Source organism: Ranitomeya variabilis, chromosome 4, assembly GCF_051348905.1.
Source record: "Ranitomeya variabilis isolate aRanVar5 chromosome 4, aRanVar5.hap1, whole genome shotgun sequence".
NCBI classification, from domain to species: Eukaryota; Metazoa; Chordata; class Amphibia; order Anura; family Dendrobatidae; genus Ranitomeya; species Ranitomeya variabilis.
Genome location: NC_135235.1, coordinates 427715084 through 427859262, shown reverse-complemented (window position 1 = coordinate 427859262; position 144179 = coordinate 427715084). Strand labels below are relative to the sequence as shown.

General features: G+C 47.3%; 1 protein-coding gene and 1 long non-coding RNA gene across 3 annotated transcripts; one reads left to right on the top strand and one right to left on the bottom strand.

Annotated features, from left to right (window-relative positions):
- Positions 1–51772: 51772 nt before the first annotated feature.
- LOC143765078 (uncharacterized) lies at positions 51773–99377 on the bottom strand. 2 transcript variants are annotated; one of them, XR_013213320.1, is made up of 4 exons: positions 99253–99377; positions 95107–95166; positions 53001–53094; positions 51773–51909 (listed from the first exon to the last, which is right to left on the bottom strand). It is a non-coding gene; the product is annotated as an uncharacterized LOC143765078 (long non-coding RNA). The 2 variants fall into 2 exon arrangements; XR_013213319.1 differs by having other exon boundaries at positions 95141–95166.
- On the top strand, positions 51850–143651 carry LOC143765077 (nicotinamide N-methyltransferase-like). The gene is made up of 3 exons (XM_077251368.1): positions 51850–52073; positions 116525–116732; positions 142414–143651. Exons 1-3 carry the CDS (start codon positions 51926–51928, stop codon positions 142847–142849), a joined length of 792 nt encoding a protein of 263 aa, XP_077107483.1. The 5' UTR covers positions 51850–51925; the 3' UTR covers positions 142850–143651.
- The last annotated feature ends 528 nt before the right edge of the window (positions 143652–144179 follow it).

Genomic DNA, 144179 nt, shown 5'->3' with positions numbered 1-144179 from the left:
ACATACCCTAATGTATACTTATCTTCACCCTGCCTTACTGTGGAGGTTGGCACCCTAGATGTACGATTTTGGCACCCCCACTCAACATGGGCTAACCCTAACTGCCCTAACTCTCCCTATAATACAGGTGGGAAAACAATGATGCAAAGAGCAGAGATGAAGAAAGCAAAAAAATGTTCAAAAAAAGAGAGAAAAAACACAATATAAAAACCAATCAAACACCTATACAAAAGAACCTCACAAGGGCAATAACCTTTGGGTGTCTCCCTAGTCAGTTGTTTCCATACTTCTTCTTTATTGACGACTTGCTAGAGCATGCTTGTGACCTCATTTTGAGTGAGGATGTGTTGCTTTGAGACATTGTGTGCTTGGCTGCATACTGCCGAGTATTTTGGCGGGAAACTGAGTCCATGCGTGGGCGGGCTTCTGCATGGCGGGAACGGTGTAGCACTTGTTGGCGGGCTGCACTCTTGTTCTGTGACTGTATGGCAGCTGCTGTGATATCCGTATGCGGAGCAGTGTGGGTGTTAGCAGTCCCGTACAGTCTGATCAACTGCAGCCTGCGACCGGCTATCAGTTTCACTGAAGGCGGCTAATCGGTTCTTACTGGTCCTGGACTCTTGTTCCCTGCGGCTGTATGGCGGCTGCTATGATACCCGTATGTGGTGCAGTCTGGTTGGTAACGGTCCTATACAGTCTGTGCAATCACTGCCTGTGACCGGCAGCCCATTTTTACTGTTCTGCCTTCCTCCACGCATGATGCTGTGTGGATTTCAGCATACAGTTAAACCCTTCATCCATTTCTCAGTAAACAGACTGTATGGATTCTTAAGTCTATATTTAATGTGAATGATAACGGATGACAATGGATAATAATGGATGACAAGCGTAGTGGATGGTATTAGTAAAAACTACAAAGAAATAAACAGTATATCAGTACTGGCACATCACACAAACAACAGCATGATACAGTGTGCAGTTACATCGGTAACTGGGGCATTATAGAGGCTGCACAGTCACAGTACAACACAGGAATGCAGTTATCATGGCTTAGTTCATGCTGCTAGCACTACTCTATTCTATACAGAAATGCATCTATCTGTATGCAGTGCAAAGAGCATTATAACGATACAGAGCACAATATACACTACACAGTGGCTGCATAATGGCTTGCAGATTCTAACACAACACTGTCACGAATTACAGGGGGATATTTTTAGCATCCCCACCACTGACACCAATATGTCATGAACCGGGGTTGTTTGGTTGGTCCCGGTTCTTTTCTGATGGGGATTTATCTATATCCCACTTCCTAGTTCCGGTTTGGAACTTGCAGCTCTCTGGCGCCCCCATTACCCCCAGGACAGACAGGGTACTGAACCTAGGATAATTAGTTGCCAGAAAGGCTGCCTTACTATGTCCTGGCTAATGGGCACACTGCAGTGAGGGCGATATAACTACTCCCACTCTGGCGGGGACAATAATTATCTATGCCGTCTGTCGCTACCAGTTTTCCCAACAGCTCAGGACACTTTCCGCTGCCACCAGCTCCTATTCCTGAATTGGTAATGGGTCAGTATCCAACCCAATTAGTAGCGTAATTTACTTCAGAGGACGTGCGACAGTACGTTATAGAGCAAGGAGAAACAAAGCTAGTAATGTTATATATTTTACTCCAAAAGGTAGGCAGTGTTTACAAATTAAAAAAGGGGAGAAGCCAGCGCTGCTTATGGTCAGAACGCAATACATAAAGTGCATATGCACATATTAAATTCTCAAATGGGGTAATCCTACTCTACATTTTTTATATTCGCTGTGCCTTTACGGCCTCCTAAATGTATTAAAAGCAAGACCACATTAACTGAAAATTGTACCTGAAGCGTTCCTGAATCACTCCCATGGTGCCAGAATATGCCTTGGTGTGGCGGGGTGGCTCAAAGAATTGATCAATTGTATTCTAAATGTCACATTTTGAAATGCAGTTAGAAATTAATATGTGCATATGCACTTTATGTATTGCGTTCTCACCGTAAGCAGCGCTGGCTTCTCCCCTTTTTTATTTTGACATTGGTTTGTGGCTGAACACCACTGTTGCCGTGCACGCTGAGTTATGCACACCATTCTTTCTGTGTTCATTGTGATTGATCTAGGCTGCTGTACACACATACAGCAGCCCTGCCCTGCCCTAGGCTCTGTTTGATTGTGCACCTGTGTCTGGGTCTGTCTCACCCTTCATCTGTGGTGCTGGTTAGGCAGTGTGGAGGTTGAACCTGAAATATCTATGTCCGGACCTGGTCAACCTTTATCTGCGCTTGCCCTTTCTGGCACCATGGGAGTGATTCAGAAACGCTTCAGGTACAATTTGCATTTAATGTGGTCTTGCTTTTGATACATTTAGGAGGCCGTAATGGCACAACAAATATAGAACACGTAGAGTAGGACTGCCCCATTTGAGAATGCCTTGGTGTGGCGGGGTGGCTCAAGGAATTGATCAATTGTTTGCTAAATGTCTCATTTTGAAATACAGTTAGAAATTAATATGTGCATATGCACTTTATGTATTGCATTCTGACCATAAGCAGCGCTGGCTTTTCCCCTTTTTTATTTTGACAGTGTTTACAAATGTATAAAAAGATATTATAAAAGGAGACAAGTATCGTATGTACAGATAATTACAAAAATTACATGGATTAAAGGTGAAAATTAACTTACAGTTCTTTCATATCATGCAATGGTGCACCATGTGGTGGGGAGAGGGCCTTCCCAAAATCATCAGGTCAGATTACACAGCTAAATCCGGCAGAAGACCCCCCTTGTCTGGGCCTCTGAGTTTTATGCCTTTGCCAAAACAAAGGGTCTCCCCCTGGATGACCTCATGGGATGGGCAGAACTATGGAATGCACTACCCTTTTCACAAGGACTGAAACCTTATTAATTCCATAACTTGGGGTGGAAGTCTCGTCGAGCGACGGCGGGACCATCGTCATTCTGGTTTTGAAATTCATTTTCTATTAAGTCTAAACATGGTGTGGAAGTATGACCCGGTTAAGCAGAAATCAATTTCTGTGATTGTGCTGGTTCTGGACCCTAGAAAACTCACTGGCTGGTAGTTCTACTGAGGCACATGCCAAAGATGTATTTGTCCCACTTCTTTCATTACTCGGTGCTAAGATATTTACGTTTGCAAGGACAAAGAAACCGTGGTTTTTCCCATGTGATTCTACTTTGTACTTTCAGTTTAGGGCCATAAACTGGGAGGGCTGCTGGCATGCTGGTCTCACATTACAGCTGCATAGCAGGGGAGAGGGAGGGGAAAGTGAAATCCTACACAGCCACATGCAGGCAGAGGAAACTGCAGCCGAGAGCCCTGTATGTGTAATTGAAATAATAGGAAATTCTTCGTATTTCCTGACAAACACATAAATCCATTAGACTCTCACCGGGAAGCACTGGTAAGGGGGGTGATTGTAGTGAAGAGAGAGAGAGAGCCAGGAACACACGTTTATCTCTTCATAAAGCCCGGGGAAAACATGTCTACAAAACTCTTTCTCCTCAGAGCTGAGGGGACGGTTCTAACCAGAACACACTGCTCACTTAAAGGATAAAATACTCATGTATATAGAAACAGGATAAATGGCTAATGACCTCTAAGGGTTGTAACTGGTACTACGCTATCAATTTATCTTGCTGCTCATGAATGGGCAGAACATGTATTGAAGTCTCCTTTTTTGGCTACAATATACTAGTGCTGGGTTGGCAAACTGTCCTTTTAGTGTAGTATTTGATTCTCTAATCAGGACAACCCTGTCTGTATGACTTGTTAGAAGACCCCTACTTAATGATGGACATATGCTCTCTTAATGAGAAAAAAACCAGAGTAATTAATTTCTCCTCCTCTTCTGCAGCTGTGCTCCGATCCTCTCTGTGCGAGAGGCTCAGAGCACAGACGCATGACACTCTGCTCCTGCTCGCAGCAGAGCAGGAGCCGGGGGTCATTAGCATATTGCAGCCAATGCTCTAGCATCGGATGCAGTAGCGTAGCTACCGGGGGGGGGGGGGCAGAGGGTGCGAGCACCCAGGGCCCGGAGCTCAGAGGGGGCCCACCTGGAGCTACGCTACTATAACTGAAGTGCGCCGATACCGTTACATTCTGTGGCAGAGCAGGGAGAATCAATCTCCCCGCTCTGCCGCCCAGCCGCTATGGGGCCCCTGAGCAGGTGATGACGTCACTAGCCGGAGCCTGCTGTCAGGAGATGAGCGGGAGCCCAGAGCTGCGGAGGAAGAGAGGTGAGTATTTATTTATTTATTTTTACGGGTGCTGCCTTATACTACAGGTGCTGCCTTATACTACAGGATCTGCCTATAGGGGGGCTGCCTTTATACTACAGCATCTGCCTATAGGGGGGCTGCCTTATACTACAAGATCTGACTATAGGGGGGCTGCCTTATATTACAGGATCTGCCTATAGGGGGGCTGCCTTATGCAACAGGATCTGCCTATAGGGGGGGCTGCCTTATACTACAGGATCTGCCTATGGGGAGAGACTCAGGACATTATTAAATGTAAAGTAGGCACTTATTTTTATAGGGGAACTCAGGTTACTGTGACTTTCAAAGGGGCACACAGGGCATTATTACTTTCCAGGGGGCAAAATATGGGCACCGTTTTCTAGGGCACTTGCACCCGGCCTTACTATATTATAGAGGGGCGCTTTCGAATTTAGAGGGCACAGAGAACCACACAGCAGGTGCAGTAATAGGGACACATACGGCAGCAGCGGCTCAGTATTGGGATATCAGGGGCAGTAATAGGGACACATACGGCAGCAGCGGCTCAGTATCGGGGTATCAGGTGCAGTAATAGGGTCACATACGGCAGCAGCGGCTCAGTATTGGGATATCAGCATGATGAGGAGTTTGTGCAGGTTGGTAGTAGATGGTGATGGGGCTGGAATATGAGAAGTGAAACGTGTCTTTGTCGTATTCTCTGCAGACAAGTCCTGGGTGGAAGAAGTCTTCATGTCGGTCTGGGCCAGATGGAAAAGACAGGAAAAGTGAACTATTCCATCAGAAAGAACGTCAGCGGTAAGTCATTATCTGTAAAACTGCTGTGATCTCTTATACGTTCTGCAGGGTTGGTATCTACCACTGACCATATGGCGGTAATATCCATGTTGGTCTTTATATAGAGACTATCTTCAGTAATAGCGCGGTCATCTGCTGAGGTTCTCCTCCACTATTAAGGTGTGTCACCCAGCTGTATTCATGGTTACCTGGTTAGGGCCCCACTCAGAAGCTTTGCATCCCCCCCCCCCCCGAACCAAAACCCTAGCTACGCCTCTGATCGGATGCCATGCGCTAGTCTGACCCCGGTCTAAAGAAGCATTCCCAAGCTCCATCCATCCATCAGATGTTACAATTGGTTTATATTCAGCCTACGATAAACTTACTACTTGCAAGGAAAAATAAAGCAGATCTACAAAATAAAGTTTCACGTCTAATTATATCTTGAATTTCTCTATGTATGTTTTAGACTGGTTTTGATTTCCATATTTCTTTCTTAAAACTTTTTGCTTGCTATGCAGTAAAAAATATATATATTTTCTATTAAATGTGACAATTGCCTAAATTTGATTACCATTCGGAAAAATATTTTTCTTTGTACTAAATTACTGTAAACACTTGAGTTCAGACTATTGCAAATTCAACACTCAGCTTTTTTTTTCTTTGTAAGAAAAAAATGTGTTTTCTTTCTTTATTATTTTTATTTATTATTATAGCGCCATTTATTCCATGTCATATACAGCTGTCACACGTGGGAATTTTTCCTGCCGGGGGACGTTTTTCCCTTATTCCTGATCGACTTTTTAAAACAGCGATCAGGAAAAAGGCCCCTTAACAGCTGCTGTTTTAATGCGTATCGTCAGTCGCTAAGGGGGTAATGGGATTTTCCAGAGTGCATGACAGCACCACACGAAACCATGAACCTACTGAATTAAAAGGTTAGAACCTATGCCCCCATCAAGTTGGGTTACAGAGGACGTCCAAACAGTTCACTAGACCCTAAGCTTTACACAATATGAACTATACACATAGAATTCTATTAGTGTACACCTATACCATTGATGGGTGAAAATTTAAGGGTGCTGTTATGGGCTCTGGAAAATCCCATTACTGGTAAGTAATTTCATCTTTTCTTTTCTCCCATGAATGCACTGGGCAAGATATTTACACAGAAAACAAATCCACCCTAGGGAGGGACCACCGCTTGTAGAACCCTTCTCCCAAAGGATAGCTCAGGAGGAGAGATCAGATTAAGCCTATAGTGCTTATAGAAACGTGAAGGAGAGGGCCATGTTGCCGCCTTTCATATCTGGTCGATAGATACCTCTGCCTACTCCATCCAGGAAGTCACAACAGCTCAAATAGAATGAGCTTTTATGCTCTGTGGGACTGTACTACCATTAGCGGAATAGGCTAACTTAACCCCTTAGCGACCTGCGCTGTACTAGTACAGCGCAGGTCATTTCTGTTCCTTTGATGTAGGCTCCGGTGGTGAGTACACATCTTTTTCAGCACATGTCGCGATCCACTCGCGGCTGTTAGGCTGTTAAATACCGCTGTCAAACTCTGACAGCGGAATTTAACAAGCACTTAAAAATGTTTTTCAAAATTTGAAAAAAATAACAGTTTAAATCACCCCCCTTTGCCCCATTCAAAATAAAAAAAAAAAATACACATATTTGGTATTGCCGCGTTCACCAGATCTATCAGTAAAAAAAAGGATTACCCTGATCGCTAAACATTGTAGTGAGAAAAAAAGTCAAAACCACAGAATTAAGTTTTTTTGGTCACCGCCACATTGCATTAAAATGCAATAATGGGTGACCAAAAGATCGTATCTGCACCAAAATGGTATCAATAAAAACATCAGCTTGGCACGGAAAACATAAGCCCTCAACCAACCCGAGATCATGAAAAATGTAGACGCTACAGGTCTCGGAATGTGGCACAATTTATTTATTTATTTTAACAAACTGGATTTTTTTTTCACACTTAGATAAAAAAAAGTCCCTAGACATCTTTGGTGCATATGAACTCGTAATGACCTGGAAAATCATAATAGCAGGTCAGTTTTAGCATTTGGTGAACATGGTAAAAAGAAATCCAAAAAACCATTGTGGAATTGCACTTTTTTTGCAATTTCACCGCACTTGGATTTTTTCCCCCATTTTTGAGTACAAGATATGGTAAAACCAATGGTGGTGTTGAAAAGTACAACTCATCCCGCAAAAAACAAGCCCTAACATGGCCATATTGATGAAAAAATAAAAAAGTTATGACTCTGGGAAGAAGGAGAGCGAAACACAGAAACGCAAAAACTAAAAAGGGCAAGGTCTCCAAGGGGTTAATGGCTTCCCAAATCAATCTAGCTAGGTTACCTCTCAATTGTTTTAGGCCTTTCTTAGTTCATTGGAAGGAAACAGACAACAACTGGCTCCTCCTCCATAATTTTGTTACCACCTCTCAATTCTTTTAGGGCTTTCCTAGTTCCTTGGCCAGAAACATACAACTGGCTCCTCCTTCATGATTTTGCTACCGATATGTAATGTATTAAAGACCTCCTAACTTCCACGGTGTGGGTGTGAAACTTTTCCTCCTTTGGGTTTCTAAAATTAATGCAAAAGGAGGGAAGAATAATCTCCTAACGTCTATGAAAATGTAGGAAGCTAGCATGTGCATAGGATGCAGTGACACACAGGAGGCAGAGCAAGGGTTAACAGGTATTTTTATGTAAAACAGTAGTAGGTTAAGCAGGGGGGTACAATAAGAAAGGTAACAATAGTTTAACTTATCAGTCTCTGGGCCTTGGTGGAAGGTGGCTGGAAGATCCCTTGGATCCGGTCCTTCAGAAGACAATGCAGTGTCTCCTCTTGGTGGTGAATCCTCCAAGTCCTTCGGCACGTGGTCTCCTAGTACAGGCACGAGATGTGGAGGTGTAGATCCGTGGCACAGCGGACAAAGCAAACAGTTCAGTAGACAAGGTCGCAGAAGAAGTACACAGTCCACAGCCTCAGGAACAGGCCGATTCTCAGTGGGCACCGCAGGAATATGGCTGGGCAGTGCCTCCGCGGTGGTCAGTGAGACGATGCTATGCACTGTGTACCAGTAACTATACAGTGCGGTGGTCTCTCCGAGCTCTGTGTCAATCCAGATGGATTTGCTAACTGGGTATGAAGGCATGGAGAGCTGGTATGGGTAAGTTGAGAGGGGTCAACCGTCTCTGTGCTCACACTTGTTCCCCGTCAAAAGTCCCGCCTTCCCACGCACACCGCTATTTAAGTCAGACCCACCCCCACCAGTCAGGTGTCCTGAACTGCTCCGGTCAGAAATCTCTTCACCACGGAATAATGGTGACAGCCCCAACAGTTCCAGCCCAGACACGCAAGAGGGACTGCTAACCTGGTCCACCTCCCTACACTCCCCCACTCTTTTTCCACGCCATTTCATGGGCAAGACTCTTCGAGGAATGCGTGACTGTCTCTTCTTCTGTGTGGATTGTTGCCAGATGAAATTTTTTTGATCATAGCGATTGGGGGGCTTGCCAGCTGTTATTCGTTCGGAGCGTCTTAGATCAGGAGAAGTAGTGAAGTCCTCTTGTGGGGCAGAAACCGTCTGTGGGGGAAGAGCCATGGGTGTGGCTATATTCTCTGGTTCTAACCTCTCAGAGCCCTCGGAGCTCAACTCTTCGCCCCCTTCTTTGTCCTCTTCTACTGGCGTATCGATTGTCTCAGGGGCATCAGACTCCTCTTCTACCTGGAAAGGGTTTTTAGAAAGGCAGGGTTGGAGCATATTCCAGTGACGAGTTCGATTGGGGGCATCCTCTTCTCCCTCAGGTTGGACTTTGTATACAGGTCCCTCAGGACTGACTCTTCTCTTCACCCGATACGGGTCTTTCTCCCAACAATTTTCCAGCTTGTCCCGTGGACGCTTCTCTCTTACTAAGACACGGTCTCCAACTTGAAACTCTGTTGCTCCGGATGAGGTCTTCTCTGCATATTCTAACTCTTAATTCATATAAAAGAAGGATGTAAAATGAACCCACAAAGATAAAAATGTAAGATATAGACCAATCTTTATTATTACATACATAAAATCAGTAAAAATTGTCAAGATATTCCAAAGTTAGCCATAAAGTGGCGCCACAGCAGAGTGACTAGCAAAATTGCATAGATCAAAGGTAAAACTGAGGCTATATAGCAAAAAAGGAGAGATATATAACATATGCAAATCTGTGATCAACAAGTGCAAATATGTGAACAATTAACATAAAAAATAACAACCCTCTATTTGTTGCCAGTGTGAAGGTGAACAAATACAAATAAATTGTGCAAAAGATAGCAATGAGGTTTTTTACCTATTCAATATGCTGTGGCGCCTGGCGTCCCTACGCACGTTTCGGCAGTAATTGCCTTCTTCCGGGGAGTGTCCTAATTGTCTGTAGCAGCATCTATATATATGGTTATGTGGCCAATAAGGTGTATGTATGCTAATGCTCACAGGTGCGCCTGCTGATGCGGCGCATGCGGACACCCACCACACTCATCGCCCCCATCCACCAGAGCGTCACGGAGGAATCCCAGTCACGTGACCCGAGACCACGCCCATGGTCACGTGAGCGCAATCCTGGAGATGGACCGCAGACTCCACCTACAAAACGCTCCAGGAGATGCGAGAGAGGGGAAAGTGAGCCCGCATGCGCACACCGGACTACAACCGACTTAGAGCAGGAGCCAACACATAAAAGAGGTGTATACGAAAAAACGAAATGTGTATACTAACCCTTATCTGTACAGGCTATATGTGTGAAAGGTGACTGAACAAAAGGTGCATAAGTTGAATTAAGCTAGAGAGTAACAAGAAACAATAAAGGTATCATATTACTACAAAGAAAATTAATGTGTGGATAATTAAATATGAATGAATAGCATAATAGCATATATCTAACATGATGATAAATAAAAGGATCAATTATGAAAAAGTGAACAATAATTAAGTGATAGTACCCTATAAATGTTGATGTATACTAAATATTGAAAATATACAATAGTAAATATAAAGTGACAGTGCTATAAATAAATATGTAAATACACATTTCATAATATCTACACATATGTCCATACATATAATAAATATCAATATATATAATATATATAAATATTAATTACCTAAAGTGACAGTGCAAAAAAATATATTTCATGAAAAAAAAAAAGACGTCACAAACGCGGAAATTGACCCGAATGTCACAGATTTGATAATATGATACGGATGTGAGGAGGAAGCATGCAGAATAGAATTGGCCGCTGTATCTTTTCTGTATATATCCGATTGTAGTATTCCCTGATTATCACGTTGAATCTCAATATCCAAAAATGTGATCCTATGAAAATCATAGTTAAACGTTAAATAAATATTTTGGTTATTTCTATTTAAATCAGAGATAAAAGATTTTAGATCGACCTCGTTACCATGCCAAATAAAGAATATGTCATCTATAAACCTTGTCCAAAACGGGACATGGTCCGCAAAAACCTCTAGTGAAAATAGATCCCTCTCCCACAGCCCCAGGAACAGATTTGCGTAAGAAGGCACACAGGCCGCACCCATTGCTGTACCCTGGAGCTGTAGGTAGAGGGATCCCTTAAAAGTGCCAAAAATTTTGGTGAGAACAAATTCCAAAAGTTGGAGAATTAATGCAGATTCTGTTGTAGAGAGGTTAGACATCCCCAAAAATGTTTTCACTGCATGGAGACCATCTTGGTGTCTTATGTTTGTGTACAGTGATTCAACATCACATGTCACCAAAATCATATCATCATTAATATGTAATGAATCAATTTTTTGCAAAAGATCAACTGTGTCGCGAAGATAAGAGGGGAGTGTTTCAACCAAGGGTTTCAAGTGAGAATCAATATACCTGCAAATGTTATCTGTTAAACCCCCTATACCCGAGATAATGGGCCTATCTGGTGGTGTGGTGGCATTTCTATGAATTTTGGGTAGTAAATATAAAGTAGGTGTTGCTGGTTCCTTAGTGGCGAGAATGTCAAAGATCTCCTTAGTTATCAAATTGTCATCAAAGGATGTCAAGGGATTATAAGTGAGTTTCTTATAACACAGACGATCATGTAGCAAGCGAAATGCTTCATTTTCATATAATTTATTGGGCCATATAAAGACATTACCACCCTTATCGGATGGTCTATATATATATATATATATATATATATATATATATATATATTTATATATATATATATATATATATATATATATATATATATATATCTTTATATGTTTGTGTAATTTTTCATGAAATATATTTTTTTGCACTGTCACTTTAGGTAATTAATATTTAAATATATTATATATATTGATATTTATTGTATGTATGGACATATGTGTAGATATTATGAAATGTGTATTTACATATTTATTTATAGCACTGTCACTTTATATTTACTATTGTATATTTTCAATATTTAGTATACATCGACATTTATAGAGTACTATCACTTAATTATTGTTCACTTTTTCATAATTGATCCTTTTATTTATCATCATGTTAGATATATGCTATTATGCTCTATTCATTCATATTTATTTATTCACACATTAATTTTCTTTAATATGATACCTTTATTGTATCTTGTTACTCTCTAGCTTAAAGAGCCACTGTCACCCCCCTCCAGCCGTTATAAACTAAAAGAGCCACCTTGTGCAGCAGTAATGCTGCATTCTAACAAGGTGGCTCTTTTAGTTTTAGGTTCAAGTATACCCCCAAAAAAGCGATTTGATACTTAGCCACCATTGCTGTCTCTAGCCAGGGAGGCGGCTCCTCACTCCCCAGCTCGAAACACTCCTCTGCCGTCACTCACATCTTCTTGGTCTTTCTGCGCCGCCCCCTCAGCGCTGTTTACGTTTTCAAACCGGCGCCTGCGCTGTGTAGTACTGTTCTGCGCAGGTGCAGTAAACTTGCCTGCTAGGTGGTGTGTGTTGTGTCTAGGTGTGTTATTTATGTGTCTGGATCTGTTAATAAATTGTGGTTGATCTTTACCCACCTAGCAGGCAAGTTTCCACAGTTGCTTCTTGCCCGGCGATTGCTAGGAGGAGGAGGCACGATCAGCTGTATACTGTATCCAGACGCAGTAAGGCGGGGGACCGGGCTGACAGGGTGAAACACGCCGTGCGCATGCCCAGGAATCCCAGCCCCGCACTGTGCATAATGCATAACAAAGTGCGGGGCTGGGATTCCAAAGGTGGGTGGCCGCACTGCCGCGCAGGCGCAGTGTGCAAGCCTGGCTTGGACGGCAGACGGCCAGAGCTTACTGCGCCTGCGCAGAACAGTACTACACAGCGCAGGCGCCGGTTTGAAAACGTAAACAGCGCTGAGGGGGCGGCGCAGAAAGACCAAGAAGATGTGAGTGACGGCAGAGGAGCGTTTCGAGCTGGGGAGTGAGGAGCCGCCTCCCTGGCTAGAGACAGCAATGGTGGCTAAGTATCAAATCGCTTTTTTGGGGGTATACTTGAACCTAAAACTAAAAGAGCCACCTTGTTAGAATGCAGCATTACTGCTGCACAAGGTGGCTCTTTTAGTTTATAACGGCTGGAGGGGGGTGACAGTGGCCCTTTAATTCAACTTATGCCCCTTTTGTTCAGTCACCTTTCACACATATAGCCTGTACAGGTAAGGGTTAGTATACACATTTTGTTTTTTCGTATACACCTCTTTTATGTGTTGGCTCCTGCTCTAAGTCGGTTGTAGTCCAGTGTGCGCATGCGGGCTCACTTTCCCCTCTCTCGCATCTCCTGGAGCGTCTTGTAGGTGAAGTCTGCGGTCCATCTCCCGGATTGCGCTCACGTGACCGTGGACGTGGTCTTGGGTCACGTGACCGGGATTCCTCCGTGACGCTCTGGTGGATGAGGGCGATGGGTCTGGTGGGTGTCCGCATGCGCCACATCAGCCGGTGCATCTGTGAGCGTTAGCATGCATACACCTTATTGGCCACATAACCATATATATAGATGCTGCTACAGACAATTAGGACACTCCCCCGGAAGAAGGCAATTACTGCCGAAACGTGCGTAGGGACGCCAGGTGCCACAGCATATTGAATAGGTAAAAAACCTCATTGCCATCTTTTTGCACAATTTATTTGTATTTGTTCACCTTCACACTGGCAACAAATAGAGGGTTGTTATTTTTTATGTTAATTGTTCACATATTTGCACTTGTTGATCACAGATTTGCATATGTTATATATATCTCCTTTTTTGCTATATAGCCTCGGTTTTACCTTTGATCTATGCAATTTTGCTAGTCACTCTGCTGTGGCGCCACCCTATGGCTAACTTTGGAATATCTTGACAATTTTTACTGATTTTATGTAATAATAAAGATTGATCTATATCTTACATTTTTATCTTTGTGGGTTCATTTTACATCCTTCTTTTACAGTATATGAATTATTTTATTATGGTGTAGAACCATCTTCTGTCCAATACTATTATTTTTTAATTACTGGGTACTTCACATTTGTTGCTTTTACCTTTGATCCTATATTCTAATTCTTATAGCTTTGTATGGACCAATCGATCTAAGGTTTGCAGGTGATGTTGATGTTCCCAAACCCAGGAGAACACCCCCGTCCGTGGGTAGTCCTCTTCTGGATCCAATGCCAACTCAGAGATTCTCTTCCCATCTCGGCCAAACAGAAGGAAGTAAGGCATATATCCCGTGGTTCAATGTACTCGATTATTATATATCCACACCAGTTCAGAAACATATTCAGGCCACCGGGCCTTTCGATCTTCTTCTAGAGTTCTTAGCATCTGAATTAGCGTACAGTTAAACCGTTCACAGGCGCCATTACCCTAAGGATGGTATGGTGTGGTGCGGGACTTGTCGATCCTGTACAGGCGATGCAGCTCATCCATTACTCTTCCCAAAAAACAGGCTCCTTGATCCGAGTGAATCCTCTTCGGACACCCATAGAGTTGGATGAAGTTCTTTCAGCGGACTCTGCGGTCTGGTCTCGAGTTGGAGTAATCACGGCAAACTTTGTAAAGTGATCCACCATCACTAAGCTATGCTCATAACCCTGATGGGCTGGGCCAATGGTCAAATAGTCTATCATCAAGAGTTCTAGAGAAGCAGAGGTTACAATGGACTGGACGTGAGCTCTCTTTCCGGCGGCTTAGTCAGTTCACATGTTCGACAGGTTCTACTGGCCTCTTCCACTTTTATTTTCAACTTGGGGTGATAGATGAACCGTAGTAACCATTGGAAGGTCTTTTCTGGACCAAAGTGGGCCCCTTGCTCCTGTGCAGTAACGGCAATCTCGGGTAACAACGTTGTTGGGATTATGACTTGCTAGGTTGCACTCAGCTCAGTCTGCAGTTGTGCTTTCCGATACAGTAGGCCATTCTGCATCTGAAGCTGTTCCCACTGTCGACGGACTCGCAACACCTCTGGAGACAGAGTACCTCTTTTTGCCGAGGCTGGGGAGTCTTTGAGCAGCCACACACCATCTCAAAAATGCCAGTTCGCTATCTTTCTGTTGAAGTTGAACCCACTCATCCCGGGTTCGTCCCAGTATGCCTTTTTGGACCGTGGTGTGTATTTGCTCCTGCGTTGCCACCACTGTCCTGGCGGGTCTCAGAAATTTTAGGATTTCTTCATCTTCCAGCTCTGCATCTCTGTCCCGCTCTGGCGTAGCACTTCTCCTCCTGGACAGGGCATCGGCATGAGTGTTTTCTGCCCCCTCTTATAGACAATCTCATAGCGAAACTTCGCCATTCTGGCCACCCATCGCTGCTCCAGAGCCCCCAGTCTCACATTCTTCAGGTGCGCTAGCGGGTTGTCAGTGAGCACCAATACTTTGGAGCCGGATATATACTCCACAAATCTGCGACAACACAGCCCCAATTCCCAGCAGGTTTCCATTGATGTGGAGAATGAACGGTTGCTAGAAATCAAATCTGCATAAGCGAAGACAGAAGTCTCCATGAGTGCTCTCTTGAGATCCTAAAAGGCCTCTTGTTGGGACTCCTTCCAGCAGATCTTCCAGATCTTGGCACCCGAAGGTACCTTTTTTCAACAGCTCCAGTAAAGGCTTTGCCCATCAAGTGAAGTTCTTCACAAAGCACCTGTAATATCCGGTCAGTCCCAGGAATGCCCAGACATCTTTTACAGTCTCTGGAGTGGGCCAGTCTTGATTCACAGCAATCTTTTCTCTGGAGGGCTACACTCCTTGAGCGGAAACGACATGGCCCAAGTATTCAATTTGTGTGCGGAACAAATGGCATTTTTGGGGCTTCACTTTTAGTCCGTGTCTCTGACGGCGGGCCAACACTTGTTCTAAGCGCTGCAGGTGTTCCTCAAATGAAGCCGCATAGACTATAATGTTGTCCAGGTAGATGAGCATGAATTCAAAATTCAAGTCTCCCAGGCACCTCTCCATGAGACGTTGAAAAGTTTCAGGAGCGTCGTCTAAGCCGAACGGCATTCTATTGAACGCGTACAAGCCCATGGGAAGAATAAAAGCAGTCTTTGCTCAATCTGGTTCAGACATGGGTACTTGCCAGTAGCTGCTGGCGAGGTCTAGTGTAGAGAAGAACCTGGCTTTTCCCAGAGCACATAGGGACTCTTCAATCCTGGGCAATGGGTATGAGTCTCTCACGGTACAGGCGTTGAGTTAACAGGTAATTTTATGTAAAACAGTAGTAGGTTAAGCAGTGGGGTACAATAATAAAGGTAACAATAGTTTAACTTATCAGTCTCTGGGCCTTGGTGGAAGGTGGCTGGAAGATCCCTCAGTGGCGCCGTAGGCAGTGCGAGATGTCTCTGATCCGGTCCCGCAGAAAGGCAATGCATTGTCTCCTCGCAGTGGTGAATCCTCCGGGTCTTTCGGCACGTGGTCTCCTGGTATGGGCACGAAATGTTGTGGAGATGTAGGCACAGCGGACTAAGCAAACAGTTCAGTAGACAAGTTCGCAGAAGAAGTACACAGTCCAGCGGTCACAGCCTCAGGAGCAGGCCAGTTCTCAGTGGGCACCGCAGGGATATGGCTGGGCGGTGCCTCCACGGTTGTCAGTGAAACGATGCTATGCACTGTGTACCGGTCACTGTACGGTGTGGAGGTCTCTCCGAGCTGTGTGTTGTCAGTCGGGATTGATTTCCTAACTGGGTATGAAGGCATGGATAGCTGGCGTGGGTAAGTTCAGAGGGAGTCAACCATCTCTGTGCTCACTCACTGGTTCCCCGCCAAAAGCCCAGTCTTCCCACGCACAACGCTATTTAAGTCGGACCCGCCCCCACCAGTCAGGTGTCCTGAACTGCTCCGGTCATAAATCTCTCCCCCCCCCCCGGATTAGTGGTGACAGCCCCGACAGTTCCAGCCCAGAAACGCAAGAGGGACCGCTAGCCTGGTCCACCTCCCTACAAAATTCCATGGCTACTTTTGGAAGCAAGGCTGGTTCTGGTCTGAGAATAACCCTATTTTCCCTAGACCCATGACAGCACACTTGAGAGGGGGATCTGCCCAGCAAGGACAGGAAACCTACGGAAATGAAAGGGCAGTACCTCTCCCTAGGAATGGCTCCAGGTTTTCGTGGGCCCCGGGCTAAAGAGTCTCAGTAGGCCCCTTTAACACATACTACAATTCATGATGTACAGATAAGGCAGAGAAATATAGGTACAGCACAATGCCAAAGATTTTACTTACTTCTTACATTACATGAGTTATATCAATAGCTCAAAAACCAGACATTATAGTTCTCCATACAGTATTATTGGCACCACATAGTGCTCCATACAGAATAATGAACCCCATATATTGCTCCATAAAGATTAATGGACCCCATATAATGCTCCATACAGTATAAAGAGCCCCATATATTGCTCCATGCCGTATAATAAGCCCCATATAATGCTTCAAACAGTATAATGCGCCCCATTTAATACAGTATATCATGGGCCTCATATATTGCTCCAAACAGAATAGGTCCCATATACTGTTCCATATGTAATTGGCCCCATAAGATGCTAGATATGTAATTGACCACATAAGATACTCAAAACATTAAAAAAAATGAAATACTCACCTCTCCTCGCTGGCCGCTGCCCTGCTCCAGACTCTTCAGCGTCGCCGTCTTCCGGCTCTGTGGTGCTGTCACTATTCAGGCAGAGGGTGCTGTGAGGCAGTGACCGGGTCATATGCGAGGGTCGCTATGTGTCCCCCAGGATGCACACACAAGCATATTGAGGCCATGGAAGTGCATTGCAGTCACAGGCATAACTGTGATTGCAATGCAGAATAAAAGTGAGTGTTGGCTTTGGGCAAGCTATTTGTCCAAGGCAGATTTAAGAAAACCTGCTGGGCTTGTATTTTTTAAACAGACTACAGGTTGGTAGTGGGGCAGTCCGTTTCCTTACCCCTTGCCTGGGTTTTCCAGTTGGCCAATGGCCACAGATGATTTGGTAAAAATCCCTGCAGCAGAGGGTTGGGTGTGTCAGTTTTGGTCTTGCGAGCATGCAGAGCAGAAGGTTCTACAGAGCTCAACCTGTGTGAGACAAAACAGGTCCAAGCGGAGCCAAAAGGTCTGGCACCCTCAGCGTACATGGCGGTGCAGTCTCCCACTAGTCACGGACTGTCTTGTTTCCTGGCTACGATCCGAAGGATACTGTTTCTTTTGTTTGTAAGTTTTGGACATTAAACCTACGTTTACTTTGAACTTTCCTGGGTCACTGCCTCATCACTGCACAGCGTGGACACCGCTGCACTACAGTGCATACTAGTGACGTCATCACTCCCTCTGACCTGAAACGTCACAGAAGACATGGAAGGCGCCTCAGCGGTGGTGCAGGGAGAGGCAAGTCACGCAGGTTCCAGGACCCAGAGAAAGTGGGGGGCCACTCACAACCGCCGACACTGACACAGGTATCAGGCTCCCATAGCGTGCTGGTGTTCCTGGTGGTGAGTGGGCCCCCCCATCTGCTCAAGATCTGCACTTGCTGATGCCAGCCCTGCCTCTCCCTCACATCAGTTAGTTTCCTGCCCTTGATGGGAACTTTATGCTGGAATCGGCAGTTTACAGATGAAGGGTTTTCCTTACCCAGCCCTATTCCAGTGCCAGAAGAGCAGGCTGTATACCTGTTGGCCAGCCTTAAAGATTCTGGAAGTGCCGTCCATGGGTCCAGTGGGGGCTGTGGTGTACATACGGATGGCAGAGGCGGAGATCTAGTGCATATGTCGGTCCGTCGGGCCGCCCTCTGCACTCCCTGCTCTCAGCCTCCGCTGTGCAGCATGCTGGCCAACGAAGATGTGCTTGTGGAATTGGTGTGCTCCGCTGATGTCACAAGCACAAGGAATGGGTGTGCCCGAGTGACGTCAGAGGGGGAGCTCCAAAAAGAAAATGGCGGCTCCAGAGGCAAAAACGCCGACTGGGACACGCGGGGATACTGCGTGTCCTTGGTTTGGGTGCATTGGATGAGGGAGGAGCAATCACCAGACACCAGAGGAGGAGGAACTGAGGAAAGTTCAGTGGATTCACCTGAAAAGAGAGGGGACAGCCACAAAACAGCATTTATGCTTGAACTCTCACTCTGTCATGGAGGAACAGAGATGAGAGCAGCAGAATCTGCCACCACTACCATCACCAGTTCACCATCAGCGTGGGCATAGTATAAAGGGGCATCCGTTCAAGTGGAATAAGAGGCAGACATCCCAGGCAGAGAAGTCGAAGGTTGCAGGACTCCTTGGTGTCCAGGAGGGATGTCATATGTATCCCTGAACAGCCTTCGAATCCGGCACCCTTAAAGTGATGGCAGGTGGTGAGTGAGCTTTGTGAATGTCACCATTTTAATACAGCCTTGTTCTTTGTTTAAATCAGTAGGGCCTAGAAAAGCTAGTGCTAAAAAGAGGAATAGAGAGTGTGCCCTATGTAAAACCCTGCTGGAAGCAGCCTGGCAGAAGAGTTCCTGTTCAGACTACATTCAAAAGACAATCAAGGAAGAGACTCCAGATTTTGCTGCAAGCATTAGACTCCCAAAAACCCCTTTTAAAAAAGGGAAAAAAGATTTAAGGAGGTCTCTACTGATTTGGATGATTTTCCGCTATCAGATGGAGAATATCATAGTGAATCCACATCCTCATCCTCCTCTGACAGTGACATGGGGCCATTAGGTCCACAATGGGCCTAAAAGAAAAGAAAATATCTAGGTCTCTGGAAGGCGTGATGTTCAGAGAGTTTGAGGAGAGGAAAAAGTGGACCTTTCCGGTTAATAGTAAAATCCAAGTGCTCATTAATAAACAGTGGAAAAAAATGGAAAGGACTAGTGCTTTGCCCTCATCCTCAAAGAGGAGATACCACTTTGAGGAAAAGGACTCAGAAATGTATGATAAAGTCCCTAGAATTCATGGTGCGGTAGCTAAATCATCAAAGAGGTCGGCCCTTCCCTTTAAGGTTTCCGGGGTGTTCAGGGAAACGCTAGATAAAAAAGTGGACGGATACCAAAAGCACACCTTGGAGGCAGCAACCGGGGTGTCTGAAGCCGGCAATTGCTGTAACCGGAACCACCTGCTCTCTTATGATTTGGCTGCAACAAATAGATGAACAGCTCAAGAACAAAACTCCAAGGGAGAAAATCCTAGCCAACATGCCCCTGTTGCATGGAGCTGCAGCATTCCTGATGGACACTTTCGCAGTCTCCATGAGGCTAGCGCTAAGTCAACAGGCTTATTAAATGCGGCAAGATGAGCCCTATGGCTTAAACGCTGTCCAGGAGATTTGCAGTCTAAGAACAGACAATGCACTATTCCATGTTAGGGCCAATTTCTATCTGTGAAGAAATTATTATTATTATTATTTACTATTATAGCGTCATTTATTCCATGGTGCTTTACATGAGAGGAGTGGTATGCATAATAAAAAACAAGTACAATAATCTTAATCAATATAAGTCACAACTTGTACATGAGGAGAGAGGACCCTGTCTGCGAGGTCTCATAATCTACAAGGGATGTGTGAGAATACAGTAGGCGAGGGTAGAGCTGGTCGTGCAGAGGTTTGGTCGATCGGTGGCTACTGCAGGTTGTAGGCTTGTCGGAAGAGGTAGGTCTTCAAGTTCTTTTTGACGGTTTCCATGGTAGGTGAGAGTCTGATCTGTTGGGGTAGAGGGATCCAGAGTATGAGGGATGCACGGGAGAAATCTTGTATGCGAATGTGGGAAGAGAAGATAAGAGTGGAGTATAGAAGGAGATCTTGTGAGGATCGGTAGTTGCGTGCAGGTAAGTACTGGGAGACGAGGTCACAGATGTATGGAGGACACAGATTGCGAATGGTTTTGTATGTGCAGCGCCCCAGAGTCCTGGTCGTTGCAGTACTGTGGCTCCGCCACTATGGGAAGCTATGGTGCGTCCGATGGCACTGAAGGAGTTCATCTGATCAGGTATCACAGACACCAATACATTTCACAGCCGGGCCTCCGGGGGGAGCTAAGGGTGCTATTCATTAGGCCACTCCCCACCATAGTGGGTAAACTGGGGGTCAGGCAGGAAGTTAGATCAGAAGCTGACTGGGTTGGAACCAGGCAACACCTTGTGGCAGAGGGTGTTGTAGGGGAAGATACAGTAGGGTCTCTGTCAGGGGTGGGATCCTGACAGAGGCTTGGCAACGAGAACGAATGTAACGGGACCGTGCCTGCTCCGGGTAGCGGCGGTACCCAAGAAAGGATTAGAAGAGAGATAGATTGTGCTGAGTGAGAAACGGGATCACGCAAAAGGAGAAATACCAGTAGGAGTCGTGCTGTAAGACCGAAGCAACATCCTACTGAGGCGCACTACCGGTGGCCGGAACGCCGAGGGAGTAGAATAACATTCAGCTTCAAGCAATACTCCAAACAGCGGCAGGGCAGTCAGTCTCAGGCGGGCTGTCTAACTCAAATCACCTATGAAGTCTTGGGAGGCAATTGCGGGAGAGGGGCGTCTCTAGGGTCCCGGAAGAACTCCAGGCCTACCCGTCAAACGGGTGCCGTTCCTACCCGAACCTCAGGGAGGGACGGAGGATTAGCAGAACATCATCTAATCGAGTTGTGAGGGAACATCAGAAACAGACACAACAGTTGTGGGGTACTTTCCGTAAGCACAGCAGGGAAGGACTACAACACATAGCGCTAGGGGGAAGGCACAGATTTCCTCCTGTGAAGAGAACTCTGGAAGTGCCATTGGACCGGCCGGACTTGCGCAGCCTGGTGAGCCGTATTCTGGATTGAGGACTCAGAGATCTTCAGTAAAGAGGTAAAGAGACTGCAACCTGGTGTCCTCGTTATTTATCGCGGCCTGCACCCCACAACTGCACCGTTACAACACCTCTTATTTCACCGGACGTCCCCCACTGACAGACAGGGCCACGGACCGGGTCTAGCCACCGTGACAACCCCAGGACTGAGACCTAGAGGCCCGGCTCCGGGTACCCCTAGGCCCTGCGGCGGTGTGGGGGCGCTCCAGAACTTGGCGTCACGAACAGGATCTACTTAAGCCTGAAGAATCAGGTCATGTGTGCCTTGGAACTGTGATTTATTGTGCTTGGACTGTACTTTATTGCAAAGACTGTGTGCTGCGTCACTTGCCGCCAAAATCCACCGCCATTGCAGCGCTGAGGAGAGCGCCGGAAGAGAAGAGGGGCGTGGAGTGGGCGTAGACGAGCTAGAGAGCGCGAAGAACAATGGCCGCCCAGTCTAAACATTTCTTGGTCCTGAGGACGTGTCCGTCAACAGCCGAGGTCCGCCTCTTGATCCTGTTTGGAGGGTGGAGACCATGGAGACGGGGCCGCCCACGAAAGAGACCGCGGGAAGAAGACACCGCAGAAGGAGCAAAGATGGCGACACCAAGAATCCCGCGGGGGACTGATCCGATTCAGCCTGAGGCTGCACCATCTGACACAGCCTCAGATGCACCAGCGTTGCGGGGACTGACCCTCACGGAGCTACCAATGGGCCGACCCCCCTTGCCACCATCGGAGGAGTGTGTAGCCGCAGCCGAGGCCCGCCAGATAGCGCGCCGCATGGAGGCCGATGCCCGCGTGCTTGCTCGGCTGGGTCGGCCCACGGAAGTCCACCTATCTCCGGTGTCCCCTGCTCCTTCCCACCCGGCCGCGGCTGAAGGTACGCTGCAGGCACCGGGCATGAAGATCCTGCCAGAGGCTGAGCACCTGCGGCGCTTGATGGCTGCATGGCGGAACCGACCACAACCGGCAGCCCAGATCGATTTAACCGCCGTTGCGGAGCCCCCCTTGTCTCATTGGGGTGTGGTGGTCTCTTTCAACCCTCAATATGGACGCGGGATTATACAGGAGATTGGAGAGCCGCTACAAGTTCATGTGGACCGGGAGGAGGTGGAGCCTTGTGAAGGACGATTCCCTCGCGATCTGGAGCCTGGTGATGCGGTAACTTACACCCGGTGGAGGAGAGCAACAGGCGAAGCTGGCTGGGTGGCACGGGGCGTCCAGCGGTGCGTCGCACTACAAGCCACTGCCGGAACACCGGAGGATAAATCTCCCGCTGAAAAGGCCGCTGAACCTGGCCCCGAGGAACAACGGAGCACCCGGACTTACCATGCCCCTTGGGGGCGTGCCGGAGCTTCAGCGAAAAGAACATCCCGGCGGGGGATCCTGTCGCTGTTGGGGCGGGACCCGATCCTGGAACCGGTCGGACGACCCGTTGGTCTGGTGAGGCCCGGGAGGAAACCACCTTCCTCCCCGAAGAATGAGTAAGCATGACTGCTTTAAAAATGTATATAGTTCTTTGCTTAACTGTTTGTTTCCTGATTGTTGCTGCTAAACCCGTCCAGGGTTAATTCCTTATGGATCCCTCTGCTGACCCGGGATCCTTCTTGTTTGTTTATTTTTCCTCAAGTTTGCACAAGTTGAAAGAACTGCAGTAATCATGGACCGTGCATGATACAAACTCTTCTTTGTAAATAGTTTACACCTTCTTAAGGGTGTTTCCTACTGGTTTTACTTAAAGACTCTTTGTGAAGATACCATACCGGAGCTTTTGCTGAGAAAGGACTGGTAGCTAGAGAACAAATGCTACCTCCTAAAGACTTGGTCCCCTCTTAAAGGGGATGTTCACGTGTTGCGCTTAAAGAAATGGTATTGCTTTAAGACTGATAGATAGCAATGATGTTTGATAAGAGAAAATGATGATACTTACATGTAAAAGTTATATGTATCCAACTGGTTAACTGTAAAGAAATGCTGATAATGTTCCTTAGAAGAAAGATTGAGAGACAGAAGGAAGGTGCAGTAGGCCCCTAGGGGTAGACAGAGTGTCCTGCATAGTCGGAAGTAAGAAAGTATTAATGAAGGTTGATGACATAAGGAAATAGTTAATAATGTTGATAAGAAATGGGGATAGAAGGTAAACCCTGAGTCCTCCATAGTAAGTCAGTTGATGTAAAGAAAGAGTTAGTAATGTGTTACAGAGGACAGAAAGTGGACCCGTAGGGGTTAGGTAGTGAGTCCTCCTAGGAGCTATACGTAGATGGCTCAGTGCTCTTAAACAGAAAGTATGTTATGTTCTATACCATGTATAGCAGTTGAAAAGGCAGTAGGTCCTGGCTGAACGGGACGGTCCTGTAACAGAAAGGAGAGGCAGTAGGTCTGGTGCCGATAGGACAGGCGGTCCTGCAGATTTAAAGAAGGAGAATGAAAAAGTTAAAATTACCTTATAATGTGATTATAGGAAGGTCTTTAGTGGATACAGAGTGTATGTCCTTAAAGACAATGTTAAAGTATTGTTCAGCAGTTTTTGCACTTCGTAAAATACCCGGTTGGGTAAGAAGAGTTATTTATAGCATGTTGCTATGTTATCTAACCATGTTTTGTAACGTTCAAGTGTCCTCACCTCCCATAAAGGGAAGCTTGTTCAAGTATACGTATTGTTATTTGCACTCAACAAAATTGTATGTCTTTTTGCTAAACTTGTATTGTTGTTTTCTTCCCAGTCCCGGAGTACTGTGTTTAACCAGGGGGGAGTGCAGCGCCCCAGAGTCCTGGTCGTTGCAGTACTGTGGCTCCGCCACTATGGGAAGCTATGGTGCGTCCGATGGCACTGAAGGAGTTCATCTGATCAGGTATCACAGACACCAATACATTTCACAGCCGGGCCTCCGGGGGGAGCTAAGGGTGCTATTCATTAGGCCACTCCCCACCATAGTGGGTAAACTGGGGGTCAGGCAGGAAGTTAGATCAGAAGCTGACTGGGTTGGAACCAGGCAACACCTTGTGGCAGAGGGTGTTGTAGGGGAAGATACAGTAGGGTCTCTGTCAGGGGTGGGATCCTGAAAGAGGCTTGGCAACGAGAACGAATGTAACGGGACCGTGCCTGCTCCGGGTAGCGGCGGTACCCAAGAAAGGATTAGAAGAGAGATAGATTGTGCTGAGTGAGAAACGGGATCACGCAAAAGGAGAAATACCAGTAGGAGTCGTGCTGTAAGACCGAAGCAACATCCTACTGAGGCGCACTACCGGTGGCCGGAACGCCGAGGGAGTAGAATAACATTCAGCTTCAAGCAATACTCCAAACAGCGGCAGGGCAGTCAGTCTCAGGCGGGCTGTCTAACTCAAATCACCTATGAAGTCTTGGGAGGCAATTGCGGGAGAGGGGCGTCTCTAGGGTCCCGGAAGAACTCCAGGCCTACCCGTCAAACGGGTGCCGTTCCTACCCGAACCTCAGGGAGGGACGGAGGATTAGCAGAACATCATCTAATCGAGTTGTGAGGGAACATCAGAAACAGACACAACAGTTGTGATGTACTTTCCGTAAGCACAGCAGGGAAGGACTACAGCACATAGCGCTAGGGGGAAGGCACAGATTTCCTCCTGTGAAGAGAACTCTGGAAGTGCCATTGGACCGGCCGGACTTGCGCAGCCTGGTGAGCCGTATTCTGGATTGAGGACTCAGAGATCTTCAGTAAAGAGGTAAAGAGACTGCAACCTGGTGTCCTCGTTATTTATCGCGGCCTGCACCCCACAACTGCACCGTTACAACACCTCTTATTTCACCGGACGTCCCCCACTGACAGACAGGGCCACGGACCGGGTCTAGCCACCGTGACAACCCCAGGACTGAGACCTAGAGGCCCGGCTCCGGGTACCCCTAGGCCCTGCGGCGGTGTGGGGGCGCTCCATATGTCATCATGGAAATGGCCGGTGACAAAAAGAAGGGTTTTCCCTAGTGATGCGAGAAAGACTTTCTTTCAGAGGAAAAGATTTAATAGGAAACGTCCTCCAGGGGAAGGATGGAAGTCTGAGTTTAAGGGCAGAGAGGAAGCCAGATTTATGTTCGACAGCCCCTCTTCATCTTCTAAGAAGCCCTCTCTATGATGCCAGGCTAGCAGTAAGGGGAAGGCATTCCCTCTTTATCCAGGCCTGGGAGAACATCTCCCCCAGTCGCTGGGTTCTGAGTATAGTAAAAGAGGGCCTGAAGATAGATTTTTTTTTTCCACCTGCCGCATCAAACCTTCATAGTGACACCCCACAGGAGGTCATCGGAGGAACAACTAGCCCTGGAGGCAGAGATCATGGACCTAATAAAGAAACAGGTTCTGTGTGAGAACCTGGAGGCAGAGATCATGGACCAAATAAAGAACCTGTCTCTTACAAAATAGACAAGATTGTGAACCAGGCCTCAATAGCAATAGATTTTTTGAGAATGACCCTAAGGAAATCAATGTCCCTGTTAGGATTCCAGTGAGATGGGCTAAATTCCACATGAGACAGCTGCAGTGGGAAATTGTGCCTGCACAGAGATTGCTAAGAGGACATTTACAAGGGAAGGTGAAACAATTCCTGTAGGGGTTCTAATGGGTCTCTGGCTAATTCCTCTAGTGCCAGATTTAGATCCCATGGCGGAACTCTTGGGATTTGACTTGCCTGGACCTACCATAGGATTTTATGAATCGTGACAACCACTTATTGTCCGCGAGAATACAAGTGTACAGTGTGTTTAAGGCTGAAACCTGCGCCTTGAGGGTACTAGTCGCTAGTCTAGATCCAACCCTGACTACAGGAATTCCAAAATGGCATCTACTGGAGTCTTATACCCTAGATGCTGCCCTGAGTTCTCTAGGATTTTTTTCCATATCCTGCCATAAATACTTGTTGTTATCGGTTTTCTACTTTTTAACAGAGGAAGAAATATAGTACATATAGTAGAATGCACTCTCAATGGTCCATGGTAGAGTATAATGCAGCCCCCCTCAGAGTATAATGCAGCCCCCTTCACACACAGTATAATGCAGCCCCCCCACACACAGTATAATGCAGCCACCCAGAGTATAAAGCAGCCCCCTCAGAGTATAATGGAGCCCCCAACAAACACACACAGTATAGTGCAGCCCCCTCCACACAGTATAGTACAGTCCCCCCACACACAGTATAGTGCAGCCCCCGCACATAGTATAATGCAGCTCCCCACACACAGTATAATGCATCTCACCACACAGTATAATACAGCCCCCCCACACACAGAATAATGCAACCCCCCAGAGTATAAAGCAGCCCCCTCAGAGTATAATGCAGCCCCCAGAGTATAAAGCTGCCCCCTCACCAACATACACACAGTATAGTGCAGCCCCCACACACATACAGTATAGTGCAGCCCTGCACATACACAGTACAATGCTGCCCCCCCACACAGTATAATGCAGTCCCCCCACACACAGTATTGTGCAGCAGACACAGACACAATACTTACCTCTCTTCCTTGTACTCATGCTGCTTTGGCTTTTACAGAGTCTCAGAGTCTCATCAGCTCCACTGCTGAAATACGCTGAGTCACAGGCAGAGGGGAAGTGATGGGAGAGTGAGTGTCAGCTGACGCTGTCTCCTCCATCACTGCTTTCAACTTTATCAGCATCTATGATCCCAATAAGTTCAATGCGCTATGCAGGGAGGAGGCAGTGCCAGGTCCCTCTTACTCAGGGGCCCCATAGCGGCCACTGGCTGCGGGCCCCTGGAGGAGCTGGGGCCCTAGGCACCTGCCTGGTCTGCCTGCCCCTAACGCCCGCTTTGCATGGGATCTAAATCTGGTATTAGAGGCATTAATCAGAGACCCATTAGAACCGCTACAGGAATTGTCAGCTAAGTTCCTTACACTTAAAACCATTATGTTAGTGGCATTGACATTGGCCCGCAGGGTGAGTGATATTCAGGCCCTGTCCATATGTCCTCCCTTTGCACAACTATATGAAGGTAGGGTTATAATAAGACCTGACCTGGCCTAACTTACTAAGGTAGCCTTAAAGTTCCAATTATTCTGCCCTCCTTTTGTATTAACCCTAGGAATCCATGGTCGGGAAAGACAGGTTATTTACCACGTGACCCTGAGCTGATAATAAAATGGCTACAGGTAAAAGTCAACCTTGAGCAGTTGTAGTCTCCGAATTTCCAAGCAATAATTTTTGTATTTTTTTTCTGACAAAGAAAAATGGTCAAAATTAAAAAAAAGTGCTTTCAGACCTCAAATAATAATATATAAATAAATAATAATAATAATAATAAGAAGAAGAATAAATACTGCAAAGAAAACAAGTTCATAATCATTTATTATTTTTATTATTATTATTTATTTATATAGCACCATTGATTCCATGGTGCTGTACATGAGAAGGGGTTACATACAAATTACAGATATCACTTACAGTAAGCAAACTAACAATTACAGGGTGATACAGAGGGGCGAGGACCCTGTATTTACAAACAACAATACTAATGTTTTAACGCCACAGGAAGAGTTCAAAAATCAATATTTTGTGGAATAACCATGATTTTTAATCACAGCTTTCATGCGTCTTGGCATGCTTTCCACCAGTCTTTCACACTTCTTCTGGTGTAAAAATGTAAGCAGTTCTTGTTTGTTTGATGGCTTGTGAATATCCATCATCCTTTTGATTATATTACAGAGGGTTTCAATGGGGTTCAGGTCTGGAGATTGGGCTGGCCATGACAGGGTTTTGATGCTGTGGTCTCTTAATTTTTGCCAGTGCTGTGTGTATATATATATATATGTATGTATATATATGTATATATATATACACACACGCACAGTGGGGGAAATAAGTACTTGATCCCTTGCTGACTTTGTACTTTTGCCCACTGACATAGACATGAATAGTCTATAATTTTAAGGGTAGGTTAATTTTAACACTAAGAGATAGGGTTGAGCGACCTTTACTTTTATAGGATCGGGTCGGGTTTCACGAAACCCGACTTTTTCAAAAGTCGGGTCGAGTGAAATCGGCCGATCCTATAAAAAAGTCGGGGTCGGGGTCGGCCGAAACTCGAAACCCAATGCAGTGCATTGGGTTTCCAATGGTTCCCAGGGTCTGAAGGAGCGGAAACTCTCCTTCAGGCCCTGGGATCCATATTTAAGTGTAAAATAAAGAATTAAAATAAAAAATATCGCTATACTTACACTCTGACGGGCCCTGGTACTAACCGGGAACCTTCCTTCCTTAGAATCAGCCTTCCAAGACCTGCGGTGACGTCACGGTGACGTCGCGGCTTGTGATTGGTCGCGCGGCCCCCATGTGACCGCTCGCGCGACCAATCACAAGCTGCGACGTCACCATGACATCACCGAAGGCCCTGGAAGGGCTGATTCTTAGGAAGGAAGGCTGCCGGAACGAAGCCGAGGGTGAGTATATTCCTATTAGGTATATACTCACCCTCGGACACGCCCTGCTTCTTTCCGACAGCCTTCCTTCCTAAGAATCAGCCCTTCCAGGGCCTTCGGTGACGTCACGGTGACGTCGCGGCTTGTGATTGGTCGCGCGAGCGGTCACATGGGGGCCGCGCGACCAATCACAAGCCGCGACGTCACCGTGACGTCACCGCAGGTCTTGGAAGGCTGATTCTAAGGAAGGAAGGTTCCCGGTTAGTACCAGGGCCCGTCAGAGTGTAAGTATAGCGATATTTTTTATTTTAATTCTTTATTTTACACTTAAATCTGAATTCCGATACCAATTCCCGATATCTTAAACATATCGGGAATCGGTATCGGAATTCCGATTCCAGATTCAGAAGATCGCCGACATCATGGCCGACCCCACACAGGGGTCGGGTCGGGTTTCATGAAACCCGACTTTGCCAAAAGTCGGCGACTTCTGAAAATTGCCGACCCGTTTCGCTCAACCCTACTAAGAGATAGAATATCAAAAATAAAATCCAGAAAATCACATTGTATAAATTATATAAATGTATTTGCATTTTGCAGTGAGAAATAAGTATTTGATCCCTCTGGCAAACAAGACTTAATACTTGTTGGCGAAACCCTTGTTGGCAAGCACAGCAGTCAGACTTTTTTTGTAGTTTATAATGAGGTTTGCGGACATATCAGGAGGAATTTTGGTCCACTCCTCTTTGCAGATCATCTCTAAATCATTAAAAGTTTGAGGCTGTCGCTTGGCAGCTCAAAGCTTCAACTCCCTCCATGAGTTTTCTATGGGATTAAGGTCTGGGGACAGGCTAGGCCACTCCATGACCTTAATGTGCTTCTTTTTGAGCAACTCCTTTGCTGCCCTGGCTGTATGTTTTGGGTCATTGTCTTGCTAGAAGACCCAGCCACGACCCATTTTTAATGTCCTGGTGGAGGGAAGGAGGTTGTCACTAAGGATTTTACTGTACATGGCTCCATCCATTCTCCCATTGGTGCGGTGAAGTAGTCCTGTGCCCTTAGCAGTGAAACACCCCCAAAACATAATGTTTCCACCTCCATACTTGACAGTGGGGATGGTGTTCTTTGGGTCATATGCAGCAATTCTCTTCCTCCAAACATGGCGAGTTGAGTTAATGCCAAAGACCTCAATTTTTGGCTCATCTGACCACAGCACCTTCTCCCAATCACTCACAGAATCATCCAGGTGTTCATTGGCAAACTTCAGACAGGCCTGCACATCTGCCTTCTTGAGCAGGGGGACCTTGTGGGCACTGTATGATTTTAAACCATAAGACATAATGTGTTACCAATGGTTTTCTTGGTGACTGTGGTCCCAGCTGCCTTGAAATCATTAACAAGTTCCCCCCGTGTAGTTTTAAGCTGATCTCTCATCTTCTTCATGATCAAGGATACCCCACGAGGTGAAATTTTGCATGATGCCCCAGATCAATGTAGAATGACAGTCATTTTATATTTCTTCCATTTTCTTACTATTGCACCAACAGTTGTCTCCTTCTCACCCATCATCTTACATATGCTTTTGTAGCCCATTCCAGCCTTGTGCAGGTCTATGATCTTGTCCCTGACATTCTTATAAAGCTCTTTGGTCTTGCCCATGTAGTGTTTAGAGTCTGACTTATTAATTGAGTCTGGGAACAGGAGTCTTTTATAAAGGTGAGCTGTCTTTAATGCAGGTAACGAATTGATTAGGAGCGTCTAACTGGTCTGTAGGAGCCAGAACTCTTAATGGTTGGTAGGGGATAAAATATTTATTTCTCACTGAAAAGTGCAAATAAATTTATATAATTTATGCAGTGTGACTTTCTGGATTTTATTTTTGATATTCTATCTCTCAATGCTAAAATTAACCTACTTAATTATAGACTGTTCATGTCTTTATCAGTTGGCAAACTTACAAAATCAGCAGGGGATCAAATACTTATTTCCCCCACTGTATATACTGTCCATTGCAGGTCAGGAACTTTAAGGGTATGTGCACACGTCAGGATTTCTTGCAGAAATTTCCTGAAGAAAACCGGAAATTTTCTGCAAGAAATCTGCTTTTTTTGCGGTTTTTTTTAGCATTTTGCAAGCGTAATTAGCTTGCAGAATGCTAAAGTTTTCCAAGCGATCTGTAGCATCGCTTGGAAAACTGATTGACAGGTTGGTCACACTTGTCAAACATAGTGTTTGACAAGTGTGACCAACTTTGTACTATAGATGCAGCCTATGCAGCATCAATAGTAAAAGATAGAATGTTTAAAAATAATAAAAAAAATAAAAAAAAGGGTTATACTCACCTGCAGACAGGCGATCTCCTCAGTGGCTTCCGTTCCTATAGATGGTGTGTGTGTGCAGGACCTTCGATGACGTCGCGGTCACGTGACCGCGACGTCATCGCGGTCATGTGACCGCGATGTCATCGCAGGTCCTTCACACACATCAGCTATAAAAACGGAAGCAGCAGCATGCACCGCTGAGAGGCGGGAAGACTCCGGGGGCCATCGAAGGTGAGTATATGACTTTTTTATTTTAATTCTTTTTTTTTTTACCAATTATATGGTGCCCAGTCCGTGGAGGAGAGTCTCCTCTCCTCCACCCTGGGTACCAACCGCACATAATCTGCTTACTTCCCGCATGGTGTGCACAGCCCCGTGCGGGAAGTAAGCAGATCAATGCACTCCTAGGTGTGCGGAATCCCGCAAATTTAATGAACATGTTGCTTTTTTTTCCGCGATGCGATTTTTTCGCAGAAAAAAATGCAACATTTGCACAAGAAATGCGGAATACACTGTAAATAATGGGAGGCATATGTAAGCGTTTTATTTCGCGTTTTTATAGCGAAAAACCGCGAAAAATACTGAACGTGTGCACATGGCCTAAGGACCATCTTCCAATGTTAATAGGATTAGGTAGATTTCAATCTCAGCTGAGATAACTACAGAAGCAAGTGTCGACAACACACCTCTTCTTAACCCCTTAACGACCGCCGATACGCCTTTTAACGGCGGCCGCTAAGGGTACTTAAACCACAGCGCCGTTAATTAACGGCGCTGTGGAAAAAGTGAATAGCGCCCCCCAGAGTTGGATTTTCTCTGGGGTCTCGGTTGCCGAGGGTAGCCGAGACCCCAGAGAACATGATTTTGGGGGTTTTTACCGACCCCCGAGTTGCGATCGCCGGTAATTAACCGTTTACCGGCGGTCGCAACAAAATAAAAAAACGCGATTTGCCATTTAATTTCTCTGTCCTCCGATGTGATCGCACATCGGAGGACAGAGAAATAGTGTCCCCGATGGCCCCCAATAGCCCCCCAATACTCATCTATCTCCCCCGGTGCTCCTCGTGGCTCCCGATGGGCGCCGTCATCTTTTTTCCGGGAAAAAATGGCGGGCGCATGCGCAGTGCGCCCGCCGCCCGGAAGATCTTTGGGGTCTCGGCTGCCGGGGGTAGCCGAGACCCCAAAGAACATGATCGGGGTCGGTTTTTACCGACCCCTGTTTTGCGATCGCCGGTGATTAACTGTTTACCGGCGACCGCAAAAAAAAAAAGAAAGAAAAAGCGATCTGTAATTCTCCGTCCTCTGATGTGATCGCACATCAGAGGACAGAGAAATAGGGGGATTCGGGGACCCTATCATACTCACCCGGTGTCCCCGGGTCCTCCTGCGTCTCCTCTTGCCGGCCGGCTTCTTCCTCTGCAAAGAAAATGGCGGGCGCATGCGCAGTGCACCCGCCATCTGCTGCCATCTGCCGGCCGGCAGGAGAGACGAGTTGGGGCTAAAATTAGGGTTAGGGTTAGGGCTAGGGTTAGGGCTAGGGTTAGGGCTAGGGTTAGGGCTAAATTTAGAGTTAGGGCTAGGGTTAGGCTACTTTCACACTAGCGTTTTTTGGCTTCCGTCGCAATGCATCGTTGGAGAAAAAACGCATCCTGCAAAAGTGCTTGCAGGATGCGTTTTTTTCTCCATTGACTTGCATTAGCGACACATTGCGACGGATTGCCACACGTCACATCCGTCGTGCGATGGATGCGTCGTGCTTTGGCGGACCGTCGGCACAAAAAACGCTACATGTAACTCCGCCCCCGCCTCCCCGCACCTCACAATGGGGCAGCAGATGCGTTGAAAAAACAGCATCCTCTGCACCCGTTGTGCGGCGCTTACAACGCTAGCGTCGGTACGTCGGCCCGACACACTGCGATGGGCCGAGTACGACGCTAGTGTGAAAGTAGCCTTAGGCTTCTTTCACACTTGCGTCGGTACGGGGCGGTTGCAATGCGTCAGCCCGACGCACGTTGTGAAAATTGTGCACAACGTGGGCAGTGGATGCAGTTTTTCAACGCATCCACTGCCCAGTCTATGTCTTGGGGAGGAGGGGGCAGAGTTACGGCCACGCATGCGCGGAAATGGCGGACGCGACGTACAAAAAAAAGGTTACATTGAACTTTTTTTGTGACGACGGTCCGCCAAAACACAACGGATCCAGTGCACAATGGACGCGACGTGTGGCCATCCGTCGGTAGTACAAGTCTATGGGCAAAAAAGGCATCCTGTGGGCACATTTGCAGGATCCGTTTTTTTGTCCAAAACAACGGATTGTGACGGATGCCACACGACGCAAGTGTGAAAGTAGCCTTAGGGTTAGGGTTGGGGCTAAAGTTAGGGCTAGGGTTAGGGTTGGGGCTAAAGTTAGGGATAGAGTTGGGATTAGGGTTAGGGTTTGGAATTAGGGTTACAGTTGGGATTAGGGTTACGTTTGGGATTAGGGTTGGAATTGGGGTTAGGGTTGGGATTAGGGTTAAGGTTAGGGTTGGGATTAGGGTTAGGGGTGTATTGGGATTAGGGTTAGGTTTGAGGTTAGGGTTGAGATTAGGGTAAGGGGTGTGTTGGATTTAGGGTTTTGATTAGGGTTATGGTTAGAGTTGAGATTAGGGCTGTTTTGGGGTTAGGGTTGTGATTATCGTTAGGGTTGTGATTAGGATTATGGATCGGGTTGAGATTAGGGTTAGGGGTGTGTTGGAGTTAGGGTTGGAGTTAGAATTGGGGGGGTTCCACTGTTTAGGTACATCAGGGGGTCTCCAAACACGACAGACAATTTTGCGCTAAAAAAGTCAAATGGTGCTCCCTCCCTTCTGAGCTCTGCCGTGCGCCCAAACAGTGGTTTACCCCCACATATGGGGCATCAGCGTACTCGGGATAAATTGGACAACAACTTTTGGGGTCCAATCTCTCCTGTTACCCTTGTGAAAATAAAAACTTGGGGGCTAAAAATCTTTTTTGTGGGAAAAAAAATATTTTTTTATTTTCACTACTCTGCATTATAAACTTCTGTGAAGCACTTGAGCATTCAAAGTTCTCACCACATATCTAGATAAGTTCCTTAGGGGGTCTAGTTTCCAAAATTTGGTCACTTGTGGGGGGTTTCTACTGTTTAGGTACATCAGGGGCTCTGCAAACGCAACATAACGCCCGCAGACCATTCTATCAAAGCCTGCATTCCAAAATGGCGCTCCTTCCCTTCCGAGCTGTGCCGTGCGCCCAAACAGTGGTTTACCCCCACATATTGGGTACCAGCATACTCAGGACAAATTGGACAACAACTTTTGGGGTCCAATTTCTCTTGTTACCCTTGTGAAAATAAAAATTTTGGGGCTAAAAAATCTTTTTTGTGGGAAAAAAATATATTTTTTATTTTCACTACTCTGCATTATAAACTTCTGTGAAGCACTTGGGCATTCAAAGTTCTCACCACATATCTAGATAAGTTCCTTGGGGGGTCTATTTTCCAAAATGGGGTCACTTGTTGGGGGTTTCTACTGTTTAGGTACATTAGGGGTCTGCAAACGCAACATAATGCCAGCAGACAATTCTATCAAAGTCTGCATTCCAAAACGGCGCTCCTTCCCTTCCGAGCTCAGCCATGCGCCCAAACAGTGGTTTACCCCCACATATGGGGTACCAGCATACTCAGGACAAATTGGACAACTACTTTTGGGGTCCAATTTCTCTTGTTACCCTTGTGAAAATAAAAACTTGGGGGCTAAAAAATCTTTTTTGTTAAAAAAAAAAATATTTTTTATTTTCACGACTCTGCATTATAAACTTCTGTGATGCACTTGGGCATTCAAAGTTCTCACTACACATCTAGATAAGTTCCATGGGGGGTCTAGTTTCCAAAATGGGGTCACTTTTGGGGGGTTTCTACTGTTTAGGCACATCAGGGGCTCTCCAAACACGACATGGCGTCCGATCTCAATTCCAATCAATTTTGCATTGAAAAGTCAAATGGCGCTCCTTTGCTTCCGAGCTCAGCCATGCGCCCAAACAGTGGTTTACCCCCACATATGGGGTGTCGGCGTACTCAGGACAAATTGTACAACAACTTCAGGGGTCCATTTTCTCCTGTTACCCTTGGTAAAATAAAAATTTGGAGGCAAAAAGATCATTTTTGTAGAAAAAATGCGATTTTTTATTTTCACGGCTCTACGTTATAAACTTCTGTGAAGCACTTGGGGGTTCAAAGTGCTCACCACTAGTGTTGAGCATTCCGATACCGCAAGTATCGGGTATCGGCCGATACTTGCGGTATCGGAATTCCGATACCGGGATTCCGATACTTGCCGCGTATCGGATACCGGAATCGGAAGTTCCCAGATTCAAACTGCACGAATTCAGCCAATGAGAATGATTCCAAGTGTGGGCACATCCTGTTCAGCATGGAGGGCATGAAACTACTGGCAAGGCTGTGATTGGCTGCTGAAATGATGTCATGATGCAGTTTAAAAGTCGCTGGCGCCATTTTTCGCTCACTCTGCTGTGAATTCAGTTAGTGACAGGACGCTGTTTGCTGACTGAGGGCCAGTTTAGAGATAGCGATTTGGTTCTTTGTGCTTTTCCAAGGCTAATTTAGCAACCGCTGTGTTCACCTACTAATCACCTTGCTTTTGCCTTGCAGCGCTGTTTTCACAGCGATCTGCAAGGTCTGTGTGTGTGTGTGTGTGTGTGTGTGAGTGCAGCCCACTCTCTAGTCTGTGTGCAGCCATAGGCCATCCATAGCTGGTTGTATTCAGTTCAGGGAGGGTGGTTCATTGCATCATACTGTTCTTTTTTTTTTTTTTTTCAAGTAGTGTAGTCTGCTGCTCATTTTTTCTAATAATTCCTATTAGTGACTTTCCACCCGTATCCAGCTAACTTGTGGAAAAACACTACATAGGATAAAGTAGAGGAGTTTTTTTGGGCCTTGCAGCGCCGTTTACGGCTGTCTGCACAGTCTCCGTGTGACTGCAGCTCGCCCTGTAGTCTGTGAGCAGCCATAGCCTGGTTGTATCCAGCTCAGGGTTGTTCACTGCGTCATACCGTAAAATCAATTTTCCTTTTGTTTTAAGTAGTGCAGGCTGCTGCACATTTTTTCAAAAAATTCCTATTAGTGTCTTTCCACCCGTATCCAGCTAACTTGTGGAAAACCACTACATAGGATAAAGTAGAGGAGGTTTTTTGGGCCTTGCAGCGCCGTTTACGGCTGTCTGCATGGTCTCCGTGTGACTGCAGCTCGCCCTGTAGTCTGTGAGCAGCCATAGCCTGGTTGTATCCAGCTCAGGGTTGTTCACTGCGTCATACCGTAAAATCAATTTTCCTTTTGTTTTAAGTAGTGCAGGCTGCTGCACATTTTTTCAAAAAATTCCTATTAGTGTCTTTCCACCCGTATCCAGCTAACTTGTGGAAAAACACTACATAGGATAAAGTAGAGGAGGTTTTTTGGGCCTTGCAGCGCCGTTTACGGCTGTCTGCACGGTCTCCGTGTGACTGCAGCTCGCCCTGTAGTCTGTGAGCAGCCATAGCCTGGTTGTATCCAGCTCAGGGTTGTTCACTGCGTCATACCGTAAAATCAGTTTTCCTTTTGTTTTAAGTAGTGCAGGCTGCTGCACATTTTTTCAAAAAATTCCTATTAGTGTTTTTCCACCCGTATCCAGCTAACTTGTGGAAAAACACTACATAGGATAAAGTAGAGGAGGTTTTTTGGGCCTTGCAGCGCCGTTTACGGCTGTCTGCACGGTCTCCGTGTGACTGCAGCTCTCTCTGTTGTCAGTTCAGCCCCCCAAAAATAAATAAATAATAAAGTTCACCAAACACACCACTTTACATTTGTGTAGGCCACATTAGCTCATATTAAAGTCTAGTCCACACTTTAGAAAATTAGTGTTTCCTATACCTGTTAGGACTCGGAGCTTTTCAGGAATAAGCACACAAAGCCGTTAGTACTTTTCTGCTTATCTTTATCAGTCAACCAAGATGAAGAAGGCAGGGAGTAAGGCACGTGGGCGTGGGCGCGGAGCAGGGAGAGGACGTGGGTATTCTGTGCCTGCTGCGGGCACCGGTGACTCCTCAGCACCCAGTTTTACCAGGGAACAGTCCTTCATGCGCAGCTTTGTCGCAGAGCGCCGTACACCGCTGCTGCGTGAAGACCAAATTGAAGCCGTTGTCGGATGGATGGCAGCTAACGCATCGACTTCAATTAGTGCCACATCCTCTCAGACACAGAGCACTGGAGAGCAGCCATCTGTCTCTTCACCACCTGCCAAATTGGCCAGGCAGACAGAGAGCCCAGGACAGGAGCTGTCTCTACTTCTGGTCTCTGAATCTCTTGGCTTGGAAACAGGGGGCCAGCCAAGCAGCATTGGAGAAATGGAAGAAGAGGCAGGGTGCAGTGATGCCCAACAGCTTTTTCTCTCTGAGTCTGAAGAGGCGGGTGGGCCAGTGCCTCCGGTCACCACATCGCAGGCCGCATCCGCTGATGATGACACTCAGGTGCCACTTTCTGGTGCGTGCTCTGCTGCTGAGACTACCCAGGAGGAGCAGTTGGTGGCAGAGGGTAGTGTAGATGATGAGGTCCTTGACCCATCGTGGCGTGAGGGACAGGAAGGTGGTGGGAGCAGCTCCGAGGAAGAGATTCCTAGAACGGGCCAAAGAGGTAGAGGGAGAGGGAAGACTGCGCAGCCTGTAGCCTCCACTTTGGCACCCGTTAGGAGCATGTCTGTTCCAAAAGCCAAAAAGGGCGCTCCCAAGACTTGCAGTGTCTGGCCCTTTTTTGACACAGTTGCAGATGACATTTGCTATGTCAAATGCAAGGTGTGTCATCACAAAGTCAAAAGAGGTCGAAATGTCAGCAACCTCAATACCTCCAACATGTGGAAACATGTGCGCAACAGGCACACGGCGGAGTTAGAAAAACACACTGAAGAGCTAGGCCAACCAACAGCGGCAGCTACCACCTCTTCAGCTCGTGTTGCCTCTTCCTCCAGCTCACACGCAGCTGGTTCGGCTTCCTCCCAGGATCGCCGTGGAAGAACCTCTGGCCCTGTTGTCCAGAGACCCACTGTAATTCCACCCGCAGCACCACTTTCCCAGTCATCCACACACTCCCAGCCCAGTCTACAGCCATCGGTAGTACAGGCATGGGAGAAAAGGCGGCCTTTCTCGTCAAACCACCCACGAGCACAGGCTCTGACTGCAGGCATTGCCAAACTTCTGTCACTGGAAATGCTGTCATTCAGGCTGGTGGAGACTGACAGCTTCCGTGACTTGATGTCATTGGCAGTCCCAAAGTACAATGTGCCCAGCCGCTTTTACTTCAGCAGGCAAGCTGTCCCTGCCCTGCACAAGCATGTGGAGGGACACATAAAACACGCGCTACTGAACGCCGTCAGTAGCAAGGTCCACCTCACCACCGATGCGTGGACCAGTCAACATGGACAGGGGCGATACCTCTCCCTCACTGCCCATTGGGTTAATGTCGTTGAGCCGGGTACAGATCGTGCGAGTGGCGCAGGCCGTGTCCTGCCCACTCCAAGGATTGCAGGAATCCATTCTGTACGCATTGACTCCTCCTCTTACACCAGTTCCTCAGAATCATCGCTGCAGGAGCCGTCACAGTCCACCTCCACATGGACTCGTGATGAACGTTTACCTGTTACGACCGACATGAGAACAGCCGTGGCCAAACGTCAACAGGCCGTCTTGAAATTAATTTCTTTGGGGAATCAAAGCCACACAGCGCAGGAGCTCTGGAATGCCATCAAGCAGGAAAGCGATGTGTGGTTTGTGCCAGCGAATCTCCAGCCAGGCATGGTAGTTTGTGATAATGGCCGAAATCTGGTGGCAGCTCTGGGCCTCGGCAACCTCACTCACATCCCATGTCTGGCACATGTGCTCAATTTGGTCGTGCAGAGTTTTTTGAGGGACTATCCGGATCTTGATGCACTGCTGCACAAGGTCCGCCTAGAGTGTGCTCACTTGCGGCGTTCCAGCACGGCAAAATCGCGCATTGCGGCTCTGCAGCGCCGACACCGCCTGCCGGAACATCGCATCATATGTGACCTACCTACCAGGTGGAATTCCACGTTACATATGTTGGAGCGGTTGTGTGAGCAGCAGCAAGCTGTAATGGAGTACCAGCTGCATCAGGCGCAAAGAAGTCGCACTCAGCGCCATTCAGACTTCACAACCACAGAGTGGGCCACTATGAAGGACGTCTGCCAGGTTTTGCGTCCCTTCGATTCCACGCGGATGGCGAGTGCAGATGATGCACTAGTCAGAATGACTGTCCCCCTTATCTGCCTGCTGAAAAATCACTGCAAGCGCTAAGGGATGATGTTGTGGAAGAGGTGGAGGATGAGGATTCACCATTTCCATCATCTTCTGGACAGTCAGTGCCACGTGGTTCCTCACAAACGCGTAGGCAGGGGACACTTTGTGAGGAGGATGAGGAGGAGTCAATGGAGGAGGAAGACATCCGTGCAGAGGAGGGAGTTACACAATTGTCCAGTACTCAGTGTGTACAGCGAGGGTGGGGTGATGATGAGCGGGCAGAGATCACGCCTCCAGCAGGGGACAGCGTTTCTTGGCCAGTTGGCAGTCTGCAGCACATGGTGGATTACATGCTGCAGTGCCTGAGAAACGACCGCCGCATCGCCCACATTCTCAACATGTCTGATTATTGGGTGCTCGCTACCGGGACAACGTAGAAAGCCTCATCACACCGTTGAACCGGGAGCGAAAAATGCAGGAGTACCAAGACACACTGGTGAATTCCATCATCTTCTCCATTCCAACTGAGAGAAGTGCTGCTAGTGCATTACAAAGCAGCTCAGTGCGTCCAGGCAGTGGAGGAGGCTCTGCACAAAGAGGGAGCAGAAGCAGTGCCTCTGCCCAAGGCAAGACCAGTATGGCCCAACTGTGGCACAGTTTTTTGTGCCCGCCACAAAAGTCTACACCATCACAGACGGCTCCAGTCAGCAGGAGGCAACGGTTCCGTCAGATGGTGACAGACTACATGTCTTGACCTCTTGCTGTACTCCCAGACGGCTCTTCACCTTTCAAGTTTTGGGTCTCAAAGCTGGATACATGGCCAGAGCTAAGCCAGTATGCATTGGAGGTGCTGGCTTGCCCTGCGGCTAGTGTATTATCGAAACGCGTCTTTAGTGCTGCAGGTGGTGTACTAACTGACCGTCGCATGCGACTATCCTCCGATAACGTTGACCGGCTTACTTTCCTGAAAATGAACAAGGCCTGGATCTCGCAGGAATTTGCCACTCCTCTTCCTGATTAAATAATTAGGTGACTGTCTACAGTATCCAGGTCTCCTGTTGTGTTCATCTTTCTACCACCTGAACTTTAATTCCTGGGCTCCAACACCGCCAGTTGAGGCTCAGAAGTGCCGTCTGCACAGTCAAAACATACGACCCAGTGTTATTGGGTTTCAGTAACGTCAGCTGATCCCCAGCTGTGTAGCCGGCAATGTGTCCTGCGACCGCCACGCTGACACAACAACTGAAATGTAAGGGAACCTGTCCCCCCCCCCAAGGCGTTTGTTACTGAAAGAGCCACCTTGTGCAGCAGTAATGCTGCACAAGGAAAAGGTAGCTATTTTTGTTTAGCTCCTTGCACACGCAGAACTTAACACTTATAAAATGTGTCCACTGATACCGTAAAACCGTCCCGGAGGTGGGACTTTCCTTCGTAATATGACGCAGCACAGCTGTCATTCCTACCCCCTTGGCGCCGTGCCCCGGCTCCTCAGCGTTGTTTGATTCCGTCCCGGAGCCTGCGCTGTTATGTTATCCCTTGGCCAGGCACACTTAGCGCTGCCCCTCTTCTGACATCATTTGGTGTCAGGCTGACTGCGCCTGTGCGGCCGCGCTTGCCGAGAGCCCGCCTCGCAGTGTCTTCTGATTTAATCCCACTGGGGGCCTGAGATCCATGGACATGCCCAGTGCATATCTGAACCTCTGCCTCTCACTCATCTCCCTACGCCTTCTTCAGACTGTGCGCCGTCAGCTGATCCCTAATAGCATGCCACGGCCGTGACGCCACACAGTCTGAAGAAGCCGTAGGGAGGGGAGTGAGAGGCGAGGATATGCACTGCGCATGGCCACGGATCCCAGGCCCGCGGTGGGATTACATTAGACGACACTGCGAGGCGGGCTCTCGGCCAGCGCGGCCGCACAGGCGCAGCCAGCCTGACACCAAATGATGTCAGAAGATGGGCAGCGCTAAGTGAGCCTGGCCAAGGGATAACATAACAGCGCAGGCTCCGGGACGGAATCAAACAACGCTGAGGAGTCAGGGCACGGCGCCAAGGGGGTAGGAATGACAGCTGTGCTGCGTCATATTACGAAGGAAAGTCCCACCTCCGGGACGGTCTCACGGTATCAGGGAACACATTTTATAAGTGTTTAGTTCTGTGTTTGCAAGGAGCATAATGAAAAGAGCCACCTTTTCCTTTTGCATCCTTTGTGCTGCACAAGCTGGCTCTTTCAGCTACAAACGCCTTGGGGGGGGGGTTAAAGGTTCCCTTTCGACTTACTCCAATCAGGCTTCGGCCTACACTGTGTTCCTCTGCTCCTCCTGCTGTCCCTGGGCTCCAACACCGCTAGTTGTTGCCTGGTAGTGCTGTACGCACAGTCAACAGTCGCTCCTCTGTTATTGGGGTTCAGTAACGTCAGCTGTTCCCCAGCTGTGTGTGTGGTAATCCCTCCTATCTCCTCCACCTCCTCCTCCTGCTGTCCCTGGGCTCCAACACCGCTAGTTGTTGCCTGGTAGTGCTGTACGCACAGTCAACAGTCGCTCCTCTGTTATTGGGGTTCAGTAACGTCAGCTGTTCCCCAGCTGTGTGTGTGGCAATCCCTCCTATCTCCTCCACCTCCTCCTCCTGCCGTCCCTGGGCTCCAACACCGCTAGTTGTTGTCTGGTAGTGCTGTACGCACAGTCAACAGTCGCTCCTCTGTTATTGGGGTTCAGTAACGTCAGCTGTTCCCCAGCTGTGTGTGTGGCAATCCCTCCTATCTCCTCCACCTCCTCCTCCTGCCGTCCCTGGGCTCCAACACCGCTATTTGTTGCCTGGTAGTGCTGTACGCAGTCAACAGTCGCTCCTCTGTTATTGGGGTTCAGTAACGTCAGCTGTTCCCCAGCTGTGTGTGTGGCAATCCCTCCTATCTCCTCCAGCTCCTCCTCCTGATGTCCCTGGGCTACAACACCGCTAGTTGTTGTCCAGAAGTGCTGTCTGCACAGAGCCAAACACCTCGCCAATGTGTTAGTGGGCTTCAGTAATGCCTGCTGCTCCCCTGCTGTGTATACGGCAACGTGTCATGCGACCGCCACGCAGGCACAACAACTTAAATTTAAGGGAACCTGTCCCCCCCCCAGGCGTTTGTTACTGAAAGAGCCACCTTGTGCAGCAGTAATAATGATGCAAAAGGAAAAAGTGGCTCTTTTTGTGGTGCTCCTTGCACACGCTGAACTTGACACTTATGAAATGTGTCCCCTCACACCGTTAAACCGTCCGGTCGGAGGGACTTTCCTTTGTCATGTGACGCAGCACAGCTGTCATTCTTACCCCCTTGGCGCCGTGCGCCACCTCCTCAGCGTTGTTTGAATCTGTCCCGGAGCCTGCGCTGTTATGTTAGCCCTTGTCCATGCACACATTTTGCGCTGCCCATCTTCTGACATCATTTGGTGTCAGGCTGGCGGCGCCTGTGCGGCCGCGCTGGACGAGATCCCGCCTCGTAGTGTCTTCTGATTTAATCCCACTGCGGGCCTGTGATCCATGGACATGCGCAGTGCATATCTTAACATCCGCCTCTCTCTCATCTCCCTCAGCCTTCTTCAGACTGTGCGCCGTCAGCTGATCCCTAATAGCATGCCACGGCCATGACGCCGCACAGTCTGAAGAAGCTGGAAGGAGGGGAGTGAGAGGCAAGGATATGCACTGCGCATGCCCATGGATCACAGGTCCGCAGAGTGATTACATTAGATGACACAGTGAGGCGGGATCTTGGCCAGCGCAGCCGCACAGGCGCAGCCAGCCTGACACCAAATGATGTCAGAAGATGGGCAGTGCAAAATGTGTGCATGGACAAGGGCTAACTTAACAGCGCAGGCTCCGGGACAGATTCAAACAACGCTGAGGAGGCGGCGCACGGCGCCAAGGGGGTAAGAATGACAGCTGTGCTGCGTCACATGACAAAGGAAAGTCCCTCTGACCGGACGGTTTAACGGTGTGAGGGGACACATTTCATAAGTGTCAAGTTCAGCGTTTGCAAGGACCATAATTAAAAGAGCTAAGTTTACCTTTTCCAGCATTAGTGCTGTACAATATGGCTCTTTCAGCTACAAACCCCTGGAGGGGGGGGGGGGGTGTTAAAGGTTCCCTTTCAACTTGCTCCAGTGCAGGCTTCGGCCTACACTATGCTCCTCCTGCTGACCCTGGGCTCTAACACCGCCAGTTGGCGCCCAGATGTGCTAGCTGCACAGAGAAAAACACCAGCCAATGTGTCAGTGGGGTTCAGCAACGCCAGCTATACCCCTGCTGTGTAGCCAGCAACGTGTCCTGCAACAGCCACGCAGACACAAAGCTGCCGCCAGTGCAGGCTTCGGCCTACACTCTGCTCCCTCTCCTCCTGCTGACCCTGGGCTCTAACTCAGTTGGGGCCCGGTACTGCTAGCTGCACAGAGAAAAACACCAGCCAATGTGTCAGTGGGGTTCAGCACTGCCAGCTGTTCCCCTGCTGTGTAGCCGGCATCGTGTCCTGCAACAGCCACGCAGACACAAGAACTGAAATTGAAGGGAACTTGTCCCCCCTCCCCCAGGCGTTTGTATGTTTCACAGCCACCTTGTACAGCAGTAATGCTGCATGTGTGCAAGGTGGCTCAGAAACTTATTCCCCTTGCACACGTGGAACTGAACACGTCTAAAATGTGTCCTCTGTGACCATTAAACCGTCCCTGAGGTGTGACTTTCCTTTGTAATTACACGCTGCAACCCCCTTGGTAGCGCTGCCCGTCTTCTGGCATCATTGTTTGGCTGGCTGCGCCTCTGCGGCCGCCCTGGCCCACACAACGCCCCTCGGTGTCTTATTTATTTTGACTGCGAGGGTGTGATTGATGGGCATGAGCAGTGCATATGTTCGCCTGTCCCTCATCTCCTTCGGCCTTCTTCAGACTGTGCGGCTTCATGGCCGTGGCATGCGACAAGGGATCAGCTGACGCCGCACAGTCTGAAGCAGGTGTAAGGACCCGAGTGTGAGAGGCGAACATATGTACTGCGCCAGGCCATGAATCCCAGCCCCGCAGTGTTTTAACAATGTAAAGACACTGCGGGGCTGGGATTCATGGTCATCGCGAACCGCACCGGCCAACATTAAATGATGTCAGAAGATGGGCAGCGCTAACAGCGCAAGGCCAAGGGATAACACGACAGCGCAGACTCCTGTGCAGCAAATAACGACGCTCAGGAGGCCGCGCCCAGCACCAAGGTGGGATTTTTGACAGCTGTGCTGCGTCTCATTACGAAGGGAACTCGTGCCTCCAAAACAGTTTGACTGCTTAAAGGCCTAAATGTTATACGTGTTTCTTTCTGCGTGTGCAAGAAGCAAAATTAAAAGAGCAACCTTTGACTTGTGCAGCATTACTGCTGCCCAAGCTGTGGCTCTTGTAGTTTGTAACCCCTGAGGGGGGGTTAAAGGTTAACTTTAAAATCGGTTCAATTAGGCTTCGGCCTACACTCTGCTCCACCTGCAGAGCCCGGGCTCCAACACCGCTAGTTGCTGTCCGGAAGTGCTGGCTGCACAGAGCAAAACACACGCCACTCTGTCAGTGGGGTTCAGCACCGCCAGCTGTTCCCCTGCTGTGTAGCCGGCATCGTGTCCTGCAACAGCCACGCAGACACAAAGCTGCCGCCAGTGCAGGCTTCGGCCTACACTCTGCTCCCTCTCCTCCTCCTGCTGACCCTGGGCTCTAACACCGCCAGTTGATGCCCGGTACTGCTAGCTGCACAGAGAAAAACACCTCGCCAATGTGTCAGTGGGGTTCAGCACCGCCAGCTGTTCCCCTGCTGTGTAGCCGGCAACGTGTCCTGCAACAGCCACACAGACACAAAGCTGCCGCCAGTGCAGGCTTCGGCCTACACTCTGCTCCCTCTCCTCCTCCTGCTGACCCTGGGCTCTAACACCGCCAGTTGGTGCCCGGTACTGCTAGCTGCACAGAGAAAAACACCAGCCAATGTGTCAGTGGGGTTCAGCACCGCCAGCTGTTCCCCTGCTGTGTAGCCGGCATCGTGTCCTGCAAAAGCCACGCAGACACAAGAACTGAAATTGAAGGGATCCTGTCGCCCCACCCCCAGGTGTTTGTATGTTTTACAGCCACCTTGTACAGCAGTAATGCTGCATGTGTGCAAGGTGGCTCATAAATTTATTCTCCTTGCACCCGTGGAACAGAACACGTCTACAATGTGTCCCCTGAGACCATTAAAATGTCCCTGAGGTGTGACTTTCCTTTGTAATGACACGCTACGACCCCCTTGGTAGCACAGCCCTTCTTCTGACATCATTGTTTGGCTGGCTGCGCCTCTGCGGCCGCCCTGCCCGACACAACGCCCCTCGGTGTCTTATTTATTTTGACTGTGAGGGTGTGATTGACGGGCATGAGCAGTGCATATCTTCGCCAGGCTGTCACTCAGCTCCTTCCGCCTTCTTCAGACTGTGCGGCTTCATGGCCGTGGCATGCGATAAGGGATCAGCTGACGCCGCACAGTCTGTAGCAGGTGTAAGGACACGAGCGAGAGGCGAACATATGTACTGCGCCAGGCCATGAATCCCAGCCCCGCAGTGTGAAACACTGTAAAGACACTGCGGGGCTGGGATTCATGGGCATCGCGAACCGCACCAGCCGACATGAAATGATGTCAGAAGACGGGCAGCGCATGGCCAAGGGATAACGCAACAACGCAGACTCCTGTACATCAAAATGCGATGCTCAGGAGGCTGCGCCAAGCACCAAGGTGGTATTTTTGCCAGCTGTGCTGCGTCTCATTACGAAGGGAACTCCCGCCTCCAAGACAGATTGACTGTATAAGGGCCAAAATGTTGTACGTGTTTCATTCAGCTTGTGCAAGGAACAAAATTAAAAGAGCAACCTTTGACTTGTGCAGCACTACTGCTGCATAAGGCGTGGCTCTTCTAGTTTGTAACACCTGAGGGGGGGTTAAAGGTTACCTTTAAAATTGGTTCAATTAGGCTTCGGCCTACACTCTGCTCCCCCTGCAGAGCCTGGGCTCTAACACCGCCAGTTGGTGCCCGGTACTGCTAGCTGCACAGAGAAAAACACCTCGCCAATGTGTCAGTGGGGTTCAGCACCGCCAGCTGTTCCCCTGCTGTGTAGCCGGCAACGTGTCCTGCAACAGCCACGCAGACACAAAGCTGCCGCCAGTGCAGGCTTCGGCCTACACTCTGCTCCCTCTCCTCCTCCTGCTGACCCTGGGCTCTAACACCGCCAGTTGGTGCCCGGTACTGCTAGCTGCACAGAGAAAAACACCAGCCAATGTGTCAGTGGGGTTCAGCACCGCCAGCTGTTCCCCTGCTGTGTAGCCGGCATCGTGTCCTGCAAAAGCCACGCAGACACAAGAACTGAAATTGAAGGGATCCTGTCGCCCCACCCCCAGGTGTTTGTATGTTTTACAGCCACCTTGTACAGCAGTAATGCTGCATGTGTGCAAGGTGGCTCATAAACTTACTCTCCTTGCACCCGTGGAACAGAACACATCTACAATGTGTCCCCTGAGACCATTAAAATGTCCCTGAGGTGTGACTTTCCTTTGTAATGACACGCAACGACCCCCTTGGTAGCACAGCCCTTCTTCTGACATCATTGTTTGGCTGGCTGCGCCTCTGCGGCCGCCCTGCCCGACACAACGCCCCTCGGTGTCTTATTTATTTTGACTGCGAGGGTGTGATTGACGGGCATGAGCAGTGCATATCTTCGCCAGGCTGTCACTCAGCTCCTTCCGCCTTCTTCAGACTGTGCGGCTTCATGGCCGTGGCATGCGATAAGGGATCAGCTGACGCCGCACAGTCTGTAGCAGGTGTAAGGACACGAGCGAGAGGCGAACATATGTACTGCGCCAGGCCATGAATCCCAGCCCCGCAGTGTTTTAACAATGTAAAGACACTGCGGGGCTGGGATTCATGGGCATCGCGAACCGCACCAGCCGACATGAAATGATGTCAGAAGACGGGCAGCGCATGGCCAAGGGATAACGCAACAACGCAGACTCCTGTACATCAAAATGCGATGCTCAGGAGGCCGCGCCAAGCACCAAGGTGGTATTTTTGCCAGCTGTGCTGCGTCTCATTACGAAGGGAACTCCCGCCTCCAAGACAGGTTGACTGTATAAGGGCCAAAATGTTGTACGTGTTTCATTCAGCTTGTGCAAGGAACAAAATTAAAAGAGCAACCTTTGACTTGTGCAGCACTACTGCTGCATAAGGCGTGGCTCTTCTAGTTTGTAACACCTGAGGGGGGGTTAAAGGTTACCTTTAAAATTGGTTCAATTAGGCTTCGGCCTACACTCTGCTCCCCCTGCAGAGCCTGGGCTCTAACACCGCCAGTTGGTGCCCGGTACTGCTAGCTGCACAGAGAAAAACACCTCGCCAATGTGTCAGTGGGGTTCAGCACCGCCAACTGTTCCCCTGCTGTGTAGCCGGCAACGTGTCCTGCAACAGCCACGCAGACACAACAGACCTACAAATGCCTCCAGTGAAGGCTTCGGCCTACACTCTGCTCCCCCTGCTGACCCTTTGCTCCAACACCGCTAGTTGGGGCTCTAGGAAGACAAGCTTGAATAGGTCCCCATCCTGGTTCCAGCACCGTCAGCTGGTTCCGGGCAGAGCCTTTGGCTTAAGTGCCTCCTTCTGGGTATCCGAGTTCCACCAACGTCAGGTGGTCCTTGGTAGTGCTTTCAGGCACGGGTACCTCCTGCTTAGTAACCGGGTTCCAGTAACGTCAGCTGGTCCTCGGTAGTTCCATTGGCTTTTGGACCTTCGGCTACCCATCCGGGTTCCAGTACCGTCAGCTGGTTTTCGGCAGTGTCTTTTGCTCTTGTACCTTCTGCTCCCGAACCTGGTTCCAGTACCGTCAGCTGGTTCCGGGCAGAGCCTTTGGCTTAGGTGCCTCCCTCTGGGTATCCGAGTTCCACCAACGTCAGGTGGTCCTTGGTAGTGCTTTCAGGCACGGGTACATCCTGCTTAGTAACCGGGTTCCAGTAACGTCAGCTGGTCCTCGGTAGTTCCATTGGCTCTTGGACCTTCGGCTACCCATCCGGGTTCCAGTACCGTCAGCTGGTTCTCGGCAGTGTCTTTTGCTCTTGTACCTTCTGCTCCCCATCCTGGTTCCAGTACCGTCAGCTGGTTCCGGGCAGAGCCTTTGGCTTAGGTGCCTCCCTCTGGGCATCCGAGTTCCACCAACGTCAGGTGGTCCTTGGTAGTGCTTTCAGGCACGGGTACCTCCTGCTTAGTAACCGGGTTCCAGTAACGTCAGCTGGTCCTCGGTAGTTCCATTGGCTCTTGGACCTTCGGGTAGCCATCCGAGTTCCAGTTCCATCAGCTGTTTCTCGGCATTTTCTCAGCCTTCTTGTACCTTCTGCTACAGTTCCAAGTTCAAGACCCTAAAGAGGACGACCCGGAAGACCACCCCTAAGATGACGACGACACCAGAGATGACAACCACTGAGATGACGACGACCCTGGAGACGATGACCCTGAAGACCACCCCGATGACGACGACCCCGGAGACGACGACCCTGGAGACGACGACCCTGGAGACGACGACAACATGGGAGACCGAGAAGCAGAAGAACAAGAGGCTGCAGAACAAAGAGCAGAAGAACATTAAGCATAACACTAAATATCAGAGCAAAAGATTTTATCTAAATTATAAGCAGAAGAAGACTAAGCAGTGTATAGGGGTGAGTCCGTTCCTCCTCGTGGTGCCCCTGGATAAAGCCTGATGCTGCAGGCCAAACTGAACGCGGACAAATGTAACTCTTTTGTGACAGGCAGAACGGAAGGTGTAATCTTCAAACTTTTATAGATAACAACTACGGGAATGCCTGTCACAAATAAGAATATGATGAAGAAGTTGAATATGAAGAAGATAATAGTTAAACAAAAAGAATATGAACAATGTAAAAAAAAAAAATTATAGGTAGAAGATGAAGAAGAAGATGAATAAGGTGAAGATAGTTGATGTCAAAGAAGCTGATGATGAGGATAATGAAGAAGAAAGTGTGGGAGAAGTAAAAAAGAAGGTGAAGGGCGTGGAAGTAGTGAAAAATCAATATCTGTCAAAATAAAAAAAAAAATAACATAGTCAAAATCTTTCTAACGCCGAACGTCATAAAAAAACCTCAAAATCCTGCTATTCTATTTGATTGGTATAAACCTCTGTGCCTTTAATGTCTCCGCCACCTCCCCCAATACATCCTACATTATTCTTAGTTGTTTTCCTTCATGTTGAATGAACCTACAAGGAAAGAAAGGGTTTATTTTAATTTCGATATTTTCGTCCCATTGACTTGCATTGGGATCGGGTATCGGTATCGGATTAGATCCGATACTTTGACGGTATCGGCCGATACTTTCCGATACCGATACTTTCCGATATCGGAAGGTATCGCTCAACACTACTCACCACACATCTAGATAAGTTCCTTAAGGGGTCTAGTTTCCAAAATGGTGTCACTTGTGGGGGGTTTCCACTGTTTAGGCACATTAGGGGCTCTCCAAACGCGACATGGCGTCTGATCTCAATTCCAGCCAATTCTGCATTGAAACAGTCAAACGGCGCTCCTTCACTTCCAAGCTCTGCGGTGCGCCCAAACAGTGGTTTACCTCCACATATGGGGTATCGGCGTACTCAGGAGAAATTGCACAACAAAATTTGTGGTTAAATTTCTGTTTTTACACTTGTGAAAATAAAAAAAAATGGTTCTGAAGTAAAATGTTTGCAAAAAAAAGTTAAATGTTCATTTTTTTCTTCCACATTGTTTCAGTTCCTGTGAAGTACATAAAGGGTTAATAAACTTCTTGAATGTGGTTTTGAGCAGCTTGAGGGGTGCAGTTTTTAGAATGGTGTCACACTTGGTTATTTTCTATCATATAGACCCCTCAAAATGACTTCAAAGGTGATGTGGTCCCTAAAAAAAACATGGTGTTGTAAAAATGAGAAATTGCTGGTCAAATTTTAACCCTTATAACTCCCTAACAAAAAAAATTTTGTTTCCAAAATTGTGCTGATATAAAGTGGACATGTGGGAAATGTTATTTATTAACTATTTTTCGTGACATATCTCTCTGATTTAAGGGCATAAAAATACAAAGTTTGAAAATTGCAAAATTTTAAAAATTTGCGCCATATTTCCGTTTTTTTTTCATAAATAATCGCAAGTAATATCGAAGAAATGTTACCACTAACTTGAAGTACAATATGTCACGAAAAAACAATCTCAGAATCAGTGGGATCTGATAAAGCGTTCCAGAGTTATAACCTCATAAAGTGACAGTGTTCAGAATTGTAAAAATTGGCTCGGTCATTAAGTACCAAATTGGCTCTGTCACTAAGGGGTTAAACGGTGTTACATTTGTTGTTTGTTATAATAAAGGGCTGATGTGGCCAAATTAATCCACCCTGGTGTTTGGCCTGTTTATTTTGGGAAAATAAAAAGGGGGGTGAGGTAGGACAGAGGTAACATAAGTATGACCCCTTGTCATGGAAGCCTTTACAAAGCCCTGATCTCAACATCATTGAGTCTGTTTGGGATTACATGAAGAGACAAAGGGATTTGCACAAGCCTACATTCACAGAAGATCTGAGTTTAGTTCTCCAAGATGTTGGAACAACCTCCCTTATCAATTCCTTCACCATCTGTGCACAAGTGACCTAGAAGAACTGATGCTTCGATGCTATTTTGAAGGCAAAGATTGGTCACACTAAGGCCATGTTCACACGATCCTTTTTTTGCTGCGGATTTTTCAGGTCCTGTTTTTGAAAATCCGCAGTGCAAAACCGCGGTGCTTTTGCAGTGATGATTTTCCTGCTTTTTCTTCTGCGGATTCCTCTGCGGGTTTTCAACAGCACTTTCCTATTGGTGCATGTTGAAAACAGGAGCGGAATCCGCAGAAAGAATAGACATGGTCCTTCTTTTTTTCTGCAGGCAAATCCGCGCGGATTTGCCTGCGAAAAAAAGGATAGTGGGCACAGCGGTTTTTGTTTTCCATAGGGTAACATTGTACTGTACCCTGCATGGAAAACGGCTGCGGATCCGCAGCCTAAAAACAGCTGCGGATCCGCAGCAAAAAAAGGATCGTGTGAACATGGCCTAAAGATTGATTTGATTTACAGTTTTCTTTTGTCCATTCACTTTGCACTTTTTTAAATTGATAACAAATATACTGTTAACACCTATATACTTTTGAAAGCATTCTTACTTTGCAGCTTTTTTCCACAGCTGCCAGAAACATTTTCACAATACTATATACAGTATATATAGTGATTGAAATTAGAAATAAAAAAGTTTAAAGCAGATGTGCTTCACATACAACCCAGATATTATGCCAAAAATCTTGTTTTCCAAGTGATCAGTATTCGGTCAGTGCAGATTTTTATTTAGGACTTTGAGAGCTTTGGCTCCCCACCCACATTCTCCTGGCAGAACAAGTTGTTTTCAGGCAATTCATAATGAAGACTATCAGTGCACTGAGGACATTTTCAGCAGTCAGACAGTCCACTCACTTCAGCAAGGATCTACAGAGAAAAAAATATGTCTGATTTTACAGGGAAAAAAGAATACCAGGAATTATTCAACCCGAGGGCATATTTAGATTCATTTTTCGTACTGGGTGCACGGTCTATGGGAGATGAATATTTACAATTTGTACTCAAGCAACTGGCGGAAACATTTAATTCAGGTAGGTCAGAATTGCATTCCTTTTTCTCTGAAGTTGATTTGGTCAGTAAGAGTAAAAAATTGTGCTGATCATGGTCGTTATGCCCCAGGTAATGAAATATTGATCTATGGTAAACTGAACTTGAATGTTTATAGGTGGGATGGTTACAAATATACTGTTTGGTGAAAGGATCATTCATTAAAATGTTCTGTATTACATGATATTGTTGACAAGTATTATAAGTAGTGTTGAGCATTCCCCGATACTGCAAGTATCGGGTATCGGCCGATATTTGCTGTATCGGAATTCCGATACCGAGTTCCGATATTTTTGCGATATCGGAAATCGGAAGTGTGCGGTGCGTATGGCTCCCAGGGTCTGGAGGAGAGGAGACTCTCCTTCAGGCCCTGCGATCCATATTCATGTAAAAAATAAATAATAAAAATAAAAAATATTGATATACTCACCCCTCCGGCGGACCCTGGCTCTTAGCGGTGCCTCCGTTCCTAAGAATGCAGGGAGTGAAGGACCTTCGATGACGTCGCGGCTTGTGATTGGTCGCGTGAACGGTCACATGATCGGTCACGCGACCAATCACAAGCCGCGACGTAATCGAAGGTCCTTCACTCCTTGCATTCTTAGGAACGGAGGCAGACGCTTGGACCGGTGAGAGCCGGGGCCATCTGAGGGGTGAGTATATCAATATTTTTTTTTTTTATTCTTTATTTTATACATGAATATGGATCCCAGGGCCTGAAGGAGAGTTTCCTCTCCTTCAGACCCTGGGAACCATTCCGATATTTTGTGTCCCATTGATATGCATTGGTATCGGGTATCGGTATCGGCGATATCCGATATTTTTTGGATATCGGCCGATCCAATCCGATACCGATACCTTTGCATATCGGAAGGTATCGCTCAACACTAATTATAAGTTATTATACTCACATTGGATCATTTTGTAAACGTGATATTGTCATAGAAATTTGGTAAGCAAGATCAGTTGTTCTAGAGGTGTCTGTCAGTGGCTTTCTCCCATATCCTAAGTGAAAACAGATGCATGCTTGTCTTAGTCAAATTTGCAGGAGCATGAAGGGTAGGGGGAATTGGGATAAATAACTGTTAAATACCTACAACTATCTAAAGTATGTTACCAGCTTTAGCAGCTAGTCAAACATGGAAAATGGTAGATCTGTAGATCTACAGAATGTGGATGCAAGCTATGGTTAATTTAGACCTATTGGTTCTCTCTTTTAATACACTATGCACATGACTTCATGCTAATTAGATACAAGCTACAATAGTCTAGTTCAAGATTAAATACATACCATGAGATACGGCCTTCCCAAAACCCTGTCTGATGACAAATGCACACTTAGCAGGATGCAGCAGGCCTCCACTGATAAAGGCTAGGAGCGGCACAGGTGCAAACTACTTGATAAAAACAGCCACCCCCACACCAACCAAACATTGCAGGGGTTGGCTGCCTAGCAGAAAAAATGCACATTAATATAACTCACATAGGACGCCAGTCACACTGGTAAGTTGTGGGGGTGGCTGTTTTTATCAAGTAGTTTGCACCTGTGCCGCCAGGGGTGAACCTAGCCTCTCTGCTGCCTGAGGCGAACGGAAAAATGGCACCCCCCCGTAATAAAATCAGTACAAATAAATCTGGTTTACTCTTTACTAGCCTAACCTGACGCACATGGAAAATACATACACTTTTAAATAGGAATATATTTGAAACATCAATCTTTACACTTCTTCTGGGACTAAATGCCGCCTGAGGTGAAGTGATCAACTTGCTTCTTTTTAAGTGTGCCCTTGGCCGGGGAACAGTGCTTACTGTAGCGCTTCTTCCCCAGCAGGATCGTGTCATACAGATGCGGCACACAGTTGCCACACGTATTACACACACGGACACGAATATCTCCAGTACCGTTTTTTCCGGTACCGGAAATATCAGGATGTGTGAAACCAGCCTAAAGCCACATTCACACGTTCAGTATTTGGTCAGAATTTTACCTCAGTATTTGTAAGCCAAATCGGGAGTGGGTGAGAGATCCAGAAGTGGTGACGTGTTTCTTTATACTTTTCCTCTGATTGTTACTCTCCTGGTTCTGGCTTACAAATACTGAGGTAACATACTGAACATGTGAACGTGGCCTGATAGCGTGTTTCTGTTACTTCTGACTTCCTGCAAACAGCTGGAGCGGACCGCGACGCCCATCTGACCCGTAACGGACCGGGATCGCCCCTGGGTGAGTATAATCTAACCTTTATTTCTCATCTTTCAGGTTACATTGGGGGCTTATCTACAGCATTACAGAATGCTGTAGATAAGCCCCGGATGCCGGTGGCCACAGCTCATATACGATTTTTGGGGTGACAGATGCCCTTTAAAAAGGTACTACTGGCCTCTCAGATCCTCAATATTAATCGGACCTGATAGCAAAAGGACTATAGTTGCCCATAGGATATGTCCTCCACTTGCGCAAGTAAGTCACAATAACATGTATGGGTATAACATCCTTTTTTTATAAGCACCACTTATTTGTACCATATAAATGAGATCATGTATATAATATTCATCCTATGGGCAACTATAATCATTTTGCTATCAGGTCAGATTAATATTGAGGATCTGAGAAGCCAGTAGTACCTTTTAAACACCCCCACCCCCTTTTTCTGTTCGTTGGTTATAGGGAAAGGAAGAACAGAGAGAGAGAGAAAGAAAGAAAGAAAGAAAGAAAGAAAGAAAGAAAGAAAGAAAGAAAGAAAGAAAGAAAGAAAGAAAGGAGAAAAAAGAAAGGAGAGAGGAGAAAGAGAAATTCTATAAAGATACTATAGCGGCCCGGCTCCCATTGTAATGCCCACCTGAGCATCCCGCTGCAGGACACGGTGATGGATCTGAAGCATTCCCTGAATGCCTCCATGGTTCCGTCACAATCTCCTCCCGAAATTAAATCATTTCCAGTCAGCTTCCAGCACGTCACTTCCGGTGGAATGTCACGTGCGAGTTTTAATGTGCTCCTCGGGGCTCCGCCGTGTACTCCTGTGTCCACAGGAAAAGTAAGCTCCCGGCCGGGACAGCCTCTCAAAATCAGGACTGTCCCGCTGGATCCAGGACGGTTGGGAGGTATGAAATTTTCTCCCCACCATACACCGACATCATACACGCACGGCTCCACACACCTCATACACACACGGTTCCACTTTGTATGCCTCTTACACACACGGCTCCGCTCCGTACACCTCGCGCACACACACAGCTCCACTCAGTACACACATGGCTCCACTCCGTAAGCCTTGTACACATGCGGCTTTGCTCTGTACACCTTGTACACATGCGGCCATGCTACGTACACCTCCTACACACATGGCTCCACTCTGTAAACCTTGTACACATGCGGCTCTGATCCATACACCTCGTACTCATGCTGCTCTGCTCCGTACACCCCGAGTGCAGCACCCCAGAGTCCTGGTCGTTGCAGTATTGTCGCTCTTCCACCAGGGGGAGTGATGTTACATCTGATGGCACTAAAGGAGTTCACCTGACCAGGTATCACAGTCACACACTACACTTCACATTCCAGTCCACCAGGGGGAGCAAAGGTTCTATTTACTAGGCCACTCCTCACACATGGGTAAAACTGGTGGGTTGGATAGGAAGTCAGGCAGAACGCTACTGGGTTTGACCCAGGGAAGACCTGTCAGGCAGACAGGGGGAGAAGGAGGAACATCTAAGCTGCAGACAGAGGTCCCTGTCAGAGGTGGGATCCTGACAGAGACAGAGCGAGAGATAGAACGTTACGGAGCTGCGCCTGCACCTCATTGCGGCAGCATCTTAAGAAAGGACAACAAGCGAAGTATATTGTGGAGAGTAAGCAACGAGATCACAGCACAAGGAGATAACACCGGGAGGAGGGTCTGCCCCAAGATCGGCGGCCTCCTTCTGAGGCGCGTAGCCGGTGGCCGGAACACCGAGGGAGTAATAGGCTCTACGCATTACTTCAAACTACGGCAGGACAGTTAATTCCAAGTTGGCTGCCCAACCTTTAACCTAATGAAGACAACGGAGGCAAATTGTGGGAAAGGGGCGTGTCTACGGTCCCTATAAAATAGCTCCATGCCTACCCCGTCATATGGGTCGTCCTATCCATACCATCTGGGGGACGGAGAGAATATCAGAAACATACACGACAGTTGTGAGGACTATTCCGTGGTGCTCAGCAGGGAAGTACTACAACACACAGGCGCTAGTAGGAAGGCTACTGATTTCCACCTGCAAAGGGAACTCTGGATGTGCCTTCGGACCAGCCGGATTCAGCCAGCCCTGTTAGCAGTGCTCTGGATTGTGGACGCTGAAGTCTACAGTAAAAGGTAAAGAGACTGCAACCCTGTGTCCTCGTTATTTACTGCGACGAACACCATCATCATCTACCTTACTGGGAATCCCTGGGAACATACTTCACCTGTGGGAAGGTATTCCATTTAGCTGCCATAACATCACCCCAGCGGACCCCTAAGCAGCGTTGGTCACCCTGACCGAACACCACAGGTGGCATCACGAACACTTGACAAACTACATCCTTTAATTGGGCGCCCCTTAGCAGGGCCACGGACCAGGTTGCGCCGTGACATCCCCAGAACCGAGACAGAGGGACCCGGTACTGAGTACCCCACTGCCCTGCGCCTGGGGGCGATCCAAATCTTGGCGTCGCGAACAGGATCTACTTAAGCCCGAGAATCGAGTCATGTGTGCCTTGGAACTGTGTCTGAATTGTGCTTGAACTGTGATTTATTGCAAAGACTGTGTGTTGCCACTTGACGCCAAAAATTGCCGCCATTACAGCGCCACGAGGAGCGCAGGAGAAGACGAAGAGCGTGCCATGGGAGGAGACTACCAAAGCGGTGCCAAAAGTGATGACCACCCTCTCGGACTACTGCTGCAAGAAAGCGACGTGCCCCGAAGCACAGGAGGACCGCCCCCTGATTTGCAACGGCGGGAACCAGAACAAGAAGGAGGACAGCCCCTGATAATGGCGGAGCCATGTGTATGTGCGATCGCCGACCTCGAAACAACGAGGGTGACCAGCGAGTACCTGAACGACGACGAAGCGATCCAGGACTGTCCCCGCCGACCGGAGGCGGATCCGAACCCACCGCCGCTGGAGGATCCGAACTTCTTGGAGCCGCAGGCGGAAGAGCCGAGTCAGCCTATCCCAAATGTGGAGCCAGCAGATGTGAAGCAATGGAAGTCAAAGCTGTGCCAGAGGGACGCATTGGAAGACCCGTGGTCCGAGCCGCAGCCGATTCCAGTGTCCCCATCAATGGAACAGATCGGCATCGGTGGAACCACATCAGATGCAGGTATGGGAAGCGCCCCTGCTCTACCGACCGATCCTGCTCCCGTGACCGCTCCCCGCCCCAGCAGTGACCGATTCCCCGCCGCTGAGCTCATCGTGGTGGCCCTTGACACCGTGGAGAAGACAGTGCCTCCGTTACCGACAGCTATGGGAGAACCACTAGACGTGAGCTCCGAGGGGGTGATCTTCCAATGGGACGCGCCAAGGACTAGACCAGACGGGTCCCAAGAAGAAGGGATCTATATTGCTGCGCTCACCTGGGAGCAGTACAAACAATGCCTAATTTCACACTGGAAGAACCGAAAAGAGACAGAACAACGAGACCCACCGAGAGTACAAAAACCAAAGGCCGAACGCGGCACTAAGAACTTGGTAAAACGAGGGACTGTACTGGCCTTTCACCCGAAAAGGGGTTGGGGCTTCATACAGGAACCGGGACTACCGACCGAAGTCTTTGTTACCAGCTATGACGTGGAGGTCCAATACCGCGATGGGTATCGGAACCGAATCTTACACAGAGGGGACCAGGTGACCTACACTCGCCATCGGAGTGCGCAAGGCTGGTGCGCTCGGAATGTTAAGCGATGTGAACCTACTGTAGCGCCGCCTGCAGTCCTGACTACGACTAACTCTGAACTGACAAATCCTAATACTACCACCACTGTGTGCATTATTGCCGCCACTGAACTGGCTACCAAAACTGACATTCGAATCCAGACTCCTAGTGACCTGGCCGCACCTGAGAGACGAACCAATGACAGACACCGCATCAGACGAGAGCACGGAACCGAAGCTTCCCCGGTCAGGAAGTGTTCCCTACCAACTGATGCCTTGCAACCTATTATGAGGATGAACCTCGGAAACCTGAGTATGTAGATAGTTAACTGTTTGTTTTTCTGTTTTGCTGCTAAACCCGTCTTGGGTTAATTCTTAAAGGGATCCCTTCGTTTACCCGGGATCCCTATTGTATTATGTTTTTGCACAAGTTTCTACTTTTATTACCTATGGACTGCCGAATCATGGACAGTGAATGGTTTACAAAACTGTCGCTGTATATAGTTTGCACCTTCTTAAAGGTGCTCCCTACTGGTTTTACAAAAAGAAGAGCTTTTTGAAGAGACTGTTCCTGATTACAGCACAGAAGTTCTTGGTTTAAACAGACTTGCAACTTGAGAGTTTGCACTACCTCAGAAAAGACTTGGTTTCCTCTTAAAGGGAATGTTCATTTGTTGCACTTAGCTTAAAACATGATAATGTTGCCTTAAATAGTTAGATAGTAATAATGATTTACACAGTGATAGTATGTAGCTAGGAATAAGAAATGTCTTATAATGTTATTGAATAAAACTGAAGTTAAAGTAAATATTAGAATTTTATGAGAGGAAGCTGAAGAAAGATGCATTAGGCCTGTAGGAGTAGACAGATAGTCCTGCATACGTGAAAGTAAAAGAGAAAATAAAGAAAATGTTAATTTGCACTTTTGAGTTTTATAGCATGCCTTTAGTGGGTATACGCCCTTAAAGGAAAAGTACTGTTTTGTATTTGCACTTCATAGATAGTATGCCCGGCTGGGTAATAATAGTTATTTATAGTTAGTTAAATTAATAAGTGTTATTTAAAATCTTAAGCACAATGTAAATATGTTTTTGTTTGCAACGTTCAAGTGTTCTCACCTCCCATAAAGGGCAGCATTGTTATATTTACTTGTTTACAGCATTCCAAAAATTTTGTATGTCTTTTGCTAACATAACATAGTTAGTAAGGCCGAAAAAAGACATTTGTCCATCCAGTTCAGCCTATATTCCATCATAATAAATCCCCAGATCTACATCCTTCTACAGAACCTAATAATTGTATGATACAATATTGTTCTGCTCCAGGAAGACATCCAGGCCTCTCTTGAACCCCTCGACTGAGTTCGCCATCACCACCTCCTCAGGCAAACAATTCCAGATTCTCACTGCCTTAACAGTAAAGAATCCTCTTCTATGTTGGTGGAAAAACCTTCTCTCCTCCAGACGCAAAGAATGCCCCCTTGTGCCAGTCACCTTCCTTGGTATAAACAGATCCTCAGCGAGATATTTGTATTGTCCCCTTATATACTTATACATGGTTATTAGATCGCCCCTCAGTCGTCTTTTTTCTAGACTAAATAATGCTAATTTTGCTAATCTATCTGGGTATTGTAGTTCTCCCATCCCCTTTATTAATTTTGTTGCCCTCCTTTGTACTCTCTCTAGTTCCATTATATCCTTCCTGAGCACCGGTGCCCAAAACTGGACACAGTACTCCATGTGCGGTCTAACTAGGGATTTGTACAGAGGCAGTATAATGCTCTCATCATGTGTATCCAGACCTCTTTTAATACACCCCATGATCCTGTTTGCCTTGGCAGCTGCTGCCTGGCACTGGCTGCTCCAGGTAAGTTTATCATTAACTAGGATCCCCAAGTCCTTCTCCCTGTCAGATTTACCCAGTGGTTTCCCGTTCAGTGTGTAATGGTGATATTGATTCCTTCTTCCCATGTGTATAACCTTACATTTATCATTGTTAAACCTCATCTGCCACCTTTCAGCCCAAGTTTCCAACTTATCCAGATCCATCTGTAGCAGAATACTATCTTCTCTTGTATTAACTGCTTTACATAGTTTTGTATCATCTGCAAATATCAATATTTTACTGTGTAAACCTTCTACCAGATCATTAATGAATATGTTGAAGAGAACAGGTCCCAATACCGACCCCTGCGGTACCCCACTGGTCACAGCGACCCAGTTAGAGACTATACCATTTATAACCACCCTCTGCTTTCTATCACTAAGCTAGTTACTAACCCATTTACACACATTTTCCCCCAGACCAAGCATTCTCATTTTGTGTACCAACCTCTTGTGCGGCACGGTATCAAACGCTTTGGAAAAATCGAGATATACCACATCCAATGACTCACCGCGGTCCAGCCTATAGCTTACCTCTTCATAAAAACTGATTAGATTGGTTTGACAGGAGCGATTTCTCATAAACCCATGCTGATATGGTTAAACAGTTATTCTCATTGAGATAATCCAGAATAACATCCTTCAGAAACCCTTCAAATATTTTACCAACAGTAGAGGTTAGACTTACTGGCCTATAATTTCCAGGTTCACTTTTAGAGCCCTTTTTGAATATTGGCACCACATTTGCTATGCGCCAGTCCTGCGGAACAGACCCCGTCGCTATAGAGTCCCTAAAAATAAGAAATAATGGTTTATCTATTATATTACTTAGTTCTCTTAGTACTCGTGGGTGTATGCCATCCGGACGCGGAGATTTATCTATTTTAATCTTATTTAGCCGGTTTCGCACCTCTTCTTGGGTTAGATTGGTGACCCTTAATATAGGGTTTTCATTGTTTCTTGGGATTTAACCTAGCATTTCATTTTCCACCGTGAATACCGTGGAGAAGAAGGTGTTTAATATGTTAGCCTTTTCCTCGTCATCTACAACCATTCTTTCCTCACTATTTTTTAAGGGGCCTACATTTTCAGTTTTTATTCTTTTACTATTGATATAGTTGAAGAACAGTTTGGGATTAGTTTTACTCTCCTTAGCAATGTGCTTCTCTGTTTCCTTTTTGGCAGCTTTAATTAGTTTTTTAGATAAAGTATTTTTCTCCCTATAGTTTTTTAGAGCTTCAATGGTGCCATCCTGCTTTAGTAGTGCAAATGCTTTCTTTTTACTGTTAATTGCCTGTCTTACTTCTTTGGTTAGCCACATTGGGTTTTTCCTATTTCTAGTCCTTTTATTCCCACAAGGTATAAACCGCTTACAGTGCCTATTTAGGATGTTCTTAAACATTTTCCATTTATTATCTGTATTCTTATTTCTGAGGATATTGTCCCAGTCTACCAGATTAAGGGCATCTCTAAGTCTACGTTCACATTTGCGGTCTGCGCCGCAGTGTCGGGCGCCGCAGCGTCGCCGCATGCGTCATGCGCCCCTATATTTAACATGGGGGCGCATGGACATGCGTTGCACTTGCGTTTTGCGACACATGCGTCACTGCGGCGCACGCGTCCGGGCGCAGAGGACGCAGCAAGTTGCATTTTTGCTGCGTCCAAAATCAACCAAAAAAGGACGCATGCATCGCAAAACGCAGCGTTGTGCATGCGTTTTGCTGCGTTTTTGTTTGTTTGCGTTGTGCGTTGCGTCGCCGACGCTGCGGCGCACAACGCAAATGTGAACGTAGCCTAAGCTGGTCAAACTTTGCCTTCCTAAAGTTCAGTGTTTTTGTGACTCCCTGACAAGTCCCCCTAGTGAAAGACAGGTGAAACTGTACAATATTGTGGTCGCTATTTCCTAGATGCCCGACCACCTGCAGATTTGTTATTCTGTCAGGTCTATTAGATAGTATTAGGTCTAAAAGTGCTGCTCCTCTGGTTGGATTCTGCATCAATTGTGAAAGATATTTTTTCTTGGTTATTAGCAGAAACCTGTTGCCTTTATGGGTTTCACAGGTTTCTGTTTCCCAGTTAATATCCGGGTAGTTAAAGTCCCCCATAACCAGGACCTCATTATGGGTTGCAGCTTCATCTATCTATGAATTTCGACCCATATGGACTCGACATCCTCATTCCCTTCGCTAATATCCTCCCTTAAAGTTGACTTTAGACAAGACTTTACATAGAGACAAACCCCTCCTCCTCTCCGATTTTTACGATCCTTTCTAAACAGACTGTAACCCTGTAAGTTAACTGCCCAGTCATAGCTTTCATCTAACCATGTCTCGGTTATTCCCACTATGTCAAAGTTACCTGTAGATATTTCTGCTTCTAGTTCTTCCATCTTGTTTGTCAGGCTTCTGGCGTTTGTGAGCATGCAGTTTAGAGGATTTTGTTTTGTTCCAATCTCCTTGCTATGGATTGTATTAGAAATGTTCTTACCTCCCTTCTGAGTATGTTTACCTGGGTCTTCTTTGTTCGAGTCTAATGTTTTTCTTCCCGTCCCCTCTTCTTCTAGTTTAACGCCCTCCTGATGAGTGTAGCGAGTCTTCTGGCGAATGTGTGTTTCCCAGGTTTGTTGAGGTGTAGTCCGTCTCTGGCAAGGAGTCCATCGTACAAGTAATTCACACCGTGGTCCAGGAATCCGAATCCTTGTTGTCTGCACCATCGTCTTAGCCAGTTGTTCGCATCAAGGATCCTGTTCCATCTCCTGGTGCCATGCCCGTCTACTGGAAGGATAGAAGAAAAAACTACCTGTGCATCCAGTTCCTTTACTTTCTTCCCCAACTCTTCAAAGTCCTTGCAGATTGTCGGTAGGTCCTTCCTTGCCGTGTCATTGGTGCCAACATGTATCAGAAGAAATGGGTGGACGTCCTTGGAGCTGAAGAGCTTTGGTATCCTATCGGTCACATCCTTGATCATCGCACCTGGAAGGCAGCATACTTCTCTTGCGGTTATGTCCGGTCTGCTGATGGCTGCTTCTGTGCCTCTCAGTAGTGAGTCTCCCACCACCACCACTCTTCGTTGCTTCTTGGCTGTACTTTTTGCTGACACTTGTTGCTTGTTGTTTCTTTTTTGCTTGCTTGTAGTGCTTCATCCTTAGGTGTGCCATCTTCATCCTCTACAAAGATTTGATATCGGTTCTTCAGTTGTGTGGTTGGTGATTTCTCCATGGTCTTCTTGCTTCTTTTGGTCACATGCTTCCAGTCATCTGCTTTTGGAGGTTCTCTGACACTTTTTTCACCTTCTGTGACCAGTAGAGATGCTTCTGTTCTGTCTAGGAAGTCTTCATTCTCTTTGATGAGTTTCAAAGTTGCTATTCTTTCTTCCAGACCCCGCACCTTTTCTTCTAAAAGGGCCACCAGTCTACACTTCTGACAGGTGAAATTGGATTCTTCTTCTGGTCGATCTGTTAACATGTAGCACATGCTGCAGCTCACCATGTAGGTTGTATGTATTGTTGTTCTTCTTTTCCCAGTCCGGGAGTACTGGATTTAACGGGGGGGGGGGGGGGGGAGGGCAGAGCCCCAGAGTCCTGGACATTGCAGTATTGTCGCTCTTCCACCAGGGGGAGTGATGGTACGTCTGATGGCACTAAAGGAGTTCACCTGACCAGGTATCACAGTCACACACTACACTTCACATTCCAGTCCACCAGGGGGAGCAAAGGTTCTATTTACCAGGCCACTCCTCACACATGGGTAAAACTGGTGGGTTGGATAGGAAGTCAGGCAGAACGCTACTGGGTTTGACCCAGGGAAGACCTGTCAGGCAGACAGGGGGAGAAGGAGGAACTGAGCTGCAGACAGAGGTCTCTGTCAGGGGTGGGATCCTGACAGAGACAGAGCGAGAGATAGAACGTTACGGAGCTGCGCCTGCACCTCATTGTGGCAGCATCTTAAGAAAGGACACGAAGCGAAGTATATTGTGGAGAGTCAGCAACGAGATCACAGCACAAGGAGATAACACCGGGAGGAGGGTCTGCCCCGAGATCGGCGGCCTCCTTCTGAGGCGCGTAGCCGGTGGCCGGAACACCGAGGGAGTAATAGGCTCTACGCATTACTTCAAACTACGGCAGGACAGTTAATTCCAAGTTGGCTGCCCAACCTTTAACCTAATGCAGACAACGGCGGCAAATTGTGGGAGAGGGGCGTCTCTAAGGTCCCTATAAAATAGCTCCAGGCCTACCCCATCATACTGGTCTTCCTATCCATACCATCTGGGGGACGGAGAGAGAGAATATCAGAAACATACATGACAGTTGTGAGGACTATCCCGTGGTGCTCAGCAGGGAAGTACTACAACACACAGGCGCTAGTAGGAAGGCTACAGATTTCCACCTGCAAAGGGAACTCTGGATGTGCCTTCGGACCGGCCGGATTCAGCCAGCCCTGTTAGCAGTGCTCTGGATTGTGGACGCTGAAGTCTACAGTAAAAGGTAAAGAGACTGCAACCCTGTGTCCTCGTTATTTAGGCTACTTTCACACTAGCTTTTTTTGCATACGTCGCAATGCGTCGTTTTGGCGAAAAAACGCATCCTGCAAAGTCGTCTGCAGGATGCGGTTTTTCCCCATAGACTAATATTAGCGACGCTTTGCGACGTATTGACACACGTCGCAACCGTCGTGCGACGGTTGCGTCGTGTTGTGGCGGACCGCCGGCAGCAAAAAATGTTACATGTAACGTTTTTTTGTGCCGACGGTCCGCCATTTCCGACCGCACATGCGCGGCCGGAACTCCGCCCCCACCTCCCCGCACCTCACAATTGGGCAGCGGATGCGTGGAAAAACAGCATCCGCTGCCCCCGTTGTGCGTCGCTTGCACAGTATGCGTCGGTACGTTGGGCCGATGCAGCGCGACGGCCCCGTACCGACGCTAGTGTGAAAGTAGCCTTACTGCGACCTACACCATCATCATCTACCTTACTGGGAAGCCCTGGGAACATACTTCACCTGTGGGAAGGTATTCCATCTAGCTGCCATAACATCACGCCAGCGGACCCCTAAGCAGTGTCGGTCACCCTGACCGAACACCACAGGTGGCGTCACGAACACTTGACAAACTACATCCTTTAATTGGGCGCCCCTTAGCAGGGCCACGGACCGGGTCGGGCCACCGTGACATCCCCAGAACCGAGACAGAGGGACCCGGTACCGAGTACCCCACTGCCCTGCACCTGGGGGCGATCCACGTACACACACAGCTCCACTCCATACAACAAGTACACACATGGCTCCGCTCCATACACCAAGTATACACACGGCTCCACTCCGTACACCTTGCACACACGTGGCTCCGCTCCATACACCTCATACACACATGGCTCCACTCTGTACACCAAGTACACACACGGCTCTGCTCCATACACCTTGTACACACGCGTCTCTGCTTCGCACAAATCGTACACACATGGCTCTGCTCCGTACACCTCGTACACATACGGCTCCACTCTGTACACCTTGTACACTCACGGCTTCGTTCACCACATACACACACGGCTCCGCTCCATACACCAAGTACACACACGGCTCCGCTCCAAACACTAAGTATACATACGGCTCCGCTCCATACACCAAGTACACACAAGGCTCCGCTCCATACACCTTGTACACATGCGTCTCTGCTCTGCACAAATCGTACACACCCGGCTCTGCTCCGCACACCTCGTACACACACGGCTCCACTCCGTATACCTTGTACACACATGGCTCTGCTACATCCACCCTGCAAACCCCTCCTGACCCCACACATCAACTTCCCCTCATCCAGCACCATGACAATCACCACAGCAGAGTCCTGCATACACGAGGACCCTGATCATGTGACCACTGACTCCTCCCCTCCTGTTACCTCATCACAGGTCCTGTGTGCACAGAGCAGCCATCCATGAGCAACCTGAGGAGATGCATGGAGAAGACCGTCTTCAGCGTCAGGACCTGTGATGATGTCACATGAGTTGGGGAGGGCTGGATAAGGAGATACAGGATAGAGCCCTGAATAGACTCAATAGCGTAGTGTAGTAACTGAACATGCGTCTGTGCCGCCCCTAGCCTTTATCAGTGGAGGCCTGCTGCATCCTGCTAAGTGTGCATTTGTCATCAGACAGGGTTTTGGGAAGGCCGTATCTCATGGTATGTATTTTTTCCGAGTTTTTTCTTTGTTAGCTGTCTAGTTCAAGATGTCATGCCTGCAGGTGGCGCAAATCGTTCGTGGACCCACTGTGCTACAGGTCCGGGCTTACCTAGGAAGGGGCTAGCTAAGCGGCTACCTGGTCACTGGAGCTCCTGTGTCAGACTTGACCAGCAGGTACCACTTCTAGGCAGTCCCTGGAACTGCAGTTGCCGACCCCATGGGTCAGGTACGCTGACACGGACTGGGCTCAGACTACTTGGCAAGACAGGAATAAATAACAACTTATATGACTAAACACCATGGTAACTCATAATTTGACAAAAATCTGTACCATAGGTGAAAAAGGACCAACAAGACCTATCATCACGATAAGCACATAACGCGGAAAGAAAAAAGATGACAAATGGTCACACACAATAAATAGAAATACTATAAACTTTATTAATAGCATACCACAATATTAAAACCAGGTGAAAGGAGGGAAGGTAGTAACAGCACAAAAACCTCTGTTATAGAGTTAACAGGAAGGGTGCCACCAGGAATAACAGTCCTACAGGCTTATACATTATCAGAATAGAAAAAATAAGCAAAAATAGGAAACAAATAGTAAAAAACTAAATAAACAAAAATAATAATTTGATCCTACTGCAGTCAGGAATACCAAGCCAAATAACAACAGTTCACATATAAGATAGGTAAATACAAGAACCGCTATAGTGCTAACCTAATTGAAGTCCCATAGCCTATCAAACAAACATAGTAGATATTATTAAAGCAAGGTACCCACCGCACAGAGGACTGTAGTACTGGAGGCACGCTTCCACCCCAACGCGCGTTTCGGCGATCACACCTTCATCAGGGGGCCCTGATGGTATTCCTGACTGCAGTAGGATCAAATTATTATTTTTGTTTATTTAGTTTTTTACTATTTGTTTCCTATTTTTGCTTATTTTTTCTATTCTGATAATGTATAAGCCTGTAGGACTGTTATTCCTGGTGGCACCCTTCCTGTTAACTCTATAACAGAGGTTTTTGTGCTGTTACTACCTTCCCTCCTTTCACCTGGTTTTAATATTGTGGTATGCTATTAATAAAGTTTATAGTATTTCTATTTATTGTGTGTGACCATTTGTCATCTTTTTTCTTTCCGCGTTATTGGCAAGACAGGATTAGGACTCTGTTCAGACTGCACAGGTTCTGGATCCTCACACAGAATGGATACTGACATGAAGTAACAGACAGGGCAGGATTCAGATACTCAGGTACTGATGGAACGGTTTCGGGTTCGGATACCATTGGTGCAGTTCCAAGTTTACATACCGCCGCTGCGGCTTCAGGGCTCACAGGTACAGCCAGATGCAGTTTCAGGGTTCAGGCCCTGCGCACACAAGGACCAGGGGTTCAGGTTCTGGCCAGACATGGACCAGGGTGTAATGTGCTGCTGCAGTGCAGTATGGTGCAACCTCCACCAGGGGGTGCTGGTGAGGGAAGAGAGGTTGTACACACAGCGTAGCAACACTTGAACAGCAGCACAGGTGCCATAGGTAACGAAAGAGAAGTCAGACAAGCCAAGGTCATACACAGAGAGGTCAGCGCAGTACACAGGTGTAGTCAAACGAATAGTAAGGGACAAACAAGAAATCAGAGCCTACTGGGAATGTGGTAACCAAAACGTGAGACGTAAGACAAAGTTGGGGTACAAGCCAGAGTCGAAGCCAGTCGGGGAGCGTTGTCTCAGAGACGGAAAACAAGGGGCGAAGTCCAGAGATCAGATCGAGTCAAACACGGGTATAGGCAGTCAGTGGCATAAGGATCACAAATACAAGTATACAGGTCAGGGGAGCATGAACTATAGCCGACACTGGCCCACAGGCTGCAGAGGACTGAACTAGCCAAGGCAGCTTCAAAGCAAGGCAGAGGGGATTAACTCCCACATTACCAGTCCAGAGACAAGGCAGCTGAAAATAAACTCAGGACTGGATCATGACACAGGGGTTCAGGTTCTGGCCAAACAAAGACCAGGTGTTCAGGCTTTGGCCACACAAGGTTCAAGGTATAAGTTCGGGCCCTGATACAAGTTCTGGCACCAACTGCCCCTTTTCGGCCCAACCAGTACTTTTATAATTAGTAACTGCAACATAGGCGTCATCTGACCTGGTATTGTCTTCAATCTCTTCCAGGAGGGGGCAGGAATAAGCAAGGCTAGATGGAGGCCCCCATGACTGTGCTTGGACATGGGCCTTTTTCAAAAACTTGTGCTGGGCAGTATGATTGGGTGATAGGAGGTGTGGGAGGGGTGGTGATTAGGAGGCGTGGGGTTATATCAGGGAAAAGTGCGGGAAAAGGGCACACTTGTTTGGCAAGTAAGCCTGGGACAGAGAGAGCAGCCCCCCTAACGGTTTACCGTACCTGAGTTCGGGATGGAGTCGGTGGACGCATTGGTGGGGCGCCTGAGGGACGTTGCCAGGTCCAGGAGAGGAGGATGGCTGGAGGAGCAGCTGGCGGCGCTGCTCGGATCAGCAGGAGCACCGGAGGCCAGCAGCAGGCACGGCAGGCGCACGAGGCCCCCGCAGAGACTCTCACCTGAGGTGAGCACGCGTGGCAGGCGCAGGCCTAGGAGCCCCTCCGGCGACCCTGCGGAGGCCGGGTGCAGCAGTGCGGCGTCCCCCCCACTGTGCCCCCTCCGGGCTGGCCGGCTGGCGCTGGTATCAGGAGCGACGTCCATGGAGGAAGTGCGGCCTGCAGCAACGCGGCAGGCTGCACCGAGGACCAGGAGTGCAGCAGCAGGAAGACCGGAGCCCAGGGGAGGTACCGCGGCGGCCAGGTCAGGAGGGAGCTCGCCCGGGGCGGCAGGCACCGGCAGTGCAGATGACAGCGTGGCGGACAGCAGAGGAATGGCTGCAACAACAGGGCCCGTCAGAGGGCGCGCGGGAGGATGGATTTCAGCGTGCGCTGCGGTGCAGGCGGCGTCCAGGCAGAGGGAAGCAGAAGACGTGCATCGGTCGGGAGGTGCGGCAGGCAGTGGGGCCCCATTGCCTGGCAGGCTTGGAGGACGTGAGCCACACAGAGAGAGAGCAGCGGGCTTCGGAGCAAGTACGGTCCAGGTCCAGGAGAAGGTCGGTCGGGCGAGGTTCAGTAGACGCTCCGGTCCCCTTTGGTGACGTGGAGGCCAGGGGCGCGGGCCGGGAGCAGCACAGTGGTGCTGAAGATTCATTTTTGGACAACAAGCCGGAGGTGGTGGATGTGTAGCGCCCCCAGTGCCGCAGGGCCGAGGGGTACCCGGTACCGGGCCTCTGAGTCTCTGCTCTGGGGTTGTCACGGTGGCTAGACCCGGTCCGTGACCCTGCTGAGGGGCGCCCAATGAAAGGTGTGGGTGGTGATGCTGTATTGGTGCGGGCCGCAGTAAATAACGAGGACACCAGGTTGCAGTATCTTTACTTCTTTACTGAAGGCCCCAGGATCCTCAGTCCGGAATACGGTTAACCGGGCTGCGCAAGTCCGGCCGGTCCGATGGCACCTCCAGAGTTCCCTTTGCAGGTGGAAATCTGTACCTACCTTCTAGCGCTTGTGTGTTGTGGTCCTCCCCTGCTGTGCTTACGGGATAGTCCCCACAACTGTTGTGTCTGTTTCTGAAGTTCCCTCACAACTCGATTATGATGTTCTTCTTCGTCCCCCAGATGATGTGGCTAGGACGCACCCGTATGACGGGTAGGCTCGGAGCTCTTCCTGGACCCTAGTGTCGCCCCTCTCCTGTTGTTGCCCCCTATGTCTTCTTAGGTGATTTGGGTGAGACAGCCTGCCTATAACTGACTGTCCTGCCGTAGGTTTGAAGTTAGGCCTGGAGCTCTATACTTCCTCGGCGTTCCGGCCACCAGCTGCGCGCCTCAGTAGGATGTTGCCTCGACTTACAGCACGACTCCTACTGGTGTTTCTCCTTGTTGCGTTGATCTCGTTTCTCACTCAGCACAATAAACCTCGCTTCTTGTCTTTTCTTAGGGCACCGCCGCGATCAGGTGCAGGTGCGGTCCCGTAACGTTCTCTCAGTTCGCTAGGCCTCTGTCAGGATCCCACCCCTGACAGGGACCCCCCTGAATCTTCCCCTGCAACACCCTCTGCCACAGGATGTTGCCTGGTTCCAACCCAGTCAGCTTCTCTCTAACTTCCTGTCTAACCCCCAGTTTTACCAGACTGTGAGGAGTGGCCTAATACATAGCGCCCTTAGCTCCCCCTGGAGGCCAGACTGTAAAGTGTATTGGTGTCTGTGATACCTGGTCAGGTGAACTCCTTCAGTGCCATCAGACGTACCATAGCCCCCCTTAGCGGCGGAGCATCAGTACTGCAACGACCAGGACTCTGGGGCGCTGCACTCCCCCCGGTTAAATCCAGTACTCCTGGACTGGGAAGAAACAACAATACATGTCAGCAAAAAGACATACAATTTTGAAATGCAATAACAATAAGCAAATTTGAACAGAGCTTCCCTTTATGGGAGGTGAGGACACTTGAACGTTACAAACATGGTTAAATACTTTAAATAACGTACTATAAATAACTTTTTCTTACCCAACCGGGTATTCTACTAAGTGCAAAATTTTGAACAATAATTTAACGTTGCCTTTAAGGACGTACACGCTGAATCCTCTAAAGACCTTCTTATAAAACACTATAAGGCTAATCAACTTTTCCTTCATTTTCCATCCTTACATCTGCAGGACCGCCTGTCTATCTGCCCCAGGCCTACTGCCTCTCGTTCTGTTGCAGGACCGACCCTTTCCGCCCGGGCCTACTGCCTTTCTGCTACTATACACAGTATAGAACGTATCATCCATCTCTCAGTTCAGGATCACCGAGCCATCTCTGTATGGCTCCTAGGAGGACTCACCGACTAACCCCGTACGGGTTCACTTCCTGTCCTCATTCTCTAACACATTATTAAACATTCCTTACAATTAACTAGCTAACTACATATAACTGCTACATGTAAGCATTATCAGTACTTCCTTTTAAAGCATCATTATACTCTAAGTGCTATTAATGAATGTCCCCTTTAAGAAGGGACCAATTCTCTAAGAGGTAGTGCAACTTCTCAAGCTGCGAGTTCGTATACAGCAAGGGCTCCGGTGCTGTTTCCAGGAACAGTTTCTTCGCAAAGAGTCCCTTCTTTTGTAAAACCAGTAGAGGGCACCTTTAAGAAGGTGCAAACTATTTGCAGTGAGTTTGTAATCATGCAGTGTTCATGATCCAGCAGTTCTTTCAACAATGATAAAACAGGAAACAAAAGCAAAAGCAGAGGAAGGGATCCCGGGTAAACAAAGGGATCCCTTTAAGAGTTACCCTGATCGGGTTGTAGCAGCAAGAAGACAAACAGTTAACTATTTACATTCTATAAGGCATCTAGAGCTTCATAGTAAGTTGCAAGACATCAGCCGATAGTGGACACCTCGACCGTTCAAGCTTCGGCCCCTGGTCTGCGGCTGATGTAGTGTCAGTGTCAATGGTTGGTCTCTCGGGTGCAGTCAGATCACCTGGTGTCTGGATTCGAAGGCTAACCCTGGCTGCAAGCTCGGTAGCCGCAACAAGGCGTACAGTGGCGATAGTAACAAGATCTGTCAAGTCCGGATCGGTCATGGTCGGGGCAACAGGTGACACCCCCTCAGGCCCACATCGTTGGACGTTCCGAGCGCACCATCCTTGCGCACTCCGGTGGTGGGTGTAGGTCACCTGATCCCCCCCCTTTGCAATAGTGGGTCACCATATTGGTTGCGGCAGGGAGTCTTCACGTTGTAACTGGTAACGAAGACGTCAGTCGGTAGTCCCGGTTCCTGTATGGAGCCCCAACCCCGCTTTGGGTGAAAGGCCAGCACAGTTCCCCGCTTTACCACGTCTTTCCTGCCGCACGCAGGCTTCGGGCTTTGTACTTTTGGCGCATTAGTTTGTTCTGTGTCTTTTCGGTTTTTCCAATGTAGGATCAGGCATTGTTTATATTGTTCCCAAGTGAGCACAGCAAGGGTGAGGCCTTTCTCCCGAACTCCTTCTGGCCCGGTCCAGGGGGTGTCCCACTGGAGGATCACCCCTTCTGGGCTCACATCTATGGGTTCCCCCTTCGTGGTCGGTAGTGGAGGTACCAGCTTCCCCATTGTGTCGGGGGTGAGCACCACCAGACCCGCCGAGAGGAAACGGTTATTGTTGGGGTGAGGAGCGGTCGTGGGAGCGGGATCAGTCAGGGGAGCAGGATCGTCTTCCATACCTGCGCCTGATGTGATTCCACCGATGTCGATCCGTTCCGCTGACAAGGACACTGGAATCGGCCGCAGCCCGGACTGCGGTTCCTCCACGGTGGCCTCTTGATGTGGTTCCGCTCTCCATGGCTCCGTGGTTGGGATAGGTAGGCTCGGCTCCTCCGCCGACGGCTCCAAGGAGTTCGAGTCCTTCAGCTGCGGTGGATTCGGGTCCGTCCCCGGTGGGTGAGGACAAGCCGGGAATACTTCGCCGTCGCTCGGGCACTTGCTGCTCATCGTCGCTGTCCGGCATTCGGCGGCACCGCATACACCTGGCTCCGCCATTTCTCCAAGGTCGAGCTCCCTCTTTGCCTCGTTCCCGCCGTTGCAAATCAGGGGGTGGTTCTCCTCTGCTTCTGGGCAGGTCATCATCTCGCAGCAGAAGTCGGAGGGGGCGGTCACTGCTTTTGGCGCCGCTTTGGTAATCTCCTCCCATGGCACGTCCTTCTTCCTCTGCGCTCCCTGTGTCGCTGCAATGGCGGCGGGTTTTGGCGGCAAATGGCAGTGCACAGTCTTTGCAATAAGTCACAGTCCAAGTACAATAAATCACAGTCCCAAGGCACACATGACCCGATTCTTCGGGCTTAAGTAGGATCCTGTTCGTGACGCCAAGTTGTAGCGCCCCCACTGCCGCAGGGCCGAGGGGTACCCGGTACCGGGCCTCTGAGTCTCTGCTCTGGGGTTGTCACGGTGGCTAGACCCGGTCCGTGACCCTGCTGAGGGGCGCCCAATGAAAGGTGTGGGTGGTGATGCTGTATTGGTGCGGGCCGCAGTAAATAACGAGGACACCAGGTTGCAGTCTCTTTACTGAAGGCCCCAGGATCCTCAGTCCGGAATACGGTTAACCGGACTGCGCAAGTCCGGCCGGTCCGATGGCACCTCCAGAGTTCCCTTTGCAGGTGGAAATCTGTACCTACCTTCTAGCGCTTGTGTGTTGTGGTCCTCCCCTGCTGTGCTTACGGGATAGTCCCCACAACTGTTGTGTCTGTTTCTGAAGTTCCCTCACAACTCGATTATGATGTTTGTTATGATTTTCCCAATGGCAGGGAAATCAAAATAACAACGGACTAGCTCTCGGTGATGGGAACTAAAGTGACCGTGACCTGAACCTGACACGACACTGGAAGTAGCCGGGGAGTGTTTCCTACGATGCCCTAGACACCACGCGCCAGCCGGAGATCTAACTACCCCTATCAGAGGAATATACAGGCCTGCCTTACCTCCAGAGATGAACCCCAAAAGGAGATAGCAGCCCCCCACAAATATTGACGGTGAGTCAAGAGGAAAAGACATACGTAGGATGAACAGCAGATTTAGCACAGTGAGGTCCACTTACTAGATAGCAGAAGTACAGGAAAGAGTCACTTCACGGTCAACTTCAAAACACTACTCAAAAACACCATCCTGAAATTACTTTAAAACTCCAGTGACAACTCATGCCACTGGAGTGGCAATTTCAGTCCACGAGAGCTTCCAGCTACAGAGAGTCACATTGCAAATAGCTGGACAAAAATAGCATTAACTAGAAACAAAATTCAACTTAGCTGAACAGGATCTTGAGGCAGGAGAAAGCAACAGAATGCTACTGATACATTGTTGGCCGGCATCGGACCAGCAGCCAAGCAGCCTTAAATAGGAAACTCCCCTAATGGGTGTCAACAGGTGATCAAGGATAGAAGAAGGCAAATAAGTGGCACTACCATAAAACACCACCGGGGGAGCCCACAAACAGAATTCACAACAGTACCCCCCCCTTAAGGAGGGGGCACCGAACCCTCACCAGAACCACCAGGGCGATCTGGATGAGCACTATGGAATGCACGAACCAAATCAGGAGCATGAACATCAGATGCTGTCACCCAAGAATTATCCTCCTGACCATAGCCTTTCCACTTAACCAGATACTGAAGTTTCCGTCTGGAAACACGGGAGTCCAAGATCTTTTCCACCACATACTCCAACTCACCCTCAACCAGCACAGGAGCAGGAGGATCAGCAGACGGAACAACCGGCACCTCATACCTCCGCAATAATGACCGATGAAAAACATTATGAATAGTAAAAGATGCTGGGAGGTCCAAACGAAAGGACACAGGATTGAGAACCTCCAGAATCCTATAAGGGCCGATAAACCGAGGCTTAAACTTAGGAGACGAGACCTTCATAGGAACAAATCGAGAAGACAACCAAACCAGGTCCCCAACACAAAGACGAGGACCGACACGCCGATGACGATTAGTGAACTGTAGAGTCTTCTCCTGGGACAACTTCAGATTGTCCACAACCTGTCCCCAAATCTGATGCATTCTATCAACCACAGCATCTACTCCAGGACAATCTGAAGACTCCAATTGACCGGACGAAAAGCGAGGGTGAAACCCTGAATTACAAAAAAATGGAGAAACCAAAGTGGCAGAACTGGCCCGATTGTTAAGGGCAAACTCTGCCAATGGCAAAAAATCAAGCCAATCGTCCTGATCAGCGGACACAAAACACCTCAAGTAAGTCTCCAAGGTCTGATTAGTACGCTCAGTCTGGCCATTAGTCTGAGGATGGAATGCAGACGAAAAAGACAAGTCGATGCCCATCCTGGCACAGAACGCCCGCCAAAATCTAGACACAAACTGAGTACCCCTGTCAGACACTATATTCTCAGGAATACCATGCAAACGCACAACATTCTGAAAAAATAGAGGGACCAGCTCAGAGGAGGAGGGCAATTTGGGCAAAGGTACCAAGTGAACCATCTTGGAAAAACGGTCACACACCACCCAGATGACGGACATCCTACGAGAAACAGGAAGGTCAGAAATAAAGTCCATAGAGATGTGCGTCCAAGGCCTCTTAGGAATAGGCAAGGGCAACAACAACCCGCTGGCCCGGGAACAGCAGGGCTTAGCCCGAGCACAAACATCACAAGACTGCACAAAAATACGTACATCCCGAGACAAGGAAGGCCACCAGAAGGACCTAGACACCAGATCCCTGGTGCCAAAAATTCCAGGATGACCTGCCAACGCGGAAGAGTGAACCTCCGAAATAACTCTACTGGTCCAGTCATCAGGGACAAACAGTCTACCAGGCGGACAGCGATCAGGCCTATCCACCTGAAGCTCCTGCAAAGAGCGCCGCAGGTCTGGGGAGACAGCTGACAATATCACCCCATCCTTCAGGATGCCAGTAGGTTCGGAATCACCAGGCGAGTCAGGCTCAAAACTCCTAGAGAGGGCATCCGCCCTCACATTCTTAGACCCAGGCAGATATGAGACCACAAAGTTAAATCGAGAGAAAAACAACGACCAGCGCGCCTGTCTAGGATTCAGACGCCTGGCTGACTCAAGATAAATTAGATTTTTGTGGTCAGTCAAGACCACCACCTGGTGTCTAGCACCCTCAAGCCAATGACGCCACTCCTCAAATGCCCACTTCATGGCCAAAAGCTCCCGATTTCCAACATCATAATTTCGCTCAGCGGGCGAAAACTTTCGAGAGAAAAACGCACATGGTCTCATCACTGAGCAGTCAGGACCTTTCTGCGACAAAACTGCACCTGCTCCGATCTCGGAAGCATCTACTTCAACCTGGAACGGGAGCGAAACATCAGGCTGGCGCAACACAGGAGCAGAAGAAAAGCGGCGCTTAAGCTCCCGAAAGGCCTCCACAGCCGCAGAGGACCAATTAGCAACATCAGCACCCTTCTTGGTCAAATCAGTCAAAGGTTTAGCAATGGCAGAAAAACCCGCTATGAATCGGCGATAGAAATTAGCAAATCCCAAGAATTTCTGAAGACTCTTTAGAGAAGTAGGTTGTATCCAATCACAAATAGCCTGAACCTTAACAGGGTCCATCTCCATAGATGAAGGGGAAAAAATATATCCCAGAAAGGAAATTCTCTGAACCCCAAAAATACACTTTGAGCCCTTCACAAACAGAGAATTAGCTCGCAAAACCTGAAAAACTCTCCTGACCTGTTGAACATGAGATTCCCAGTCCTCCGAAAAAATCAAAATATCATCCAAATACACAATCATAAATTTATCCAGATATTCACGGAAAATATCGTGCATAAAGGACTGAAAAACGGAAGGGGCATTCGCGAGACCGAAAGGCATTACCAAATACTCAAAATGGCCTTCAGGCGTATTAAATGCGGTCTTCCACTCATCCCCCTGCTTAATCCGCACCAAATTATACGCACCACGTAGATCGATCTTAGTGAACCACTTCGCCCCCTTTATGCGAGCAAAAAGATCAGTCAGTAAAGGTAACGGGTACTGGTATTTAACTGTAATCTTATTCAGAAGTCGATAGTCGATACAAGGTCTCAATGAACCATCCTTTTTACCCACAAAGAAAAACCCTGCCCCCAATGGAGACAAAGAGGGGCGAATATGACCCTTTTCCAAAGATTCTCTGATATACTCCCGCATAGCAGTATGTTCAGGTACAGACAAATTAAACAAGCGACCCTTAGGAAATTTACTACCGGGAATCAACTCAATAGCGCAGTTACACTCTCTGTGAGGGGGGAGAGAATCAGTCTTAGGCTCCTGAAAGACATCATAAAAATCTGACAGAAATGCTGGGATCTCAGAGGGAGTAGATGAAGAAATGGGAACCAAAGGTGCATCCCCATGAATCCCCCGACATCCCCAGCTCAGCACAGACATTGATCTCCAGTCCAAGACTGGATTATGAATTTGTAACCATGGTAATCCAAGTACTAATACGTCATGTAGATTATATAACACAAGGAAACGAATAATCTCCTGATGGTCTGGGGAAAGATGCATAGTCACTTGTGTCCAATATTGTGGTTTATTGCTAGCCAAAGGTGTAGAATCAATACCCTTTAAGGGAATAGAAACCTCCAGAGGCTCTAAACCAAACCCACAACGCTTGGCAAAGGACCAATCCATGAGACTCAGAGCGGCGCCAGAATCCACATAAGCATCCACAGTAACAGATGATAAAGTACAAATCAATGTCACGGACAAAAGAAATTTAGACTGCAAGGTACCCATAGAAAAAGATTTATCAACCTTTTTATCAACCTTCTTTATGCGTTTAGAGCATGCTGATATAACATGAGCTGGATCTCCACAATAGAAGCACAACCCATTTTTGCGCCTGTAATTCTGTCGTTCGCCTCTAGACAATACACTATCGCATTGCATATGCTCTGGTGCCTTTTCAGAGGTCACCGCCAAATGATGCACAGGTTTTTGCTCAGAAGATACCGCCATATGGTGCACAGGTTTTTGCTCAGAAGATACCGCCATATGGTGCACAGGTTTTTGCTCAAAAGATACCGCCATATGGTGCACAGATTTTTGCTCAGAAGATACCGCCATATGGTGCACAGATTTACGCTCCCGTAAACGCCGATCAATCTGGATAGCCAATTTCATGGCATCATTCAGACCTGTAGGCACAGGGAACCCCACCATGACATCCTTCACGGCATCAGAGAGACCTTCTCTGAAATTAGCTGCTAGAGCGCACTCATTCCATTTAGTAAGCACCGACCATTTACGAAATTTCTGGCAGTATATCTCAGCTTCATCTTGCCCTTGGGAAAGAGCTATAAAGGCTTTCTCAGCCAAAATCTCTAAATTAGGTTCTTCATAAAGCAACCCCAAAGCCAGAAAAAACGCATCTACATTTAATAACGCAGGATCCCCTGGCGACAATGCAAATGCCCAACTTTGTGGGTCACCCCGCAATAGAGAAATAACAATTTTAACCTGTTGCGCAGGATCACCAGCAGAGTGAGATTTCAGAGACAAAAACAATCTACAATTCTCTCTGAAATTCAAAAAACAGGATCTGTCTCCGGTAAAAAATTCAGGCATAGGGATCTTAGGTTCAGACATTGGAGCACGTATAACAAAATCTTGTAAGTTCTGGACCTTTGTAGCCAGGTTATTCAGACCTGCAACCAAACTCTGTGGATCCATGATTCAAACAGGTGTAACCAAAGCCATTCAGAGATTAAGAGGAGAGGAAAAAAAAAAAGGCTGAAGACTGCAGTTTAAGCAAGGAGTACAAATAAGCACTAAGGTGCACTTTCCAAACACAGAAGGAAAAAAAAACCTTTTCATATCCTTTCCTGCTTTAGTGCATAGTTTTAACACATGTTGGGGCCGGCCAAACTGTTATGATTTTCCCAATGGCAGGGAAATCAAAATAACAACGGACTAGCTCTCGGTGATGAGAACTAAAGTGACCGTGACCTGAACCTGACACGACACTGGAAGTAGCCGGGGAGTGTTTCCTACGATGCCCTAGACACCACGCGCCAGCCGGAGATCTAACTACCCCTATCAGAGGAATATACAGGCCTGCCTTACCTCCAGAGATGAACCCCAAAAGGAGATAGCAGCCCCCCACAAATATTGACGGTGAGTCAAGAGGAAAAGACATACGTAGGATGAACAGCAGATTTAGCACAGTGAGGTCCACTTACTAGATAGCAGAAGTACAGGAAAGAGTCACTTCACGGTCAACTTCAAAACACTACTCAAAAACACCATCCTGAAATTACTTTAAAACTCCAGTGACAACTCATGCCACTGGAGTGGCAATTTCAGTCCACGAGAGCTTCCAGCTACAGAGAGTCACATTGCAAATAGCTGGACAAAAATAGCATTAACTAGAAACAAAATTCAACTTAGCTGAACAGGATCTTGAGGCAGGAGAAAGCAACAGAATGCTACTGATACATTGTTGGCCGGCATCGGACCAGCAGCCAAGCAGCCTTAAATAGGAAACTCCCCTAATGGGTGTCAACAGGTGATCAAGGATAGAAGAAGGCAAATAAGTGGCACTACCATAAAACACCACCGGGGGAGCCCACAAACAGAATTCACAACAGATGTTCTTCTTCGTCCCCCAGATGATGTGGCTAGGACGCACCCGTATGACGGGTAGGCTCGGAGCTCTTCCTGGACCCTAGTGTCGCCCCTCTCCTGTTGTTGCCCCCTATGTCTTCTTAGGTGATTTGGGTGAGACAGCCCGCCTATAACTGACTGTCCTGCCGTAGGTTTGAAGTTAGGCCTGGAGCTCTATACTTCCTTGGCGTTCCGGCCACCGGCTGCGCGCCTCAGTAGGATGTTGCCTCGACTTACAGCACGACTCCTACTGGTGTTTCTCCTTGTTGCGTTGATCTCGTTTCTCACTCAGCACAATAAACCTCGCTTCTTGTCCTTTCTTAGGGCACCGCCGCGATCAGGTGCAGGCGCGGTCCCGTAACGTTCTCTCAGTTCGCTAGGCCTCTGTCAGGATCCCACCCCTGACAGGGACCCCCCTGAATCTTCCCCTGCAACACCCTCTGCCACAGGATGTTGCCTGGTTCCAACCCAGTCAGCTTCTCTCTAACTTCCTGTCTAACCCCCAGTTTTACCAGACTGTGAGGAGTGGCCTAATACATAGCGCCCTTAGCTCCCCCTGGAGGCCAGATTGTAAAGTGTATTGGTGTCTGTGATACCTGGTCAGGTGAACTCCTTCAGTGCCATCAGACGTACCATAGCCCCCCTTAGCGGCGGAGCATCAGTACTGCAACGAGCAGGACTCTGGGGCGCTGCAGATGAGCAGCAGGATTCAGGACACAGCACCTGCGCAGCTCATTTAGTACCAATCTATGTCTGGTTTGTTGCCAAGGGGGGGTTGTGGTGCGGAGGCTAGGGGTGATCAGGCGGGCGTCGGATATTGGAGTGAGCGGCGGGTCGGCGGTGCCTGGGCTGCGTGATGTATTGGTGAGCGTGTCGCATCTGTTGAGCAGTTTGCAGAGTGGGGCAGTAAGAGAGGCTGGGGTCTTGCCGGCCCGGGCATGGCTTCCAGGGGCAGGGGTTTTGGTGCAGTCTATACCTGATTCGGGTAGTTTGCTAGTTGGCGAGCAGTCACCATCGGTGTCTGGAGTGTCCGTATCTGTGCAAACGGAGAAGGACAAAGGGGACATGGTGAAGTTGGATGATAGAGCTAAAGGCAAGGTATACGTTTGTTTTGAGGGGCCGTTGGGGGCTCATTTGAAGAAGGAGGTCAAGGAAAAGATTTGGCGCGACGATTATGTGGAGATATTTTCCTTACTCCCATTAGAGAAGTTTAATCTCGATAAGGGTAAAAAGGACGATAGCAAGGAGGAGGAGGAAGAGAAGAGGAGGTGGCGACTTATACCGCAGACGTTTGTTAATTGGTTACAGGCGTTTGCAATCCTAGCGAGCGTAATAGGTGAGAAGGTCCGGAGAATTGTTCCGGCTTATTTTGTTATCTGGATGCGATTGGGGAAGCGCAACGTACTTATGGTGGGCAGGCCTGGTTGCGCTATGATGAACAATTCAGGCAGAGGAAGGCGGTCAGGCCTGAGATCCGCTGGGATCAAAAGGACATAGGGCTTTGGTTGAAAGTGATGGCGCCAAGTAGGTACGGGCAGTCCTTTCACGGGAGCGGAAGTAGTGCCAGCCAGCAGGCGGGACATGCCAGTAGTGGTCAGGGGTCACAGGGAGCTAAAGAAAAAACAGGAACTTGCTGGCAATTTAATGAGGGCCAATGTAAATTCGGTAACACCTGCAAGTTTAAACATGTGTGTTCCCACTGTAACGGAGGTTCGCATGGGGCTTCAAAATGCTTCAAAAAAGCAAGAGGCAAGCCGGCAGTGGTGTCACGGGAGACCTAGGTATGCAAGAGCTAATGACCCGGGCCCCTGCGATTTCCCTCAGACTAGGGAAACCCTGACTGACCCTCTCCCAGACTTTACACTCATGGTGTGCATGTTTGGGCCTCCACCCTCACCCTGTCTCCTGTTTCAACCCTAGGCTGAAACCACAACCCACCACCCAGTGAAGAGACCACACACCAATACCCACAGTTAGCACAGACAAGGATAACGGAAAAATATGCAACACGCCGCAGTCACTCAGGAATACACTATAAGTGCACAGGGCAAAATAAATACAAATATAGGAAGGAGAAAATAAGACAAAGGGAAATACACCACCAGCAATGATACTCCAACTCCTAGCTCACCACTCCAGACCGAGATAACCAAGCACAAGACAGAAGCTATAATCGGCGACGCCCAATGTTCAGAAGAACTATTTAAAGGCAGTGGGCGTGGCCCAGCTTCCAATCCGAGCCCCAGCTAAATTAACCCCGGACCAGTTAGATAAAATCTAGCCGACGCCACTGAGCACATAATGGACAAAAGCGGAATTACCGCTGTCTGTCAAACGCCCTGGTATGAACAGCGTCCGACATGACAGTACCCCGCCTTCTACGAGGGACCCCAGGGCCCTCACGGCTTATAGGACCCGGCTTGTCCGGATGACGGCGGTGAAACATACTGACCAGCCAATCCGCATGAACGTCCGAGGCTGGTACCCAGGACCTTTCCTCAGGCCCATAACCACGCCAGTGTACCAAGTACTGTAAAGTGCGGCGCACTACACGAGAGTCAACCACCTTGAAGACTTCGAATTCCAAATTACCATCCACCAAGACTGGAGAAGGCATTGGTGTCGCGTCCACAAGACCCACCACCTTTTTTAGCAACGATCTGTGGAACACGTTGTGTATCTTATACACCGTAGGAAGCTCCAACCGATACGCTACTGGGTTAATGACGGCGGCGACCCTAAATGGACCAATAAACCTTGGACGCAATTTAAGGGATGGTATTTTGAGTCTTATGTTTTTTGTGGATAACCACACCCAGTCATCCACACTCAGGTCCGGACCTGGCACACGCCTACTGTCAGCCACACGTTTGTACCTAGCACTCACACTCAACAGGCGCTGTTTAACTCTCCTCCAGACTGATGATAATTGTGCTCCTAACTGGTCTTCCTCCGGGACGCCGGAAGAGCCCCCCTGACTCAAAGTACAAAATTGAGGATGTAGCCCGTAAACACAAAAAAAACGGAGACTCCCCAGAAGACTGCTGGCGGTGATTATTGATGGCAAACTCAGCCAAAGGAAGGAACGTCGGCCACTCCTCCTGGTTATCAGAAACAAAGCAGTGTAAGTACTGTTCCAAATTTTGGTTCATACGCTCGGTCTGACCATTTGACTGAGGATGAAACGCCGAAGAATGAGACAACTTGATCCCCAGCCGTGAGCAAAATGCTTTCCAAAATTTTGCCACAAGCTGAGACCCCCTATCAGAAACGATGTCAGACGGAACCCCATGAAGTCTGACCACCTCCTGCACAAATACCTGAGCCAGAGTCTTAGCGTTAGGCAACGAAGGCAAAGACACAAAGTGTGACATTTTTGAGAACCGATCAACAATCACCAAGATGACCGTGTTCCCAGCTGAGGAGGGCAAGTCAGGGATAAAATCCATGGAGATTTCCGTCCATGGCTTACTAGGTACCTCGAGAGGACGTAGTGTGCCAACAGGACGGGAGCGGGGCGTCTTAGCCCTAGCGCACATGGTGCAAGCTGACACGTATGAGACCACGTCCTGTCGGATCTTGGGCCACCAAAACTGACGTGACACCAACTCCAAGGTACCCCTAACCCCTGGGTGGCCAGCCAGGACAGCATCATGATGCTCCGCCAAAACCTTTAAGCGGAGATGAAGTGGTACAAACGTTTTGTTGATGGGAAGCTCAGATGGTACCTCCTCCTGGGCCTCGGCAATCTCAGCCTCAACCTCGGTAGTGAGAGCCGAAACCACAACACCCTTTTGGAGGATGGGTACTGGATCTTCCCGAGGTTCTCCCCCCCGGAAAACACCTGGTCAGGGCATCCGCCTTAGTGTTTCTAGACCCAGGTCTGTAAGTGACAACAAAGTTGAACCGCGTGAAAAACAATGCCCAGCGAGCCTGCCTGGGAGACAGATGCTTGGCAGACTCCAAATAAAGCAAATTCTTATGGTCGGTAATAACAGTAACCTGATGAACCGACCCCTCCAAGAAGTGTCACCATTCCTCAAAGGCCAATTTGATTGCCAACAACTCCCTGTTGCCGATATCGTAGTTACGTTCGGCGGGCGACAGTTTCTTGGAAAAATATGCGCATGGTCGCAAACCGCTCAAGGATGAGCCTTGTGACAGCACCGCCCCCACACCAACCTCCGACGCATCGACTTCCACAACAAAAGGTTTTGATACATCTGGCTGCACAAGAATGGGGGCCGAAACAAAACTGTTTTTAAGAAATTCAAATGCGCGCACAGCGGCCTCAGGCCAAACGGAGAAATTGGTACCTTTTTTAGTCATGTCTGTTAGCAGTTTAGCAATGATAGAAAAATCTTTGATAAACTTCCTATAGTAGATAGAAAACCCAAGGAACCGCTGAAGAGCTTTTAGGTTATCAGGTCGTTCCCAATGCAACACAGCTTGCACCTTAGCGGCATCCATTTTGAAACCAGAAGCAGACACAATATAACCCAAGAAAGGCAACTCCTGAACCGAAAAAACACATTTCTCAAGTTTTGCATATAGCTTATTCTCTCTGAGAAGCTGTAACACCTGCCTGACATGATCTAAATGAGTATCACGGTCGCAAGAATATATGAGAATGTCATCTAGGTACACAATAACGAATTTCCCCAAAACATGCGAGAACACATCATTAATGAAATGTTGGAACACTGCAGGTGCGTTAGTCAACCCAAATGGCATCACCAAATTTTCAAAATGACCCTCAGGGGTATTAAAAGCCGTCTTCCACTCATCACCTTGATGGACTCTTATGAGGTTGTACGCCCCCCTGAGGTCAAGCTTGGTAAACCACTTAGCACCTGCCACCTGGTTGAACAAATCCGGTGTCAATGGCATAGGGTATGGATCATGAACCGTAATCTGGTTTAACTCCCTGAAATCCAGACACGGGCGTAGTCCGCCATCTTTCTTCTTAACGAAGAAGAACCCTGCTGCCACTGGCGAGGATGAAGGCCTGATGTGCCCTTTGCTCAAACTTTCAGCAATGTAATCCTCTAGCGCTTGTCTCTCCGGACCGGAGATGTTAAACATCCTTGCTTTAGGCAATTTGGCCCCTGGTTTAAACCTGATAGTACAGTCATAGGGGCGATGTGGTGGCAACTCTGAACAACCCTTCTCAGAGAACACATCCACAAAATCCAGAAGTGACTCAGGAACGCTTGAAGTCACAGCAGACACACATGTGGCCAAGCAATTCTCCTGGCAGAATTCGCTCCACTGAATTATGTCCTGAGTTTTCCAGTCAATAACCGGATTGTGCATAGACAACCATGGAAAACCCAGAACCAATTGTGCTGGAAGACTCTTGAGCACCTTACATGTAACCTGCTCGAAATGAAGAACCCTAATGTGGAGTTTCACCTCAGCCACAAACTCAGTAATCTCCCCCTGAAGGAGAGGAGCAGCATTGATGGTGACCACGCGGATAGGATGAGGCAGTTTTTCGACCCTAAATCCGGCTGTGCACGCAAACTCCTCATCAATGAGATTTGTGGCAGAACCACTATTCACAAAAACCGTGATTGGCAGCTCTCTGCCAGCGACAATAACTTTGGCAGGGAGCATGCATTGAGAAACCACCATGGAGGATATACATAAGCTCAGATTGGACTCCTCCACACCCTCTGAGCTTAGAAGTTTTCCGCCGTTGCGTTTTTCTTTGACAGCAGAGGTGTTGTGAATTCTGTTCTCGAACTCCCTCCTGTGGTCATGAATGGTACTTCGGCGAGTTCTGTCCATGGACTCCCTCTGGTGGCTGTGAGTGGAGCTGCTGGTTCTGAGGTTCCTTCTTCAGCTGACCTCATTTAGTTCTAGGCTGGCTGCTCTATTTAACTCCACTCAGATCGTTACTTGATGCCAGCTGTCAATGTTCTAGTACTGGTTCAGTTCTCTCTTGGATCTTGCAGATGACCTGTCTACTCCAGCAAAAGCTAAGTCCCTGCTAGTTAAATTGTTTATCTCTGTTTTCTGTCCAGCTTGCTATCATGATTTTGCCAAGCTAGCTGGAAGCTCTGGGATGCAGAGTGGCACCTCCGCACCGTGAGTCGGTGCGGGGGTCTCTTTTGCACACTCTGCGTGGTTTTTATAGTTTTTTGTGCTGACCGCAAAGTTGCCTTTTCTATCCTCAGTCTGTTTAGTTAAGTCTGGCCTCCTTTGCTGAAACCTATTTCATTCCTGTGTTTGTGACTTCCATCTTAACTCACAGTTAATATTTGTGGGGGGCTGCCGGTTTTCTTTGGGGAATTTCTCTGAGGCAAGGTAGGCTTTATTTTCTATCTTTAGGGGTAGTTAGCTCTTAGGCTGTGAAGAGGCGTCTAGGCTGAGTCAGGTACACTCCACGGCTATTTCTAGTTGTTGTGATAGGATTAGGGGTTGCGGTCAGCAGAGCTCCCACTTCCCAGAGCTGGTCCTGTATTACTAGTTTGCTCATCAGGTCATTCCTAGTGCTCCTAACCACCAGGTCACCATAACAGTACAGCTGGCCAGTAAAGTGTTAATGCATCTCAATAGAGGGATAAGAGAAGTTCTGAGACCATTTTTTTTTTTTCCTCTGCAGCGTGTTTTGTTTTTCCTTTCCCCTAAATCTCCAGGTGGTTCAGGACACAGGTGTAGATATGGACATTCAAGGTCTGTCCTCTTGTGTGGATCAACTCACTGCAAGCGTACAAGGCATTCAAGATTATGTAGTTCAGAATCCGATGTTAGAACCCAGAATTCCAATTCCTGATTTGTTTTCTGGGGATAGATCTAAGTTCCTGAATTTCAAAAATAATTGTAGACTGTTTCTTGCTTTGAAACCCCGCTCCTCTGGTGACCCCATTCAGCAAGTAAAAATCATTATTTCTTTGCTGCGTGGCGACCCTCAAGACTGGGCATTTTCCCTTGCGCCAGGAGATCCTGCATTGCGTAATGTAGATGCGTTTTTTCTGGCGCTTGGATTGCTTTATGATGAACCAGATTCAGTGGATCAGGCAGAGAAAATCTTGCTGGCTTTGTGTCAGGGTCAGGATGAAGCGGAGGTATATTGTCAGAAGTTTAGAAAGTGGTCTGTGCTTACTCAGTGGAATGAGTGTGCCCTGGCGGCAATTTTCAGAAAGGGTCTTTCTGAAGCCCTTAAGGATGTTATGGTGGGATTCCCCACGCCTGCTGGTCTGAATGAGTCTATGTCCTTGGCCATTCAGATCGATCGACGCTTATGTGAGCGCAAAACTGTGCACCATTTGGCGGTATCTTCTGAGCAGAGGCCTGAGCCTATGCAATGTGATAGGACCTTGACCAGAGCTGAACGGCAAGAATACAGACGTCAGAATGGGCTGTGTTTTTACTGTGGTGACTCCACTCATGCTATCTCTGATTGTCCAAAGCGCACTAAGCGGTTCGCTAGGTCTGCCACCATTGGTACTGTACAGCCAAAATTTCTTTTGTCCGTTACTCTGATTTGCTCTCTGTCGTCCTATTCTGTTATGGCATTTGTGGATTCAGGCGCTGCCCTGAATTTGATAGACTTGGAGTTTGCCAGGCGCTGTGGTTTTTTCTTGGAGCCTTTACAGTATCCTATTCCATTGAGAGGAATTGATGCTACGCCTTTGGCCAAGAATAAGCCTCAGTACTGGACTCAATTGACCATGTGCATGGCTCCTGCACATCAGGAGGATATTCGCTTTTTGGTGTTGCATAATTTGCATGATGTGGTCGTTTTGGGTTTGCCATGGCTACAGGTCCATAATCCAGTATTGGATTGGAAATCAATGTCTGTATCTAGTTGGGGTTGTCAAGGGGTACATGTTGATGTCCCATTGTTGTCAATTTCGTCTTCCCATCCTTCTGAAGTCCCTGAGTTCTTGTCGGATTACCGGGATGTATTTGATGAGCCCAAATCCAGTGCCCTACCTCCTCATAGGGATTGCGATTTTGCAATTACTTTGATTCCTGGTAGTAAGTTTCCAAAGGGCCGACTGTTCAATTTGTCTGTGCCAGAACACGCCGCTATGCGGAGTTACATAAAGGAGTCCTTGGAGAAAGGGCATATTCACCCGTCGTCGTCGCCGTTGGGAGCAGGGTTCTTTTTTGTGGCCAAGAAGGATGGTTCTCTGAGACCTTGTATAGATTACCGCCTTCTCAATAAAATCACCGTCAAATTTCAGTACCCTTTGCATCTGCTGTCTGATTTGTTTGCTCGGATTAAGGGGGCTAGTTGGTTCACTAAGATAGATCTTCGAGGGGCGTATAACCTTGTGCGTATTAAACAGGGCGATGAATGGAAAACAGCATTTAATACGCCCGAGGGCCATTTTGAGTACCTGGTGATGCCATTCGGGCTTTCTAATGCTCCATCTGTGTTTCAGTCCTTTATGCATGACATCTTCCGAAAGTACCTGGATAGATTCATGATTGTATATTTGGATGATATTTTGCTCTTTTCGGACGATTGGGAGTCTCATGTGAAGCAGGTCAGAATGGTGTTCCAGATCCTTCGTGCTAATTCCTTGTTTGTGAAGGGATCTAAATGTCTCTTTGGAGTTCAGAAGGTTTCATTTTTGGGCTTCATTTTTTCCCCTTCTACTATCGAGATGGACCCTGTTAAAGTTCAGGCCATTTATGATTGGACTCAGCCTACTTCTGTGAAGAGCCTTCAGAAATTTCTGGGCTTTGCTAATTTTTACCATCGCTTCATCGCTAATTTTTCTAGTGTTGTTAAACCATTGACTGATTTGACCAAGAAAGGTGCTGATGTGGTCAATTGGTCCTCTGCGGCGGTTGAGGCTTTTCAGGAGTTGAAGCGTCGTTTTTCTTCTGCCCCTGTGTTGTGTCAGCCAGATGTTTCGCTCCCATTTCAGGTCGAGGTGGATGCTTCTGAGATTGGAGCAGGGGCTGTTTTATCTCAAAGAAGTTCTGATGGCTTGGTGATGAAACCATGTGCTTTCTTTTCTAGAAAGTTTTCGCCTGCTGAGTGCAATTATGATGTGGGCAATCGAGAGTTGTTGGCTATGAAGTGGGCGTTCGAGGAGTGGCGACATTGGCTTGAAGGAGCCAAGCATCGCGTAGTGGTCTTGACGGATCACAAGAATCTGACTTATCTCGAGTCTGCCAAGCGGTTGAATCCTAGACAGGCTCGATGGTCGCTGTTTTTCTCCTGCTTCGATTTTGTGGTTTCGTACCTTCCGGGTTCTAAGAATGTGAAGGCTGATGCCCTTTCAAGGAGTTTTGTGCCTGATTCTCCGGGAGTTCCTGAGCCGGCTGGTATTCTCAAAGAGGGGGTAATTTTGTCTGCCATCTCCCCTGATTTGCGGCGGGTGCTGCAGGAGTTTCAGGCTGATAGACCTGACCGTTGTCCAGCGGAGAAACTGTTTGTCCCTGATAGATGGACTAGCAGAGTTATCTCTGAGGTTCATTGTTCGGTGTTGGCTGGTCATCCTGGAATCTTTGGTACCAGAGATTTGGTGGCTAGATCCTTTTGGTGGCCTTCCTTGTCACGGGATGTGCGTTCTTTTGTGCAGTCCTGTGGGATTTGTGCTCGGGCTAAGCCCTGCTGTTCTCGTGCCAGTGGGTTGCTTTTGCCCTTGCCGGTCCCGAAAAGGCCCTGGACGCATATTTCCATGGATTTTATTTCGGATCTCCTTCCCTCTCAAAGGATGTCGGTCATCTGGGTAGTTTCTGATCGCTTCTCTAAGATGGTCCATTTGGTACCTTTGCCTAAATTGCCTTCCTCCTCTGATTTGGTTCCATTATTTTTCCAGCATGTGGTTCGTTTGCATGGTATTCCGGAGAACATCGTGTCGGACAGAGGTTCCCAGTTTGTTTCAAGGTTTTGGCGGTCCTTTTGTGCTAAGATGGGCATTGATTTGTCTTTTTCTTCAGCTTTCCATCCTCAGACAAATGGCCAAACCGAACAAACCAATCAGACTTTGGAAGCATATCTGAGATGCTTTGTTTCTGCTGATCAGGATGATTGGGTGTCCTTCTTGCCTTTGGCTGAGTTCGCCCTTAATAATCAGGCCAGCTTGGCCACTTTGGTTTCGCCCTTTTTCTGTAATTCTGGTTTCCATCCTCGTTTTTCTTCAGGGCAGGTTGAGCCTTCAGACTGTCCTGGTGTGGATTCTGTGGTGGACAGGTTGCAGCAAATTTGGACTCACGTGGTGGACAATTTGACATTGTCCCAGGAGAAGGCTCAACGTTTCGCTAACCGCCGTCGCTGTGTTGGTCCCCGACTTCGTGTTGGGAATTTGGTTTGGTTGTCGTCTCGTTATGTTCCTATGAAGGTTTCGTCTCCTAAGTTTAAGCCTCGGTTCATTGGTCCTTCTAAGATTTCTGAAATTCTTAATCCTGTGTCATTTCGTTTGGACCTTCCAGCTTCTTTCGCCATCCATAATGTGTTCCATAGGTCGTTATTGCGGAGATATGTGGCTCCTATGGTTCCATTCGTTGACCCTCCTGCCCCAGTGTTGGTTGAGGGGGAGTTGGAGTATGTGGTGGAGAAGATTTTGGATTCTCGTATTTCGAGACGGAAACTTCAGTACCTGGTCAAGTGGAAAGGTTATGGTCAGGAGGATAATTCCTGGGTTGTTGCCTCTGATGTTCATGCTGCCGATCTGGTTCGTGCCTTTCATTTGGCTCGTCCTGATCGGCCTGGGGGCTCTGGTGAGGGTTCGGTGACCCCTCCTCAAGGGGGGGTACTGTTGTGAATTCTGTTCTCGAACTCCCTCCTGTGGTCATGAATGGTACTTCGGCGAGTTCTGTCCATGGACTCCCTCTGGTGGCTGTGAGTGGAGCTGCTGGTTCTGAGGTTCCTTCTCCAGCTGACCTCATTTAGTTCTAGGCTGGCTGCTCTATTTAACTACACTCAGATTGTTACTTGATGCCAGCTGTCAATGTTCTAGTACTGGTTCAGTTCTCTCTTGGATCTTGCAGATGACCTGTCTACTCCAGCAAAAGCTAAGTCCCTGCTAGTTAAATTGTTTATCTCTGTTTTCTGTCCAGCTTGCTATCATGATTTTGCCAAGCTAGCTGGAAGCTCTGGGATGCAGAGTGGCACCTCCGCACCGTGAGTCGGTGCGGGGGTCTCTTTTGCACACTCTGCGTGGTTTTTATAGTTTTTTGTGCTGACCTCAAAGTTGCCTTTTCTATCCTCAGTCTGTTTAGTTAAGTCTGGCCTCCTTTGCTGAAACCTATTTCATTCCTGTGTTTGTGACTTCCATCTTAACTCACAGTTAATATTTGTGGGGGGCTGCCTGTTTTCTTTGGGGAATTTTCTATCTTTAGGGGTAGTTAGCTCTTAGGCTGTGAAGAGGCGTCTAGGCTGAGTCAGGTACGCTCCACGGCTATTTCTAGTTGTTGTGATAGGATTAGGGGTTGCGGTCAGCAGAGCTCCCACTTCCCAGAGCTGGTCCTGTATTACTAGTTTGCTCATCAGGTCATTCCTAGTGCTCCTAACCACCAGGTCACCATAACACAGAGGACAAATATTAACAAAATGACCAGTTTTACTGCAGTAAAAACAGGCTCCCTGCTTCCTGAGCATAGGGGCTTGATGCTTAACATGTGACACCCCTGCAATTTGCATAGGTTCCGTGGGCAGCCCCCGGGATTACTCCACACAGCGTGACGGACCGGACGTCTATGAGTGCCATATGCAGCGGCGGATACACGCCCTCTTTCTCCCTTCAAGGATTTGAGACGCTCCAGGTGCGCTTTCCATCCCGGGTTGCCTAGGCTCATATACCTCATTGTCCTATGCTTCCAGTTTTGTTAAAGATATTTCTGATGAAGGTCTTGTGATTTGACCGATAACGTTTAAATAATCTTTGAACTGGATGCACAAATAAATGGGATGTTCACTTTTTTCATCTGAAAGAAACCATTTGAGTGCCAAGTGACTTATTACTATTGGGTTAGCTTTTGGTTTCAAGCTGGAGGGCTCGGTTGATGTGACTAAACATTTTTTGGTGCGGCAAGCATTGAAAGGTTATCGGAGGGATATTAGGCTGGTTGACTTGCGCAGGCCTATATCGTTTAATGTACTTGAACGTTTAGGCGGCATTTTGGATGGTATGTGCTGCTCTCATTTTGAAACGGTATTGTTTCGTTTGGCTTTTTCTTTGGCCTTTTTCGGTGCTTTACGAATAGAGGAGTTGGTGTCACGTAGCAGGGTTTGCGCGGGTGGTTTATTGGCTCAAGATGTTGATTTTTGGACGGGTGGTATCATATTTTGGATCCGGCGTTCCAAGACGGATCAAGCAGGGGTGGGAAAACAGGTTGTGTTGGGTAGAGTTACGGGGTCATTGATGTGTCCGGAGCAGTGTTTACGGGAGTATTGGAGTTTATGGGCCGGTCGCTCGGGCCCATTGTTGTGCCATCAGGACGGGGTTTTCTTGTCCCGTTTTCAATTTATTGCGATTCTTCATAAAAGTTTAAGGGCCTTGGGTTTTTCACGGGACGAGTTTGGATCGCATTCGTTTAGGATAGGGGCAGCGTCGGAGGCTGACAGCCTTGGCCTGGGGTCCGAAGTGATAAAGCGGATTGGACGTTGGAGTTCGGGCCGTTATTTGTCTTATGTTCGGCATTAACTTAGTTGTGTAGTGTAAGGGGCCTTATGTTAACGGTTATTGTTATGGTTATATTTCAGGTCGGGATCCCTACCTTGTCTGGATTTTTGGACATTCCTTTGTTTATTGGGGGGCTCTTCGGGCTGACGCCAGGCCGGACGGTAGGCAATTGGGTTTTAGCCGAAATGAAGTGGTGGAGCGGTGGCTCGGTTTTCGGGGCATGGTTTGGAGCAGGGCGATTTCTTATTTTTCCCGTGCTGCTCACTTGGATAGAGCTCCAGATATCGTGGTGGTTCATTTGGGCGGGAATGACTTAGGTTCTAAACTGGTAAGGGATTTGATAAGGGATATTCGTTCTGATTTTCTCCGGTTGTGGACGGTTTTCCCAGGGGTGTTAACGGTCTGGTCGGACATTGTCCCTCGTAAAAAATGGAGGTGGGCTCGATCCGTTAAAGGGATCAACAGGGCTCGTGTGAAGTTGAATAGGGCAGTTACCAAGTTCGTATCCAGAAATGGAGGTATAAGTGTTCGGCATTTTGACTTGGAGGCGGGTGTTGGTGAATTTTGGAGGGAAGACGGGGTGCACCTGAACAAGATTGGCATTGATTTATGGGCCCTGTCCATTCAGGAAGGAATTGAAAAAGCTTTTGTGTCGTTGGGGCACTCACAGGCCTGAGGTGTTCAGGGCTGTGAGTTTGTGGCGGGGGTGGGGTTCTTGGAGTTGATGCGGATTCAGCGGCGAAGGAATTTGAAGGAAATTCCGGACAGTTAAACGGGTTTGGTGTTCTGGCATTTTGGTTACAGGCTCTGGGCGGGGTGTTTTTATTCGTAGTTTTGGTGTTCTTTTACTCGGGTGTGGGTGGTGTTTTAGGTAAGAAGGGAGCCATATTGGCCATACACGGTCAAGGAGGGGGCAGGAATAAGCAAGGCTAGATGGAGGCCCCCCATGACTGTGCTTGGACATGGGCCTTTTTCAAAAACTTGTGCTGGGCAGTATGATTGGGTGATAGGAGGTGTGGGAGGGGTTGTGATTAGGAGGCGTGGGGTTATATCAGGGAAAAGTGCAGGAAAAGGGCACACTTGTTTTGCAAGTAAGCCTGGGACAGAGACCCACCCACCCTCCCCTTTTGTTTTATGTTCTTAGATGTAGTTATAGATTACGGGACATATGTAAGTGGGCTAATGTAATTTTGGTTGGGGCAGATGTGAGGGTTATTATTATCTTGTCACAGTGGCTGTGGCGGGGGGTGGGGTTCTTGGAGTTGATGCGGATTCAGCGGCGAAGGAATTTGAAGGAAATTCCAGACAGTTAAACGGGTTTGGTGTTCTGGCATTTTGGTTACAGGCTCTATGTGGGGTGTTTACCCTGGGAGCTGGTGGTGGTTAATTTTTCCCAAAACGGGAATTATGGTGCCCTCGAGCTGGTGGTACGGCTGAGGGTAAGTTGAGGTGTGTTATGTTTTTTGGTTTTGCCAAAATATTTTAAGCCAGAACTTTCCCGGTGGGCTCCAAGAACCCTCCCCTCGATATTTTTGCATAAATTATGCTAATGTTTAAATAAAATGTTTTTGTTTTGTTTGTTAATAAACTGGCCGCTGTGGCCATAATTATCCAAAAGAAGTTATTGTGTTATGTTTTTATTCGTAGTTTTGGTGTTCTTTTACTCGGGTGTGGGTGGTGTTTTAGGTAAGAAGGGAGCCATATTGGCCATACACGGTCATGTGGAGGAATAGGTTCCCACTACTATGTTCCTACTACTGTAATTCTTCCTTTAATTTTCACCTTTGACTTGCAGATGGTGGTGTTCGCTTGCAGTTAATAATCTAGACATCAATTATACTTGTCTTCCCTCTTGTCCACTACTTTACACTAGGTAGGGAAACAACTTCATGAGGCTGAACCATGGTAAGTGCACTATCATGTCCAGAGCATGTAATGCAAATGATTAAAATGCTGATTTCTCAGGAATACAGCAATAGATAAAAGATATAAAGATGATAATAGGTTTAGCTTTTAAAGATTTGTATGCCCATATATGAGGTTGGGGGGGAAGGGTGGGTCGGGTTGTGGGAAAGGGGTAAATTTCTTGCTGATAGATTCCACTTTACTCTGGCTTGCTCAACCATGTGGGTTGTCAGCAGCGTCGGACTGGAGTACCTTGGGCCCACCAGAGAAAAATCATTCTTGGGGCCCACCTTGCAGTTATATAGAAATAATACCAATTATGTTGCAAAATGATGTAATATCAAACGTAGTGTTTATTAACCTCTATACACTACACCACACGGGACACATCCTCTATATACTGCACAGCACAGGACACATCCTCTATATACTGCACAGCACAGGACACATCCTCTATATACTCCACAGCACAGGAGGTCCTCTATATCCCACTGGCCATATTCCACTGCGTATTCCGTCTGTGTGTGTGTATACAGTATATATATATACACACAGCCCACCAGACTCCAGGCTTATAACTCTCCTTGATTCCAATTACCAGTACAGAACCCAACACTGTAGAATGGAATGTCATTTTACAGCACTGGCTCCAGTACGGCTATGGAAATAAAGAAGACAGAGCAGGACACAAGACTAATGCAGAGTTAGGCCTCATTCACACTTTCTTATTTTGTTCACCATTCAGCACTGGGATTTGTAAGACAAAACTCAGAGCTGAACCCACACAGAATATAATAGAAAGATTCACATTTATTCTTCAAATTACTGACGAAAACATGTCAGTGCAGATGAGGCCTAATAAGCAGCTCACCGCACAGACCAGGAACTATATTTTATGGGCTTGCTCACACGAGCGTATGACACTGCCGAGTGCTATGTGATGTTGTATTGGATAGCACTAGGCCCAGTGTTCTACTATGGGATAGTGCAGATGTGCAATTATGGCAGCAAGGTGCAAGTGTATCTGATATTCGGATGACACGTACCCATACAAGTCTATAGGTGCATGCAGTAGTGTAACTAAGGATAGGGGTCAGAGGGTGCTGTTGGCCTGGGCCCCGCGCTCTGAGGAGCCCACCTGGAGCTACACTACATTTAACTATTGGTGTGCACACAGCGCCATTACAGTTAAACTCTGAGACAGAGCGGGGAGAGTTTGAGTCGGACCAATTCTTTTGCATGACAGAATTGATGGCCGTGTGAATGAACCCTAAACCTCACATGATTGAAGATGTAGAGAACCCTGTTCCTAAATGTGAATATCAAGAAAACAATGACATCCCATCTATAAAAACATGAATGAACATTATTAATAATGGAAACAGGGGCACTACTCACAATTCTGAGGCTGAGATCTTGAAATTTAACTCACCCATTAGATTGTTTGGTGTCGGCTCACTATGGCAAGAAAAAGATAGAAGTGAGCAGAAAACAAAATACAGGTCAAGCTCCTGACATAATGACATTAGGCTTCCTATACAGGGCTGGCCATTTATATGGATACACCTAAATAAAATGGGACTGGTTGGTGATATCAACTTCCTGTTCGTGGCACATTAGTATATGGGAGGGGGCAAACTTTTCTCCCACTCTTGACACACTGATAGCAACACCGCAGAGGAAATGCTAGCACAGGCTTCCAGTATCCGTTGTTTCAGATGCTGCACATCTCGTATCTTCACAGCATAGACAATTGCCTTTAGATGACCCCAAAGATAAAAGTCTAAGGGGATCAGCCAGGTCTGGAGTCCTTGGTGGTCATTCAACTAGCCCATGACAACCAATCCACTTTCCAGGACACTGTTCATGTAGGAATGCTCGGACCTGACACCCATAATGGGGTGGTGCAACATCTTGCTGGAAAAACTCAGGGAACATGCCATCTAAAGTGCATAATGAGGGCAACATATCATCACGTAGCAATTTCAGATATCCAGTGGCATTTAGGTTTCCATTGATGAAGAATGGCCCCACTATCTTTGTTGTACCATCTCATATACCTCCCCATACAAAGATAGTGGGGCCATTCTTCACCCTCTTCTATGTTGGTGGAAAAACTTTTTCTCCTCCAGACGCAGAGAATTCCCCCTTGTGACCGTCACCTTCCTTGGTATTAAACAGATCCTCGGAGAGATATTTGTATTTTCCCCTTACATACTTAAACATGGTTTATAGATCGCCCCTCAGTCGTCTTTTTTCTAGACTAAATAATCCTAATTTTGCTAATATCTCTGGGTATTGTAGTTCCCCTATCCCCTTTATTAATTTTGTTAACCCTTTCGCGATGGGAAAATTTTCCAGCTTTGAGCTCTAGTTTTGTGCTTCCTTTTTTTTTCCAAGAGCCATCATTTTTATTTTTATGTCCATATAGACCAGGCGTGGGCAATTCATTTTCCCAAGGGGCCACATGAGACCGTGGCTGCTGCGGAGGGCCGAACCAATAGGCCAAAATTAATTCTGCTCAACTGTAATATCAATATATTATAATTATTATACTATTGATCATTTTATTAATATTAATTGTATCAACTAATATTGAGCAGAATTAAGTATGTTGACATCCCCCTATATATCATTTGAACATGAGCACAGCCCCTTCTGTATATCATATGAGCCTCCCATAGCCTCCCCCATATACACTGAATGTCGCCCCCATAACCTCCCCATGTGCAGCATGTCGCCTCCAAAGGCAGCACCATGTGCAGCATGTCACCCCCTTATGCAGCACCATGTCACACCCCCATAGCCTCCCCATGCCCACCCAAATAGCCCATACACATGAGAAAATGAACACAACATGCTCACCTCGGTCCCATTCCCTGGCGCTCTGCTTCTCTCCCTGCCTCCAGTGTGCTGACTCTTCGGGGTACACAGCTGACGTAATGAAGTGACGTCATCGCATCAGCTGTTTCACACGCTGATTGTTGGAGGAATTGGCAGGAGGCCCCTCCTCCACCAAAGGAGTCAGCGGCGCAGCCCAGAGCCACAGATGGAGAGACAGCGAGCGGGCGGGCACTGTGTGGCCCATGGACCTCTGATTTCCAGCCCCACGACTGTCTTGGTCCATGTAACGGACTGAGACAGCCAGAGGGCCAGATGTGGCCCGCGGACTGCACTTTGCCCAGGTCTGATATTAGACATATGAGGGCTTGTTTTCTGCAGGGCGAGTTGGACTTTTGAATGACACCATTGATTTTTACACATAGTGTACTTGAAAAAGGGAAACATGTTCCAAGTTCAGTGAAATTGTGAAAAAAAAGAAGGATTTTTTGTTTTTAATTGAGCATTTTGTGATAAAAATGACCTTGCAATATCATTTGGCTCATCAGTATGATGACGGCAATACCAAACGTCCATTTTTTTATTATTTGAGTAGTGAAAAACAAAACATAGAACATTGAGAAAAAAAGATTTTGTGTCACCTTATGAGACCAGTTACGTTTTTATTTTTCGGATGATGGAGCTGTGTGATAGCTTATTTTTTGCAGGGCTAGATAATGTTTTATTAGTACTACTAGATGGTGGCCCGATTCTATCGCATCCGGTATTCTAGAATATGTATGTCCACATAGTATATTGCCCAGCCACGTAGTATATTGCCCAGCCACGTAGTATTTTGCCCAGCCACGTAGTATATTGCCCAGTGACGTAGTATATTGGCCAGCCACGTAGTATATTGCCCAGCCACGTAGTATATTGTCCAGTGACGTAGTATATTGGCCAGCCACGTAGTATATTGCCCAGTCACGTAGTATATTGCCCAGCCACGTAGTATATTGCCCAGCCACGTAGTATATTTCCCAGCCACGTAGTATATTGTCCAGCGACGTAGTATATTGCCCAGTGACGTAGTATATTGCCCAGTGACGTAGTATATTGCCCAGCCACGTAGTATATTGCACAGCGATGTAGTATATTGCCCAGTGACGTAGTATATTGCCCAGCGATGTAGTATATTGCCCAGCGATGTAGTATATTGCCCAGTGACGTAGTATATTGCCCAGTGACGTAGTATATTGCCCAGTCACGTAGTATACTGCTCAGCCACGTAGTATATTGCCCAGCCACGTAGTATATTGCCCAGCCACGTAGTATATTGCCCAGTCACGTAGTATATTGCCCAGTCACGTAGTATATTGCCCAGCCACGTAGTATATTGCCCAGTGACGTAGTATATTGCCCAGCCACGTAGTATATTGCCCAGTGACGTAGTATATTGCCCAGTGACGTAGTATACTGCTCAGCCACGTAGTATATTGCCCAGCCACGTAGTATATTGCCCAGCCACGTAGTATATTGCCCAGTCACGTAGTATATTGCCCAGTCACGTAGTATATTGCCCAGCCACGTAGTATATTGCCCAGTGACGTAGTATATTGCCCAGTCACGTAGTATACTGCTCAGCCACGTAGTATATTGCCCAGCCACGTAGTATATTGCCCAGCCACGTAGTATATTGCCCAGCCACGTAGTATATTGCTCAGTCACGTAGTATACTGCCCAGCCACGTAGTATATTGCCCAGCGACGTAGTATATTGCCCAGCCACGTAGTATATTGCCCAGTGACGTAGTATATTGCCCAGTGACGTAGTATATTGCCCAGTGACGTAGTATATTGCCCAGTGACGTAGTATATTGCCCAGCCATGTAGTATATTGCACAGCGATGTAGTATATTGCCCAGTGACGTAGTATATTGCCCAGTGATGTAGTATATTGCCCAGTCATGTAGTATATTGCCCAGTCACGTAGTATATTGCACAGCCACGTAGTATATTGCCCAGTGACGTAGTATATTGCCCAGTCATGTAGTATATTGCACAGAGCCACGTAGTATATTGCCCAGCCACGTAGTATATTGCCCAGCCACGTAGTATATTGCCCAGTGACGTAGTATATTGCCCAGTGACGTAGTATATTGCCCAGTGACGTAGTATATTGCCCAGTGACGTAGTATATTGCCCAGCCATGTAGTATATTGCACAGCGATGTAGTATATTGCCCAGTGACGTAGTATATTGCCCAGTGATGTAGTATATTGCCCAGTCATGTAGTATATTGCCCAGTCACGTAGTATATTGCACAGCCACGTAGTATATTGCCCAGTTACGTAGTATATTGCCCAGTCATGTAGTATATTGCACAGAGCCACGTAGTATATTGCCCAGCCACGTAGTATATTGCCTTCCTCACTGTGTCACGTCACCTGATTTCCTGAGGACCCCTTCTCCACTGTGTCACCTAATTTCTTGAGGGCCCCCTGTGTGCCCCTTTGGGGCCCTTCCCCAGAGGTGAAGTGGTGGGAGAGGTGACCGGGCCCCACAGTAAATTAGGAGACAGTGGGGAAGGGGGACCACAGGAAATTAGAAATTTTCTATGGGGGACCCCCACCTTGTGTCACCTTCAGATTGCAGGGGGGCCTCCCATAACTGTCTCAGTGTCTCGAACTATGCTGCAGGCTGCCTGCAGGCATATTTTACTTACACCTTACTGACTGGCTGCAATCATCAACAAAAATGTGACGTCCCTCAGCCCCAGGCAGCCTCCGATCATAGCATTGCAGACAGTGCGCGCCTGTGTTCCTGTGCTGCTTGGGCAGGAGGACAGACGACCAATCACAGCACAGCTCATTGAGGTGTGCTGTGACCTGTGTGATTGTGAGGTCACACAAAGAAAAGTAATGCTGATTGGCTGCTCTTGCCTGCATCTGTCAGCCAATCAGCATTAGAACACCCTTAGTCCAGACTCAGTCCACAGAGTTTTAATGATGAAGAGGCGGAGTCTAGGGCGGGCAAAGTAACAAGAAACAGGTCGGTGATGATGACCCGTGCTGCAGACTCAGTGCAGTGCGTGCGTGCGTCCCTGTCTTCTCTGACTCTGAGTCACACAGTCAGCTGTTTCCTCGGACTGTGCTGTGTGCTGGCTGAAGTCAGTGAGGTCGGCACTCGCACCACGCTGCGCACGGGCCGCTCTTATCAAGAGCACAGACTCGGCGCCGTCGGCTGCAGTGCGAGATGATCATTTCATGTGAAGGAGCGAGCAGCTGCCGCACGGCTGCTTGCACAGCACTTCACATTCTTCCCTACAGCCTGTGCGCTGGGCCGCCTGCTATAGAATAAATAAACTGTGCACCGCATGCAGGGCAGGGACAAATGAAGGAGGCAGGGGCTGGGGGTGGGACCCACCGGAGGATTCTCCGGTGTCCCGGTGCCCCAGTCCGAGCCTGGTTGTCAGCACAGTTAGGAATCAGGTTACACATCCTATATACTTATGAAGAGCAGAAGGGGAGGAAGAGTGAAAAGCAAAGTGAAAATCAGGCAGAGGGAAACATTAAAGGTGTGCTAATAAGTATATTATCTCACCTAAGAGCTGCCTTCACATTTACACTGCCTTTTATTGCTACATAATGTCTTCCATGCTGCTGCTGCTTCTGTACATGTGAATGAAGTGCAGGAATCCCTCTCTGTGTGCTGTGATGTGCATGGGAGGCATCATAGAGGCTAATCTCCCACCAGCTCAGAGTCAACTGCAAATTAAAGAAGCACTCCTATCAATTTTTTATCCTCTTAATATATTGCAATCATATATAGCATCTGATATAGGTCTGATTAAAAACTGACTAGCGGAATCCTTTCAAACTCTGTGTAGAAACGGAGAGTCTTTTCTCCATTTTTTTAAATAACTAAGTTTAAAAATGTGCTTGTTTCTACATTTTTTACATTAAGTATATAGAAAAGCGGTCAATTAATGATGGGAATCAATAAAACTATTAATAGTAATAGATAATTAAATGCAAAAATATAACTTTCTAAATTTGTCAGAATACCAGGAATACCAAAGAAAAGTTGTCATGTTCAGGCCCCTACTCAGCATCCAATACGTGGGATGGAGGACAATAAGGGGTCCATGCAGGGCTGCCAATAACTCCTAACATGCTTGGACAGAAGCCTGTAATTTTCACTAAATGCTGAAAGTAGTAACTTAAAAATAGCTTGGGTGGAGAAAGCGGCCAATCCCTGTTCTATAATTGCAATAAAAAAAATCAGAAATGTTGTAATATTTACACTGGCCACTAACTCTAATAGTAAAGTGATACTTCCTGCTCTGCACAGACACTTTTCAGCAGCCAATATCATTACAGGCAAGACTACAATACAATGACATTTATCAACATTAGAGCATGAATAAATGAATAAGAGCCAATCTATTGCAGTCTGTCTCCATGTGCCTGCTGAAAAGTGATCTGTGCAGAACAGGTAGTAAGTATAGTATTAGGCTTAGTGGCAAAAAATGTCTTTTTATTATATAATAGAATAGTATTTTATAATAGACTAGATGGCAGCCCGATTCTAAAGAATCGGGAGTCTAGAATCCATATATACTTTATTTATTCAAATGTAAGAATAATTTGGTGGGCGGGGACCCTCGGCCTCCGATTTGGTTGGCGGGGCCCCACGGCCTCCGATTTGGTGGGCGGGGTCCCTCTGCCTCCGCTTTGGTGGGCGGGGCCGCTCGGCCTCCGATTTGGTTGGTGGGGCCCCTCGGCCTCCGATTTGGTAGGCGGGGCCCCTTATCCTCCGATTTGGTGGGCGGGGCCCCTCGGCCTCCGATTTGGTGGGCGGGGCCCCTCGGCCTCCGATTTGGTTGGCGGGGCCCCTCGGCCTCCGATTTGGTGGGCAGGGACCCTCGGCCTCCGATTTGGTGTACGGGGCCCCTCGGCCTCCGATTTGGTTGGTGGGGCTCCTCGGCCTCCGATTTGGTGGGCGGGGACCCTCGGCCTCCGATTTGGTGGGCGGGGACCCTCGGCCTCCGATTTGGTGGGCGGGGCCCATCGGCCTCCGATGTGGTGGGCGGGGCCAGGCCCCTCGGCCTCCGATTTGGTTGGCGGGGCCCCTCGGCCTCCGATTTGGTGTGCGGGGCCCCTCGGCCTCCGATTTGGTTGGTGGGGCCCCTCGGCCTCCGATTTGGTGGGCGGGGACCCTCGGCCTCCGATTTGGTGGGCGGGGACCCTCGACCTCCAATTTGGTGGGCGGGGACCCTCGGCCTCCGATTTGGTGGGCGGGGACCCTCGGCCTCCGATTTGGTGGGTGGGGACCCTCGGCCTCCGATTTGGTGGGCGGGGCCCCTCGGCCTCCGATGTGGTGGGCGGGGCCCCTCGGCCTCCGCTTTGGTGGGCGGGGCCGGGCCCCTCGGCCTCCTCTTTGGTGGGCGGGGCCGCTCGGCCTTCGATTTGGTGGGCGGGGCTCCTCGGCCTCCGATTTGGTTGGCGGGGACCCTCGGCCTCCGATTTGGTGGGAGGGGACCCTCGGCCTCCGATTTGGTGGGCGGGGACCCTCGGCCTCCGATTTGGTGGGCGGGGACCCTCGGCCTCCGATTTGGTGGGAGGGGACCCTCGGCCTCCGATTTGGTGGGCGGGGACCCTCGGCCTCCGATTTGGTGGGCGGGGCCCCTCGGCCTCCGATGTGGTGGGCGGGGCCCCTCGGCCTCCGCTTTGGTGGGCGGGGCCAGGCCCCTCGGCCTCCGATTTGGTTGGCGGGGCCCCTCGGCCTCCGATTTGGTGTGCGGGGCCCCTCGGCCTCCGATTTGGTTGGTGGGGCCCCTCGGCCTCCGATTTGGTGGGCGGGGACCCTCGGCATCCGATTTGGTGGGCGGGGACCCTCGGCCTCCAATTTGGTGGGCGGGGACCCTCGGCCTCCGATTTGGTGGGCAGGAACCCTCGGCCTCCGATTTGGTGGGTGGGGACCCTCGGCCTCCGATTTGGTGGGCGGGGCCCCTCGGCCTCCGATGTGGTGGGCGGGGCCCCTCGGCCTCCGATTTGGTTGGCGGGGCCCCTCGGCCTCCGATGTGGTGGGCGGGGCCCCTCGGCCTCCGATTTGGTTGGCGGGGCCCCTCGGCCTCCGATTTGGTTGGCGGGGCCCCTCGGCCTCCGATTTGGTTGGTGGGGCCCCTCGGCCTCCAATTTGGTGGGCGGGGACCCTCGGCCTCCGATTTGGTGGGCGGGGACCCTCGGCCTCCGATTTGGTGGGCGGGGCCCCTCGGCCTCCGATTTGGATGGTGTGGACCCTCGGCCTCCGATTTGGTGGGCGGGGACCCTCGGCCTCCGATTGGGCGGGGACCCTCGGCCTCCGATTTGGTGGGCGGGGACCCTCGGCCTCCAATTTGGTGGGCGGGGCCCCTCGGCCTCCGATGTGGTGGGCGGGGCCCCTCGGCCTCCGATTTGGAGGGCGGGGACCTCCGGCCTCCGATTTGGTGGGCGGGGCCCCTCGGCCTCCGATTTGGTGGGCGGGGACCCTCGGCCTCCGATTTGGTGGGCGGGGACCCTTCGGCCTCCGATTTGGTAGGCGGGGCCCCTCGGCCTCCGATTTGGTAGGCGGGGCCCCTCGGCCTCCGATTTGGTGGGCGGGGACCCTCGGCCTCCGATTTGGTTGGCGGGGGCCCTCGGCCTCCGATTTGGTTGGCGGGGCCCCTCGGCCTCCGATTTGGTGTGTGCTCTGCCTGGGGCCCCATATGCTGCCTGGGGCCCCATATGCTGCCTGGGGCCCCATATGCTGCCTGGGGCCCCTGTGCTCTGCCTGGGGCCCCATATGCTGCCTGGGGCCCCTGTGCTCTGCCTGGGGCCCCATATGCTGCCTGGGGCCCCTGTGCTCTGCCTGGGGCCCCTGTGCTCTGCCTGGGGCCACTGTGCTCTGCCTGGGGCCCCATGTTCTGCCTGGGTCCACTGTGCTCTGCCTGGGGCCCCATAAGCTGCCTGGGGCCCCTGTGCTCTGCCTGGGACCACTGTGCTCTGCCTGGGGCCCCATATGCTGCCTGGGGCCACTGTGCTATGCCTGGGGCCCCATATGCTGCCTGGGGCCACTGTGCTCTGCCTGGGGCCCCATATGCTGCCTGGGGCCCCTGTACTCTGCCTGGGGCCCCATATGCTGCCTGGGGCCCCTGTGCTCTGCCTGGGGCCCCTGTGCTCTGCCTGGGGCCCCATGTTCTGCCTGGGGCCCCTGTTCTCTGCCTGGGGCCACTGTGCTCTGCCTGGGGCCCCATATGCTGCCTGGGGCCCCTGTGCTCTGCCTGGGGCCCCATATGCTGCCTGGGGCCCCTGTGCTCTGCCTGGGGCCCCTGTGCTCTGCCTGGGGCCCCATATGCTGCCTGGGGCCCCTGTGCTCTGCCTGGGGCCACTGTGCTCTGCCTGGGGCCCCATATGCTGCCTGGGGCCCCTGTGCTCTGCCTGGGTGTAGGACACTGGTGACGTCACTTATCTCCGGACATTAGCTCCGGACAAAGCCACGGAAGTTGGCACAAATTGCAGGAAGTAGTATTCTAGGCAATTATATATTAGATGGGCATTTCCTGAAGGAAATACATGGTGCTTGAACAGCGCTACCAGCTTTACAGCAGCACTTTTCACACACGGGACTGGGGGGCGCGCTTACTTTTGCACCCGGGGCCGGGGGCGCGCTTACTTTTGCACCCGGGGGCGCACTTACTTTTGCACCCGGGGGCGCACTTACTTTTGCACCCGGGGGCGCACTTACTTTTGGGGCCGCACTTTTGGTGGGCGGGGCTCCTCGGCCTCCGATTTGGTTGGTGGGGCCCCTCGTCCTCCGATTTGGTGGGTGGGGACCCTCGGCCTCCGATTTGGTGGGCGGGGACCGGCCTCCGATTTGGTGGGCGGGGACCCTTGGCCTCCGATTTGGTGGGCGGGGACCCTCGACCTCCGATTTGGTGGGCGGGGACCCTCGGCCTCCGCTTTGGTGGGCAAGGCCCCTCGGCCTCCGATTTGGTGGGCGGGGTCCCTCTGCCTCCGATTTGGTGGGCGGGGACCCTCGGCCTCCGCTTTGGTTGGTGGGGCCCCACGGCCTCCGATTTGGTGGGCGGGGTCCCTCTGCCTTCGATTTGGTGGGTGGGGCTCCTCGGCCTCCGATTTGGTTGGTGGGGCCCCTCGGCCTCCGATTTGGTGGGCGGGGCCCCTTATCCTCCGATTTGGTGGGCGGGGACCCTCGGCCTCCGATATGGTGGGCGGGGAACCTCGGCCTCCGATTTGGTGGGCGGGGACCCTCGGCCTCCGCTTTGGTGGGTGGGGCCCGTCGGCCTCCGATTTGGTGGGCGGGGCCCCTCGGCCTCCGATTTGGATGGTGTGGACCCTCGGCCTCCGATTTGGTGGGCGAGGCCCCTCGGCCTCCGATTTGGTAGGCGGGGCCCCTCGGCCTCCGATTTGGTGGACGGGGACCCTCGGCCTCCGATTTGGTGGGCGGGGACCCTCGGCCTCTGATGTGGTGGTCTGGGCCCCTCGGCCTCCGCTTTGGTGGGCGGGGCTGGGCCCCTCGGCCTCCGCTTTGGTGGGCGGGGCAGCTCGGCCTTCGATTTGGTGGGCGGGGCTCCTCGGCCTCCGATTTGGTTGGCGGGGCCCCTCGGCCTCCGATTTGGTTGGCGGGGCCCCTCGGCCTCCGATTTGGTGTGTGCTCTGCCTGGGGCCACTGTGCTCTGCCTGGGGCCCCATATGCTGCCTGGGGCCCCTGTGCTCTGCCTGTGGCCCCATATGCTGCCTGGGGCCCCTGTGCTCTGCCTGGGGCCACTGTGCTCTGCCTGGGGCCCCATAAGCTGCCTGGGGCCCCTGTGCTCTGCCTGGGACCACTGTGCTCTGCCTGGGGCCCCATATGCTGCCTGGGGCCCCTGTGCTCTGCCTGGGGCCACTGTGCTCTGCCTGGGGCCCCATATGCTGCCTGGGACCACTGTGCTCTGCCTGGGGCCCCATATGCTGCCTGGGGCCACTGTGCTCTGCCTGGGGCCCCATATGCTGCCTGGGGCCCCTGTGCTCTGCCTGGGGCCCCTGTGCTCTGCCTGGGGCCCCATGTTCTGCCTGGGGCCCCTGTGCTCTGCCTGGGGCCCCATATGCTGCCTGGGGCCCCATATGCTGCCTGGGGCCCCTGTGCTCTGCCTGGGGCCCCTGTGCTCTGCCTGGGGCCCCATATGCTGCCTGGGGCCCCCGTGCTCTGCCTGGGGCCCCATATGCTGCCTGGGGCCCCTGTGCTCTGCCTGGGGCCCCTGTGCTCTGCCTGGGGCCCCTGTGCTCTGCCTGGGGCCCCTGTGCTCTGCCTGGGGCCCCATATGCTGCCTGGGGCCCCTGTGCTCTGCCTGGGGCCCCTGTGCTCTGCCTGGGGCCCCATGTTCTGCCTGGGGCCCCTGTGCTCTGCTTGGGGCCACTGTGCTCTGCCTGGGGCCCCATATGCTGCCTGGGGCCCCTGTGCTCTGCCTGGGGCCCCATATGCTGCCTGGGGCCCCTGTGCTCTGCCTGGGGCCACTGTGCTCTGCCTGGGGCCCCTGTGCTCTGCCTGGGACCACTGTGCTCTGCCTGGGGCCCCATATGCTGCCTGGGGCCCCTGTGCTCTGCCTGGGTGTAGGACACTGGTGACGTCACTTATCTCCGGACATTAGCTCCGGACATTAGCTCCGGACATTAGCTCCGGACATTATCTCAGGACATTAGCTCCGGACAAAGCCACGGAAGTTGGCACAAATTGCAGGAAGTAGTATTCTAGGCAATTATATATTAGATATGCAAATTACCTCTTCTGAGAAAAAGAGAACTTAAACTCTATAGCGCCACCTGTTGTCAGTAGGGGTCCTACAAGTCACAATCAACCCTTTAACGAGTCGTGCAATATGACTTAGGATAAAAGCCAAATCAGTATCAGACACGGTGTTTCGGGATGTTGGCCCTCGTCAGTGCTAAGCATGAGAACTGATTTGGCTAGGTGAGAGGCTCTGGACTGGGGTCTAAGGGGTAACGTTTCTCCTTATGGAGAGTGACATACCAGCTGGCTTGTCAAGGTAAGGAGGCTTATTCGCCGTGCAGTGCTCCTCTGGAAAATTAAATATGCAAATTGCCTCTTCTGAGAAAAAGAGGACTTAACGCTATAGCGCCACCTATTGGAAGTAGCGATCCTACAAGTCACAATCAACCCTTTAACGAGTCATGCAATATGACTAAAGCCTCTTTCACACTTGCGTCGGTACAGGGCCCTCGCAAACCGTCAGCCCGACGTACCGACGCAAGTTGTGTGTGTGGCGCTAGTGATACAAGGCCTGGCCAGGCCAAGAAGATGCAGTTGGCACCACTGCCCTAGAAGTGTCCAAGAGCAGTCAGATGCCAGAGAAGGCCTGAGTTGTAAGGAAGATACATGCCCCACTCCAGTGGAAGCCCGTGACCAGAGCCAAGCCAGGCCCGAGAGACGGTGCAGCCGAGCCAGAACATGCTTGGAGAGCGAGACCGGCAAGACGCCTTGAGCCAGTAAGCAAGCGGTGATATGGTATATATATATATATATACTGTGTACTGTGTGTGTATATAAATATATATATACTAGCTGTACTACCCGGCTTCGCCCGGGTTAATGACTGCTGTTAGCAAAATAGAATGTGTTAACAAAAATTTATTCTGCACACAAAAACCACAAAACAAATAGATAGAAATGTAATTATTAAAAGGCAAAAACTAAGCAAATAGAAGCATTTCACAACATATATTAGCTTTGTTATACTGAGAATGTCTTTGTTGCCTATATTAACCAATCAGAGCTCAGGTTAATTAACTGTAGCAAAATAGAAGCTGAGCTGTGATTGGTTGCTATTGGCAGCCTGATAAATCCCCAGCCAACAGGAAGCCCTCCCCCCTGGCAGTATATATTAGCTCACACATACACATAATAGACAGGTCATGTGACTGACAGCTGCCGTATTTCCTATATGGTACATTTGTTGCTCTTGTAGTTTGCTTATTAATCAGATTTTTATTTTTGAAGGACAATACCAGACTTGTGTGTGTTTTAGGGCGAGTTTTATGTGTCAAGTTGTGTGTGTTGAGTTGCGTGTGGCGACATGCATGTAGCGACTTTTGTGAGATGAGTTTTGTGTGGCGACATGCGTGTAGCAACATTTTGTGTGTTGAGTTGCATGTGACAGGTTAGTGTAGCAAGTTGTGTGCAGCAAGATTTGTGCATGGCGAGTTTTGCGCGTGGCGAGTTTTATGTGTGGTGCATTTTGAGTATGTGCAAGTTTTGTGTGAGGCAACTTTTGCATGTGGTGCAACTTTTGTACATGTGGCAATTTTTCTGTGTGTGCAAGTTTTGCATGAGGTGAGTTTTCCATGAGGTGAGTTTTGCACGTGTGGCGAGTTTTGCGTGAGCCTAGTTTTGCATATGGCGAGTTTTGCATGTAGCGAGTTTTGAGTGGTGACTTTTGTGTTTCGACTTTTATGTGGCGAGGTTGGTGTGTGTGTGTGGTGAAATGTGTGCTGAGGGTGGTATATGTGTTCAAGCACGTGGTAGTGTGTGGCGCATTTTGTGTTTGTGTTCATATCCCCGTGTGTGGTGAGTATCCCATGTCGGGGCCCCACCTTAGCAACTGTACGGTATATACTCTTTGTCGCCATCGCTCTCATTCTTTAAGTCCTCATTGTTCACATCTGGCAGCTGTCAATTTTCCTCCAACACTTTTCCCTTCACTTTTTCCCCATTATGTAGATAGGAGCAAAATTGTTTGGTGAATTGGAACGCGCGGGGTTAAAATTTCACCTCACAACATAGCCTATGACGCTCTCGGGGTCCAGACGTGTGACTGTGCAAAATTTTGTGGCTGTAGCTGCGACGGTACAGATGCCAATCCCGGACATACACACATACATACATACACACATTCAGCTTTATATATTAGATATACCTGTATGTAATCTCCTGTATATAGTATATACCTGTGTGTCATCTCACCTATATATAGTATATATCTGTGTGTCATCTCCTGTATATAGTATATACCTGTATGTCATCTCCTCCTATACATAGCATATACCTGTGTCATCTCCTCCTGTATATACTATATACCTGTAGGTAATCTGCTCCTGTATATAGTATATACCTGTGTGTCATCTCCTCCTGTATATAGTATATACCTGTATGTCATCTCCTCCTGTATGTAGTATGTACCTGTATGTCATCTCCTCCTCTATATAGTATATACCTGTGTGTCATCTCTCCTGTATATAGTATATATCTGTGTGTCATCTCCTCCTGTATATAGTATATACCTGTGTGTCATCTCCCCTGTAAATAGTATATACCTGTGTCATCTCCTGTATATAGTATATAGCTGTATGCCATCTCCTCCTGTATTAGCCCTCGTTCACACGTTATTTGGTCAGTATTTTTACCTCAGTATTTGTAAGCTAAAATGGCAGCCTGATAAATCCCCAGCCAACAGTAAGCCCACCCCCTGGCAGTATATATTAGCTCACACATACACATAATAGACTGGTCATGTGACTGACAGCTGCCGGATTCCTATATGGTACATTTGTTGCTCTTGTAGTTTGTCTGCTTATTAATCAGATTTTTATTTTTGAAGGATACCAGACTTGTGTGTGTTTTAGGGCGAGTTTCGTGTGTCAAGTTGTGTGTGTTGAGTTGCGTGTGGCGACATGCATGTAGGGACTTTTGTGAGATGAGTTTTGTGTGGCGACATGCTTGTAGCAACTTTTTGTGTGTCGAGTTGCATGTGACAGGTTAGTGTAGCAAGTTGTGTGCAGCAAGTTTTGCGCATGGCGAGTTTTGCGCGTGGCGAGTTTTATGTGTGGTGCCTTTTGAGTATGTGCAAGTTTTGTGTGAGGCAACTTTTGCATGTGTTGCAACTTTTGTGCATGTGGCAATTTTTCTGCGTGTGGCAATTTTTCTGCGTGTGCAAGTTTTGCGTGTGGCGAGTTTTGCACGTGTGGCGAGTTTTGCATGTGGAGAGTTTTGCGCGTGGCGAGTTTTGAGCGGCGACTTTTGTGTTTCTACTTTTATGTGGCGAGGTTGGTGTATGTGTGGTGAAATGTGCACTGAGGGTGGTATATGTGTTCGAGCACGTGGTAGTGTGTGGCGCATTTTGTGTGTGTGTTCATATCCCCGTGGTGGTGTGATTATCCCATGTTGGGGCCCCACCTTAGCAACTGTACAGTATATACTCTTTGGTGCCATCGCTGTCATTCTTTAAGTCCCCCTTGTTCACATCTGGCAGCTGTTAATTTGCCTCCAACACTTTTCCTTTCATTTTTTCCCCATTATGTAGATAGGGGCAAAATTGTTTGGTGACTTGGAAAGCGCGGGGTTAAAATTTCACCTCACAATATAGCTTTGACGCTCTCAGGGTCCAGACGTGTGACTGTGCAAAATTTTGTGCCTGTAGCTGCGACGCCTCCAACACTTTTCCTTTCACTTTTTCCCCATTATGTAGATAGGGGCAAAATTGTTTGGTGAATTGGAAAGCGCGGGGTTAAAATTTCACCTCACAACATAGCCTATGACGCTCTCGGGGTCCAGACGTGTGACTGTGCAAAATTTTGTGGCTGTAGCTGCTACGGTTCAGATGCCAATCCCGGACATACATACATACATACATACATACACACACACACACATTCAGCTTTATATATTAGATATATATATATATATATATATACACATATATATATATATATTTTACATGTGCTTTGGCAAAACTAAAGTTTATTTGGTCCTGCCAATAAAGCTTCTTTGAATTGAATTTGCTCCTCACCCAGCTGCCTCCAAGACTTCTCCCGAATATCCCCCATCCTCTGGAATTCTTTGCCCCAACATGTCCGACTATCAACCACATTCGGATCCTTCAGATGGAACCTGAAAACCCAGCTCTTCAGGAAAGCTTACAGCCTGCACTGAACCCGCTGCCTCGTCACCACTACCGGAGCTGCCACCTTCACCAACACTGGAGCTGCTGCAACCCTCAACCTATTGTCTCCTTCCCCATCATCCTGTAGAATGTAAGCCTGCAAGGGCCGGGTCCTCTCCCCTCTGTATAAGTCTGTGATTGTTAGTTTTTGTTTACTGTAAGTGATATCTGTAATTTGTATGTAACCCCTTCTCATGTACAGCACCATGGAATGAATGGTGCTATATAAATAAATAATAATAGTAAAATATATATATAATATATATATAGGCACTCCAATAAATGATAAAAAAGGTGGTGGACCTTATAAGACACGATCTCGCTGCTCTGGTACCCGGCTGCTATGGGGCCCCTGAGCAACCGGGGGGCCCCGGTGCCAGCAGTGCCAATACAGCTGACCGCATTGATGAGAGGATCATTATGCTCCCTCTCCCATCATTCCCTCTCAGCATCTGATGTCACTGATGCTGACACTGACAGTGGGCAATATGACATCACTACTCGGCGCCAGCTGTCCAGAGATGTGCAGGCACTCAGAGCAGTGGAAGAACCAGGAGGAGTAGAGGTGAGTATTTATTTATTGTTTTTATGGGGCTGCATTATACTATAGAGTCTACCTAGGGTGGGGGGGCTGTATTATACTAAAGTGTCTGCCTGTGGGAGGGTGCATTATGGAGTCTGCATACGGTGGGGAGGGCTGAATTATACTATAGACTCTGCCTACGGGAGCTGTATTATACTATGGAGTTTGCCTATGGGGGGCTGCATTATACTATAGAGTCTGCCCATTGGGGCTGCATTATACTATATAGTCGGGGGCTGTATTATACTATTGGGTCTACTTGGGGGGTGCATTATGGAGTCTGCCTACTATACAGTCTGCCTACGGGGGAGGGGAGCTGTATTATGCTATATAGTCTGCATTTGGGGGGTGCATTATGGAATCTGCCTATGGGGCTGTACTATACTATAGAGTCTGCCTGTGGGGGGGTGCATTATGGAGTCTGCCTATGGGGGGCTGTATTATACTATAGAGTCTGCCTATGGGGGGCTGTATTATACTATAGAGTCTGCCTATGGGGGGCTGCATTATACTATATAGAGTCTGCCCATTGGGGGCTGGAGGCTGCCTATGGGGGAGGTGCATTATACTATAGAGTCTTCCTGTGAGGGAGTGCAGTATACTATAGTCTGCCTATGGAGGGGTGCATTATATTATAGAGTCTGCCTGTGTGTGTGGGAGGTTGCATGATGCTATAGAGTCTGCCTATGGGGGAGGTGCATTATACTATAGAGTCTGCCTGTGGGGGAGTGCAGTATACTATAGTCTGCCTATGGAGGGGTGCATTATATTATAGAGTCTGCCTGTGTGTGTGGGAGGTTGCATGATACTATAGAGTCTGCCTATGGGGGAGGTGCATTATACCATAGAGTCTGCCTATAGGGGGTTACATTATATTATAGAGTCTGCCTATGGGGAGTGCATTATACAATATAGAGTCTGGCTATGAAAATGCATTATGCTAAATAGAGTCTGCCTAATGGGGTGCATTATACAATATAGAGTCTGCCTATGGGGGCTGCATTGTACTCTATAGAGTCTGCTTATGTGGGGCTGCATTATACTGTAGAGTCTGCCCATGGGGGCTGCATTATACTATAGAGTCAGCCTATGGGGGGCTGCATTATACTATATAGTCTGCCTATGGGGGGCTGTATTATACTATAGAGTTTGCCAATGGGGGAGGTACATTATACTATAGAGTCTGCCTGTGGATGGGGAGTGCAGTATACTATAGAGTATGCCTATGGATGGGTGCATTATACTGTAGAGTCTGCCTGTGTGTTTCGGGGGTTGCATGATACTATAGAGTCTGCCTATGGGGGAGGTGCATTATACTATAGAGTCCGCCTATGGGGGGGTGCATTATACTATAGAGCCTGCCTATGGGGGATTGCATTATATTACTAAGTCTGCCTATGGGGAGTACATTATACAATATAGAGTCTGGCTATGGAAATGCATTATACTAAATAGAGTCTGCCTAATGGGGTGCATTATACAATATAGAGTTTGCCTATAGGGGGTGCATTATACAATATAGAGCCTGCCTATGGGAAGTGCATTAAACAATATAGAGTCTGCCTATGGGGTTGCATTATACTTTATAGAGTCTGCCTATAGGGGTGCATTATACTATATAGAGCCTGCCTATGGGGAGTGCAGAATACTATAGAGTCTGCCTATGGGGTGTGCATTATAACCTATAGAGTCTGCCTATGGGGAGTGCATTATAGTAAATAGAGTATGCCCATCGGGAATGCATTATACTATAGAAGTCTATGGCGAGTACATTATACTATATGGAGGCATATGGAGAGTGCATTATACTATATTGAGAACTATCTGGTGCATTATACTGTACTATATAGAAGCTTTCTAGGGGGTCATCATACAGTGTGGAGATGACAGTGAGGGGGCCATCATACAGGGTTACAGCCATTAAACAGTTTGGTGGCTACAAAGGGGTCAGAATATTGTGTGGGTGGTACTATACAGCGAAGGGTCATTATACTGTGCATTGGGGAGCTGTACAGGGGGAGACTCGGGACACTATTAAATGTAAAGTGGGCACTTATTTTTATGGGGGAACTCTGGTTACTGTGACTCTCAAAGGGGCACAAAGGGCATTATTACTTTCTAGGTTTCTAGTGGGCAAAATGTGGCACTGTTTTCTAGGGCACTTGCACCTGGCATTACTATATTCTAGAGGGTTGCTTTAGAATTTAGAGGGCACACAGAACTACACAGTAGGTGCAGTAATAGGGACAAATACGGCGGCAGCGGCTCAGCATTGTGGTATTAGCAGGATAAACAGTTTGTGCAGGTTGGGAATAGATGGTGATGGCTGCAATATGAGAAGTAAAATGAGTCTTTGTTGTAATCTCTGCTGCCGAGTCCTGGCTGAAGAAGTTGTCATGTCGGTCTGGGCCAGATGGAAAAGATGGGAAGAGTGAACGATTCCATCAGAAAGAACGTCAGCTGTAAGTCACCATGTGCTGTAATCACTTATAAGTTCTGTAGTACTGGTATTTACCACTGACAATATGGAGGTAATATCAATGTTGGTCTTTGTATAGATATTATTTTCAGCAACAGTGCGGTCATCTGCTGAGGTTCTCCTACATCCACTATTAGGGTGCGTCACCGAGTTGTAATTAAGGTTACCTAGTTAGGAGCCAACTCAGAAGTTTCGCCCCTCTGAACCAAAACTCTAGCTATGCCTCTGCTCAATGCGTGTCGCTAACAAGTGTAGCTTCGTCAAGGGTAGTCCAGGGTTGCAAAGCGATGCTGAAAGAAAACACACAAGATGACTTAACTGCATTAAAACAAGCAACATTGACATTCAAGTGAACCCTCACCATTGCTAAACAGGACTACTTCAGAACTCTCGTCATCACAACCTATCACTAACTTCTGGTACCTTCCATTCTGCTTTCAAACATGCCACAATCACACCCATCCAAAGAAACCATCCCTCGACCTGACCTCTACATCCAGCTACCGTCCCATCTCTCTGCTCCCGTTTTCCCGTTTGCCTTTAAACTCCTTGAACAGTACACTCACCGGCCACTTTATTAGGTACACCATGCTAGTAATGGGTTGGACCCCCTTTTGCCTTCAGAACTGCCTCAATTCTTCGTGGCATAGATTCAACAAGGTGCTGGAAGCATTCCTCAGAGATTTTGGTCCATATTGACATGATGGCATCACACAGTTGCCGCAGATTTGTCGGCTGCACATCCCAAAGATGCTCCATACAAGGCAGGATGGATCCATGCTTTCATGTTGTTTACGCCAAATTCTGACCCTACCATCCGAATGTCGCAGCAGAAATCGAGACTCATCAGACCAAGCAACGTTTTTCCAATCTTCTACTGTCCAATTTCGATGAGCTTGTGCAAATTGTAGCCTCAGTTTCCTGTTCTTAGCTGAAAGGAGTGGTACCCGGTGTGGTCTTCTGCTGCTGTAGCCCATCTGCCTCAAAGTTCGACGCACTGTGCGTTCAGAGATGCTCTTAGGCCTACCTTGGTTGTAACGGGTGGCGATTTGAGTCACTGTTGCCTTTCTATCAGCTCGAACCAGTCTGCCCATTCTCCTCTGACCTCTGGCATCAACAAGGCATTTCCGCCCACAGAACTGCCGCTCACTGGATTTTTTTTCTTTTTCGGACCATTCTCTGTAAACCCTAGAGATGGTTGTGCGTGAAAATCCCAGTAGATCAGCAGTTTCTGAAATACTCAGACCAGCCCTTCTGGCACCAACAACCATGCCACGTTCAAAGGCACTCAAATCACCTTTCTTCCCCATACTGATGCTCGGTTTGAACTGCAGGAGATTGTCTTGACCATGTCTACATGCCTAAATGCACTGAGTTGCCGCCATGTGATTGGCTGATTAGAAATTAAGTGTTAACAAGAAGTTGGACAGGTGTACCTAATAAAGTGGCCAGTGAGTGTATGTCCATGCTGAACTTTCCTACCAACTCTCATCTAATTCACTCTCTAACAATCTACAATCCAGCTTCCGTCTCCACCACTCCAACAAAACTGCTCTAACCAAAATTACTTTCAACTTACTGCCAAAGCTAACAAACAATTATTTATACTGCTTTTTCTTGACCTGTCATCTACCTTCAACAGTCAGAAACACCCTTGTACTACAAATCCTCCCTTCCCTTTGTTCTACATCTCCCATACTACCTCCTCATCCTGCCCTCTCTGTGACAGTGTCCCTCAATTCTCTGTCCTGTTACCCCTACTCTTCTCAATTTATACCTTTGGCCTGAGAAAACAAACTGCCATTTCTTCCAGTACCATCTATATGCTGATGACACTCAGATCTACCACTCTAGCCCAGATGTCAAATTTCTGCTGTCCAGAATCCCAGAGTGTCTATCAGCCATATCCTCCTTCTTATCATGCTTCCTAAAACTCATTGTGGACAAAACTGAACTCATCATCTTTTCTCCATCTTACCTAACTCACCTACTTTATCTATCACAATAAATTACATCATGCCTTCCATTGTACCGGAAGTCTTCTTCCTTGGAGTAACACTCAACTCTGACCTGTCCTTCAAACCGCTCATCCAAGCTCTTAGCTCCTCCTGTCGTGTTCAACTAAAATATTTCCAGAATCCATAATTTCCTCATCCCTGAATCTACTAAAATGTTAGTGCACACCCTCATAATCTCCTGCCTTGACTACTGCAAAATCCTCCTCTGTAGTCTCCTTGCTAACACTCTCACATTTTCTCAAGTGTGTCCTTCACTTTGCTGCCCAACTAATCCACCTCTCGCCTCGCTACTTTGACTTGAACAATAGCTTATCTTTTGATGACACATTCCCGTGAATGGTGATGCAAATGTTGACGGGTATGTGAAAGTTGTAAAATATTAAGCTACAGATTAAAGGGAACCTGTCAAAATCGAGGGTGAGGTAAGCCCACCAGCATCAGGGGCTTATCTACAGCATTCTGGAATGCTGTGGATAAGCCCCCGAAGGGTGTCACGGTCCAGTCCGGGACCTCCTATCTTCATCAGATGATGTCCTCTTCTGGTCTTCACGCTGCGGCTCCGGCACAGGCGTACTTTGTCTGAGGGCAGAGCAAAGTACTGCAGTGCGCTGGAGCCTGGCCTCTCTGACCTTTCCCGGCGCCTGCGCACTGCAGTACTTTGCTCTGCCCTCAATAGGGCAGACAAAGTACGCCTGCGCTGGAGCCGCAGCATGAAGACCAGAAGAGGACGTTATCCTATGAAGATGGGAGGCCCCGGACCGCGACGCCCATCGGATCGGACCACCTGCCCAGGTGAGTATAATATAACCTCTTTTTCTCATCTTTTAGGTTCCAGAATGCTGTAGATAAGCCCCTGATGCCGGTGGTCTTAGCTCACCATCGATTTTGGGGGTGACCGGTTCCCTTTAACAAACTTTTGTAATGTTTTTTTTTCTCTCATGCAAGGAAAAGTAAAAGGTGAAACGCTGATTGACATTGGAACAGGACCCTGCATATACCAGCTTTTATCAGCTTGTGAAGCCTTCAAAAACATCATTGTCTCGGATTTTGCAGACAAAAACAGAGAGGAATTTAATTTATGGCTTAAGAATCAGCCTGAAGCATTTGACTGGAGCCTAACGGTTAAACATATATGCCATCTGGAAGGTGACAGGTAAGGAAAAGATACCATGCCAAGTCATATATTTTAAAAATTACATTCGCTGAGGATCATACCCTCATAAATAAGAATAAGTTTCTAAAAAAATGTTTGCAGACAGATACGTATGCTTGTATAGGCTGGAGACTCGGTCCAAAAAAACATCTGAAAACTTGCTAAAAAAATGATTGAAATACCTTTTCTATTAAGGGATGTGCACATGATGTCTGTTGAACTCAGGAGAACCCGCTGAGTTTTTCAAGAAGAAAAAACTTCAAGAAATCCCTGCCATTTTTCCCCCGAAGTCTCTTTTGAATTGATTTGGTCACTTGTTTTCTGAGCGTATTATCAACGATTTTGGCAGTTGACGAATTTTTGGAAGGTTTTCTTGTGGTTTTTCAGGAGTCTTTTTTCCTATCATTTTCCGGTTGTTGTTATTTTCACTCTATAGAAACTGCTAGTGTTTTTAAAGAAAAAACACTCAGATGCAGATATATTTCATATGATGTGGACGTGTCCGAGACTGGCTGCTTTTTGGTTGGTAGTTTTGAGTCGTGTGGAAGGAGCATACAGATGCACGGTGCCAAGGGACCCGACGGTGTGCTTGTTGTGGTGCGTGGACGAGATTGGAGTGGATAACAACCTGAAGACAGCTATTGCCAGATTGCTGTATATGACTTAGCAGATGTTCAGAAGGCTGTCATTGGCACACTCCACAAGGAGGGTAAGCTACAAAGGGTCATTGCTAAAGAAGCTGGCTGTTCACAGAGTGCTGTATCCAAGCATATTAATGGAAAGTTGAATAGAAGGAAAAAGTGTGGTAGAAAAAGGTGCACAAGCAATCAGGATAAACGCAGTCTTGAACGGATTGTTAAGAAAAAGTCATTCAAAAATTTGGGGGAGGTTCACAAGAAGTGGACTGCTGCTGGAGTCATTGCTTCAAGAGCCACCACACACAGACGTATCAAGGACATAGGCTACAAGTGTCGCATTCCTTGTGTCAAGCCACTCATGACCAATAGACAACACCAGAAGCGTATTACCTGGGCCAAGGAGAAAAAGGACTGGACTGTTGCTCAGTGGTCTAAGGAATTGTTTTCAGATGAAAGTAAATGTTACATTTCATTTGGAAATCAAGGTCCCAGAGTCTGGAGGAAGTGTGGAGAGGCACACAATCCAAGTTGCTGAGGTCTAGTGTGAAGTTTCCACAATCAGTGATGGTTTGGGGAGCCATGTCATCTGCTGGTGTAGGTGCACTGTGTTTTATCAAGACCAAAGTCAGTGCAGCCATCTACCAGGAAATTTTAAATCACTTCATGCTTCCCCTCTGCCAACAACCTTTTTTGAGATGGAAATTTCATTCTCCAGCAGGATTTAGCACCTGTACACGCTGCAAATAGTACCAATACCTGGTTTAAAAACAGCAGTATCACTGTGCTTGATTGGACAGCAAACTCACCTGACCTTAACCCCATACAGAATCTATGGGGTATTGTCAAGAGGAAGATGTGAGACACCAGACCCAACAATGCAAACAAGCTGAAGCAACCTGGACTTCCATAACTCCTCAGTAGGGCAACAGGCTGATCGCCTCCATGCCATGCCGCAATGATGCAGTAATTGATGCAAAAGTACCCCGACCAAGTATTGAGTGCATTTAGTGAACATACATTTCAGTAGGCCAACAGTTCAGATTTTAAAATCATTTTTCAAGCTGGTTGTCATGACATAGGACGGGGTTTTTCTCCCATCCTAGTCGGGTAGGGGTTAACCTTGGGTGTAATGACTCTATATATGAGTTTCACTTTTTGTATTAAAGAACTGAAATAAATTAACTTTTTGATGATATTCTAATTTAGTGAGAAGCATTTGTATATTCAAATGACAGGGTGGAAACGTCAAGTTTTCAGGAAGATGTTGGAGACTTTATGCCACGTTCTCACATTCACGATTTGGTCAGTATCTGTAAGCCAAAATCAGGAGTGGAGCAATAAGAGAAAAAGTATAATAGAAACACGTCACCCTCACCACTTCTGTATTTATTACCCACTCCTGGTTTTGGCTTACAAATACTGGTGTAAAATACTGACCAAATACTGAACATATGCACGTGGCTTTAGGCTACATTTCCTCAGTGAGCTTTTGGTGAGCTTTTGATGTTACAGAATTTCTGGACCATTTCTACGCCTATTATGTAAATTAGGTTCCTTTTGCGTTTTTTCATTGCATTTTTGAGTCTGGTTTTTTTTCATGCATTTTTATCACGTTTTGCCACTGTTTTTTTTGTTTCTTGTTCGTGTGTCATGCTTTGAATAAAGCTGCTTTGTTTTTTTATACTTTCTGGTATTTGGCTTTGACAAAGCTTTATTGATACAGTCATGTGTGGATTACATGCGTTTTTGTTGCGTTTCTGCTGCATCTAGTCTATGGGAAAAATATGAACAGAAAACTCAGAGAACCCACAACAGAAATTGATATGTTGTGGATTTGAAACACGCACCACAGGTCAGCTTATGCTGAGTAAAAAAATGGCACAGTGGGGATGAGATATCTATAACTCCCATCCACATTGCTGGAACTATAAGATGCCGCATTTTTGATGCAGCAAAAATTTGCAGTGTCTGGATGTTGCAGATTTTCTTTAAATGCAAGTAACCTATTTTATTTGCTGGGTGCAGAAATGGTGCAGAACATCAGCTATATCAAAAACTCATCAAAACGCTCATCATGGGAACATAGCCTTACACTCCAAAAACTCAGTGTGAGCACACCCCAAGGGTATGTGTACACTTAGTTTTTTGAGGCGGACAAAAAACATGAGTTTTAGGCATGATGGGTATTTGAGTTTTTGATGTTGCAGATTTTCTGCAGAATTTCTGCACCTATTATGTAAATTAAGTTGCCTGCGTTTTTTCATTACATGTTTGGGTTCTTATTTTTACATGTGTTTTATCACATTTTTTACACTATGATTTATGTCTATTTTTTGTATGTCATGATTTACCGTAATTAAAGCTGCTTTGTTTTTATACTTCCTGGTATTTAGCTTTGACAAAAAAATCATGTGTTTCTTACATGCATTTCTAGTGTGTTTCTGCAGTAGAAATGCACTAAAAACCCATATGTTTTTTATCTATGGATATTCTGCATCTAATGCAAATCTTCAGGAAGAATCTGCATATAAAACTCAGCGCATACGCAAAAGAAATTAACATATACTGCAGATTGGAAACACACATCGCAGGTTAGCTTACAATGAGTGAAATAAAAGCACAGTTGGCATGACATTTCTATAAATCCACTTTATTGGATCTGTAAGGCGCTGCCTTTTTTGCGCAGCAAAAGTACCCAGTATCAGAAACTCACCGTTGGCAAACAACCTTATAAATAGAAACTACTTCAAGAAACTCTCTTGCTTGGGGGAGTTTTTCTTTTCCTAAAGCATTTTTTCCTGAAGATTTTTTTTGCAGCCTTTTTATTGGGCAGTGTCTAACATGGGGTACGTACATATTATGTTTTTTTCAGGCCGATTCTGCCTGAAAAAGCGCCAAAAATCCACTGCAATAAATGAATATAATGCACAGCAATTCAATAATGTGTTGTGTGATTTAAGCTACTTGCTGCTGTAGAGGTAAAATTTGGCCAACGTATTCTCCGCACCCTGGTTCGGCTGCACAGGTTACACCAGTAGTGTGTCCGCCCCTGGATGAACGGTTAAGTGCACTGGTGGACACAGACCGGAAAGGACCACTGTGCAAGGACAACTTATGGGCCCTTTGCAGTCTAATAGCTCGTGATAATGTGCAAATCCACCAGTTATGGAGGTGGAAATGGGCTCCCTTAACTCTTGGGCCTGTGCAGCTGCACATGTTGCACCGATGATATGTCCACCCCTCGTTGAGTGACTGAAATGGGTGTAATTTACATTGTATGTGTACTAGTGGTAATGATGATGATTCTGCACTTTTGGTAAAATAAAATTATTAGAATAAAAGGTCCTTGTGTTCTATTGCCCTACTACATTAATGACTTTGGCGCATCTTCTCAGTGGCGTGCACCTCCATGCACCTCATCAGAAATTCTACTCCAGTCTGAGACTCGTAGCATTTCTGGTGTAATTGTAAGGGGTTAAGGGTTTTACCCCTTTAGACCCCTATAATATTGTACTTGTATGTACATATTTATTTATATATTTTATGCCGTTGTTACGTGTTGTCGTGTATTCCATTATGTCATATTGCCTATGTAATATATGTTATACTAGGGATTAATAGGGACAGTGCAGTTTGGGAAAGGGTCACTAGATAGGGATACTGAGCTCACTGTATGATAGGTTTAGCTGTAGGACACAAAGGAGTTAATTGTAGGATGGGATAGTTGGGGAATAAGGCAGGAATATTTCCTGGGTAGAGTCTGTTGGGGCTAGACCCGTGTGCTCAAGTGGCCTATGGCCCAAGCTGCCTAACTATCCCCGCAACGTTTGAAGTAGGTACCCAGCCATTCAAGGAAAGGATCTGGAGAGTAGAGTGAAGAAGAGGGCACAGTATGAGCACCAGCAGAGAAGAGACAGAGGAAGCTGACAAAGGAAGATAAGTGGTCACCGTAAAAGTGTACGGGCAGGTCATCCCATTAAGAGGTGGAAGGCTATGGAAGTAGTATATCTGATGTCTGGGGCGAAACAGGCAGAAGAAGGCTATATCGTAGTGATGTTCAACCAAGGAGACGCTGAGGGTTTGCAAGAGGCACTCCGACCTGTGGAAACACTCTGTGACATAGAGAAGAGAGAAGGGACAGATAAGGAGATGTGCTGTCTTGACTGTGAAGATAATGCTGTAAGTCATGTGGATGTGCTGGGTCCTGAAGTGAATAAATCCGTTTTGTTAAAAGTTGCTTTGAACTGTGCCTCTATTCCTTTAAAACCTAAGATGGCCGGCAGTCAGAGCAGTACTGTTTGTGCTTAATCAAAGAAGGGACCCTGTTACCTAAGAGAGAAAGGCCTGGGTGAGCCAAGCCCTAAATGTCCAGCCACAACTACTTTCCTTCCCCTTTACTACATAATACACCAAATTAATCAAAACCCGGTCTGACCTAACCAAACAGCCGAAACAAAGCGATCCAGAGTAGAAAAGTTAAATTAAAGCTTTATTGTGTACAACATATATCACATGCATAAATGCCCAAGCACCCTAACAAAGTGGGAAGCTGAATAATACATATCAAGCTCAGTAGTCCATAATGCAGGATAGTTCATATGCATCCCTTAAACCTGTCCTGTACATTCTTCGCTGCCGCAGCATACATATAGTACAGATATAAATAACAGATAAAAGTGATATCTACCTGCGACACAGCGTCCCACCTCACCCCAACGCGCGTTTCGCACCAAGCTTCTTCCGGGGGCGTCCGGAGCACTTTGTTAGGGTGCTTGAGCATTTATGCATGTTATATAAGTTAAAAACAAAGGGGAGGAAATAAATCCAACGATAACCTTATGTCTTTTTAATAAAGTTGCTTTATTTAGTAGTGAACGGCAAACGGGCAATGTTGACAACATGAACGCCCAATTAAAAATATAAAAACAGCAAATGCAAACAGGACACCGGGAGATACATCTGCGGACCCATATCAGACAATTTTTATCAAAAATATCAGTATATAGGGTCACAAATTATAAGACCAAAATAGGGGAATTTAAACTGGAAGACTCTCATAAAGAAAAATGCTCTATCACAATCATGGTAATATAATATAGTACTATATATAACCTAACATAATATACTGCAACAGAAAAAAAGTTATAATAATAATGGTTACCATGTATCGCAAGTGCCAAGTCCCATAGGGAACAGTATCATGTACCATATATAGCTTAATGCAGATTGGTGCAGCAGGAGAGAGCGATAACAGAAATTAATACATCACCCAAAATTGAAGTATGCAGCAGATGTAAGATCCCGGTATCCGCCCCAACGCGCGTTTCGGCACACCTTCGTCAGGGGGCGCATAACGAAAAGTGAGAAATGTGCAGGATAAATAGGCCGGGGACCGGAAGTAGAACGAGCCGTGAACCGGAAGTACCCGCGCGTATCCTAGCAGCCCAGAGTGTAACAGAGGGGAATGGCGTCCTCCAGACCGGGTGAGCCGATACACGTGGGGCCCCACGCGATCCGCCCATCACAGAAAGGGCGCAGCCATTCACCAAAGAATTCACAAATGGGCGCATGCGCGGAACTCCAGTGTCAGACTATACATGAGAGAAAATGAAAAAGAGGCACAGTATGGTGGTCTATAATAAATGTAACCTAAATATAATTTTCACAGTTTCTTTTATGCATATTAATCCATAAATCAACAAAAAACACACCATATAAGAACAGTACGAAAAATAATGATGATGACCGATAACAAAAACCAAAATAAAGCCAACATTAATATATAGAATATTATTGTCATCATCAAAATATGCTTAATTTTCTCATAAATAATAATAAGGGATACATATATATCATAATATAAATACAAAAGAACAATTCAAACCCTCAAATAGTCATCTTAATATTGCATGTTATACAAAGAATAACCACTAGATTGTAGTAGAGAACTGTTTTTTCTTCATATAATCAGAGTTTTTTTTCTTTTTTAACTCTTCCTATCTCTCTCCTCCAACATCTTCATAGGTATTCTTCAGGAAGGCACACAGCACAGATGGAAAGAACCTCACGGATGTAGCCCAATATATCCCAAATAGTCTAAAACTGAAAAAAACAGGTAAAAACATTAAAAAGAAAAAAGAACGAAAATGTTACCAAAAAAAGAGCACAGCAGTCAGACGATCACAAAAAGGGAGCGAAGCTTAGGTTTTCATTGAGACCAAGGGGATGAGTTGTCTGTAGAGTCCAAATCCATTTCGCTTCAAGGCGTGCAAGCCTAGTAGTTACTTTGCCACCTCTAATACCAGTATCAAGGCTGTCAATTCCCCTAAATCTAATTAATTTAGCATCTGATCCGTGATATTCTCTAAAATGTCTGGGAAGTGTTTTTAATTTCACAATATCTAATGTAGGATCCGCGGCCGCCTCAATTCCACGTACGTGCTCACGTATACGGATCTTAAATTGACGTGATGTGAGTCCTACGTATATTAAGCCACATGGGCAGGTGGCATAATAAATAACACAACGGGTTGTGCAATTTATTGTCTTTTTAATATCAAATATTTTTTCACCACTGGAGTCAGAAAAACTCGAGTCCGGTCCATATTCGGACACGCCACACAATGGCCGCAGGGTGAGGAACCCAAGCGAGGAGAAACACTATCAAGAAAAGTACTTTGCGGTACTCCTTCGTAGTGGCTCCTAGTAAGATGGTCTTTGAGGTTCCTTGCACGCCTAAAAGAAATTAGTGGGCGAGAAGGTAGAATTTTAGAAATAGTTTTATCTACTGTCAGAATTGGCCACGATTTTGATAAGGCTTCACGGATTCTATGGGACTGAGAATTAAAATTCGTCACAAACCGTAACTGTCTATCAGACTGCTTAGAACCACCAGAGGACTGACCATATACCAAAGACTCGCGGGAGGCAAATCTAGCTCTATTGTAGGCCCTCTTAGTGGCTCTTTTGCTATACCCACGTTTGAGAAATCTCATCTGAAGATCTTTGGCTTGGCGTTCAAAGTCTGCTTCGGTCGAGCAGATCCTCCGTAAACGGAGGAACTGCCCCACCGGCACGGCTCTGACGACATGTGGTGGATGGCACGAGGAAGCATGTAAAAGGGAATTCGTGGATGTCAGTTTCCGGAACAGGTCCATTTGTAAAAAACCGAGTTGGTCCTTCTTAACAACGACATCCAAGAATTCCACTGACTCCCTGCTCCAATGATAGGAGAGGTGAATATTTAGTTCGTTAGTATTAAGTTCCTCCATAAAAGCAACCAATTCCTGGGAGGGTCCCTGCCAGATCATGAATATGTCATCAATGTACCGGGCCCAAAGGAGGGCCCGGTCCATTGACAACGCATGATCTGACAGGAAGAGGTCCCTCTCCCACAGCCCCAGGAACAGATTCGCATAGGAGGGCGCAAAGGCCGCCCCCATGGCTGTTCCTTGGAGCTGCAGGAAGAAGGACCCCTTAAAAACAAAAAAATTGTGGGTCAAAGCAAATTCAAGTAATTCCAACAAAAATCTACCAAAATCAGAGGAGGAGCCAGATAGATTAAGAAAAAAACGTACGGCATTTAAACCGTCGCTATGTTTAATATTCGTATACAATGATTCAACATCTGCTGTCATCATAATTGAATTATCGTCCAAATGGACAGAGTCAACTTTCTTGAGGAGCTCCCCGGTATCCTTCAAGAAGGAAGGTAAGTTAGAAACCAAAGGTTGAAGATGGAAGTCAATCCATTGATTGATTTTCTCAAGGAAGTTCCCATTCCCAGAGATAATCGGTCTGCCAGGTGGCACCTTGGAATCCTTATGCACCTTGGGGAGGTAGACACGGTAGGTTCAGTAACACGAAGTGCTGAAGATAATTCACTGGTGATAATACCGCCAGCGACTGCATCATCCAAGATACTATCCAGTTGTGCACTGAAAGCCGACAAGGGATTAAAAGTTAGTTTTTTATAGCAAACGGTATTATGTAACTGCTTAAACGCCTCTTTTTCGTACATAACTTTAGGCCAGATGACAACATTACCTCCCTTGTCGGCCGGTTTCAGTACAACATCAGGAATGTTCCTAAGATAGCGCAGTCGTGTCCTCTCGTCTCTACTTAAATTATCCCTCCCAAGGTGCTGTGGTATCTTAAGGAAATCCTGAGTAACCACCTGGACAAACATGTCAATGGGAGTGCATGTAGACAGAGGGGGGAACTTCCTTGAGCGTGGTTTAATAGCAGGTGGAATCTTACCTCCCTCTGCGGTGTTTTCAGCGGAGAGCTCCTCAAGAATCCTCAATGTATCCTGCTCCTCCTCTGTGGGGAATAGTTGGTGAAGATTGTCATCAAAAAAATATCGTTTAAATAATAAAGACCTAGCAAATAAATGTAGGTCTTTAATCACCGAAAAAGTGTCTATACCCACCACCGGGGAAAAAGAAAAACCCCTACTTAAAAGGGAAAGATCCGCTGGAGAAAGAATATGGTTGCTTAGGTTAATCACCTTATTGTCTTTCCCTGCATGGTCAGGTGAGTATGGAGTCCGTCTTTTATACGGATGATATCCTCGTACCCTTTTCCCAGTAGCACCAGATCTTGTGGTGATTGAATATGAGGAGACATCAGATTGTTCGCTCAAAGAGGATATAGACGTAACTGATGGTACACTTTTAAGGCGTTGTTGAATAGGTTTAGCCTTCCTCCATAAGTATACAGTATGTTGCTGATAATCTCTCTGGTCACGGTTGAATTTATTAATTTGGGATTCGTGGATCTTTTTAACCACTGAATCGAGAACTTTTTCCAAATTGAGATTAAATGAGCTTATCTTCTCAGTGGGACAGCCGGTACGAAGTTCACCTTGCATGGAGTCAATCAATTTTTCTAACTCACTAATGTTAGTGGAGTTGAAATTAATTAGTAATTTGATTAATGCTAAAGAGCATGTACTGCAAATTTCTTCCCAATTAGAGATAAATTGGGTATCTTCTACAGGGAAGGTGGGAATTACACGGACTCCGCCCCAACGCGCGTTTCGGCACACCTTCGTCAGGGGGCGCATAACGAAAAGTGAGAAATGTGCAGGATAAATAGGCCGGGGACCGGAAGTAGAACGAGCCGTGAACCGGAATTTTTTTGTTTTTAAGGGGTCCTTCTTCCTGCAGCTCCAAGGAACAGCCATGGGGGCGGCCTTTGCGCCCTCCTATGCGAATCTGTTCCTGGGGCTGTGGGGGAGGGACCTCTTCCTGTCAGATCATGCGTTGTCAATGGACCGGGCCCTCCTTTGGGCCCGGTACATTGATGACATATTCATGATCTGGCAGGGACCCTCCCAGGAATTGGTTGCTTTTATGGAGGAACTTAATACTAACGAACTAAATATTCACCTCTCCTATCATTGGAGCAGGGAGTCAGTGGAATTCTTGGATGTCGTTGTTAAGAAGGACCAACTCGGTTTTTTACAAATGGACCTGTTCCGGAAACTGACATCCACGAATTCCCTTTTACATGCTTCCTCGTGCCATCCACCACATGTCGTCAGAGCCGTGCCGGTGGGGCAGTTCCTCCGTTTACGGAGGATCTGCTCGACCGAAGCAGACTTTGAACGCCAAGCCAAAGATCTTCAGATGAGATTTCTCAAACGTGGGTATAGCAAAAGAGCCACTAAGAGGGCCTACAATAGAGCTAGATTTGCCTCCCGCGAGTCTTTGGTATATGGTCAGTCCTCTGGTGGTTCTAAGCAGTCTGATAGACAGTTACGGTTTGTGACGAATTTTAATTCTCAGTCCCATAGAATCCGTGAAGCCTTATCAAAATCGTGGCCAATTCTGAGAGTAGATAAAACTATTTCTAAAATTCTACCTTCTCGCCCACTAATTTCTTTTAGGCGTGCAAGGAACCTCAAAGACCATCTTACTAGGAGCCACTACGAAGGAGTACCGCAAAATACTTTTCTTGATAGTGTTTCTCCTCGCTTGGGTTCCTCACCCTGCGGCCATTGTGTGGCGTGTCCGAATATGGACCGGACTCGAGTTTTTTCTGACTCCAGTGGTGAAAAAATATTTGATATTAAAAAGACAATAAATTGCACAACCCGTTGTGTTATTTATTATGCCACCTGCCCATGTGGCTTAATATACGTAGGACTCACATCACGTCAATTTAAGATCCGTATACGTGAGCACGTACGTGGAATTGAGGCGGCCGCGGATCCTACATTAGATATTGTGAAATTAAAAACACTTCCCAGACATTTTAGAGAATATCACGGATCAGATGCTAAATTAATTAGATTTAGGGGAATTGACAGCCTTGATACTGGTATTAGAGGTGGCAAAGTAACTACTAGGCTTGCACGCCTTGAAGCGAAATGGATTTGGACTCTACAGACAACTCATCCCCTTGGTCTCAATGAAAACCTAAGCTTCGCTCCCTTTTTGTGATCGTCTGACTGCTGTGCTCTTTTTTTGGTAACATTTTCGTTCTTTTTTCTTTTTAATGTTTTTACCTGTTTTTTTCAGTTTTAGACTATTTGGGATATATTGGGCTACATCCGTGAGGTTCTTTCCATCTGTGCCGTGTGCCTTCCTGAAGAATACCTATGAAGATGTTGGAGGAGAGAGATAGGAAGAGTTAAAAAAGAAAAAAAACTCTGATTATATGAAGAAAAAACAGTTCTCTACTACCATCTAGTGGTTATTCTTTGTATAACATGCAATATTAAGATGACTATTTGAGGGTTTGAATTGTTCTTTTGTATTTATATTATGATATATATGTATCCCTTATTATTATTTATGAGAAAATTAAGCATATTTTGATGATGACAATAATATTCTATATATTAATGTTGGCTTTATTTTGGTTTTTGTTATCGGTCATCATCATTATTTTTCGTACTGTTCTTATATGGTGTGTTTTTTGTTGATTTATGGATTAATATGCATAAAAGAAACTGTGAAAATTATATTTAGGTTACATTTATTATAGACCACCATACTGTGCCTCTTTTTCATTTTCTCTCATGTATAGTCTGACACTGGAGTTCCGCGCATGCGCCCATTTGTGAATTCTTTGGTGAATGGCTGCGCCCTTTCTGTGATGGGCGGATCGCGTGGGGCCCCACGTGTATCGGCTCACCCGGTCTGGAGGACGCCATTCCCCTCTGTTACACTCTGGGCTGCTAGGATACGCGCGGGTACTTCCGGTTCACGGCTCGTTCTACTTCCGGTCCCCGGCCTATTTATCCTGCACATTTCTCACTTTTCGTTATGCGCCCCCTGACGAAGGTGTGCCGAAACGCACGTTGGGGCGGATACCGGGACCTTACATCTGCTGCATACTTCAATTTTGGGTGATGTATTAATTTCTGTTATCGCTCTCTCCTGCTGCACCAATCTGCATTAAGCTATATATGGTACATGATACTGTTCCCTATGGGACTTGGCACTTGCGATACATGGTAACCATTATTATTATAACTTTTTTTCTGTTGCAGTATATTATGTTAGGTTATATATAGTACTATATTATATTACCATGATTGTGATAGAGCATTTTTCTTTATGAGAGTCTTCCAGTTTAAATTCCCCTATTTTGGTCTTATAATTTGTGACCCTATATACTGATATTTTTGATAAAAATTGTCTGATATGGGTCCGCAGATGTATCTCCCGGTGTCCTGTTTGCATTTGCTGTTTTTATATTTTTAATTGGGCGTTCATGTTGTCAACATTGCCCGTTTGCCGTTCACTACTAAATAAAGCAATTTTATTAAAAAGACATAAGGTTATCGTTGGATTTATTTCCTCCCCTTTGTTTGTATGCTGTTGAGATAACTGTCTTGATCCACATATTGGGCAAATATATTGCCATCTGTTAGGCATTGGTATATATAAAATCTGTTTTATTGGTCCAGATGGTATACTATACACATGTTTTGCCTTTGGTTACCCCTATTCTTTTTCTTTCTTTCAACGTTCTTTTTATTGAAGAGCATGTTTATACAAACAAAACAATGAATACACATTAATATAAGGCAATTTTAGCATATAGAGTAATATTCCAGAATAACACCGGTTTCTCATTCTTTAAGCGCCACAGTCTAGTAAATATATAAACACATACCTACATAGTAACATCTGACAATAATAGAATAAACTGCATTCTTGGCACACATTTGATAAATAGTTCTGGTTTAAAGAAAAATCAACTTGTATATTAGAAGGAAGAAGAGAGGAAGAAGCAAAGGAGTGAAAGTTAGGGTCAAAAGAGTAGGTGTGGGAAAGGAGGAAGGGGGGGGGGGAAACTACGGCACCTGTGATATCAATGAGTAGGTTTATGATGTTGTTTCTGTTATTTCAGAAATAAAGGGTTGTTGCGTTCTGTAAAGAGTCCAAGGTTTCCAGACGCGGTTAAAGTTTTCTAGATTATGACTGACTTTGGCAGCCAATTCTTCGATGTGATATAATTGTTCTATTTTAAGAAGTAGTTGGGTATTAGTGGGTATTGTTTTGGAGTTCCAGTGTTGAGGAATCAAGGATTTCCCCGCTGCTATAATAAATTGAGCTAATTTGTCGGTTGCTTTGTCATTTGTCACAGTTGGGAAGTGGAGGAATATATTTTCTGGTCTACACGTAATGCGTTTATTTAGTAGCTTGCATAATAATGAGTTAACATCTTTCCAGAGGGGGGCTAATGCCGAACAGGACCACCATATGTGTAGATAATTTCCTTCCGCCACTCCACATCTCCAACAATCTATAGACGCAGTAGGATTCCATTTTTGGATTTGTTTGGGTGTGATATACCATCTAGTGAGTAGTTTAAAAGAATTTTCTTGGATTCTCACACATTTTGAGTGGCCATGTGAGTTCTTATAAATGTGTTTGATTTGTGAGTCAGAAAAGGAGCAACCTAGATCTCTCTCCCATCTGGCTAAGTAGGCTCGTTTTAACGTTGTGTCAATTTTGATTAATGATTGATATATGGTTGACAAAATTTTGGTAGGGGGTCTCAGTTCCGCACATAATCTTTCGTAAGGGGTTAATGATCTATTAAGATCGGCCTGACGGGCATATTGTTTAATTATATGGAAAAGTTTTCTGTGTTGCAGAAATGTGAGGCCCGAGAGACCCGAAATTTTGTGCAATTTTTCTAATGATATAAGGGCACCGTCTTCCAGTATGTGCTTAAATGAGATTTGTGTAGCCTGTTTTGGGAGGGAATCTAGCAAGTCTGTAATTACTGCTAAGGGAGATATAGGAGGAGCTAAATTATGGCGATATTTTTCCCATACTTTAATTGTGGCTGAGGTGTGAATGTTTTGTATTTTTGTTGGGTACTGAACAGCATTTTGTCCTAGTAATATAGAACGCAGAGGATGAGGCGACATTTCTTCTTCTATATTTAGCCATTGTTTGTTTTCAGTATTTCTGATCCAATGAATTGTTCTAGAGATGTGTGCTGCATGATAATATTTTATTATGTCCGGAGCGTTCATCCCTCCCATCTCCTTTGGTAGTGTTAGGGTTTTTGAGTTGATTCGTGGCTTATTTTTTCGCCAAATATAACTAAAAAAGAGTGAATGCACTTTAGAGAGGAAGGAGGAAGGGACTTGGATTGGGAGCATGTTAAATACATAAAGAAATTTTGGCAGAATTATGCACTTTAGTATATTTTTTCTACCCACCCACGACAAATGTGTGTCCTTCCAGGAGTGTAGGGTTCTCGTTGTGTTCTTTAATAGCTGATTGAAATTAAGCTCAAATAAGTCCTTTTCTGACGCACTTAATTGTATACCCAAGTATTTAAGGCTTTCCGTTTGCCAAGGGAATGAGTACGCTCGTTTAAGCATATTTTCTACATGTATAGGTAGGCCTAAATTTAAGAATTCAGACTTTGTTTCATTTATTTTGAAATTTGATAGTTTGCTAAACTTTTCCAAAATTACTAGTATGGCTGGAATAGTCCTCAATGGTCTAGTGATTATCAGCAAGAGGTCGTCCGCAAACGCTACCGTTTTGTAGTGGGCTCTGTCATGATCTCAATGGCAAGAGAACATAGCATAAGCATATATAGGAACTAGCTCTTGGAAGATGGGAACTGAGCTGACCATGAACTAAACCTAACGCACAACTAGCAGTGGCCGGGTAGCATGCCTACGTTGATTCTAGATGCCCAGCCCAGCCGGAGGACTAAATAAAGCTAGCAGAGGAAAATATTAGTCCTAGCTCACCTCTAGAGAAATACCCCGAAAGGAGACAGAGGCCCCCCACATGTATTGGCGGTGAGTTGAGATGAAATAACAAACGTAGTATGAAAATAGGTTTATCAAATTTGAGGTCCACTTACTACATAGCAGAAGACAGAAAGGACACTTTCATGGCCAGCTGAAAACCCTATCAAAAACACCATCCAGAAATTACTTTAAAACTCTGGCATTAACTCATAACACCAGAGTGGCAATTCCCGTTCACAAGAGCTTTCCAGACACAGTAACGAAACTACAGCTGTGAACTGGAACAAAATGCAAAAACAAACATGGACAAGAGTCCAACTTATCTAGTAGTTGTCTAGGAGCAGGAACAAGCACAGAGAGGCTTCTGATAACATTGTTGACCGGCAAGCAACTAACAGAGCAGCAAGGTTATATAGCGACTCCCACATCTTGATGGGAACAGGTGAACAGAGAAGATGAAGACACCAGTTCAATTCCACCAGTAGCCACCGGGGGAGCCCAGAATCCAAATTCACAACAGTATCCCCCCCTCAAGGAGGGGGCACCGAACCCTCACCAGAACCACCAGGGCGATCAGGATGGGCCCTATGAAAGGCACGAACCAGATCGGAGGCATGAACATCAGATGCATTCACCCAAGAATTATCCTCCTGGCCGTATCCCTTCCACTTGACCAGATACTGGAGTCTCCGTCTGGAAACACGAGAGTCCAAAATTTTCTCCACAACGTACTCCAACTCACCCTCAACCAACACCGGAGCAGGAGGCTCAACGGAAGGCACAACCGGTACCTCATACCTGCGCAATAATGACCGATGAAAAACGTTATGAATAGAAAAGGATGCAGGGAGGTCCAAACGGAAGGAAACAGGGTTAAGAATCTCCAATATCTTATACGGGCCGATAAACCGAGGCTTAAACTTAGGAGAAGAGACCCTCATAGGGACAAAACGAGAAGACAACCACACCAAATCCCCAACAGAAAGCCGAGGACCAACACGACGGTGGCGGTTGGCAAAAAGCTGAGTCTTCTCCTGGGACAACCTCAAATTGTCCACCACCTGCCCCCAGATCTGATGCAATCTCTCCACCACAGCATCCACTCCAGGACAATCCGAAGATTCCACCTGACCAGAGGAAAATCGAGGATGAAACCCCGAATTACAGAAAAACGGGGACACCAAAGTGGCAGAGCTGGCCCGATTATTGAGAGCGAACTCCGCCAATGGCAAAAAAGCAACCCAATCATCCTGGTCAGCAGACACAAAACACCTCAGATATGTCTCCAGGGTCTGATTAATCCGCTCGGTCTGGCCATTCGTCTGAGGATGGAAAGCGGACGAAAAAGATAAATCTATGCCCATCCTAGCACAGAATGCCCGCCAAAATCTAGACACGAATTGGGTCCCTCTGTCAGAAACGATATTCTCAGGAATACCATGCAAACGAACAACATTTTGAAAAAACAGAGGAACCAACTCGGAAGAAGAAGGTAACTTGGGCAGAGGAACCAAATGGACCATCTTAGAAAAACGGTCACACACCACCCAGATGACAGACATCTTCTGAGAAACAGGCAGATCTGAAATAAAATCCATCGAGATGTGCGTCCAAGGCCTCTTAGGAATAGGCAAGGGCAACAATAATCCACTAGCCCGAGAACAACAAGGCTTGGCCCGAGCACAAACGTCACAAGACTGCACAAAGCCTCGCACATCTCGTGACAGGGAAGGCCACCAGAAGGACCTTGCCACCAAATCCCTGGTACCAAAAATGCCAGGATGACCTGCCAACGCAGAAGAATGAACCTCAGAGATGACTCTACTGGTCCAATCATCAGGAACAAACAGTTTATCAGGTGGGCAACGATCAGGTCTCTCCGCCTGAAACTCCTGCAAGGCCCGCCGCAGGTCTGGAGAAACGGCTGACAATACCACTCCATCCTTAAGGATACCTGTGGGCTCAGAGTTACCAGGCGAGTCAGGCTCAAAACTCCTAGAAAGGGCATCCGCCTTAACATTCTTAGAACCCGGTAGGTATGACACCACAAAATTAAACCGAGAGAAAAATAATGACCAGCGCGCCTGTCTAGGATTCAGGCGCCTGGCGGTCTCAAGATAAATCAAATTTTTGTGGTCAGTCAATACCACCACCTGATGTCTGGCCCCCTCAAGCCAATGGCGCCACTCCTCAAAAGCCCACTTCATGGCCAAAAGCTCCCGATTCCCAACATCATAATTCCGCTCAGCGGGCGAAAATTTACGGGAAAAGAAGGCACAAGGCCTCATCACGGAGCAGTCAGAACTTTTCTGCGACAACACTGCCCCAGCTCCGATCTCAGAAGCGTCGACCTCAACCTGAAAAGGTAGAGCAACATCAGGCTGACGCAACACAGGGGCAGAGGAAAAACGGCGCTTAAGCTCCCGAAAGGCCTCCACAGCATCAGGGGACCAATCAGCAACATCAGCACCCTTCTTAGTCAAATCGGTCAATGGCTTAGCAATATCCGAAAAACCAGCAATAAATCGACGATAAAAGTTAGCAAAGCCCAAAAATTTCTGAAGACTCTTAAGAGAAGAGGGCTGCGTCCAATCACAAATAGCTTGAACCTTGACAGGATCCATTTCAATGGAAGAGGGGGAAAAAATATATCCCAAAAAGGAAATCCTCTGTACCCCAAAAACACACTTAGAACCCTTCACACACAAAGAATTAGACCGCAAAACCTGAAAAACCCTCCTGACTTGCTGGACATGAAAGTCCCAGTCATCCGAAAAAATCAGAATATCATCCAGATACACAATCATAAATTTATCCAAATAATCGCGAAAAATATCATGCATAAAGGACTGGAAAACTGACGGAGCATTAGAAAGACCAAAAGGCATCACTAAATACTCAAAGTGGCCCTCGGGCGTATTAAATGCGGTTTTCCACTCATCCCCCTGCCTGATTCGCACCAAATTATACGCCCCACGAAGGTCAATCTTAGAGAACCACTTGGCCCCCTTTATGCGAGCAAACAAATCAGTCAGCAACGGCAATGGGTATTGATATTTAACAGTGATTTTATTCAAAAGCCGATAATCAATACATGGTCTCAAAGAGCCGTCTTTTTTTGACACAAAGAAAAAACCGGCTCCTAAGGGAGATGACGATGGACGAATATGTCCCTTTTCCAAGGACTCCTTTATATATTCTCGCATAGCAGCATGTTCAGGCACAGACAGATTAAATAAACGACCCTTTGGGTATTTACTACCCGGGATTAAATCTATGGCACAATCGCACTCTCGGTGCGGAGGTAACGAACCAAGCTTGGATTCTTCAAAGACGTCACGATAGTCAGACAGGAACTCAGGAATTTCAGAGGGAATGGATGATGAAATGGAAACCACAGGTACATCCCCATGAGCCCCCTTACATCCCCAGCTCAACACAGACATAGCTCTCCAGTCGAGGACTGGGTTGTGAGATTGCAGCCAAGGCAATCCTAGCACCAAATCATCATGTAGATTATACAGCACCAGAAAGCGAATAATCTCCTGGTGATCCGGATTAATACGCATAGTTACTTGTGTCCAGTATTGTGGTTTATTATTAGCCAATGGGGTGGAGTCAATCCCCTTCAGAGGAATAGGAGTCTCCAAAGGCTCTAAATCATACCCACAGCGTTTGGCAAAGGACCAATCCATAAGACTCAAAGCGGCGCCAGAGTCGACATAGGCGTCCGTGGTAATAGATGACAAAGAGCAAATCAGGGTCACAGATAGAATAAATTTAGACGGTAAGGTGCAAATGGAAACAGATTTACCAAGCTTTTTAGTGCGCTTAGAGCATGCTGATATAACATGAGTAGAATCACCACAATAGAAACACAACCCATTTTTCCGTCTAAAATTCTGCCGCTCGCTTCGGGACAGAATTCTATCACACTGCATACTCTCTGGCGACTTCTCAGTGGACACCGCCAGATGGTGCACTGGTTTGCGCTCCCGCAAACGCCTATCGATCTGAATAGCCATTGTCATGGACTCATTCAGACCCGCAGGCACAGGGAACCCCACCATAACATCCTTAATGGCATCAGAGAGACCCTCTCTGAAAGTCGCCGCCAGGGCGCACTCATTCCACTGAGTAAGCACAGACCATTTACGGAATCTTTGGCAGTAAATTTCCGCTTCATCTTGCCCCTGAGATAGGGACATCAAAGTTTTTTCTGCCTGAAGCTCCAAATGAGGTTCGTCATAAAGCAACCCCAAGGCCAGAAAAAACGCATCCACATTGAGCAACGCAGGATCCCCTGGTGTCAATGAAAAAGCCCAGTCCTGAGGGTCGCCCCGGAGCAAGGAAATCACAATCCTGACCTGCTGTGCAGGGTCTCCGGCAGAGCGAGATTTCAGAGACAAAAATAATTTGCAATTATTTCGAAAATTCTGAAACCCGGATCTATTCCCCGAGAAAAATTCCGGCAAAGGAATTCTCGGCTCAGATACAGGTGCATGACAAACAAAATCTTGCAAATTTTGTACCTTCGTGGCGAGATTATTCAAACCTGCAGTTACACTCTGAAGATCCATTACAAACAGGTGGACACAGAGCCATTCAAGGGTTAAGAGGAGGTAAGAAGCAGCTAGACAGCAATTAAGGGCTAGGCAGCAAAACTCTGAGGGGAAAGAAAAAAAAAAAAAAAATTTCCCTTCAACACTTCTTTTTCTCCTGCTTCAGCCCAAACAATTAACACTTTGCGGGCCGGTCAAACTGTCATGATCTCAATGGCAAGAGAACATAGCATAAGCATATATAGGAACTAGCTCTTGGAAGATGGGAACTGAGCTGACCATGAACTAAACCTAACGCACAACTAGCAGTGGCCGGGTAGCATGCCTACGTTGATTCTAGATGCCCAGCCCAGCCGGAGGACTAAATAAAGCTAGCAGAGGAAAATATTAGTCCTAGCTCACCTCTAGAGAAATACCCCGAAAGGAGACAGAGGCCCCCCACATGTATTGGCGGTGAGTTGAGATGAAATAACAAACGTAGTATGAAAATAGGTTTAGCAAATTTGAGGTCCACTTACTACATAGCAGAAGACAGAAAGGACACTTTCATGGCCAGCTGAAAACCCTATCAAAAACACCATCCAGAAATTACTTTAAAACTCTGGCATTAACTCATAACACCAGAGTGGCAATTCCCGTTCACAAGAGCTTTCCAGACACAGTAACGAAACTACAGCTGTGAACTGGAACAAAATGCAAAAACAAACATGGACAAGAGTCCAACTTATCTAGTAGTTGTCTAGGAGCAGGAACAAGCACAGAGAGGCTTCTGATAACATTGTTGACCGGCAAGCAACTAACAGAGCAGCAAGGTTATATAGCGACTCCCACATCTTGATGGGAACAGGTGAACAGAGAAGATGAAGACACCAGTTCAATTCCACCAGTAGCCACCGGGGGAGCCCAGAATCCAAATTCACAACAGGGCTCCCTGGATCTGTAGGCCTGTTATTTCAGTGCATTGTTGGATGGCTTGTATAAGCGGTTCGATCGACAATACAAATAGTAGCGGGGATAGGGGGCAGCCCTGCCTCGTGCCATTGTGTATCTGAAATGAGTCTGTCAAAGAACCATTTAGTTTAATTCTAGCTGAGGGGCATGAGTACATTCCCATGATGGCAGTAATTACTGATAAGGGGAAGCCGAATTGTGATAATGTTTCTTGTAAGAAAACCCAGTCGACCCTGTCAAACGCCTTCTCAGCGTCAATACCCATTAGTGCCATTGGTAACTTTCTCCATTTAGCAAATTGTATCAAGTGTAAAATTTTGTAAGTGTTGTCCTTCCCCTCTCTCCCCTTTACAAACCCAGATTGGTTTAAGGAAATTAACTGGGGGAGCACCGCCGCAACTCTATCCGCCATCATTCTCGCATATATCTTCAGATCCGTATTCAGCAATGATATGGGTCTATAACTGCCACATTGCTCTGGATCTTTACCTTCTTTGTATGTCAAAGAGATTCTGGCTTCAAGTAGCTGCCGCGGCGCCACCTCTCCCTCCCGGAGACCATTACACATGTTAAGCATATGGGGAAGTAATAACTCAGAATTGGTGCTGTAATAATGAGTCGAAAAGCCGTCTGGGCCTGGAGCTTTCCTTTTAGGACATTTTGACAGGGTCGACCGGAGTTCCGCCATAGTAAACGGCTTGAGTAATCGTTCTTGTTGGGATTTAGATAGGGTTGGGAGCTTTAAGTGTTTTAGAAAAAATTGGATATCCTGTCTCTTTTGGCTCTTTTCATTTTCTCCTTCTTCAGGGTGTAATTGATATAAAGATTTATAGTAGGACAAGAATTCTTTCTCTATCTCAGAGTAATTTTGGGTCTTTAAACCTGACTTTGTTTTAATAACATGAATGAATGTGCGGGCTTGTCTTTTTTTTATTAGTGACATGGTTAGCTTTGAAGCCTTATCTCCATGTACATATATTTGGTTTTTAAATGAGGCAAAAAACTTAACTGATTGCTCTCTCAGAATATCTTTTAGTCTCTGTCTCTTGGTTGTGAGTTCTAACAGGACCTGGGATAGAAGAGTTTTCTTGTGCTGTGACTCTAAGAGCTTTATCTCTTCATAAAGAGAGTCAATCTCCTTGCCTTTCAATTTTTTCAAATAAGATGCTATTGATATAAATTCACCTCTGATTACGGACTTATGTGCCTCCCAAATTATTAGCGGCGATGTCTCCGTATTATTGTTTAACTCAAAGTATGTTGTTATGGCTTTTTGGATACGTATTTTATTTGTAGTACTATCAAGCAAAGAATCATTTAGTTGCCAAGTTCTGCACGTGGAGAATTGTTTGGACAGAGCTAATTCGGTCACTACATAAGAATGATCAGAAAATAAGGAGGGAGCTATCTCCACATGTTTAATTTTGGGCAGTAAGGATCTCGGTGCGAACAGGTAGTCAATACGGTGATATGAGCCATGCGGGTAAGAGTAAAAGGTATAGTCTCGTGTTGATGGGTGCATATAACGCCATATGTCTACCATATTCAAAGAGTGCAGTGATTGCTTTAGTCTGGACAAGTCCCTTAAGGAGATCGCACTTTTTTTCTTTGTTGTATCTATACTTGGTTCCAGAGCTAAATTAAAGTCACCACCCAATAATAGGATGCCTTCCCTAAAGTCTCTTATTTTTTTTAACGTAGCTAACAGCCATTTCAGCTGTTTCGTGTTTGGAGCATAAATATTGCATATGGTTACGACTACTCCCGCCAGAATCCCCTTCACCAATATATAGCGACCATTTGCATCTGTCATCTGACCATGAAGTTGAAAAGTAATGTCCTTGGCTATGGCCACCGACACTCCCCTTGACTTTTTTTGTGGTGAGGTGGCATGAAACCATCTGTCGTAATGTGCTTTGTCAAATGTAGGAACTTTTTTGTCTGTGAAGTGTGTCTCCTGTAAAAGGAGTAGATCGATACCTTTTTTCTTAAAGTGCGAGAGAGTTTGGCCTCTGGTTGCCGGTGAGTTGAACCCTTTAGCGTTGAAAGTCAGTAATTTGAATGTTCTCTGGTTAACCGCCATCTGGATATATCATTACTTGATGGATATCATCACGAGGTGCCTGGGGAGATAAAGAGGGGGTAGGGACTAGAGAAGGGAAAGGAGGGAAAAGTGTGGAAAATAAGAAAGTGGGAAACAACAAAGGGGGATTTAGAACAACAACACACTCGTACGAGTGCAACATATCTGAACACTTGTCTGTGATTAATGACATACTATCAGCTAGTTTGGAGGATAGTTAACTAAACATTAAATGCATTAAATAACTGAAACATTGTTTTAAACTAATGCAGTAAACTTGTACCCAAGTAGTATATGGAAAGAGCTCGATCTCCGGGAGAATCATTAAGGCTCAGGTCTTTTAAAGTTATCCGTACAAATGGATGCTTTCTCAAGTAACTTGATCTTTGGTGGGAGTCGTTTTAAGAATTTTGCGTTTAGTCTTTTGAGCTTTGGGTGTGGAGACAGATTGCCACGGCGTCGGAATAGGAAGGGGATGTAGTGTGGAGGCCGCATGAAAGGACTCAATGTCCGGGTACTGGGCCAGGGTGATGTTCAAATCCCCACAGATTTTCCTGATGTCCTCCGACGATCTGGCTTGTAATCTCTTGTCCCCTGCGATGACTTGTATCCCAAATGGGTAGAGCCATCGGTACTGTAATTTCTTCTGGATGAGAGCCTCTGTAAACGGTTTGAGAATATAGCGTTTCCTCAGAGTTATTGCTGATAAGTCTTGGAACAATTTAAGCAGTGAGCCTTCAAATTTAATTTCCTGCACTTCCCTTGCACGTCTTAGAATTAGATCTTTAGTACGGAAATCAAGAAATCTACATAAACATCTCGAGGGGGGTCCCCTTGTTTGGGCTTGGGACGGAGTACTCTGTGGATCCTAATGATTTCTATATCTTGAGGATCTTGATCTGTTAGGAGAGAGCGGAATATTTCTGTAGCAGCTTTGGATAGGGCCTCAGCCGCCACAGATTCTGGCAAACCTTTAACTCTGATATTGTTCCTACGCTCTCTATTTTCGTGATCCTCCAGAGTAGAGTGTACGATTTGTATCTGTTCCTCTTGTGCTTTAAGACAGGTCAAAATGGCATTGGAATATTCTACATGGCTGCTTTGGGCATTCTCTAAGGACTCCAGTCTGTGGCCCTGTTGGGATATCTCATGCTTAATGTCAGTCAGCTCCTTTCCAATGGGTTCCAGTACTTTAGACAATATACGTTTAATAAAGGAACGCGTTACTGGCTGTTCTTTGCTCTCTGATCCTATATCCGAATCACTCTCCATATCTGTATCTGACTCTCCATCCGGGACTGGGTCAGAAGGGTGGTTTGCTTTAATAGCACTAGCAGCAGTTAAACGCTTTTTTAAATACTTGTCCATATCTGATTGCGAAGTAAGAGTGTTTGCTTTAGTTGATCTAGGCGTTTTGGTGCTGGACCTAACCATTGTGCACTGTTTCAGGTTATAAAGAATGCTTCTAGTTCCTCCTCTAGCTGTTTTAGGAGAAATTATAGTTTCATCTTTTTGGGTTCTCAACAGTCACTAAGTATGACAGATTTACTACATCAATTGGGACGATAGTGCACAGAGATTTCTGCAGTTCTGAGGAAATAGTAAAGTAGGTATTCCCTTGTGCGGCCAATAGGTGTCAGTGTAGGTCTGCTTAAGTACATATGGGGAATCTAGTGTCTTTTGCAGAAGCTTTATTGTATTTCTCTGTACTGTGCGATTTGAGGAGAGGGTTGTGATCTTTTACAGTTTGTTTTATAGTGCTTTCGTTTTTTACTTTATCGTATGTGCATTAGGAAGAATGATGCACTTGGTATCTCAAGTAGTGCACTTTCTTGAATTAATGTTTTTCATATGGCTAATGCTCCTTTCTGTGTGAGGCTAATTATGCTTTTAGTTCCAGGAGCATAAACGAGCGGAGCGCTTTCTGTAGTAGCCGGGACACTGCAGGGCCGCCCGTCTCACACGAGTTGTATGTGCCCAGCTGAGGGGGATGACGACTCCTCAGCAACTAAGGCCTGCTCCCCTCACAGGTAGCTTAAGTAGGGGGGGGATATAGCACAAGCAGATTCTCACCTCTTCTGTTAGGCGCCGGAGGACAGCAGTCCACCGGGGGGTTACCAGGTCTCCTGCAGTGTCGGCAAGACTGCAGTCAGCGGCAGTGTGCCCTCCGTGCTCCCCTCAGGCAAACGGCTGTCAGTGCGGGCCACACGCCTCCCAGCGGCCAGAGCAGCCACCGCAGGGTCCAGGCGTCGGAAGAGGGACCGGGGGTCAGCGGGCAGCACCGCCCAGCAACAGCTCCGGGACGGCCGGCGCGTAGGTAAGCACCGTCGGTGTATCTCTCCTGCGGCGTGAGCCAGGGCCCATGACGTCACTTCTATGGCGCGGGAAGAGGCCGAGCGCGCCGCAGGTACACGGCACCCACCGTAACTCTCAATGCGGCGGTCCCCACTCTCCTCCGGTGGTGTCCAGATCGCGGCAACAGGGGCTCCTCAGTTCTGGGGTGGCAGAGATGGGCCCTCTGATAAGGCACAGTCCGGATAATCCTCACAAGAGTGGGGAAGTGCCGTGGGCTTCCCGGCTGGAGATGGGCTGTATCAGCGTCGCTCAGGCCTCAGGCCTGGCAGTAGGCCTCGAGCTGGTGTCGTAATCCTGGGCCGCTCTCCTCACCTCCGTGGCCCGATATTACTTCTGTGGCCTAGGGGCTATATACTGCTGCCTTTTAGTTGTGTGGATGAGTCTCCAGGGTATCAAAAATAAGTGGATTACCCTCGCAGCTAAGGGAGCTCAGGGAAGCACGTCTTCACCCCTATTCTTTTTCAATGTTATATAAGTTGTACACAATAAAGCTTTAATTTAACTTTTCTACTCTGGATCGCTTTGTTTCGGCTGTTTGGTTAGGTCAGACCAGGTTTTGATTAATATGTATTGAGAAGTGCCAGTCATTATATTTGGACATTTGGTGATTAGATAATACACCAAACCAGATTTTTTTGTTGAATTTGATGGTATGCGGTAGCCATACCCCATCACTCCTCCTCTCCAGCTCTCCATTTTGGCGAAGTTAGTTCAAATTGGTGTGCAACTGACAAAAATTGCCAGTTTTCTAGCATTGATACTTTGAAGAATCGCACAATAAGTTTCTAAATTCTAAGTTAACCAATGGTTAAAATGTTTTTATGCAACAATTTTTCTTCTGTTACAGAATAACTTGCCAAGAAAAGGAAGAAAAACTGAGAAAAGCCATAAGACAAGTCCTAAAGTGTGATGTCTTCAATGCCAATCCCATAGAGCCGGTTATTATTCCCCAAGTTGATTGTGTCCTGAGTTGCCTGTGTCTGGAGGGAGCATGTAAAGATTATGAATCATATGTCATTGCTCTTAAAAACATAACTTCATTATTAAAAATGGGTGGATACTTAGTGCTTACAGGTGATCTGGGAAACTCCTACTACATGATCGGAGAGGTGAGGTTCTCCGGCCTACCACTTAATGAAAAATTTCTAAGGGAAGCGATTACTGGTGCTGGATACATTATTGAAAAATTTCAAGTGTCTTTGAAGAAGGAAGATTCTCTGGAGGACAAAGGAGATTTGGCAGGTCATTACATTATTGTTGCTCAGAAAAAAAGAAATATGTAAGCAGCATATTTAGAGGGGCTTCCACGTAAAAGTATTTCTTAAATAATCTGATTATTAGCGCAGGTTGGAAGGAGGCTGGGTTTTATCATTCTTTACAGTCGCCTCAGTTCCAGTACAGTTATGAGTCATTTACATTCTCCGATCTTCATCTGAAAAGTGAATTGGCACCAATCAGCAAGTAGAGAATGTGACAACACAGTTTAGTTTTTACAGCTATAGAATTGAGAATGAATGAAAATGTAGGTGGAAGACATCTTCTTTAATCAATATATCTAATCTATGATGAAAATAGAATTTATATTAGGGTTCTGGTTCTAGCATCATGACGTACACTTTGGTAAGGTGGATCTCTCGTGTCCTATAAAATCAACAGCAACAGCTGGTTGGACTGCAGAGTCTTTCCGTTTCAACTTCTGAGACAGAAGAAAGCGCTGATCCAGACAGTTTAACCCCTTAATGCTGTTTGACGTATTTATCAATCATGAGTACATGTCATTTTGTGCTCCATATAGAAACGAATATATGTCATGCTTATGTAGTGCACCGATCAGCTGCGTTCTGTGTCGACAGAGTCGTCTTCAGATCTTGTAGTCTATGTCAGTGTTAAGCTGGGTTCGAGTGAATACAAAATCATCCATTTTGCGTCAAGAAAAATATGGCCATTTATCACCCATATCGTATGTAATCCGTACTCCATCTGTGTGTCTGCTTTTTCCATCCTGATGCAAACAATATGTTAATTTTGTACATTTGTATGGCTTCTGCTTGTACATTAACAATTTAATAAATAATGAAAGACATATACAGTTTCCTATCCTTCTGTAACAATTATAGTGGTACACTCAGGAATCTCTTGGCTTGAGACAAATAAGGCAACAGAACCAAAGTGCAGTGTAAAGTCTGTATTATTCAAATAAACACAGGTGCAAGGCGTGAGCAAGTTCAAACACAGCAAACAAGATGATATCAGGAGAAGTGCCTTAGCAGCTCTGCTGCAGGCAAAGTCAGTGTTTATATGCACAAACGTGGCTGCAGCATGTGCACAACAGTTCAAGTAAATAGCAAACAAGGTCCTTCTTAGGAGTAGTTCATTTGCAGCTCTGCTGCGGGCAAAGTCTTATGGGTGTAGCACCCTCTGTGGTGAAGCAGATAATAAGACACAGTTCATACTAGATTTGGCAGTCACTAGAAAAGAGTCCAGAAGCAGTGCAGAGCTTCGAGTCCAGAAACAGACAAACTGGCAGCGGATACCAAACTAGATTGGCTGTAGCAGGCAGAGCTTACGTGTCCTAGCAGGCAGGAGAAGATTGCAGATAGACACAGACAAAAA

What these genes read in the sequence shown, in the direction of transcription:
- LOC143765077 (XM_077251368.1), top strand. Translation starts at nt 51,926, where the DNA reads ATGTCTGATTTTACAGGGAAAAAAGAATACCAGGAATTATTCAACCCG. An exon ending in GGCGGAAACATTTAATTCAG is followed by an intron (nt 52,074 to 116,524) that starts GTAGGTCAGAAT and finishes CTCTCATGCAAG; the next exon opens with GAAAAGTAAAAGGTGAAACG. An exon ending in TGCCATCTGGAAGGTGACAG is followed by an intron (nt 116,733 to 142,413) that starts GTAAGGAAAAGA and finishes CTTCTGTTACAG; the next exon opens with AATAACTTGCCAAGAAAAGG.